The sequence below is a fragment of the Amphiura filiformis genome, chromosome 8, assembly GCF_039555335.1.
Source record: "Amphiura filiformis chromosome 8, Afil_fr2py, whole genome shotgun sequence".
Lineage (NCBI taxonomy): Eukaryota > Metazoa > Echinodermata > Ophiuroidea > Amphilepidida > Amphiuridae > Amphiura > Amphiura filiformis.
The window spans coordinates 50,247,722-50,361,594 of record NC_092635.1 but is presented as its reverse complement, the minus strand read 5'-3'; the positions used below and the strand labels follow the sequence as shown (position 1 = coordinate 50,361,594).

Here is a 113,873-nt window from a genome sequence, read left to right as displayed (position 1 = left end):
ACTTTTTGACCAAATTTATGAATTAAGGGCCAAAAACATGCATTTCACAAGCTGAGACAATCAAGTCTAAAGACTTCTAATTCCAATTGATGCTTTCTAATTTTTGGAAACGACATGTTTCTTATAACCAATCATTTAATTAAAGTAACACAAAAAAAGTGAAATTAAGAGCAAAATTTCACCATATTTTCATGATTTTGAATGCTTAGATTCATTCCACGTCTTTGATTTTTGTGACTTGATTGTCCGAAAACATGCCGAAAATACAAAATATTAGTAAAATAATGAACTTTTATCTTTTATTTCCCAATTAGTACTAAACGAATGATTAGGATTGAGCTATATTTCATTTGGCAGAACTTGATAATATTTTTTGAATCCAAAATATATAGTGCTGTATTTTTCTGGAATGGGGAGTAGACCTGATCCAAAACCACCAATTAGCATGTCAAAAAGGAAAGAAAAATCAAGATCAATCGACATTGTCAAGGTTCTCAAACTGTCTACAACATCCATGCCATGAGAAACTATAATTTACTAAAACAAACACTTGTAATAGGTTACAACTGAAGACACCTGTCAGTTACAGGTTGTTAGTCAGAAGGGTCATTAGTATAGCTATTAGTCCACAAACCCTATAAACCCTAACCCTTACCATAGGCATTACCCAAACTTCAACCTTCATATAAACCCTAACCCTTACCCTAAACTTCACCCTAACAGTTACCCTAACCTATAGATGAGTTGACCTCAATATTTATCAACAAAGGCAAGGGACTGGTATATCGATATGCTTGAGTGAACCCATGCAACCACTACACTGCTCAATAGCCTTATTGTGATGTGGCGGGAGTTTTAAAAACACGAGCCCTGAACAAAATATGATGGGTCCGTAAACTGCCAGGCAAAAAACAATGAAAATTGTGATGATGCGTGTGCATACTGCCAGGCATCGACGTCAGAAGTCAACTCATCTATGAATCCCTAATCCTAACCCCAAACCTAACCTTAATATTACCAAACAGATGATATAATACGCATCCCATTTAATTTCTTGTAAAATTGGTTGATATTGGATTGTAACTACTATCCAATTAAAATAATTGCATTACCTTTATATTACTGTATGGCACTCAGAATGATGAAGTATATACACTGTAATTTATACCAGTTTCTTAATGTAAACATCTACCAGAACTTTCATATTGTCAATAAAGACTGTTTTTGATGATAAGACTGTTTACAAAGTTTGTAAAGAAAATGCTCTTTAAATAAATAAAAAATAAGCATTTATAGTGCAAAGTGTTTTGCATTTATTTTTAACTACCACTTGGATAAATCGGGGTACTCAGTTCAAATGACCATATGGGGACATGCCGCAAATACAGGTAGCATTTTCGGCCCATATATTAACGACTCCTTTTTTCTCAGCCAATTTTGCCACGAATTTTTGAAACTTCGCCAAAATTTGTGTAAAATTTGTAAAAACTAAGACAATTTGGGTAAACTTCAGCCGAAAATTTTGACTTCTGGTATATTGATATTTGATGGGTCCAAATTTCCAAAATTGGTATATTGATGGGTCCACTTTCACACCCCTACCAAAACCAAACTTGAGTACCCCCCAACACACATTAACTCTTTTTACCCAAAAGAGGTATTTAACGATAAACTCACACATTTTATGAAAGGTAATTTACCATAAAACAGTGGAAGTTTTGTTTATTCATACCTCAGAAATGACACAAAAAGGTGTACAATAAAGTGACATTACCCTGTGAAATTCTTCCACTATATAAATATTAATCACATATGTAAAATTCTTTCCCAGGGACTACTAAACAAATTAAGTCTGTACACATGAGTGCTCCTCATAAAAGGTATTATTTGGTCTGGTTAATCAACTACTGATCTATATCACAACAGGCTGCCTTGTGTGATTTGTATATTTTTGTATTTATTTTAGTCTGCTTCTCTCTTTTATATTTGAATGGATGGGATTGTAGTATTGTGATAAAGCCTCAAAATTAATTTTACAGTGCATCTCAACACAATTAGGCCAAGTAAAAATAAAATATGTTTCTCGTCAAGGATTTCGAAAAAAAAGGAGGAAGAGGGGCTTTATATTTTTTATCGATAGTTACTAGTAAGTGTAAATACCCATATTTGACCCTGTATTTAGCATATACAATAATGCCTGAAAAAAGGAGGCCATTTTTATTTTGTTGTTCTGGTAGGTAGGCTCCCTCTAATTATCACAGGACCTTCCAGAAGTGTTTCTTGTAGTAAGGATGTAGAAAGAATCTTAACTTCCCAGACATATTTTTTCAAAAGTTATAAATAAATTGATAAAAAATAAAAACAAAATTGAAGTGGACGAGAAATGAGTTTTATTTTTTATTTGGAGGTATATCATTATGTGATCACTATGTACCCAATAATTTGGTAGCTGTGCAAGTAAAACAATATGCTTTATGACATCAAAAACTAAATTCTCTTAATATATTGTCAGTTTCTGTTTCACTTGTTATGGGGTATCTTTATTAAATATTTCCCTTGAATCCAAAATGAATCCTTATAATAATTCAATAAAATACAATTACATTTTTGACAACTGCCAAATTAATTATTCATCATTGCACTCAAATAATGCATATTTATATAACAGTAACTTCACAATAATAAAAATCAAGTGCAAATCATTGTAAATATCAAAAATTCATTGTATCATTGTATGTGAACACTAAACAATTCATTTCAAGTTAATAATTTGCCTCAAATTACTCTGAGCTGCAATCACACAGTTTAACCTGTGACCTTATAATTTGTTACATGTCATGCATATCATGTTTTTCATATTTTGTAAATTTTGAAATTTCTAATGTCAAGAAAATAATGTCAAAAGTCACTAAAAATTAAACACAATTCTTCCAAAATTGTCAAAGAGTTTTGTGAAGAACGAAATATGGTAAAGAAAGTTCACTATAAAATTAAAAATAACTAAAAATGTTCTACGCTTTCTCATTTCTCATCAACAATAACTACACCAGGGTGCACAACATACAGCTCGTAGGCCACAAGCACTCTGCAAACTGATTTAAATTTGCAGATAAATCAAATCTTTACCACATCTTTGAATAAAGAAATGTAAAATTATAAATATTGAAAACCACTTTTATAAAGCGCAAAATTCAATTAAATCCCATATTGCTCATCCTAATCTTAAACGAAAAGCCAAAGATTTATATAGCGTGATTGCATCAGATCATTGTGCTTTACAGGAAGTCACTATATGACCAAAGTCACCCAAGATGCCTTATAAAGAATGAAGCATCAATCAGGGACACATCCCTTTGCAGGTGCAGAACCCTCATCTGCCTGCATCTACATAATAACCGTCAAAGCCAGGATCAGCTCCCCCAGTTTTCCAAGCAAAATTTCAAGCTGGCTCAATTTTTTTTCCATGCGCAAACTAACCTAACATATCCTGGAAATGTCTATACAGGGGCTTGATGAACACACATTGTTACATGAATAACCAATTACACTAACGTGGCTTCCAAATTAATTTTAATTTTTATCAATTGTCAGGTTCAGGTGCACATTTTTTCTTACATATATACTTCAATTTAAAGCCTTAATGTATGATCTTTTTTCAGAATATACCTTTATTTTTTGGCATATTTGTAATACTTACACATGTTCCAACTTAAATCTATGAGCAAACTGTCAAATTCGCCCTATTTGTAGTAAAACGGGATGATTTTCTGTTGGTCCGACATATCATAATTTTTAGATTATGATAATATGTCGGAACGATTTCAAATCGTAGTCTCCTAACGAAGCCAGTTTGGTTGCGCTCCCTCCACATGTAACCAAACTAGCTGCGTAGGAGACTAACTCTGCGAGATATTTCGAGTGATAGAGGTGAACTTTATGATGTTGTTTCTTTGCAAATTCCCAATGTTTTACATGTCCAAATGTATTGGAAACTTTCATAATGATTGCATATAATCATTTTGGAAGAAAAAAAGAAAAATCTAAAAATGTAAAAAGATCGAACATCAAGGCTTTAAAGCTGAAACTACACCCAAGGAAAAACAAGTTGTGCACCTCTGGTCCAACAAAACCACTACTACATTCCCTATTCAAAACATTAACAAGTGAACACTCCAATTGCATTTTCAAGTACTGGTACTTCACCAAATTTAATACAACCATTTGTTTGTGTAAACATTCATATAACAATATATACACAAATATATAAAATAAAGGTCTTTTTCTTGATATTATAATCAAGAATACAACAAATATCTGCATCAAAACAAGACATATGATTCAAATATGGTATCACAATTCACTATGCTTGAAGTGATCTAGGGAACACTCATAGGGCTAAAACCTATACAATAAAGTGGCAAATTCTCCATTTTAATCAGAGAATTGGAGCAGGGGTATACTGGTGCCAACAAGCTGGGGGGCAAAATTTCCAAATTGCCCTGCCAACCTGCTACTAATATAACTTTACTGGGACAAATTGTGCAATATTCATAACATGAAAATTAGCCAAAATTAGGGCAATATTGTGACCTAAAACTGGGACAAAGGAAAATGCAGTGAAAACAGTGAACTGTCCTTTACTCTATTTACCCCCAAATTAGTTCCAAAATCACTTCAAGCCTAAAATGCTGTTTATCATTATCATTTTGGCACCTACACACTGACCTTTAACCTGTTAATGACACCCACATAGTTCCCAAATAACTATAAGTCTAAATGCTGCCCCCTCCATGCATGAGTTGCTACATCAGTACATATTTATTGAACATCCATGTTTATTAGTTGACGCTCACTTTTTGATATACAGCTCCCAACTTGGTAAAACTCATCCTTATTCAGAGTTGAACTTTGATCCTGCTTGGTTTTATAAAATAGAAAATCAACTCACAAGTTTGTAATAATGCAGAATAAGCATATGAAGAGTTTCATTGCAAAATGCAATAAATGCCATTTCTGACATTTTTTGTTAAGATCACCATCATACAGTACAAAATGGTGCTTTTAAAATGACACTTCAATTATTAAACTCCAAAGTATACTTTTTGAGATATGGTCAAAAGTATCACATTTTTTCTTATGTACTTTATATTTTAGCAGCTTAATTTGCATAAATCTCAAATTGGTTAAAAATGGGTATATCCCATTTTTCGATGAAACTCTTTATATCTTACATGTAGTCCTCCCAAGGAAAAATGCAGAATGTACTCCATTATTAGGCTATTCCAGTTGAAATCCATACACCCAATGGAAGACATGACCTTAATCTCCTATACAGGGGTGTAGATTTCAAATCGAGTCACCCATTCAAAATTCACGTTAAACCTGTGTGGAAGATTAAGGTCATGTCTTCCATACGGGGGTGTAATGGATTTCAACTGGAATAACCCATTTCCAGTAAGTGCTAATTTTGCAATTATGTGGCAAAATTGCGCAATTTCAAGTAATATTAGAAAGAGCACTACTATCAGTTCGCCTCTCTCAATTTTTACCATATTAGTACTGCTACTGAGGTAGTCCAATTCCAACCACCACCTTTTTGTACCTAAATACGATGCTACTGTTTACATGTGTTTACATTCTAATTATATCAATATTGACAAATCTAAAAATTCCCACTGGCAAAAATGAACCCTAAATTTACTGACCTACTTCCACTTTTTTCTTTTTTTTTAGTCCCTCTTTGTTTTTGTGCGACAGGAGATACTATTAGTACTGCATGACATAATTCATCATAATTGTTTACCTTCATTACATATTATCACTTACATTTTCGTATGTTTGTGCATTGGATTGGCTGGACTGGAAATGATAAAAGTGCACTAAACATGGGCACTTAACAGGCGTACCGTAGAAAAGTTCACATGGTGCGCTAATTGCAGGAGGGGCACTAATTAGGTTGATAAAGTACATCTTATGCCTTGCTGCAAACTAAATTCCTTTCAAAATCAGGTCACCGCAGAGGTTTTTACTTTTTTTTAAATATAAAATGAGGCACAAACTAAAAGACGAGCCATACTGGGTAATGAAATCACTGAGCTTCCTGCATAGACATTTTACTAATACCACTCAAAAAATAATAAATATCTGTAAAACGCTTTTGAAAATGGCAACATGAGGCATGTGCAACAATAGGCGAAGGCTTGGTCTTATTACAGTCACGACTTGATAGAGGGGCAAAGGCTTAGTTAAAATCCCTCGCTATCGTGTGCACATTCCTGGACAGCACATATGCAATTTCTAGTTTAGTTAACCCTTGGCGTGCGCTAATTAGCATCCATGATCTGGATCAAGACGTCATCATCTTTGCAATACATATTTATACAGTTGTGGTGTATGCAGATATATACTACACTTTGTCTGGATACATGAAGCATAGGTATACCTTATATATGGTTTATGGTACCCATCATGGAGCTATTCCACTTGAAATCCCCCCCCCCCCCCCATGGATGACATGACCTTAATCTCCCACACACAGGGGGATGTAGGTTTCAAATGGAATCACCCATTCAAGAAACCCTATTTGATATTCATACTCCCTGTGTGGAGGATTAAGATCATGTCTTCCATAAGGTGTATGGAAATCAACTGGAACAGCTGATTGTAAGTACTTCCAACTTATGACACACACAGCTCATGCTCCTATTTGCTGCATTTTTGTTAGTACTTTGATAATTAGTATTTAACCCCTATATTAGAGAGATTTAGCTACGTGTTTGGTACATGTATCTGTAGCAGCTTATCAATTTTTAACTTAACATGTTTTTAACTTGTTTAAATAAGCTAAGCTATATACTGTTATGTACTTCATTAGGAAGTCGGGTATCAGAGCTCTTAGTTTCCAACAGCAGTTTATCCTGGCAATGAACAAACAGCTTCTTTTTCCCATCTACACATTCACACACAAAACATGTAGCCAAATCTTGCTATTATTTCATGACACAGCCAGCTTGGGCTCCTATTTTCTGAACTTTCTTCTAAGATGATGACAAGCAAATGTTTGCTTGTTTCCAAGTGTCCAGGGAGATTCCAAGAGTACACACATTTACTCTAGGTCTGTCGTCAAGCTTCTTGCTAGTATGTGGAGCAAGGGGGGTTAATCCAATTTTGTGTACATGTCAGCCAATTGTGAAGCAAAGAACGTCTTGAGTGCTGGACGCTTGCCTTTGAATGTTGGCGTTAATAAACCGTTGTCAACACTGAACAGATCATCATATATATGGATGTCTCGGACCTGAAAAAAAAGAGAAAAAAATGTTTTATGTTACGAAAAATTAGCAACTAAAATAAATAAATAAATAAATGTTGGTATTTATACAATGCATTTCACATGGGTACATGTACCAAAGCGCTTAACATTTATTCGGCTGTCATAGAATATGTCAGCTACCATACAATGCCCAAGACATGCTGATACTTTTGGACAGCGCAAGTAGGGGAAAGCTCCTTGCCCAAGTGCACAGCACAATGGCACCGCTGGGGCTCAAACTCGCAATCCACCACTTAAAAGGCAGAGCCTGTACCGCTGCGCCAACGTGCCCCTTAAACTACATACCCCTGATAATGGAGCAAACTGGCTTCTAACATCCAACAAAAATGATCTTCTTCTCTTTGGAGACTGACTATCCAGGGCGTCAACTACTACAGAGTTCAGACAGTTTTGATTGGCTGCATACAGTATTATTACAAACTTTTTGGTTTATATTACTGATAATGTTACTTTTTAGAAGAAAAGGCTATGCAAGCCACATCGGGCATTGTCACCTGTCCACACTGAATGGAAGCACCCAAGTAGTAGAATTTTGTGGTATACATGCTTATCCTTTAGTTGATAAGAATTCTGCAATCTCATTGGTCAAACACCACTTAGATACCTCATTAATATATAGGCAAGTAATATTTCCCGTATTACCTGCATAGTCCACACGCGTCTGCGTAACATAACACGCCCGATATTCTAAGACTCACACACATACTTCACGCGCGGCATGGCTGCACTGTTAAAAAGGAAGAAACTGGCTACTTTTTAGTAAGATTATCAAACTAAATTCTTTGAGCAAAGTTTACCAAAAAGTCAGAAGGTAAAGTAAAATTCATGTTACTTTGTTCAGCTTCATGGAATACGGCACCAGACCGTAGATATTTTCCTGTATTTCGTGAACAAACAGGGGGTAACTAATAATCTCTTCAGGCCAATTTTGTACACATCTCTCTGGGACTGGCATTTAGTTGAATATTGATTGGGATAAGGCCCTTTTTCAAGAAATTCTTGGTCACAAAATGATGTACGGAAATTTCCATCAAATTGGTTTCAAAACAAAATCAATTCCGATCTTTTCAGATCCATTGATATCTGGTCAAAACTGGTTTGGACGAAAGAAATTTGGGTATCAATGGATCGGAAGACATCAGAATTGATCGTGTTCCGAAATCGAAAATAAACTCACAATGAAATTGATTGAAATTTCCATACATCATTTTGTGACCAAGAATTTTCTGAAAAAATGGCCTTATCTCACCCAACATTCTGCACTGTTACAAGGGGACCTTTCAGGCCAACTCACAGCATTGAGGAACACGGTGATGGTGGATAACACGTTTGTTCAGGCGGCGGATGACATGATCGAGCCGGCAACTTGTGAAACCGCCCGGCCGTATGGCATTTTCCAATATACTCAGTTAGTTTTGTGGGGTTCATTATCGAACCCCAACGGTTTTAGCTTGTATTTATATTATTTATCAACATAGGCCTATTTGTTTGTGATATTTCAAGCGTTTTAAAATTTCAAAATAATCCCATTCAATTACACGTTGACAATGAAAATTTACTGAATTTAGAGAATGCAATGCGGCCAACACCTGGTTTGTTTATATGTTTGTGCTAGTATCAAAAGATTTGTGTTTTACTTGAAGCTAACATTCCCTCTTACCAGTTCAAATCCTTTGAGCCCTCTCTTCTTTCCATGTTGTACAATCCTCTTAAGGATGGCATCTTTAACTTCCTGCATCATAAAAGAAATGAAGAAATATGTACATCACATAAGTAAATTTTACAGATTTGAAATTATAGATTTAGGAAACCAAATTCAGGTGGAAAACCTGTTTGCTGGCTTATGGCAAGGATAAGGGGCCCTTTTCACTTAACTTTACGAAGCTTGTAAGTCTCGAAAACATTTGAAACTTACGACAAGTCGTAAAGTCCATTTCACTTAACTTAATTACGAATGGTACCTTTCGTAAGTAATAGGGATTTACTACAGGGACCCTTCGTAAAGTTACGTCTAGTATTGGGTATTTGTAACTTTACAAACAGTTACTTGAGTTACGAAGGGTTAAAAGTTGAGTGAAATGGACCCAAGAGCTTATAACTAAGTTATTGGGTTTTTAGACTAATTGACCCTTCGTACCATTGGCCTGTAATCAACTTACCTTCTTTGCACAGAGTTGCTTGAAGTCCCCATCAAGCCCTTCTTTCTTGCCATACTTGACTAATTCTTCTTCATCAGGTACGATTACACCAATGATGCTTGCCTGCAATACACACAAGAATGAACAGTCAAGTAAGTATAACCCAACCACTATGGGACCAAGTATTGGCGGATTAAGGGAAAAACAGCAGCATCAGGGGTACTAAAAAATAGTTAAAAATCCAGAAAAACAGCATGAAATTGGGCAAAAATACCCTGAAACGGGCTGAAAATCAATAAAATTGCATAATTTTGGCCACAAAAAATCCGGAAAATCTGGAAAAATCCAGACAAATTACACCCCTGCAGCATATAACTCATGGTTTAATAACACTGAAAGATGGTATTTGAGTACTTTGTGCAACATAGATATATCCTTCTAAATGCTTCAAATCATGACAGTAAGGTGCCAAATCATTACAAATATATGTTTTCAAGATCACACAGCCAAAAAACACTGATTCCTATAAACGAGGTCAGGGCTGTACAGTGTGCAATGCAACATTGGGCAGTTCTATTTAAAATCCACACTACCCCTGTGGAAGATTTTGGAAATATCTTCCATAGAGGGAGTATGTTTTTCCAATGTAATTGATCAGGGTTAATCATTTTGAAACCCATACTCCCTCTGTATTATGACTTTACCTATATCGTACACAACTGGAGTGAGTATTTCAAATGGAAGTTACCCAATTGTCTATTGTATTCCAAACTCATACTCACATTGTGGAAGACTTTAGCTAAATCTTCCACAGGGGTAGTGTGGATTTTAAATGGAACAGCCCATTGCATTTTAAATATCAATTTACTGTCTATACTTTTAACATGTTGATGTTTAAACTATTTGTCATGGTTCATAGAAACAGAAAACAATTTTTAAAAACATTTTATGTTACTAACAAATTAGTAGTAAGGGAGGGTCTTCAAACAAGTATATTGTCAAAGTTCGGTTAAAAATAAGACGGTTATAAAATTACTATCACAAGTAAAAATTCCAAATTCAAGTGAGTATGAACACTGCAAAACTTCACTTAAGGGATCCAAAATGAGCGTTTATTATGTTTCGACAGTATTTTTTGTGGGACATGAGAGCACCTCAGACCTATCGAATTGCATTCTGAATACTGAAGCATGTCTTTCTGATATCAAATAATTTTCATTTTTTTAAATCACAATATAATACAAATTTTATGACAAATTATAAAAATTTGACATTTTTCGAATTTTTGATATATAACAGTCCTCGAAGTAAATTATATAAATCTAATGATATATTCTTAAAGTGTATGTAGCAGGGAGGAAATGCCGACGGTCAATTGAAAATTTTGACCTTTCATATTGAAGATATGGATTTTTTCCCAAAAGACCTAATTTTTTTTTGGTGTTTTGGGAAAAAATCCATATCTTCAATAATGAAAGGTCAAAATTTTCAATTGATCGTCGGCTTTTCATCCCACCTACATACACTTTAAGTATAAATCATCAGATTTATAAAGTTTACTTCAAGTACTGTTAAATATCAAAATATCAATTTTAATGATTTGCCATAAAATGTGTATTAAATTGCGAATTTCAAAAGTCAAAATTATTTGATATCAGAAGAACATTCTTCGTATTCAGAATGCAATTCGATATGTCTGATGTGCTCTAATGTCCCAAAATAAATACTGTCCAAACGTTCATACCCCAGCCCTTAAACCAATTTCAGTTTTTTTTTCATTGATCCCCTTGTGATCTGGCCATCCAACCAAATGTATACACTAAAGTTAATTTTTTATTTCTTCCATGGTCTGGGCTGTGCGTATCGCGTACACAATCGTAAACACACAGGCGATAAAAAATCGCGCTGATTGGCTAATCAACGGTCTTTCTCTTCCCATAGGTTGGGACATACAATGCATACTCTTTAACAGGCTCATCGCCAAGCAAGTAAGAGTGTATGCCCTACAAATTTCAATTGATGAGTCCTGGCTTTCTCAACAAGTGGTGCTGTCTCTGTCAGATTGTATAGATCTCTTTAGAGACTGACTATCCAGAGTAGCAAGATGTGCCAAAGGAGTTGATTTTATTTTCCATATCCTTAGAGATAACCTATGACTCACAGCCATATATAAAACTGTGACACAGGTTGTGTGAAACAGTTTAACCTTGGTGGAAATTGGGACAGTAGGACTTTTTCACAGGTGCTCTTTCATCAAGTGAGGATTATTAAAAATAATAATAATATCCTCAACCATGGCATTAGGAAGTAAAAATGTTAGTGAATTAAACAAATACCACATTCTGGCCATATCCTACCTTGAGACTTTCTCCATACACAAACGCCTGAGCAACCAGTGGTTCTTCACAGTAGAGGATCTCAATCTTCTCTGGTGCAACATACTCTCCCTGAGCTAACTTGAAGATGTGCTTCTTGCGATCAGTGATCTTTACACAACCATTCTGAAGAGGAAAGAATAAAATGTTAGCCATGTATCGTGTGACCAGCTCAGTGGGTCAGTTGTCTGATGAGGTTTGGTAGTACAAGAGCTCAGGAATAATCTCCCAAAATCATATCTGTAATGTACCATCTGCAAAGTTCCCACAAATTTATTTCTGAACTTGTTGATTTCAACTATTGCATAACTAAGAACATTAAAGGTAACTATTGTATAACTAAGAACATTAAAGGTGCATGACCCAATTAACAGCCTCAACCACCCCCACACTTTGTTGCATCAAAATGCAGAAGGTCAAAGCAGCCAAAAGCACACTTGCAGCAAGTACCACCCATATTTTAAACTTTTATTATTATGTCATTTCATTTTTACCATGATTTCTAATCCTGAAAGTTGTTTTTAATACATGTTTTTTTTACAAAGATTTGCATAAAATAACCCTAACCCTAAAACCTAACCTTCATCTTATTATAAAAGATTTCTTTTAAACAAACCAAACTTTCACTCACTATTGATGGTTTTGCCTACCATGGATGGTAGGCCATCTGATTGTTGTAGATCCTTACTTGGATCCGGTTGGACATATCCGGACAGGAGAGGGTGTAATTATCAGCCAGGAGGATCTACAACCATCATTCTGATGATGCCTACCGACCATGATCGGCAAAACCATCAATAGTCAGTTAAAGTTTGGTTTTGTTTAAAATCTTTTATGTTTACCAACAAACCTGATGAATATATTAGTAGTAGTTCTATCATCTTGATTAAGCTACTGCCAAACTGTATGTCTTAACCCTAACCCTACCCATGTTTTTTTTTTGCTATTGGAAGGGAAAGAAGAAATGAAAAAGGAGAGAAGGTGAAGAAAAAAGTCACTTGGCACCCCCGGTATTTGAGCCTGGGACCCTCGCATGCCATGCAGAAGATCCCCAGCATGTAGCCACACAGGTGACGTTGGCCCAGCCAACGATTCCCTGGGTGTATATGACTTGGGCTGATTGCGTCATCAAGTCCCGTGGAATGCATGCACGCAGAGTGGTTTTAGAGTGGTTTTAAAAGTGAGCTTTAGTGAGACCTAGTTGGGTTAGGGTTAAGGAGTAGAACACCATACATACATACAAAGAACACCAATAACAAGACTTATCAAACACAATCAACTTACTGGAAGCCATACACCAATATCGCCTGTATGTAACCAGCCATCTTCATCAATTGCTTCTTTAGTCTTCTCCTCATTCTTATGGTATCCAGAAAATACATTAGGACCCTTCACACAGATCTGAAAAGAGACCACATATTATGAATGAATAGTTATCAGATTATGAATAAAGTTTGTGTTATAATAATAAAGAAATTGTTACTTCATTTTTTTTATCAACTGTGAATTTATTGTCTATTACTAGTGATAGGTCTTAGATCGTGATGTAATACGATGGGTTGGAACATTCTACACCATAAACAAGGTGCACTGAGTAATATATCAATATCATCATCCCTCTGTCTCACTACTTAACTCATTCTGATATGACTTTGATTCTTTGACTCGCTGTGTGCCTCAATCTCACTATCTCTCCCTGAGGTTACAGCTCGATACATGTAGTCCGAAGGGTCAGAAGTCCAAAAACTCAATAACATAGTTTTAATCCTAATCCTAACACTTAACTTCCCCCTAAGCCTAATCTATAACCTAGGACCTAATTCTATTCCTAACCCTAACCATATCTCTGACTGGCTCTAATCTTAACTGTGACCTTTACCTTAGTCTAAACCCATCCTTGACACTAAACCTAACCCTAATCCTAGCCCTAAATGCCATAAACCCTAACTTTACCCTTTTAGGGCTTGACCCTTGGATCAATAGGCTGTTTCTGACTCTCTCTCCCATATCAGATCATATAAAGCATGTCCATTACTCAAAAAGCTTTCATGAGCTCAAAAGACTTATCTAGTACCTGCTGCTGGAAATTTTGCCAACCCACTCACTTCCCTCTTCCTTCCTCCTTCCCTCTTTCTTTCTCCTCCTCTTTCTCTCTACCCCTCGCTCTCTATCTTTCTCTCTCTCTTCCACTCATGCACATGTCACCTTACTAAAGAGTTTTAGCAGCTTTACACAATGCCCCACCAGAAATATTGCACGGTACTCCACTGACTCTGCACTGAAACTGATAAACCCTAGATAGCAATACTTACCTCACCCTGGTCATCTTTAGCAAAGTAATTCATTTCTGGTACATCACAAAGTTTCATGATATTACAAGGTATTGGTGGTCCTACGTGTCCCTGAGGCAGGTTATCCCCTGCTAGTGTTACGGAGCAAGCTGCTGTACACTCAGTCTGACCATAACCTTCTTGGATCTATCAAGAATATTGAGAAAACAAATAATCCCTTATTACAAACAATTTGTTGACAAAATAAGATAATCACACACAGGTTAAGTGCATTGGAGCGAAAGTTTCTGCTTGTGATGAAACACCACTCATAAAAACTACATTCAGCAAACTGTTGGATACTTTCTGATCATTATAAAATACCACAAAACCTCAATGGTTCCATTGGAGCGTTTTGGAGTACAGAAGCAGGCGGAGAAGCATTAACATTATATAGATGAGTTGACCTCAATATTTATCAACAAAGGCAAGGGACTGGTATATCAAAATGCTTGAGCGAACTGCATACAACCACTACACTGTTCAATAGCCTTATTGTGATTTGGGGGGAGTTATAAAAGCACAAGCCCTGGACAAAATATGATGCACACACATATTGCCAGGCAAGGAACAATGGGAATTGGGATGATGCACATGCATACTGCAAGGCAATGACGTCAGCAGTCACCTCAACTATATTTATAGACTTTAGGGGTTACACCTATTTTTTTATCACTTTGTTCGTAGATTGGATCATTTCAACAACAGAGTCTCACTGCCCAGATTTCTTGTAATTGATAGTTAAAGTTTAGGTATGACCTTCCTAAAAAGCCTCAAATTTACGGACAGAAAATTTACAAGTAGTCAATCTATCTTGCTTACAGGGAACAAGCCAAGAGTTTGATGACGTCTTTTAAACGAAACAACTTTCGTTAGGAAGCTAATGATTGCTTCACTCCCTCCCTGACAGGCAAGTTTGAAATGTTGAAAATTCAAACTCGAAAGTTCAACTTTGACCGATAATTTAACTTGTTTTTTTAAACCATAATCAAACTTTTTGACCCCTCCTTTTTGACCGAACGAAAGGACTTTTATTAACAGAATGTCATCAAACTTTTGGCTTGTTTCCAAAGTAGTATCAATATATCAAAACTTTAGAAATATAGAACTTACATTACAACCAATGACAACCCTCCAGAAGAGCAGTACCTCAGCAGAGATAGGAGCACTGCCAATCACCATCCACTGCACTCTTCCTCCAAGCAAAGCCTGTAGAAATATATACACAGTATACTTGGTATTAGTTCATCTACTTACGGGGAAACAACGTTGGCCAGTCCAACTTTGGACAAAGTCTGTGGTTAAGTTGTAACATTATATCTACCACATAGCAAGAAATCTCATAGCACAACTTGGTGTCGATATTCGCCAGCGAAGTGGTTACAAAACTCCCTAGTAACTGGATCACACACCTTTTGGAATTGATAGTACATGCCATAGACTTTGTGTTGCGATCATTTTGATCATGGTTCAGGACTCAAAAGCGTGTTCCAGTTAACATAGGGATAATCGGATTACACGTAACACTTCACTGGCGAATATTAGCAAGGCTACGACTCGTAAGTTATAACCTCAGAAGTTCCTCGGCATATCAACAGGGAAGTAGCGCCCACCAATCAAATGCAACTTTGAATTTTTTAGAGTTCACATACAAAATAAATTCAGTTACCTGTTATGAATAAGTAAAACTATGTGAGTGAAAGAAAGTACACATACCTGAATCTTCTTGAACACTATTTTATCCCAAATTGAATCGGTCCTGCAAATACCACTGTGTATAAAAACGAAAGAAAAAACATAACTGTTCTACTGTAAGAAGTAGCATATATTAGATTTCACATTCTGGACTACTTCACATATTAACGTAGGGGTTACTATTATGAGCAATATGATAATATATGTGCCACAGCTGCATATCCACTCTTGCTCTTTCAATTTTACATTTGGCACAACAAATGTATCCAATTAATACAGAAAGATTTATATAACTCATACAAAGATTCTTGTCTTTGATTGGTCAATTGTGACCCGGCAGCACAAATGAGCCGTAAATTCCCTAAATTGTATTCTGCGTTACGGTGTAAAATGTGTACGAAGGTCGATTCATCGGTAACTTAAGCTGGCCCGACATCTGTCTCATTTTGATAGTCAAAAACTAATCAATAATCCTATTGTTGAAGTGGATAATAAGCTTCTACCTTAGATGGCTATAGAACTTTTAATAGCTCTGGTCTTTGTTTGCTTTTGCTAAATCCTGTTCAAGTGGTGGGTTACCAGGCATTGTATTTTGTAACTTTCTTAAACCTCGTTGACTTGGGGATGATTTGAAATGACCGCCAATTATGACTGTTTGATATTTATTGCCAGCAATGTGGAAAAAGAGACGCATGTAAAAACATAAAAAGCTATAATTTTGTTGAAGGAGCAAAGTTTAACAAACCATAACCCCGCTTCTGGATATCGTTTGAAGTCAAATGATATACCATTTTAAGTTTATGATGTTTATTTTTAAACACGAAATAAAACAAAATTGACTGGGGAGGAATTTACGGCTCATTCGCCGTGTGAACGGTCACAATTACTATTGATTATTTTTGCTATTTTTAGAAGAGGTCGATTGCACACCGCGCGAGTGCAACGCAGCTACCATAGCAACACTGACAAACGCAAGTATGTAGCGCTCGCGATGACCACCTCAACTCACCAATAATGGGTGTGTGTCGCTTCTAAAATAAACATAGTTTAGATTTTTTTAATTTATTTTATTTTCCTAGTGATTTACAAAATGAAGTGGAAGAAAAGGAATTTATATATGAGTTATATAAAACAAATAATGAATGTTTTATTCATTCAATGGAAAGAATATTTTCATTTGGTGAAATAAGGACGGTTCTATTCAACAAGGCTTTTGGATAAGTCCATATTTCACCTCATGAAAATATTCTTCCCATTGTACTCATAAGCATTAAATATTTGTATAATAATTTTTAAGAGCAACATTGGCAGTCCTAATATGCTAAAATGGTGTATCTTCCATCCATTTACATCACTAGTAATTTGCTTCCTTTTGCCATGACTGAGGGACTTTAATTTTTCTTGATTGGAAAAAGGCTGTAAGAGAAAAAAAAACAATGTTACTGTTTTTTGCCAAAGGCTAGTCTACTGTATGATACTTACTATTGCAAAATAAAGTATCTTCCTCTTATGCTGGTTTCATACTTTCTGTCGCTTGCCGCTGAGCAGCGTGACGCTTCATCATGCCGCTTGTATTTTTCTGCGAGCGGAGTGTTAGTCAAGCAGCAAACTAAATTCCGTGGCCTTTTTTTGAAGACAATGTGCCATCTATCCTAACATGTTGTTTGGGTCCCAAGTAACATATTTATACATGTTTACAAAAATCCAGATGCAGCAGATGGCGGCCATCTTGTTTTTCAAAATGGCGCCATTTTTTCAATAATTTTCCAATATATTTCAAACTGACTCTTCCCATTGTGAATTTATTGATACAATAGCAATTGTTTTAGTCCTAGGATATTATTTATGACATGTGTGCACTAATATTGACGATTTTGATGTTCAAAATGGCCGCCAAAAATTCAAAATGGCCGCCAAATTCAACTTATTTCCTCTATACATACAATGAGCATTATAAAATATTAGTTTAAGCAAGTAACATGTTAATTAATATACCAACACATACACAAACTCCATACTACACTGCAAATACACACCACACCACCCCACACACCCACACCCACATTCCAATGCTTACCTATAATTCACTCTCTATGATAACATTTTATTTTAAAATAGTTCCTGAATTTAAAATCTGTAACTTCCACCTTAAATGTCTTCATGCCTCCTCATCTGGATATGATAATAATAATTATGTTCCCGCTAAGTTTGATGTACCGGGGCCAGCCCATACTCATACCCGAACCCGTAATCCTAATCTTTACCCCGATCACCCCTAACTTGATACCTAACTCATAACCCTGTAGGCCTACCCTGCTAAATGTACATCGTACTCTGATATCTATACCCAATAACATGTATCCCGTACTAGTACCCGAATGTCCTACCCTTATACCCTCCTCGGTTCACATAACCCTATATTCTTGTACCCCTAACCCCATCCCTGACCACTACCCATCCCTGGGGCCCCTAGATCCATCCAAGGGACCCCTTAACACAACACCGGAACCCATAATCCACTGCCCAGTAGCACATAACCTGATATGTTCTGGCTAAATTTGATGTACTCGGACCAGCCCATAACCACATCCTTGGCACCCTAACCATATCCTTAGTACCCTAAGTCTCTTACTCCAGTACCCTTACACAGTCCTCGGTACCCCTAACACCATCCCTGGGACTCCTAACGTCAAACCTGGAAACCCGGAACTCCATCCCCAGTACCCCTAACCCTATTCCCGGGACACCTAACGCCAACTATGGGACCTTTAACTCCATTCCTAGAACCTCTAGTCTAATCCCATCTTTGGTACCGGTAACCCCACATCCGGTACCCCTACCAAATGCCCAGTACCCTTAACCCCTTTCCTGGTACCCATTTCCGCAACGCGGGGACCCCTAACTCCATCTCCATTACGCCTTACCTTATTCCCTGGGACCTCTAACACCAACTTTGGGACTTTTAAACTCCGTTCCTGGAACCTGGAACTCTCGCAAGACCCATACAGACCTGCCAACTTTCCCTAATGTTGAGGGACCGTCCCTCAATTGGGGTTTTCCAAAGTGAAAAAGAGGGACAGTCCTGCTTTCTGAAAATGGCAAATTTAAATGTAAGAGCAGCAGAAAATGATGCAAATTTCAGTTTAAAATTTTGCTATAGCATTCTTTTTAGTCTATTGTGATAAATTTAGACCTGCAAAACCTTCCCTGAATTCTGAAAGTATTGTACACCTCAAGTCTTTTAATTTGTCGGTACCTGGTTTGTGTACATGTACAAAGTTTTGGCCTCAATGTCTCTCTTTCTTACTGCGCTAGGTTGGCAGGTCTGCCCACAACCCGTCCCTGGGATCCTAATCCCACCTTTGATACATGCAACCTCACAACCTGTTTACCCTTAACCAATGCCCGGCACCCCTTACTCTGTTCTTGGTACCCATTTAATGGGCTACCCCAACCCTGGGACCCCTAATTCTATCACCATTACCCCTTACCCTATTCCCTGGAACCTCTAACACCAACTATGGGACTTTTAACTCTATTCCTGGAACCCGTAACTCCGTCCCCGAGACCCATGACCCATCCCTGGGATCCTAATCCCATCTTTGGCTCCTGTAACCCCACATCTGGTTCCCCATATTCAATGCCTTACACCCCTTACCCTGTTCCTGGTACTCATATCCCTAACCCTTGGCCTCCATCCCCATTACCCTATTCCCAGGGACCTCTAACACAAACTATGTGACCTTTAACTCAATTCATGGAACACCAAACTCCGTCCCTGAGACCCGGCCATGAACATCCCTGGGACCCTTATACCATCTTCGGAACTTGTTAGCCCACATCTTGTTCACCATACCCAATGCCCAGTACCCCTTACTCAGTTCCTGGTACCCATTTCTTCAACCCTGGTACCCCTAACTCAGTCCCCAGTCACCCATATCCTATCCCTTGGACCTCAAACACGCGTCATGATCATGCAACCTCTAACCCCATTCCTGGACCCATGACCGGTCATCTCTGAAACCCCTAGCCCCTTCACCGGGACCCATAACCCGTTACCCTGTCCTCAGTACCCCTAGCCCTCCCTCAGTGCACCTAACGCTGTCCCCGGTACCCATTATCCAAACCCTGGGACCCTTTACTCCATCCCAGTACCCCTCACCCTATCCAATATTTTTCAAATTGACCCTTCCCATTGTGAATTTATTGGTACAGTAGGCATTGTTTTAGGTGTCCTAACACCGACCATGGGACTCTCCCCATTCCTTGAACCCCTAACCTCATCCCCCGAACCCCTAACCCTGTTCTTGGTACCCCAAACCCCATTGCTGACACCCCTAATGTCACCCCTAGAACCTAGCACCTTCACCTGGATTCATAAGCTGTTGTCCCTGGGACCTCCGGTACCCTTTACTAGTACTCTTTTATACCCCATCCCTGGTATCCCTAACTCCATCCCTAGAAACCATTAAAATTCCATCCCCGGGACCCATAAACCATTTCTGGGACCACTCGGTACCTTTTACCCTGTTCTCAATACCCCTCAATACCTCTCAATGTCTGGCCAATGTAGTCCTTCAAGAATGACTCTCGGCTTGAGAAGTTTAAAACTATACTAGTACTGTGACTAGTATTGAAGCCGAACAACGAGGCCGAAGGCCGAGGTTTGCCTCAATACTAGTCACAGTACTAGTATAGTTTTAAACTTCTCAAGCCGAGAGTCATTCTTGAAGGACTAGGCCAATGCCATGTCCTGGGGGTCTTCCTGTTTGAAGATGTTGAAGATGTTCAGCGATTTTGGTATATCGATGGGTGGGTTTTCAGTGGAGACCAGTGCAACCAACTGGGCACATTTGGGCAAAATTGTCCTTAAATGGTTCAAATTTTTTTGAAGAACCACATACCCCCTGCTGCCATGTGCTTATGGATTAGTAATACAGCCTGTAGCCCAAACTAGCACCACCAACTGTTCTTGTATAAAGGATACCCGTATGAGCCAAGAAAACGTTATTGATACATTTTCTGTGGCACTTTAAAATAATATACAAAATATTCGGGGTGTAAAGGTGTGGGGTGTGCATTAAGTATGGGATTTGTGTGTGTTATTATTTTAATATTCATGTCACGTGTCCAATCTCATATGTTACCAGGCTTGTAGGCTTATTGTATGTTTGAAGGAAATAAATTGATTTCGGTAGCCATTTTGAATTTTTGGCAGCCATTTTGAATTTGTAAATCATTAATATTGGTGCTACTACATGCCAACATGACAAAACTACTATAACAAGCCTAAAACAATCACTACTGTGCCAATAAAATCACATTGGGAAGGGGCAGTTTGACAAATATTGGAAATATTTTGCCAAAATGGGCGCCATTTTAAAAAACAAGATGGCCGCCTTTTGCTGCATCTGGATTTTTGTAAACATGTATAAATATGTTACTTGGGACCCAAACAACATGCTAGGATATGTGGCACATTGTCTTCATTAAAAGGCCACGGGCCTTAAAAACTGGGTAGTTTGCTGCCCGACTATGTAGCGGCAGCAGCATGACTAATGTTGCCACTCTGCACCGCTCCAAAATGTGTTCTCATACGTCAGAGCGGAACTGCTCCAAGTTGACTTGAATTCAACTCCTAGCAATGCTGCCGCTTGGGCAAAGCGGTGGAGTGATCGATATATCAGCTTGCCACTGGTCACTGCTAGCATTTCTGGTGCGACTGCGCAGCAAAGCAAAATCATCGTCAGAGCGGCAAAGCGGTAAGCGACAGGAAAGTATAAAAACCAGCATTATTGTTTACATCCTTTTATCTTGTGAGAGCATTAAAAAACAATAACCTCAACCATGGCAAAACAAAGTGTTAGTGATGTTAAGGTCCGTTCATAATACCACAGCATTTGCGATGCGTTGATTTGCGATGCCGATATATCGATTACTTTTGCCGCAACTCAACGCAACTCGTCGCATTTCCAAGTTAAAATGTATTAAACTTTATTGCGATATCGCAATGCAGTATTTTGCAGTACGATGCAGTGCGACAACGCAGCACATCGCAAAGCAACGCATCGCAAATGCGGTGGTAGTATGAACGAACTTTTAGTGATGTACATATAAGATACACCCTTTTTACCATATTAGGGCAGGCTGAGCTTACCGCAAGACTTCGGCTTTCTTCTTATTGTAGGCAAAGTTAAAGAGTGCCTTCTTAACACCGCCAGAACTGTTGACACCAGACATAACCTTGTCATAAATCCTGTTCATAAGACGTGGTACACATGGGAACACAGTTGGTTGCAATGCTTGCAAGTCATCGGTAAGTAGCTTCACGTCTCCTTGGAAATATCCCATACGACCTCCAACGCTCAACACTTCAAACTGTTTCAAGGAATGGGGGAGGCAATAGAAGTGTAACTTTTAGAAATCTGTAAATTGGGACAATTTTTGAGCCAAAATCAATTATTCTATTAAAAATTTTGCTGTAAACATTTGACAAGTGAAACTATCAGTTGTGATGTTCCAAAGTCAAGGCTAACAACGCATATATGGCGCACAAGTTCAGTCATAAATTTCCACTCGATAACAGCAGATCGCTTCAGCAGCCAATCAGAAACAGCGCAGTAAATGCACAATGTACATTAAAACACTCTCGTCAAAAGTTCACAGGAAAAGATTATATCATGCATAAGTTGCACAAGGTAGACCAATGGCAATCACAGCATGGTTAAAACTCAAAACAGTCAAAATGTAAAAAGAAAATTAAATAATGAACATTTTCATGCATTCGAGTGGCAAGCTTGTTTTTTAAACAAAAGAACTAATGAAATACGAATCATTGTAAAAGAAGCTTTATTATTCTGAAAAAACCTTGGCACCCATTTCAAAATTATTAAATGATTAAGTATGTTCTGCCTTGAAAATGGCTAATTTCTGATTTTAAACATAATTGTGCTGTATTACTAGATGACAAGATTTGGAGATTATTAACACCACTTTAGGCAATATACAATATGTGACATGATCTGCTCCATGGGGGCCATAGGAGGCATTTTTGAAAATTGAGTTAGTTACTATAATCATTACCTTAAAGAAATATTAGGCTATCATACTGTAAACACCAAGGGTCTAGCATACTTTGTTCTAAAGTTATGTGTATTTTCTTATGTATTTTATTGTTTTTTATTTCATATTTTTGCCTTGATCTCAATTTTAAATTTGCCACCTGTTGCCCCCATGGACCAGATCATGTCATATATATAAATATATATATTGCAAATATTATCTAATATATTTTGCTGTTAATTACAAATATGATAAATCATGTCATATAATCTAATGAGCTATCTAGAAGAGTTCTCAACAGTGGAAATTTGGTTACATTTGTTTCATGCCACAAAATTCTGATATACCAAACTATCTCATAAAATGGCCAAATAAATGCATTGTACAGAGTATATTATATGATTTTTAAACTCTTGTTTATTTCTTTTACAAAAATACTGTAAGCAACTTAAGATAAATTATGCAATAAAAAAATGAAACAAAGGAACGAAATGGTCATCATGCCTGAATGATGAACAAATGAAATAATTCAAGCAAAAGCACAGCTACTAAACTAGAAACATCTGATTCAAGCAAAAGCACATATATTAAACTAGAAACACCTGTAACAAATATGAGAAATCCCTTTTTTCCTGCACACTTACCTTGTTCAGGAAAGGGGATGAACAGATGGTGTGATAGTATGCAGACAACACCTTATAGCATTGTTTGATTGCCCAACATAGAATTAACAGGAATACAATACAGTTAACAATAAGGTCCTTTTGCACTTGCTGATGCAAACATGTTTATTGCATGGAGAACCAAACCATGCCATGGTCATGTGACGCTACATGGCTTGCTCAATGAATGAGGTACAAATACCTCATGACACGATTCAATTAGCCAAATTCACTTCTGTATTAATGCATTAGATGTACTACATCAGCAAAACGTGCAAATGAACTTTGATATAGGTTAAACATGCGATGCAAAACACATTTCTTACACACACATCAAAACTAAAGTATGTTCAAGAGCTTGTAAAGATTTTTTTTAATCCAATTCGGAACATGCAACAATTGCTTTTCTCTCTCTCTCTCACTCAAGCAGAATACAGTCACAGCAAATTATCAAAATTTATCATAACTCCATCAAAAAATAAATGCCAAGTAATCTGAATAATGTACTTGATGATTTATCTTTTTTTATGTATTGTTCATAGAAATTATGAATCAACATTTCGACTGTTCAGTGCCAGAAGAAGGTAAGTGCAATAGCTGCCCTGTGAACATTTGGCAATTTACACACAGTATATTGTACTAATCTACACATGGCAGCTATTGCACTTACCCACTTCTGGCACTGAGCAGTTAAAATACAACGTGACACAATCCCAAGGACTGACAGGTTTAACATTGAGAAAGCCCTCTCTGCAATAGCTGCCCTATAAACATTTGACAATTTCTGCATTACATAATATTGTACACATAAACTGCTCACATAAAGAAAATCCGCAATCATGTAAACCGTCCTACACCAAAACCTGATCTTGTTATGAAAATTTGATTGATACGGTTGTGTGCAGAATCTTGTTAGCTCCAATTTGATACCAAATTTGCTACCAAACACTCAAAAGTGACAAAGACTGATACAGTTTATGGCATTTGGTGCATTTTCAAAAGTTGCAAATCAAAACGATACACACGGTCGAAATTGCTTAGCGTGGCTATATGTGGTCAAGCTTACTTGCCCACGATGAACCCATGTCGACTATCCCAAGTGCGCGCTTTATTCGATTGTTAATTTAAAACGCATGGATTGCTACAGTGTTTTACTGATGAATACTAGGGCATGATGCGATAGATATGACCTAACGGCTGTTTCGGGCTATGTCAATGGTCGTGCTGTGTATCAAATTGGAGCTTACAAGATTCTGCACACGACTTTATCAATCAAATTGTCATAACAAGATCAGATTTTGGTGTAGGACGGGTTGCATAAGTGCGGACTTTCTTTATTTGAGCAGTTTATGTACAATTTTGACACCTGCCAGCTATTGCAGATAGGGTCTTCATGAAACAACCCCATAATTTACATGAATTTGCAGGCAATCTCTCAAAACCTATGATACATTGGATTGTAAAACTTGGTATGAATCAAGGTGTTAGCCACAGACCCGTCCACCCGTCTTTAGACGGGTGATCTCAAAAGTAGACAGGTGGAAAATTTCTCAACCTGTTTTATGGACGGGCAGTTTGGGCCTGAAAAAATGCATAACGCATCCAATAAAAATCCTGAATTAGGTAAATATATAATATCCTTTAAAAAGTCCTACATCCATGTTATTGGTTTGATATAGCCAGAAGAATAAACCAGTTGTTATGGTCCAAATGGGGCAGGAGAAAGTCAATTGTTGTAAATGCTTTCACATGTTTGAGATATTACAGCAAACAATGCCATAACCATGATATGGCTAGAACACATACAGAATCAATATAAACAGTAATCTGTTGGTTTGACATTGGTAACCATGTTGCTTTTTACAGCTAAGGTTTTCATACAATGCATGACTTAAACCTGCCTCTGATTTCCATACAATGAATGACTTAAACCTATCTTTGATTTAGTCAAAGAACATAACAATTATGAATATTCAAACAATTATTTGATGATGGAGAATGACTTTGAACTCATTAAATGGGCAAAGAAACAATGCTACGTATTAAAGAATGATACCTGATTTTGTCTTCTGGTCCTATACTACACTGTGTTTTTTCCACACTGTTTCATAAGTTCATGTAAGCTATTCCATTACTCCTGGTATTGACTTGTTTTGGAACAGCAATCTATGGGTGGTTCTCACTTTTTGTATTTACAGCCAATATCAGTTTCAAAATCTGTACCTAAATCTACCAACGTTAAAGTGGTACTACACCCCTTGATAAATTTGGTTACTAATTTTGCATTTTCTCAAAAAATAAGTACACACTAGTAACAAAAGTTATGTATATTATAGGGCAAGGAATCAATTACTTCACTGAAATTTCAGTGATTCAAGACAAGTGGTTCATTATATATGTTAAGAAATGAGGTACATTCTATCGGTACCTCTTTTCTTATCATAAATAACGTACCACTTGTCTTTAGTCACTGAAATTCCAGTGTAGTAACTGGATTCCTTGCCTCTAAAACTTTGTTTGTTACCAGTGTGTTATTATTTTTTGATAAAAATGTAAAATTAGTCACAAATTTATCAAGGGGTGTAGTACTACCTTAAGACCAATTAAATATTGAAATGTAATGTTCAGAAACATGATAAATGGTTATTGTGCGTAACTGTTTACTAGTACTTACTACATAAAAAAGAATGAAGTTGAAATTGAAATTGAGTGATTTTGAATTTTGAATCAAAGATTGGTCAAGTTTGATTAAACTATTGTGTCAGAAATAATCCAATACAAACTAGTATCGACCTGTCACTACTGGCACTAACTGGAACCAAAAATATCAAAGATTTTTGCCAAGTGCTGGGAACAACCTCCACCTTCTGACAGGTAGCGTAGGGTACCGTTTAATCCACCACTCTAGCCGATTGAAACTTGTTGTTCCACTATCTTTATACAGTATAACACAAAAGTATGTACAATCAGGTATCATCCCTATAGTACAAGGTGACAAAACAATGCATTCACAAAGCCTTCACAAAGCCTTCACAATGCATTCACAATGCCTTCACAATGCATTCACATGCATTCACAATGCCTGAAACAAAAACTCGCATTCCGCCTTACCTGCATACACCTCTCAAATACATGAGCCAATGGAAGATACGACGCATGTACATCCTTTATAGAGATATTAAGTGCCGGCTAGGGCAAACAATTGGGGAAAACAATACCACACAAAGTGTCAATTACTATATCATTATTACTGTGCAAGTAGCTAATATAGCTGCACACATACAACACATACCTGCACGTTTCTCTCAAACACATGGGCGAGTGGGAGATATGAAATGTGAGTATCCGCTGGAGTGAATTCATGGGTATCCTTTAAATGATGCAGATAATATAAAAAATAACATGGTTAACTTTGTCTTAACTACGTATCAATACCTGTACATTCCTTTCGAATGCATGAGCTAGAGGCAGATAGGAAACATGAGTATCCTTTGTTGTTAGTGGGTAAATTTCCTTCAGAATAGAAAAAGAAACCAGCACCATAAACCACGCATTAGCTGTAGGTTAAATTTCCTCAGCACCTCCAGATATGAGGTATTCTGGTTGAAATCCATACACCCCCTATAGAAGACATGACCTTAATCTTCCACACAGGGGGTGTGAATTAAAATGGAGTCACCCATACAGGTAACCCCATTCGAAATTCACACTCCCTGTTTGCAGGGTCTTAGCTCGGATTTGACAAGTGCCCCTCATTTTCACCAAAACTGCCTGTCTAAATTTGACCCTGTAAACATAAAACAGAATAATGTCCCTTCTGGAGTTTCAGTCACTTCAAATAGCTATTGCCTTGATTTTTTAATCTGGTCTTATTTTGAGTTCACAAAACTTATTCATGCATTGTTTCTAGACTTTAGCAAATGTCACAGGCATTAATTTTGCATGTCCCATGAACAAACTGACCATCCAAAATAACAGGTGGATGGGTGGTTAGCTAACACCCTGTCTGTGTGAAAGACTAAGGTCATGTCTTCCACAACCAATGTATGGATTATAACTGGAATAGCCAATTATTCCTGTACAGAAAATAAAACTGAAATAAAAAAATGGTTAAGCAATCTGGGGATATCCTGTACTACTTCTTTCACAGTGCTAGTAGATAGCCACCTAATTTCGCTGGTGATGGATACAGCTCCATACAGCACTACTTTCTTCACAGTGCTGGTAGACAGCCAGACTAGTTTTGCTAGCGGCTGATGCTCCACCAAACACATACCTGCATGCATCTCTCAAAGCAATGGGCAAGCGGAAGATATGAAAGATGCGTATCCTCCGCCACAAAGTCATGAATTTCCTTCAAATGATACAGACAATAATACAAAAAATAATGTGGTCACCCTAAATACGTATTTATACCTGCCATCAAGTTTTTCCTGAATACTAATCTGAAGCCAAAGTATCTTTATTTTTATCCTGACTCTTTCCAAAAGTCCCAAGTTTTGAGATATTTTCTCAAAATATCAATAGTTATCTCAAGAATCGCTGAACCAATACTAGGCTTGTTTGTACTCATTTTAAATCATTTTTCATGCTCATTCCAAATGTGGTCATGGAAAGTTACAATTATGAAATTTTTGCATTTTGAATATTTTTTAAACTTGTCTTCTGCCAAAGTCAAACTATCTTCCAACTATAATCCTGACTCATTGGTCCTAATCTAACATTATATATTTCATACAGAGCAGCAGCAGCACTGGTACTCAAAATCTTGCCTGTCACAACAAAAATTAAAACGCCTTAAAAAGCTGGAAAAGTTTGCTCTTTACTTGGGTGCACACAGTGAGCAGAGCTAAAGCTTGGAATCAGACCTTGCTATGTCCACTTTGTATGCTACAAATTTCACAATTTGGCATGTACTTCGATATAGTTTCTGAAACCTAAGTGTCAATGTCTTTAAAATGAACTCTCAAAGGATTGGAAGACATACATTTTGGCTAGAATTTCTAATTTTCCAGAAAAATTCACATTTTTTAACTCACATTTCTATTTATTTTTTTTTTTGAATGATAAAATCAGTTGTTACTAAGAAAAAAACACAAAACAATTTACGACCATTTAAGAAAAAATGTCAAAAATAATACTCCACGAACTGTATCACATCGTTCGCTCTCTAAATACCGATCTGTTGAAACATCGTGCAAGTAACGGCTCTGAAAATGAAATAGCAGGACAATATAGATCTCTCCCGACTCTGGAAAAATTTTACTTCTCGATTTCATATCGGTATAGCAGAGAAATATGTCATGCCAAATAAATATTGGCGTTTCCTCAACAAATAAAAGTCAACATTTTGTACTCCTTACTTACGGTGATGTTTTAATGCAGGATAAAATAGCGGTAAATTAGTGGCGCACATCAACATTTGGGGTGCTGAATTTTGCACCATTGACATTACCCATTTTGCACCATTGACATTGTCACGCCACGGCACGCCATGTGATCATGATTTTTCAGAACTTTGCAAGTTTTTAAGGGTTTTAATTATTTAGCATATTTTTCAGGGTTAGGGTTTAGTTAGAGCATAGGTTAGAGGTTTAGGAAGTGACGGTTAGAATAGTTTTCGTAAGGCATGTAACTTGGTGTGGCGTTCTTGCTAAATAAAAAGCCCCTGAGTAAAACATTGCAAAAAAAAATTGCATCGGACATAGCCTGTTGTTTTGTTTTTTTAAAGCATAGCACATAGTTTTTTAGCCAAAAGGTCCTGAGACAAACCTTTTTTTTTTTTTTCTTTTTTTTTGCCTTAGTATTACTATATGCATCACAGAAAATGACAGGATAATATAAAAAAACATAAATCAATTAATTAAATACTACAGGGTGTCTCTGAAAGTACTTTACTGTCAGAAATTCTCATATCTCACAATCGGAATCCCTAAACCAAACAGGAGTGAATAATCTACGCAACTTGGTAATGAGATAGTATTCATTATCATATACTTTTTGAATTTTTAATATTTGAATACCTCGTTTTGGATCAATTTCATGAAGCAATCATGATCTATACCGGCTCATCAAGCAGCAAGTATCAGGCATGTATTGTTCAATGCATGTTCAAATGATTTATTATTGTAGAATGGATTTAAAACTCAGATGTAATTTTTACATTTAGTACAGGGTGGTCAATTTTAAAAATTAAAAAAAAATATGCTGTTTTATTACTATTCAGATCAGTTTGGTTCAGGCATTAAAATCCGACAATACTTTTATAGAAACCCTGTACAACAATAATTGTGACACAATCCGATTCACTCTCAGGCAAAAGTCGGATATACTGAAAATTCAGTTATTCCATTACTAACTTGCTCATTATCAAAGCATTACGATGGTGAAATCCTTAAGTCACTGACAAGGTTACAAAGTTAAGAACTTTTTGTTTTGCATATATCCATTTTCAAAATATTTTGTATTGCTTTTTGCTTCTTTATTTTTGCTTGCATCTCAGTCTCATTATTGTCAACTTTTGGTTGATTCTGAGTGGGTCAGCTTGTGTCACAATTAATGTGAAAATCATCATCATGTACCATTTGAAATACAAGATACTAAAATATTTTTAACTGTTATGAGCCATTATATATTTGACATTTCTGGATATTACTAAGTTCTTTTATTGTTAAAAACTGTTTAATATGTACAACAACATCCAAAATTTAGGGTTAAAAAGACAAAACAACCGACGTTTCGGGAGCATAAAAACATCCCTTTTGCAAGGTTAAAACAAGTAGCACTAGTAGCTAGCACTGCAAGAGATTAAAAATTTTTTTAGTATAAATCTTTTAGTATAAATCAAAAACAAGAAAGCATCTGACAGCAATTGTGGCAGCACTCAAATACACAGGGGCTAAAGATGATTTCCCCAGAAAATGCCAAAATAGCCCTCAAAAATTAAATTACGGGGGTGATTTTTAAAAGAGAGTAGCCATGAGAGGAAACTATTTTGAGGCTTGTAGCTCAAAAGTAAAATGGGAATTTAGGGTATTTAGCCACCAAAAGCCTGAAAGTAGCTCCCTAAATTAAAATTACCAGGATACATGATAATTTTTTTCAAAAGTAGCTCCCAAAATTCGAAAATTATTTTGAGGCCTGAATTGTGACGTAATCAAATTTTCACTTTCACATCCACGTCTGTTTTTTTATTATATAACTTTTGTTATTCTGCACAATTGATCAAGATTTCTCTACCTGCTAGGATAAACAAACAAAGTCTACATAAAATCAATCAATGAACATTAAACATGTTTTCTTCTATCAGAGATTTGAAATAGAAAAAAAAATCTCAGGCTGCAAAATTTCATTCATTCATGGTTGATTTAAGCAAGTTTGGAAAAAAGTTAACAAAAAATTACAATTGTAAACCAAACGGGGAAGATTTGTAACTTGTGTTCAACATATTTGTTTTATTAGATCAAGAGTCAATATTAAGAATGTGATTGAAAAATCACAGAACCAGAGAGTAGACAATGTCAAAAAATTGCTTTTGAGGCTCCTTGATACTGATCAATTTCTAAATAGAGAGGAATTGTACCTTCAGTTTTGTCTGAAAAAAATATATATATAAACAAATGATAAAAGGCCACAGATGAATAAAGAAGCAGACAGCCATGCAGCAAAGATGCAAGCACAATCCATTAGGCTAATGAAAGTCGATTCCCAGTTTCCCGTTACCCTACTCCGCTCAAAACAATTTGCGGGCCAAATATTTCATTATTTTGAATAAAATGTTGATTTCTAACAAACTTTAACATACAAATAAATAATTGTGGTTTTAAATATATCATAAATCTCTTTCTGTTAATTTTCAGGGATTTTCTTTGCAGTGGGAGCATGGTATATGGTTAATAATGAATTATTAATGAATACCTACTCAATTGTCTGTCCCGCACTTTTTGATCTGCTCTGATCTCATCCCGCAAAAAATATTGTGAAACTTTTGATAATAGTTGTACAATCACCTTCATGTGGTTGTAAACTACATCTGTAAACTACAAACTGTGATTTATCACATGTATACATGGGTAGTTATTGGTTTACACCTGTAACAGATGCAATAATGAAATGGTATAAAATAATGAATAATGAATAATGAAATGGTCACCTACACAGTCATGAAAAATAATGTAACGGGAAACTGGGAATTGACTTTCATTAGCCTTATGGCATTCAATGGGCTATTTAAAATCAACGTACCACCTGTGGAAGATACAAACATAATTCCATAAATTATGTTCAATCGAGGAGGAATTTCTTTTTCCTGCAAGAATTTCTTTTTTTTAAAAGAATATCTCGTTGGATTTTACACAATTTGCCCTGAAATTAGACAATTTTGTTTTAAAGTGCCAAAAATGGTTGGATCTGGAATTCATTCAACTGTTGAATTTGGTTGGTGTCTCAAAATCTTCCCAAGTGGGGGTGTGGATTTTAAAGGGATTAGCCTCATCCCTTTGAGAAAGAGAAAACTTTCTGGAATCTTTCTGTAATTCTCACTGTGCACTTTAAAAGCCCAAAACAAAAATATAATGCAGGGGACACCCAACACTGTGCATAATTTGGTAGACACAAGTGATAAAACAACACTTATGAAGAATATGCATGGAATGTGTCTCTATAAAAACCATGAGGATTATGCAAATTTGATGCTTCTCTTTCTTTATTCATCTGTACAAAAAAAACCCATTCAACAGATCACATAACATGATAATAATACATACAGAAGCAATGGTGTGAACAGCAGCTATCTGTGCTATGAATGCTCTGTGGGACAGTTTGCCTCCTTTTGGTACACCTGTTGACAAAATATACATAGAAATTGAAATTATTATCTTATTGCAAAAACACTTGCTTCACTGAGATGACAGTAATTCAGGCTATTAAAGCAGACAACACACAGTGATGGCAGGGTTGCCAAAAGATTTCAGCTCGAATCGCGGGTCAAATAATCGAAAAGTCGCCCAAATAATAGGAAGTCGCGGGAGCCAATGTTGAAAAGTCGCCCAAATTTTTTCTTAACCATTGGTTTCTATGGGACAGGAAATTGTCCAAAGTCGCAGGGAAAATCTTCAAAAGTCGGCCAAATCGCGGGTTTGGCAACCCTGAGTGATGGCTCTTTTGAGGTGTTTCCACGGTCCAGGGGAGTATTTCAATAACACTGGGCTATTATGTATGTGTATAACCTATCTTCATATGATGCGCTTGGACAAATCACAGTGTGCAATTTTGAATAATAGACAGTACAGGTAATAGAATAATAAATATAGCAATTTTGAAATTAGCATTAGAGTTAGGGTAAGGAGTGTGGGTTGGGGGGGATGGGTACTATCCCAACATATTCCAAGATGTGTTTCTTGCTTGCAGGATTTTCACTAGGGTGATAATTAGTGCCGGTAATATTTTGAAAATGTCCATACTTCAAGCACAAAATACTACATATTACGGGTTCTAGACCAAATATTGAATTATTCAGTATGTTCAGCCAAATTTAGTGCTGGTTGGGTGGGCTTCAATTAAGGGTTAAGTGCCGGTCATTAGCAATGAGTGCTGGCTGTTGCCGACCAGGCCAGTGACATTCCTGCTTACTTGTGAACTAAAATTGGGCTATATGTATTCTATTTGAAATTCACACCCTCCTGTGGGAGTTGCCACTTGGTTGAACATTCAGACTCGGTAGAATAAAGTCGATCAAAAGGTTCTTATGACTGATCCAATAAATTGCACTTACTGTGATGTTTCAATAACCACTGTTACCTTTGTCAGCACTGAATGAAGACTACTACTAAGAACTCAATAGGTGATTCGATGACCATTTCTCAGCAGCAGTCTTCATTCAGTGTTGACAACAATAACAGAGCGATTATCAAAATGTACACAGTAAGTGCAATTTATTGGATCAGAAATAAGAACCTTTTGATTTACTTGGAAGTTGTCACTGTTATCTCAATCCAGTTGAACTTAACAGTCAATCCAAGTGGATTATACTGTGTGCTTTTTGTGTTAAAATCCAGCTGAAAACAGTGTTAAGCTGGATTTATACTCGATAGCTGAGCAAATGTGATGCACCGCTTTTGGAAAGTGATTGGCAATTGCCGGATTTTGCGATGCATCGTTAGTCGCTTTTGCATTTATACTAATCATAGCGAACGCGATTGCGGACGACAATTAAAATATTCAAAAGGCCACAAATTTACAATTTTAGAACATTAATTCACTGATGTCGATAATTATTGCATTGAATTCATTCATCTCCAAAAGTTAATGATTGAGAAATGTACATTAATTAGCAAAATAATAAAATCCAGTTGGCAGGAAATGATTGGTTAATGCATTTATGTGATAAGTGAGTTTAGATTTCTTCAATTCGCAAAAGTGACATCGTTTTTGCCTCAGCGATTGGTATCGATTGATCAGTTCGACACTATGAAAACAAAATTAAACACTGAGCATTCCTGTGAATTTTCTGCTTTTCTGCAAAAACAATCGAATATAAATTCAGCTTTAGTGTTGAAATCTACTTGATTTTACTTAGAGCTTACTTTAGGATATTTGTTTGGAATTTGAAAATCATTGTAATTTTGTAAGTTTTTGGATGAAAATTAATCAGAATCAGAATCAGATCAGGATTCATTCCAGATCAGGCTACTGAATTTGTTTGGAACTCCCAAATCTTTCTCAAGGGGAGTGGTTTTCAAATGGAATAACCCATATATGTCTATTTTTGTACTTACCTGTTGTGCCACTTGTGAAACAGATTGTACACAGATCGTCTGGTTTTGGAAGCTACAACAAAAAATGCAAAATGTGACATATTATTTTGAGAATGTTCACACTGGATGCAGCATACATACACTATGGACCACAATGGCCTCATCCCAATGCCATAGTTCAATAACCTCAATTAAACAATCAGAGAGCAAAATTTGACCTCAAGTTGCGAAGTATGAGTTTGTGTACCCAAATTTCCAAAGGTCATTCAATGAATGTGCAACTATATTGGGGTTAAAGAAATGTGCCCTGATAGATGAGCATGTTGTGGATCCTAGTGATATGAATCGTATGTCTATAGTTTGTCTGACCTTGAGAATGATAGCAACAATAAGTCTATGTATGTGACAGAGTGTTACGATTGTGTCACCTTTACATGCAAGCATACTATGCTGTGATTCTGTGAATGGTGCACATGTTTCAAGGTAACACTACCCAAAACATGCAGTGACGTTTACTATATACCAATCATGAGTTGAGAACAATAACAGTACGCTCTTTTCAAGATACAGACATTAATAATTGTACCATTCCATTTTCTTCCATTATTAAGCTAAAAGTATGTTAAAAATATCAAAATCTTGCTTCTTTATTTTTTATTTGTCCTATTGTGTATTCTATTTCACTGCTACATCTTTAGTCAACTAACAATGCTGACCTCCATAGAACAGGATGGGTTTTTTGCATGACTTTACAGATACATACCACTAGATCTGTTGGATTCTCCTTGCCAAGCTCCAAAAGTCCCTCAAAGGAGATCATCTCTACTTTCCCATCTTCACACAGCTTCCTGTCTTCATCACTTGGTGTACCAATCAAGATGATCAATCGCAGTGTTGGCATCTCACTCCTGTGCTTCAGTAGGCCTTGCACTTTTGACATATTATCACATACGATTGTGGTCATATCAGCTAAAAGAATACAATCAAATTGACATCAATCAATACACATAGATCTACAATCATGGAAAAGTCTTGGAACCCTTCTGTGTCAACAGCTGAACACTGCCCGAGGGTGTATGACCATACGGGGGATGATTGGGTATATAATCAATGAACTTTTTTGAGGTAAAGTTTGGTATATGAATGGGTAAGTTTTCAATATTTTTGAAAAATATCCCAAATTTATCTCATTTTAACCACTACTTTTGTATTTAACTAAAAAAATTCTGAAAATTCCAAATTTGTTTTTAAATTTCACAAAAAATGTTATGTTTATTGTTTAGGTATACTAATGGGTCCAAATCTTCATAAGGCCTTCCCTGCCCAAACAGAACTTGAGTAGCTACTGCCCGGAGCTACTGTCCGGAGTTACGGATAATGTTATTATTTGCTAAGCTAAGGATTACAATATGTGTTGGATAGAAATCATCAAATCCTTAAATTCTGATGTTTGGATCTGGCATTCATTTACAGGTACAAACTTTGATCAATGTTATTTGCGGTCATTAACTGAAAAGAGACTCTCATTCCATAAGACTCACTATTAACCAAAATAGCACCATGCTTCATGGCACAGTTCAATAACCTTCATCCAACCTTAATAGCTCAAGAATTAACCTCAAGTTGTTGGGTATGAGTTTTTGTACCCAACATATTCAAAGGCCACTCTATGAACGTACACGCATAAAGGGATTAAAGAATTGTGTCTTAACATATTGCAATGTCTCAAAATCGTAGTGACTGTTATTTACCTTTGTTGCTATCACAAATGATAACAAAATCTCAGACGATGTCATCTATATTTAATCGTGTACTATGAACTTTTTACATTGTGTAACGTTTGTAAGTTTGTGTAAATAAGCATGAACTTGACCTTGACCATAATGTTTGTGAGTGAACGATACACATGGTACATAAGCAATGTTTACTCTTATTTTCAAGGGATGATATTTGACATTGTACGTAAGTTTGAAGACAATTCAGAATCCATATCATAAACTAATAGGGGTGACCACCTTTAAAAAAGAAGCCTGTCTACCTAGCTACATATCTCATCTCCAAAGAGAACAGGTGTGCAGGCTCATGTTTAAGAGGCCCAATCATTCTTTTACTTTGTTAAAAAGAAAGCTCCGCCAGAGCAGTTCTTCTGGGATGAACCAAACCTGCCTGGTTATCAAATTAATCACAGATAAGGTTATCTCTGAATTTGACAGGTGCTAATTGATGTTTTAATGTTATTGCATCAATTAGCACCAGTCAAATTCAGAGATAACCTTGTCACCAATTAATTTGATAACCAGGCAGATTTGGTTCACCCCAGAAGAACTGCTCTGGCGGGGTTTGCTTTTTAAAAAGACCTTCACTTGGTTACGGTTTCATATATATGAAACTCTCAATAACCAGTCACCCAGCTACCTCTTCATATACAGAAAGTTTCTTCTTACTCCTTACATTCCAATGTCTTCATGTTCCTAAGACTTGCATATGTTTTCCATTCTTGGTTCAGATGTGTGGGTTTGAATTGGTTTGAACTCTTAGGACATCATGTACTTACTCAATTTGACAGTGTGTACCATAGCTTCTTCTCCCAATGTGTCATAGAGTGGTACAGCCACCATAGAATAACTCTGACATCCATAATCTGAAATGGTCCACTGAAAAATAAATATTAAAGCAATATTATAAGATTTCAGACAAAAAATAGGTAGTAAAAACTATATTGTGCTCAAATCACATTTTTGTTTGCTGGTTGTTACGTATGGAGGGTGTGTGGTTGTTACAAGTAGGAGTGTGTATTAGTTGGTTTGTTTACTTGTCATATTCCCTTTAAGATGACTTACCTCAGGCCTATTCTGTGAATAGATACCAATGTTGGTTGTGTTGACTGCCTCACATCCTTTGAATATCAGACCAGCACCAAACTGTACAGCTTTGGCATTCACCTAAATGAGAAATATGACAAACTAATTAAAGTTTGTTGAAGGGACATTTTTTATATCATCAGAAATCTAGGAGTACATAATATTTGTGTGCATAACCTTTCTTGCCCATTTTCTTGGTCATTTCACAACTTCGACATCTTTTCATTTTTGTCATATATTTTTATTTGTGATATCTTTATAAATGTAAAGGTATTACCTTCATGTCAGCCCACTCAAGAGTTTATTCTTCAAGACATGGATTATATACATGTAGCATGGGATAAAAGCTATCTAACCCCTCAATGAAGTGTTGGCAATTATAGGCTAATTTCATGTCGGCTTAAATAATGAAGGATATACCAATATTTTATTTCAAGTTTAGCTTTACATTGCTTTTATTACCTCACTGTATTTCATCCATTTGTATGGCTGGCCTGGGCCAGGTCTCCAACCCAAACAATCACCATCATCTACACAGGATAATAACAAACAAAAAATATTTTTGAGATAACATTCCAGGCTCAATATCTTGTTCTAAATGGTCACAGATTCAAGAGAAGAGATAGTCTCCCATCAGGCAAATTCCTTGTGCTGTGTATGCAATGCAAATTCTAGGATATTCATGAGGGCCAATTGTTCTATCACCTGTGTCTAACAATTTGCAGATGGTGCTGGGTGCCTTCACGAAATGCAAAAAATATCAATACTGCGCTAAAAAAAAATGTGCGGTACCGGATGCAGAGTAGACATAGCCGTTTTTGACCATCACATTTCGTTGAACGATTGGCCCTCATTAACAAATTGAACAATTAACAACCCAATTAATTCATATTTCCCATATAGTGTGATAGCAGTTGAAAGAGATAAAAATAAGGCTGTGCAATAATTTGGAGGCCTGTGGAGGATAAAATTGGGGGGGGGGAAGAAGAATTTGTTGGCAAGCCAAAAGGGGGACAAGTAATTTTTGGCAGGTGGAAGGAGGGGGTAATTTTGGGCACACACTTGTAAGGCGCCTTAAAAATAAAAAGACTTTGGACAATTTAAATATATGCAGAAGTCCCTGCTTGCTACACTCTCATTACAATTTTTTTTAAATTGGCATGTGTAAAAGGAGGAACAAGAAAGTTTGAGCAAGTTGAGAGGGGAGGGGCAAGCAATATTTGTCATGCGAAGGTAGGGGGAAAGCCATTTACGGCATACCATTTGAAACTTCAACCCTCCCCAGGGCTCAAAATAAATGCACAACCCCTATATATTTCTTTAATGGCCACACTGAAGATTATTTGATGTGATCCACTCAGACCCAAGTCGGTAATTTTGACAATTGAGTTAATACATCTCTAACTTTGTCAATATCTACATGTATGCTTACTGATGTTGAAATCCCTTCATCCCTGGTATAATCACTTGTAAAGTTATGTATGTTTTGTTATGAATGTTTAATAAGTTCATTTTCATATATTCTTCTTTTGTTTTGCTCCTTATTTTTGCTTATATTTCAATTTGATTATTGCCAACTTCGAACTGACTGGATCATCTCATGTAACATTTATGCAAGAAACTGATAACAGATGTACTGTGCAAAGTTAAGGTCACTGATAGAGTTATCTGTCCATTGATAAAATTCATTGAATGGTATTTGAAGTGAATTTAAACAGCACTTGCTATCACTATTCAAATATTTATACTGATATAACACTCTCAACATGCCATACCACATATTACATCTGGTGTTTTCAGAGCATTGCTGCATTTTAATGGTGCTGAGGATACTATATAGTAATTCAAAGTTAATTATTTTCAAAAATTGCAGAGTTACTAAAATGCTCAATTTTTGTTATAAGAGCAAAGTCCATATAAGTTATATACAACTGGAGTGTGAACAGTAACAAGAAAAATTCTCAAAAGGTGGTTATCCTGAAAATATGCTGTTTCCTATATAAATTTACATAGAAAATATCCTCATAAATCACATAAAGATTACATTCCTTGTTTATTCAACTATTATTAAGGTCATCCCACAACAAAGGTTTGTAAATGCAAAGAATATGGAAATAAAGTCATTGTAATTCACAAATAACACATACAAATCTATTCACCACAAGAGGCTGTCACCCTACTAAGTTTAAATTTCCGGCAAAATATGCAAATAAGCTCATTAATATCATAAACATGCAAAACACAAAACTATACAGCTTAAGATGTCATCATACTACAATACTAGATATATATCACCCTACCATAACTATACAGCTTAAAAGGTCATCAAACTCTACCACCCTACCAAGTTAGAAGCTCATCAGCTTTTGCGTGCAAGCAGCAGAGTGCATTAATGATTTTGCTTTGGCCCGGACTACCATCCACACTGACAGTAAGCCAGACGGACAGCCATCTAAGCCATAAAATAAGCCCCACTGAAAAGCGAATGAGGTGCATCATGTTTGGAATATTCATCTATTTCTGTATCATTCATTATCTCATACAAGGATTCTTGCCATTTGATTGCCAAGTTACTATTGATAATTTTTGCTATTTTTGGGATCAGCTTCAAAAAGACTAATATTGCACTCTGTGCGAGTGCAATAGCAAATTTTCCATTGCACTCACGTGCAGCTACCATGGTAACGCTAACAAAAGTGTGTGTACAGTGCGCACGGTGACCAATAAAATAAATAGGCCTATAGTTTAGTTTGATGTTTTTAATTTATTTTGTTTTCCTGGTGATTTATAAATTAAGTGGAGGAAAATGAATTTATATAAATCGTGGGTCGTAACACAGTGGTGTAGAGTGATTTTTCCAAATTTTCCATTTCACATAGTGACATAAGTTTAGAGATAGCTATATCCTATAATAGTTAAATTCCTTTTTAAAATTATTTTAAATATGTATACATTCTAATAGTTTGAACCTTAAACTTCAATTTCAAATGGAATCGGGCCACTGAGAGATAACAGTGGAGGAGTATCAACTCCGTTATTAGCAACATATCCTTCAATCATATTTGTCTTGGAAACATATTTGTCCTTCACGTACGCCACAATGTGTTGCAACCCGATGAAATGAGTTATATAAAACAAATATATTGAATGTTTTATTCGTCAATGGAAAGAATATTTGAATTTGGTAAAATATGAACTATTTCATTCAGTGAACAGACCATATTTCACCTCATGACAATATTCTTACCAATACTCATAAACATTAACTATTTGTGTACTATTTCCATGACTGTATCATTCACTATACACCAAACATCTATATCAGTGTGGGGAAGTTTAAGTGGGTACTACACCCTGCCCAATTTTGTGCCTATTTTTGTCAAAAATTATAGAGCATTGGTGACAAGTAAGATATGTATATTATAGGGGCAAGGACTACAACTGCTGCACTGGAAATTTTATTTCAGCACAGACAACAGTTGTGGAGTTACAGTCAAAAATGAGGGAAAACCAATATTTGAATAATAAATCAATAACTACTTGCCTTGAGTTGCTGAATTTTCAGTGCAGTAGTTGGTAGTCTTTGCCCCTATAATATACATATCTTACCTTTCACCAATGCACTATAATTTTTGAGAAAAATGCAAAAATAGGCACAAAAAAGGGGTGTAGTACCCCTTAATTCAATCCATTTCTCCTGCTGATGAGCCACGTAGACTTGTCTTCCCAAAATAACAAAGACATCAATCAATCAATCTGCAACTACGCAACTGATGGCTTAAAATGACACATGGATCTACAATGGCTTGAAAATTGCAAATGCGCATTTTGCATCAGTCTTGATATAATTAAGGAAATAAACATTTTCTAAAAAATAAATATTATTTTCAGTAATGTCACTCACCACCACTAATTGGGGGGGGGGGGTGCTGATTTTCAATAAAAGTGGATTTAAAATATTTTTTAGTCAAAAGTGTGCTTGGTCACCCACCTTTGAACAGTATTTTGTATGGGATCTAAGAGCACATGAGATCCACCAAATTGCATTCTGAATACAAGGAATGTCCTTGCCATATAATACACCTTTTATGGCAAATTATTCAAAATTGACCATTTAACAGCCCTTGAAGTAAACCTTTGATTAGTTCGAGGGATGACATTCCTCATATTCAGAATGCAATGTGATGTGCACTCATCAGGTCCCACAAAAATACTGTGCAAAGGTGGGTGACCGAGCCCTTAATTTTTCCTTTTTTCGGGGGGTGGGGAAGGGGGACGACAGTACAGGAATCACGGATGCACCATGAATGGATGCACCCTGACTACACCCGTTTATCACCTCATTATAAGATTGGATCAAACTTGCAGTCAAGTCATGATAGAACCACAAGTCAAGTCTACAAGTCACAAGTCAAGGCTTTGAGGGGTCGAGTTATGAGTCCAGTCAACCAGGCCAAATCATGATCTGAATTTAATCATTTGAGGTTTGTGTCATAAGTCGAGTTACAAGTCACCAAATATCAAGTGGTCTGAGTCGAGATGAGTCATCGTAAGGGACCGTTCACAAACACTTGTGTAAGGGGGCCAATTGCAAAAAGGGGGGCCCTGAAATTTGTTGACCCTCCTAAGGGGGGCCCTGAAAAAAATGACCAAATTTTCCTGGAAAAATTGATTTTATATGCTTTTCTATGGGGTTGACCCATAATTTTCATGTCGAAAAGGGGGGGCCCTGAAATTTTTGAGATCTGTAAAGGGGGGACCCCGAAAAATTTTTACGATGAAATTTTTTGGCATCAGGCCCCCCCTTACAAGTGCTTGTGAACGCTTCCTAAGTTGGATTGGGAGTAAATACTTACTTGACTGTTTCATGCCTCTTTGTAAGGTATCATATACTGTGTTCATATCATCGTACATTTTCTCAATGAAGTGCTGTCCTTTTTCATGGTTGACGAGTGTAGAGCAGCGAATACGCTCCTCACCCTGCAAGGAGAAACATCAAAAATACAGAATTGCTTTAAATCACAATAACCGGTAAACCCAATGGTCCCAACCACATCCCGATGCTCTTTTTTTTGAGTAAATTGAATTATTGGATAGATGTCACAGCATTTGCAACTACTTTCGCATATGTGATGTGATCAAGCAAAATCAGTCGGAAGTAAGAAATATTGATTTTGGGATATAGCCAAACAATTGTTTTGGAAATTCTTTAATTGCTCATATCTTTTGAACTGCTTGTCCAAATTCAATGGGGTTTTCTGCAAAATGTTGCTTTGTAAATGCTGTATACAATCATATTAGAAACTGAAAATTGAATATGTCTGACTTCAGAGTGATTTTGCTTGATCGCACCACATTATTAGCACCATTTTTCAAAATGCTGATTTGTGCGTAATTTGTCACATCTCTAGGAATCAATATTTGGCACATGTTGTGGTGGCAAAAAGTTCACTATATCTGCAAAAATGACCTAGTTTTGATTTATAAATTATAAATTCATTCATTCATAATTATGAATGAATGAATGAACAAATGAATAAACGATGGCAAAAACAATTCTCTCTCCCTCTCCCTTTGGTAACATTGCTATATAAATAAACTTTCCAATATGCTCACATGCACCTCTTGTTTTGACCAAATTGAGAATTATTATTCTTAAACATCTCAAAAAAAGTAACTAACCCACCTTAAATAATGGCCATTATTCAAAAACGGGCGATTGTATTACAAATCTGTAAAATGCGTTGGAAGCAGAATTTATTTCTGCACATTTTGACACCTCATTTGTAGCAATTGACTTAATATTGATGTCACAGCGTACATTTAAATCATGTAACCCAAGATTTGAAAGTTGCAGTAAATTCTATTGATTTGTATTCAGTATAATGGAAGGAAATCTGTGTAATGATATCTGAGTGTTTTTGTATTGTTGTAAGCAACATGGTAAGTGCAACTTTCAAATCTGTTTTCTGGGCTATCGTATCAAATTAAGTGTCAAAAGCGCAGAAATAAATTCTGCTTCCAATGCATTTTACAGACTTGTAATACAATACCCCGTTTTTGAAAAATGGCCATTATTTAAGGGAGGTTAGTTACTTTTCTTGAGATGATTATTTTGTGTATTATACAGGGTTGGCATTAAAAACAAATTTTTTAAATACCAGATTTTTTATTATTCCAATAACTGCTTTATATACCCTATGATAAAGTCAAACGAGACCAGTGGAATGCTAGACACATGCGCAACCCTATCAGGCATTTAAAACAAATTAAAGCATGTTTATGTGAAAATTTCAAAGAAAAAATTTGGTAAAATCATGGGTTGAACTTGTTGAATTCTGCATCTTTAAGATGAATTTTTAGCTATAGATAAGAAAAAACATCATAGCGGTACTTTTATTGTATCCGAAAGATGTAGAAGCATTAGGATTGAAGCAAAACAATCAATTTAAGAAAGAAATTAACTTATATTTTATCAAAAATGGTAAGAAATGAAAAAGTCGATTTAAAATCAGTGATTGAAAAAAAAAATTGATTTAAATTGTGCCAATCCTGGTATTATATTCATTCTATTGCTACACAACAGAATAGCATGATAAGAAAAGACAGGAAGTGAAATTGAAGACAAAAGGCAAGTGAACCATTAACTAATTTATTCTGAAGTTTTATTCGAAAGAATTCAAATTAAAGAACAGAATGGTTAAGCCGCAAGAAATGATTCACTCTGCCGGAATCTTTTAGGTCAGTGTACATTTTTGTGAAAGAAAGTTTAATATCTCTCTAACTTTTTCAAAAATATTTATTCAGAAATGAACAATTGATAAATTGGACCACTGTACCCTACAATCCATTCATAAAGCAAACACTAGGATCCACAACATGCTCATCTATCAGGGCACAGTTCTTTAACCCTAATACAGTTGCACATTCATTGAATGACCTTTGACAATTTGGGTACACAAACTCATACTCCGCAACTTGAGGTCAAATTTTGCTGTATGACTGGTTAATTGAGGTTATTAAACTATGGCATTGGGATGAGGCCATTGTGGTGAGGTCCATAGTGAAATTGGTGTGAGTTTATTTCATAGCCAATGTGGTTGACCTGGCCATAACTTCCAAGTAAACAGCAGGTTTGAAAGAGTGTGTAACCTTGAACTTGACTACACAATGTCACTGTAGGCATGCTCACACGGGAGCTTACCTCCGTGTTACCATAACACGGAGGTAGTGCAAGGTCATCCTTCCTCATGGTCTTTAACTCTTATCACCCCGTGTTAGCTGCACGGCTCGGTGTTTGCTTCGTGGCAAAAATAGGAATATTTGTAGGCATGCTCACACGGGAGCTTACCTCCGTGTTACCATAACACGGAGGTAGTGCAAGGTCATCCTTCCTCATGGTCTTTAACTCTAAGCACCCCGTGTTAGCTGCATGGCTCGGTGTTTGCTTCTTGGCAAAAATAGGAATATTTTACATGGCTGTTTGTTATATACCTGACTGTCCATACCCTGCGATAGCCAAGTGTCTCTTAATTTAAGGGGAATTATGTCCTAAACGTGTTTTTTTAGCTGTTGATTTCTTCTCCACTCAATTTCTTTGTCTTTCCATATTTTCACTTCCGTTTCTTCTTTTGATTAGTTTTTGGCTTTTTCGTTTTTTGTGGTGTTTCTTTCATGCTCATTCGGTGAGAAATGGAGGTAATTTATTGTGAATTTATTGCGAAAGAAAATGTAAAATGCTGCGAAATTGTAAGTGTTGTATCCATAAGGTCAATCTTACCACGGAATCTTGTTCATACGGGCGCTAACCCAGAACAATCGCTTCGTGTTAGCACGCTACCACAGAGATTTCTCTGTGGTAAATCTTCTGTGTTAAACAACTTCGAGGTAGTTAACACAATACTTGTTCAGACTGGCGCTAACACGAAGCTACCTCAGAGGTAGCTTCGTGTTAGCTTAACACAACGCTACCCCTAAGCTCGTCTGAACACAGCTATTTTCCCAGCAAGTTACTGACTTTACAATCAAATATTCAGGATTTACACCAATCAGGGGCCTACAGCCATAACTTCAGTAATTTGTCAAAAATATTATCCAATTTGACTAATATGCAGCAATTGTACTTTCACATAATTATTGAACTCTGTAAACATCCATTAAAAAATCCAGAAATTATTAAATAAATAACTGAGACCTTCTGGAATGACAATGTACATTTGCATTCTCCGTTATTTACATTCTACTTCATGTTTGAATTAGTTTACTTGAGATCCGTGTAATTTTTAGTTCAGTTTATAAGTTAGTCCATTTATAGGTTATTTAACATATATTTCTAAATATTCTGAATCATCCAGGTAGATATAAGTAAAATATTTAAACTATTCATCTAGACAGAAAGTGCAGAGCTTACTTTATAGTTTATTTAAATTGAACTTTACATAGTTTAGTTTGGTTTATCAATTATGTTGATTTCAGTAGCATAGTCAGGATTTTAGTGTGGTGGGGGTGGGGGCAAAGCCAAATTTTCATCCCCATTTGTCAATTTTTGTCCCATGTTTAGTCATTTTAATGACACTTTACTCTTTACCATCCCCAATTTATTGTGCGAGGGAGGATTTTCCCCGGCTCCCCTCTGGCTACGCCCCTGGTTGATTTACTTTGGTTTGATTTAGTTTATTATACTTTTTCAAGCATGCATTGATTTTACAACAAACCCCTGATCCATTGAAAAAGAAACACAGTCTTACATTATGCTACATATTACAAATTTATTCCAACACTTGATTAAACATTCCAAGGACATCCATCTGGACTGGTAAATATCCTTTTATTTTGCATAAATACATTTTTATTGCTCTTTTTCTATTAATGAATCTTTTTGAATCAAAATGAACACAATCAATAGAATATTGCACAATTTTCTTCCAATCATGATTGGGTAAGGCCAAGGGCTGTACAATAATTATTTTCAGTTTCAGTTTATTTATTTACCATATCAACGCATTTATGAGCAGAGAGGGGCGGTATATTTCTGAACAGTGTGCCAAATAGGGATAGGCCCATTAGTAAATTTCTTGTCCTGCAACAAATCGTATGCCCCTTTTTTTTGTTTTTTTACCTACCATAAATTAATTTGCCCTCCCCGTTTTTACATGCCAAAAATTTCTTACCCCTTCCCAATTTTCCCTTCCCCAGGGTGTATAATTATTGCATAGAACGGTAGGACCTACATGTATACATGTGCGATTGAACAAAACTTCGAAGTGAGTTGTACCATCAATGTTGCACACAATCAGGACTGCAAATTTGACACCAACAGAGACCTAAGTGGTAGGGATTTCTGCACCCTGTGCCCAAACCAAGAAGCAAATGTATGCAACCACACAAACAGCCACAAAAGAAACATTTCCACTTGTGCCATTCATAATTCAGTAATTGTAAATTGTCAAGTATTTACTCATAAATATTTGACTGTACACTGATTCATGCCTAGTTGCACCCCTGGTATTTCTGTATTGTCATTTGCTATCAGTCTTTCCAGTTAGCCTACTCACCATACTCACCCCACTTAAAATCATTACACTATTAGTATTATCAACTTATCGTAACAATATTTCAATGGTTTGGTGCAAGAAATGCCTATGTACAATAGCTGCCCTATAGACAATTTGACCATTTCTGCATTCCATATTATACACATATGACACCTGGCAGCTATTGCAGATAGGCCTTTCTTGCACCCATACCTGATTTGTGTCCACTGTGATTCTTCTATAACCAAACTGACTTGTAAATCAAATAATTTCACTATTCATAGCTTTGCAAATTTTTTTTAGGGTGCAAGGGTGTTGTAGCTTCAGCTTCATTATTATGCTTAAAATATTTTAAAATCTAATCAAGTCCCAATTTTACCGCTGATATGGTATCCACAATAAGGGTAATAATGTTTCATTTTGTGTAGGCCCGCAACCAGAAGGGAGCAAGGGGGTGGATTCCCACCTCAAATCGCCTAAGGCCAAAAGTCTCCTTTTTTGAGAGAAAGGCGCTATAACTGACAATAGCAATAATAGCACTCTTATTAACATGTCTTGCGATCGCGCGTTTCTGCCATTACTTTGTATGTATAATCGCACCGCGATTTTGAAGAATTGCTATTTGTGCTATTAACACTTATGTTTTTCAAACTTACAATATTTCTACAACATTCAAACGGCTTAACGTGGTACGCTATTTGCGCGATTATGCTATTTTCCCTAAGTACTTAAGAAGTAGTGCTATTCGCGCGATTTTGCGATTTTGGTGGTTGGTTGATAGATCTATATAGGGGGTGCTCTATTCGCGCTATTTTGCGATTTTGTACTTTGGTCCATACTGATGGGGAAAATGCCTTAGCACTGAAGCGCGTTTATGCTATTTTCGCCTAAGTACATAAGAAGTAGTGCTATTCGCGCGATTTTGCGATTTTGGTGGTTGGTTGATAGATCTATATAGGGGGTGCGCTATTCGCACTATTTTGCGATTTTGTACTTTGGTCCATTCTGATGGGAAAAATGCCTTAGCACTGAAGCGCTATTCGCGATTATGCTATTTTCCTAAGTACTTAAGAAGTAGTGCTATTCGGCGATTTTACGATTTTGGTGGTTGATTGATAGATCTATATAGGGGGTGCGCTATTCGCACTATTTTGCGATTTTGTACTTTGGTCCATTCTGATGGGAAAAATGCCTTAGCACTGAAGCGCTATTCGCGATTATGCTATTTTCCCTAAGTACTTAAGAAGTAGTGTTATTCGCGCGATTTTGCGATTTTGGTGGTTGATTGATAGATCTATATAAGGGTGCGCTTATTCGCTATTTTTCGCTTTTATACTTTGGTCCATTGTGAACGGAAAATGCCATACCACTTTTCAAATTGCGTGTGCTTTTTTAAGTAGAGAAGTGATGTTTGGGCTTTCGGGAAGGGGTATTTTGTCGGTGAGTATTACATATCTAAACATCCTCGTCCTGACAACTCTTTCAGAGGATGGCGACTTTAGACACAGCGGTTCTCGGCAAAGAGCAATCTAGAATCTGATGTGGAGGGTTTTGGGGTGGGCGGGCAACTTTTTCAGAGGATGGCGACTTTAGACACAGCGGTTCTCGGCAAAGAGAAGTGATGTTTGGTTGGGCGGTTTTCGGGATAGCGGTTCTCGGCAAAGAGAAGTGATGTTTGGTTGGGCGGTTTTCGGGAAGGGATATTTTGTCGGTGAGTACAACATATCTAAACATCCTCGTCCTGACAACTCTTTCAGAGGATGGCGACTTTAGACACAGCGGTTCTCGCAAAGAGAAATTTAAAAGCTGGTGTGACGGTTTTTTGGGTTGGGGCGGTTTTCAGAAAAAAGCGATAATGTTTAGGAAAGGTGTTCGTGGATAAAATAAGGAGTCAATTATATACTCATTTACTGTTTCATAATTAAAATTGTGATTGCTCAAATTGCGCATGCTTTGTATTTAATAAGAATGAGCCAATATATACTCATTTACTGTTTCATATAATTTAATTGTGAATGCTCAAATTATGAATGCTCAAATTGTGAATGCTCAAATTGTGAATGCTCAACTTGTGAATGCTCAAATTGTGAATGCTCAAATTGCGAATGGTCAAATTGGGAATGCTTTTTAAGTTAAGAGAAGTGATGTTTGGGGTTGGGCGGTTTTCGGGAAAGGGATTTTTGTCGGTAAGTACTTCATATCTAAACATCCTCGTCCTGACAACTCTTTCAGAGGATGGCGACTTTTAGACACAGCGGTTCTCGGCAAAGAGAAATTTAAAATCTGGTGTGGACTGTTTTAAAAAAGGCGATAATGTTTAGGAGAGGTGTTCGTGGATAAAATAAGAAGGAGCCAATAGATACTCATTTACTGTTTCATAAAATTAAATTGTGGGGTTGAAAACTAAATCTGGTTTAGGGAGGTTTTAGAAAAACACAAAATCGCGTGAATAGCACAAGCTTGAGGTACTGTATGTGATGTACAAAAACGCAAAATCGCGTGAATAGCACAAGCTTGAGGTACGGTAGTACAAAAAAGCAAAGTTACAAGTTTTCTGATGCCAGATTTGAATTCTACACAAATAAGTATCCTAGGATACATACTTTTCAAAGTTGTAAAGGGTTCCCTTTATACATTTATGGACCTCCAAACGTCGTCTTTTCGCGTTTACACACTTTTATGCTGACCCCCTAAATTTCAAATTGATGCCACGGGAAAACGAAATGGAGTATGAAGCTCAAATTTTCGGGATTTTACTTTCTCATCAATATCTACCACCACACAGAAAAAGGAAAAAATTGAAGAGGTGCTGCGGTGCACATCCCAGTAGTTGACATGGAATGGGTCTGCTATTATGTGCTCTTATGACAAGAATCACGCTTTCACATTAACTTGTGCTACTTTGCGCTATTCTGTGCTCTTATGACAAGAATCATGCTTTCACATTAACTTATGCTATTCTGTGCTCTTATGACAATAATCACGCTTTCAGATTAACTTGTGCTACTTTGCGCGATTGTTGCTATTGTCAGATATAGCGCCTTCATGTTTTTTGACCCAAAAAGTAACATTTTGCGAGCGTAGCAGGCAACAAAATAGAGGATTTTCATGCCTTTTTGGCCAGGAACCCCACGGGTGCCAGGCACGTGCACGGCCACATCTTGCAATGGGGTCTACCAAATTCATTCACTTTCATTTCATTCGGCTGCGAAGCAGGCGACTACAAAGTTTCTCCATGTACTACGAGTAGGGTGTTCTTTGCCTTCCAAGGTTAAAAGAGGAACCTAAACCATAGAAGAAGCTGTAAACAGTCTATGATGTAAGAAAAGTATTATATCTACTCTGCCTAAACACAGCTCTCCGTTACACATCAGTAGCTTTCAGTGACAATAACATTAAATATTGATCAGAAACTATAAATAGATATGCACATGGCATCATTAATGACATTATCAATACACACCAAACTCATATTGAACCATTGATACAGTGCAGTAAATTATATAAGTACAAAGTTATAACTGAAAACAGTCAATCATCTCAAAAAATAACACACTTAACATTGCTCCATTCATAAAATCAAACTTACCGGCAAAAGCACAGACTGTTTGTTATAATCATACTTGGCCATGATGCGCGTTTTAGATCCACGGTGTGTTAACCAATAGAGGGTGGTTCCTAGGACTACTACTACCGCTGTGCCAGCAGCAACTATCCACACATTGTCATCTGCTAATTCCTTAAAGTCCTGCATGACTAACTCCTTTTGTGTTTACCTGCTGATATATAAAGGAGGCCAGGAAAGAAATAGTTTACGTTTGTTACTGATGCTTGTCTAGTATTCAAAAAGTGACTGGAAAAGATGTTACTTGCAACAGTAAAAATCAATGCGATATATGCTGTTTTTTGTAACACATGTAACACCCTAGTGTGATACAATACTCGCTATATCCAGTAGATTTAATGAATGGTAGTGACAACGTGATAACAGGGAATAGTGACCTTGAAAACCTGGTAAAGGAAACAGGAAGGCTATTTTGAGTCATATACTAAAAGTGTATTGTATCGAATATCGATCAGGAGCAATCTGTAGAAAAAAATCTGAGCAGTGCCTGAGCATACATGTAGACTCCTCCACTATCTATGGCCTGAGCTAGCAGTGTTTGTGTAATAATATAAACACCTATATCAAATTTGGTACTTTTAGGCCAATTTTTAACACATACTTACTGGATTTCTTCCTCAATTTCCATTCTTGTCCTTTTTTCTTTAATCTCTTCTCTTCTCATTTTGACATCTTTTTCCTTCCTCTTCCCCTTTCCTTTCTGTTGCCTTTCCCATTTTTTCTTTTCCCCAACTTAATCTTTTCATTTGTTTATCATGCAAGTGCAAGACAACAACAAACTAAAATGTTTAAAAAAATACAATTTGATACGTCATGAAATAACACATTTGACTAGAATAAAATATTGATCAGTGCACCTTGCTTCACAAGTATCTAGAGCATTTTTTGAAAAGTCACACTGTTTCAAGCCCTCATCTGTGAGCTTAGATTTATAATGCTTTTCTCAAGAGTTTCTCAAAAGTTTCGTTGCTCCCCTTCTTCAGTTTATATTTTATTTACAAAATAGCAATTGTGCCTCACTGACATTAGACTTAAATGAGAGATCTCGTTTAATACACTACTGGTTCTAGACAAATATAATAATTATATAAATACCAAAATGATGATATTACAATAACAACAAACAAATGCTTGGAATTCCATGGCCAAACAATAATTTATTCAGTGCACAGTAGAATATATAGAATTTCCTATTCAGGCCAATAATCAATATGCTACATGTACTTACTATGTGATACTTATTATTCATCTTAAATAAAACTTCTGTTGTCATTACTTATTGAACTGACTGACTGCCCTGGGTCATTGGCCCTGCAACATGGATAAAACTACTAAGTGTTTCTGACTGCCCTGGGTTATTGGCCCCATAACAAGGATTAATTGATCAAACTTTCTGTCTATCCACAGAGGGGGTACTTTATGAAATTAGGATCCCTATGTGCTAGAAGCACTCTGTGTACAACTATAGCAGGGTTTGATAGCGCAAGATCTAACTACACAATAGCTGCCTTATAGAGATGTAACCAATTGTATCTGCATATTTAATACGGTGACACCTGGCAGCATTTGCAGATGCGGCCTTCTGACTAACGCCTCGAAATTATAATGCACATACAGGATGAGAAACAATTTTTATATACAACAAAACAATACAAAAACAAATTTCAGTGGAAATTAATCTGACATTATTTACGCGAGGTCATTATTTGACAATAAAATAATATGGAAATCCTTGAAATAGCTATTGTACATGTAGAATACACTTGTCTAGATATTATAAAGGATTAGGATGGAACTATGAAAAAAGGTATAAAAAAAGGTAAATATGTGACACGATCTGGTCCATGGGGGCCAAAGGAGGTATTTTTGAAAATTGAGTTACTGTAATTATTATATTACACATACAAATGTACAATAGGCTATCATTTACTGAAAACACCAAAGGTCTAGCTTACTTGGTTCTAAAGTTATGAAGTTTTTTGATGTCTATTTTCTTATGTATTTTATTGTTTTTTACTCCATGGTTTTACCCTTATCTCAGTTTCAAATTTGCTGTCTTTGGCCCCCACAGACCAGATCGTGTCACATATATGTATATAGTTATAAATTCAAAAATTTCTTTTTGTATATTTCTGATATCCTGAGACACATTTTGTTATCTTTTCATGTCATGCAAATAAGCTAGGAAGTCCCGTCCAACACAGTATTGTGATTGACAGCACTGCCATGATCGATGGTATGACACTAACATGCGTTTGAAGTGGGAGCAGATGTATGATACTTTGACGTATAAATGATGTGCTGATCAAAACTTGTCTGTAAACTACTATAATAAACACCAGCTGTGTCCTCGGTCCCAGTCGGCTTCTGCTCCTGCGTCATTACATGTTCAGTGACGAAGGAGCAAGAACTGTCTTAAACGATGTGCTCAAAACTTGGCATATGTATCCACGCTAAATGTGACAACAAGATTGGATTCAAATTTTAAACCGCTGCTTCTTGTTCTGCTGGAATTGCTGAATTGCTGTGCTACTTGCTCTATGTGAATATCCTAGTGTATCACAGGTCTACCCTGATCTGTAGTAACCCCAGAAGATTATAACCTAAATAGTCATCATCATGACTATTACACAAATCGAGCGGAAAGTGTAAGAAGGTGATATCCGCAATAGCTGCCAGGTGTCATATTTCTGCATGATGTATAATGAAAGACAGAGATTTTATCGCGTCTGACGTCATCATCTGTCAATCAAACTCGAGCACGGTTTGTTTACAAGTGTCGTGATGATGACTTGCTGAATGCGGCGGTATAACCAGGGCGCCTTATTGTTAATTTTGCACCTTCAAACATGCAAACCATCTCAAAAGTTAGGTCTTTATACTTATAGTAGGAAACTTTCTTTCGTGAAGGCACCATGTCAACAATGCCTAGAAAAGTTGCTTTTTGCCTTGTAAAAGTACGTAATTTTTCGCCATTTTCTGCTATTCCTTTTCTCCGATCGGCACCAGATAGAATGGCCTTCCTTTTACGAGCTATTAACCTGTGTAAACCAATCAAGGGTTGTAATTGACAGTGACATCAGAGTCAGACGCGATAAATTCTTTTTATCTCTGTCTTTCATTATAGCATGCAGAAATGTTTAAATGTCTATAGGGCAGCTATTGCACATAGGGCCTTCTTTCACTAACTCCTCAAAATATACCACACTAAGCATGTAACAATATAGCCATTCAATCAATCATACAGCATAAAATAACAGAAACTTGTCAATTTCCCAGAATTCCTTCACAATATTCTACCACTCTACTGTATGTGTTAGAAAGGTGCATACACTTAGGCATGAAAAAAAAATGTTTGCTTGCCCACCAGTGGGATTTTTGGGGTGGGTCGGTTGGTTGGAAAAATATTTTTATAATTACACACAACTATATAGGCCTGTAGGTAATGAACATAGGTCATGTGGAAAGATACATCAAAACTTCACTTGAGACCTTCAATACGCAAGATACACCATAGAAATGTATTCAATTAGAACGACTACATACAATGTACCAACTACATAAGACGCCCAGTTTATGGGAAACATTGATGCATGAATGGATAGTAACCATTAAAAGGGTGGACCCTGATTTTGGCCAGTTTTGGGTCGGTCGGTGGCGGGCAAGCAAGCAAATTATTTTTTGGCCTGATAGTGTATTCTCACTATCTCAGGGAAGTGAGATGGTATTCTAGTGTTAGAAAGGTGCCCACACAATGGTAGAACTAGGACTAGTATATTCCAACAGATAAGACATTTCCTTTCTACTAAAGTACAAAAACAGCATACAGCTTGTCTTACCTGGTTAGAAAATAAGTTGCATTCAGTACTACTACTGAATGGTATGTCTTGTATGAGTCCAAAATGTTTATGCCACTCTACGGGTCAGTCAGCATCAATTCAAATTCTTTAGATTCAATACGTCTTGCTGTGCATCAAAGCGTCCTATCCTTGCCTGGCTAGTTGTCTGTCTGCTCCCAATGTTGATACTACTACAAGTATCACAGCAATTAAATGAACCTGTGTAAATACACAAACAAATATCAGTAGATATCGTTTACTACATACTAAATAGATAGGTACCTTTGGACTACCAGGTGTCTATTTTTACACAGCTTCACAACTGTTACTCTCTTTGAACCTAGTCCAGGACTCGGACCCATACCCAGGATTTTTTGTAGGAGTGCAAAATGATCAAAATGTGGACCTTTCTCCAAAATAAATCCCCCCTAAAATAATTAAATTTTTGGGGCTATTTAAACATGAAAATTTGCTCAATTTCAATGGGGTTTTCTGCAAATGCCTTATTCAATCATGTAGAAAACTGAAAATTGAATATGTCTGACTTCAGACTGATTTTGCTTGATCACACCACATTTAAGTAAAAATCTAAATTTTGTGACCTTTACCTACAGGGTCTTTTAATGAAACTATGAGAAAATGATATTAATTTTCGTTTTGAATGGGTTTCAACTATCCAAATCCTGTTTTTAAAAGACTGGTCCCAAGGGTGGATCCCGGGTTTGAAAGGGAGCCAGCCAATTAAAACTTTTCCCGCTTTCTTCGCTTGTCAAATTTTATGGAGAATGTGATTTCCTTGGCCATTCTGGGGGAGCCTCTCGGAGTCAGAAAATAATTCAAGCCTTCTGTGAAAATCATCAAAAAAATTCTCTTTTTTTTTCTAAGATAGTGGACAGTCAAAATAATCATTCATATCTATGAACTTTTCCTTGCACTTTTTTTCACAAACATTTACTTTTGCTTGCACTTTTTTTCATAAACATTATTGGAACTTGATCATTTAGTTTTACAACAAATATATTCAAATGCCCAGCTGCAAAGTACATACATTACAGAATCACCTGTCCAAAGCATGTCTAAGATTGTTCTCTGGAGTCGTCCAAGTTGATCTTTAGAGGACAGTGTTTTGATGATATTCACCATCACCATGAAGTATTTTCCTAAAATTAACTCCTTTGATAACTGAATCATGCACATTTTGGAATGATGGCAAGCAAGTTTGGGGATCATTTTGATTGTCGTTCACGACTCAAAAATGCGATCCAGTTGCTATAGTGATAATCAGGTTACATGTAACAATTTGATGGCAAATAGTACTGCACAGATCTTTTCACCCATATTTCTTGATTGCACGATTTGCACCCCATACCTCCCCCCACACTCGGCCTGCACTCATGTCCAAAATAATTACAATTTTGTTACATAAATGCATGCATGCACGAGTAATAGATGTGGGTTTTTTTAATACTAACATCAAAATTACCTGTTCTCTATTCAACAAATTCATTTTGCCACTACGACCTGCTTTACATCCAATCCTTACCAAAACAGCTAGCTTTTCTTGCTCATACACTCACCTGTCACGAGACTAGTATGAACGCATACATATTACACTAACATGGGGAATACCTATTCTCATCAGCTCACATAGTGACATCACTACATGTAGCTCTTCATCCTTGAAACTTATTTCTGCTGCTTTTTTATTTTCACAATTTATCCACTTATGTCATTAAGTGAAATTAAACTAGGCCTACCGTAAACTTTGCAGTGTGTCTTACTTTATTTTGTACTATGGAATTTACATTGCATTGTAAAAGCTTAAAATTGGATGTATGTATATATTCAGTTTATTCGGCGAGTTGAATATATAAATAAAACAATCGTTAATTTGGTATGGAATATCACAGGAATGCCACAGTGGATCACAGGTGTCATTATCATCAAATGTAGATATCAATCTTTATTTTTTGTCTAACTTGACCTACTTAAATGTTTTCATACATGATGATGAATTTGTGATATCATTGTTAGATCCTCTGTATCAGCAATGTAATAGAAGATCAAAAACTATAGAAACATTGCTGATTTTTTGCAAATATACAACCTGTAAATAGCATTTATATAGGGTCCAGCGTAAAACAACTCACAACTGGCCCTTCCGGCTACAAACATAAATAGATTACATTTATTAATATTTGCGCGCATGCCGCATATGACTTATAAATTGGTATGTACTGATTGGTTTTTATAATTATACGCAAGCTTTAAATGAATGAGCCTACATATCTCTCTTTTATATTGAGGGTAATCCCATTTCAGTACCAAGCACAGCCTTCCTCATACAAATGATACCTTTATAATCATGTACAGTGATAGATGTGATTTATATGTCATTCTTAATAGCATTACATTGTATATTCTGGGCTGATAGAGATAGACTAGCTATCAATTTAAGCTAGATTGTAAATGGTTCATTAGATTGGAATTTCTATATACAGATGAGTTGGCTTAATTGATATTTTGCTTCAGTGTACTCCCCATTCACCAAAAAATTAACAATGTATGGTCATTATCCATATTTTAATAAGCAACTACTACACATGCAAATCTCAATGTAATGATACATTGTATCTCCAAGAAGAGTTGTGAGAGGGGTTAGCGGATAGCCGCTGTCTGTGGTCCTCAAGGACTTGGCAACCATGTAGCGCAAGACCAGCCTAAAGGGCTGGACCAAGTGCATTGGCAACCTCTCTGGATAGTGTAAGCAACAAAGCCGGAAAGTACTCCTAGAGATGGGTATTATTAAAAGCATTAAAGCATGGTCAAGGTTACAGCACTATCATCTGATGATGAGCACCAAATTCAGGGTGTTAGCTAGCCACCCGTACACCCTTCATTTTGGATGGGCAGTTTGTTCCTGGGCCAAGCAATAGGCAAAATATCAAATTTTCTATCATGAGAGGATGTACCTTCCATGTCAGCATACTTTTCGTGGTATAACACGATCGGGCGACCTACATGACCGAACTGTGACCATGACTAAAGACAACTGTATTCAAAAACTGTGATTGGTCATATTCTCAAAAGCTGTGTTTGTGCCGTTTACAAGCGTGTGGTCTTTGTGTAGTACGCTCAACATGACAGTTGGCTCTCAACCCCCGGAAGGGGCAGAGGTCTGGTTCATGTTTTCAGCAGAGTAAAATTTTGGACAGGTAGTTTAATAATATGGCAAAAATAATGGTCACTTGTCAAATCCTAGCTAAGACTCTTAGCACCCATCTGCTGAAATCCCAGCTCTATTAATGTTTGTTTGTTTTTGCACTCAAAGATGTGAAATGAACTTGCACTTCTTTGAACAAGTGTTTTTGCAAAAATGAAAGATATATGATTTCTGCAATTGCTTCTTCTGGGCAATCAATAAATGTTCAAGCAATGTTCTCACATGTATGGCAGGGGGAATGAATGAACAGCCAGTAGTAGTATACCCGGATTTGTACTTTTTTTTTTAAATTTAAATTATTAGCAAATTTTGCATGTTAACAAGTTGGGAATTAACTTCCTGGAATGCCACTGGATTCACAAACTTGTGTTTGAAGATACTGGTTGTTAATTAATTTTTTTTAAATAAGTTGCAAAAAACAAAACAAAATGCATTGTTTATCACTGGACTGAGCCTCAAATTATGAACATTTCCTTCCACAAATAATTTTTCCAAAGAGTTACCATGGTTACTGGCATTTATTCCCATCTTGTTTGTAGACCACAAATTTAGGGACGCACCATTAGATATTATCGGGGGGGCTAGGGAGTTTTTTGAAAAAAAAAGTTTTGCCTCACTGATGAGTATAAAAAAAAATTTTGCCTCACTGAAGAGTAAAAAAAAATTTTGCATCATTGATGAGCAAAAAAAAAAATTTCCCTACCCAGCTCTGTATAAAGGTATACATTAAAATTGAAAAATACAACTTCGCCGCCAAAGGCGGCGAAAAAAATTTTGCCTCCAAAGCCGCTAAAAAAAAAAAAATTCGTTACTTTCATTGGCAAAAAAAAAATTTTCTGCCTGACCCAAACTCCCTAGCCCCCCCGATAATATCTAATGGTGCGTCCCTTATCAGGCATTTTGACATGCATAGACGCCATGAATTTGGCCTTGGTGCATGAATTCATTAGTTAAATGCAGTCTATTGTCTATTCTAAATGGGTAATATATTCTTGTTCACCAAGCAAACTGTATAGCAAACTGAATTGGATTTAAATTTACATTTTACCCAAAAGTTCTCCAAATTCTCAATGTTTTTAATCATATTTTTCGCAGTGTGTTCTTTTCGTAAGAAACAAAAACATTTTGGACATCACACATACTGATACCAATAGTCATATATAGCATACTGTAAGCCAATAATTTTGCTTATTGTGATTTGAACTTGTCGAAGCAAACATCTCTGCAAATGCGTTTGTATATGGTCATTTTCACGGTAAAGGGTGTAACTTTGGATTTTTAACATTTTAATCCGTAGTGTTCTAATAAAGCCACAGAATTCCATGATTTTTGGCCACATAAGTCATCTAGTTAGCAGCTACCTTGGGTAGCATAATCAGCTTTGGGAGTTACTGCGTTCAGTTTTAGCAGGCTTAAATGTACTTAATATTGCCATTTTGAAAAACTATAAAAAACAGTAACATTTTTGTAAAACCCTGTGTTTTCTTCAGTTAGTTCATGGATAATTTTTCTTATCCTGAAAGTACAGTCATATGTTCAGTAAACACTGCCACATTAGATTTAATTGTGAACAGCCCTGTATTTTTGAGAACCGGACTTCGATATTTGTCGCTTCGAGGCTTCATTTTCCGTTAACAATTGTTAACAAACTTTGTGGGTGTAGCTTTGGTTCATAATTCTTGGTTATTTCTTCACTTCTTCTTGATTCATAACAGTTGTTATCTTAACTTGAAATGGGTAACAAAAATTAGTCGATTTGCAAGCTTTTAAAATTTTTATAAAATCTTGACTTCAAAGAGCCGTTTTTCCGTTAACTTTTTGAAGCCTCCGAAACAAACTGTTCAGCAAGCTTGTGCAAATATAAATAAAAGAGCTCATCCAATCTATTTATCAAAATGTAGCAAAGTAGATCCTCAAGTCACATGTTTTAAAAATCGTGGAGATATATATCACCGTTTGAAAATGGGACCCAATACAAACTTCCCGTTAACAATTGAAGCCTCCGAAACAAATGAAGCCTCCGAAACAACAATAAGATTAATTATCATCTATGCATATCTAAATTGGTGTGTTTCATACTGATATCTGCATTGTAATTATTACTTCATATGTGCAGAATGTCATAAATTTAAAAAAAAATTGACATTATGGCTAATGTTTGAAAAATATACTGATACCCAAAAAAGCCTGTTTCGGAGGCTTCACATGCAAAAAACACCATACTTAACGAATGGGTGAAAAAATTAACATGTGATAAATCTACAATATCTGCCGCATAGAATCATTGATTCAATACACACAAGAAAATAACAGCTAAGATGATCCCAACACTGTTGTTTTCAAAAAAACTACTTCTGCAATGTTTAACAATTGTTAACATGAAGCCTTCAAACAAAAAAAATGACTTGCTGTGATAATTTAATTTTTGTCACAACTGAAATTCAATACTTAGAAGCAAAGCATGAAAATTGGTAATTGTGATATTTTTTACCTATTTTTTTATGTCAACTTGTAGTAGTTAGCCAAATATTTTACTTTTATGATCACTTGTGTTGTTAACTGAAGCCTCCGAAACACAAATCGCTTGAATTGCCAATTCTAAAAAATAACTCCGATTTCTGTGAAACTTGGCTGGGAGGTTCCTTTCATCAAGTAGTATTTGTACATGAAGTTAGACATTCAAATTATTTTAGGAACCCAATTAAAACTTAAAAAATATGTTTAAGGTTTGGAAATTTCCATTGTAAATGACACTTGATGTTAAAAATTTTCAAAACTGCAATTACAAACATAGCAAAACATGGTATAAAATTTAACTTATATCTGTTGACTTACTTTGGAATGGGATTTCACATGTATTCCAGCTTTCATGTCATAATTTTCTGAGGTTATGTAAAATACATTTTTTCTTAGATTTTAACCAAAATGTTATGGAAATGTCAATTTTTATTAGAAATCAAAAGGTTTAAGCCTTGAAACATTATTTTACTGGAATTTAAGTTGCTTCTATGCATGATTTCAGTAAACAGAAACATATTTAAGTGGTTTGAAATTTTGACCCTAAAAATCAAAAGTTACACCCTTTACTGTGAAAATGACCATATTATTGTCACAAACCGCTCAAGGAAGTATCCTGCTCCTTCTCGAGCCACTTCTGGGCCTGCCGGAACTCGAACCCATGAACCTAGCATTAAAAGGCGAGTGTGCTAGTGTATAGACCAAAAGAGGACTTCCCTGTCACGTCTATAACACTAACGCACTTAAATCTTTGTGACAATATAGCAGTTACATGTGCCAGTACAACTGTTGTGTAAAATAAATGCACAATGCACATACTTGACATTATAAGTCTATGTAGACATATTTACTACCCAAACAATAAGAACCAAAATGTGACACAATCTGATTCATGGGGGTCAAAGGCAGCACATTTGAAACTGAAATAAAGGTAAAAATATGGAGTCAAAATCAATGACGTTTTTCAAAGTTGAAAATCTTTTAAAAACCAGATTGTTTCAGCATCAGGGAAACTTGGGCGTTCATGTGCAGCCAAGTCTGGACAATTATCCTATCTGTTCCACTTGAGCCATATCAAGTCCTCTTGAAAGTTTATGCTATTGATTTGGGTCATGGTATTGGAATGATGTAGGAGTTGTTGTGTTGTTATGGCAACAATCCCAGGTTCCTGGCCACTCAGATGGCACTTTAGTGGGGTGCAGCTAATCAAGTCTCTGCTTTAATTCCATTTTCTTTGTTGTGTTCATACCTTTCTTAGTAAGCCACTTGCATTTGCTCCTCCGATCATGCTGGACCAAAAAATCCCACCCACCCTCCCAGTAGCTGGAAGGGTAAATCAGTTATCTCATTTATCAAAGATGCTTCAATAAAAGTATGTCAAATTATGCTACTCTCAGCTTTGTCTGGAGTTTCTTCAAATCCTGAAGAATCTCGTCAGTAGATTGTCTCCACTTTCTACTACGCTTGGTGTTGGCTTAATAAATGCTTTGTATGGAGTTTCTTCAAATCCTGAAGAATCTCGTCAGTAGATTGTCTCCACTTTCTACTACGCTTTGTGATGGCTTAATAAATGCTTTGTATGGAGTTTCTTCAAATCCTGAAGAATCTCGTCAGTAGATTGTCTCCACTTTCTACTACGCTTTGTGATGGCTTTATGAATGCTTTGTATGGAGTTCTTCAAATCCTGAAGAATCTCGTCTGTAGATTGTCTCCACTTTCTACTACGCTTTGTGTTGGCTTAATAAATGCTTTGTATGGAGTTTCTTCAAATCCTGAAGAATCTCGTCTGTAGATTGTCTCCACTTTCTACTACGCTTTGTGTTGGCTTAATAAATGCTTTGTATGGAGTTCTTTAAATCCTGAAGAATCTCGTCTGTAGATTGTCTCCACTTTCTACTACACTTTGTGCTGGCTTTTAAAATAAATGCTTTGTATGGAGTTTCTTCAAATCCTGAAGAATCTCGTCTGTAGATTGTCTCCACTTTCTACTATGCTTTGTGATGGGTTAATGAATGCTTTGCATGGAGTTTCTTCAAATCCTGAAAAATCTCGTCAGTAGATTGTCTCCACTTTCTACTATGCTGCTTTGTCTGGAGTTTCTTCAAATCCTGAGGAATCTCGTCAGTAGATTGTCTCCACTTTCTACTACGCTGCTTTGTCTGGAGTTTCTTCAAATCCTGAGGAATCTCGTCAGTAGATTGTCTCCAGTTTCTACTATGCTGCTTTGTCTGGAGTTTCTTCAAATCCTGAGGAATCTCGTCAGTAGATTGTCTCCACTTTCTACTACGCTTTGTGATGGCTTTATGAATGCTTTGTATGGAGTTCTTCAAATCCTGAAGAATCTCGTCTGTAGATTGTCTCCACTTTCTACTACGCTTTGTGTTGGCTTAATAAATGCTTTGTATGGAGTTTCTTCAAATCCTGAAGAATCTCGTCTGTAGATTGTCTCCACTTTCTACTACGCTTTGTGTTGGCTTAATAAATGCTTTGTATGGAGTTTCTTCAAATCCTGAAGAATTTCGTCTGTAGATTGTCTCCACTTTCTACTACGCTTTGTGATGGTTTAATGAATGCTTTGTATGGAGTTCTTTTTATCCTGAAGAATCTCGTCTGTAGATTGTCTCCACTTTCTACTACGCTTTGTGCTGGCTTAATAAATGCTTTGTATGGAGTTTCTTCAAATCCTGAAGAATCTCGTCTGCAGATTGTCTCCACTTTCTACTATGCTTTGTGATGGGTTAATGAATGCTTTGCATGGAGTTTCTTCAAATCCTGAAGAATCTCGTCAGTAGATTGTCTCCACTTTCTACTATGCTGCTTTGTCTCCAGAGTTTCTTCAAATCCTGAAGAATCTCGTCGGTAGATTGTCTCCACTTTCTACTACGCTTTGTGTTGGCTTAATAAATGCTTTGTCTGGAGTTTCTTCAATCCTGAAGAATCTCGTCTGTAGATTGTCTCCACTTTCTACTACGCTTTGTGATGGGTTAATGAATGCTTTGTCTGGAGTTTCTTCAAATCCTGAGGAATCTCGTCAGTAGATTGTCTCCACTTTCTACTACGCTTTATGTAGAGTAATTTATTCTTATTTGAAGTATCTTTTTGGCTTGATTGTTTTTGTTAGTGGGTTATTTCATTTATTAATATTATTTTATAGTAAATTTTGGCTGACTTTTCAATTTAATTACCAGCTTACTATATAGGGATTTAAAGATTTAATTCATTAATAGAGTTGGCATTGTTTCTTCTTTTGGAGATTTCTGTTTATTTAATACTTGCATTATAAATATTGTTTCCCAATTCAATCCTCTGTTTGATCCAAAGAGGTATCTGTATAAGATGAAATTTGGTTAAATGTGATACAGAAGTCAATTCTTGCATGTCCAGCCTGTATAGTTGGCTTGTTGTACACATTTTTCCAATAATTCTTGTATTGTGTTATTAATAATATTTATTGGAAGATAAATAATTCAGTCTGGTTATCTCTATTTATATTATGTCTTAATTGCTATGAAAGTGCTATGAAATATATCATTATTTATCTCAAATTTTATATTTATGTATATGAATATAAAATTGTTGAATGGTCATAAAATAGCTTAATAAATGGTCCTCATGATCGTGAGGGCAATGTGGAGTCTAATCATTGCTTTGGTGTTGTGTTTTCCTGATGTCTCGAGACAATAACATGCATAAGAAAATAAACATCAAAATACATAACTTTAGAACCAAGTATGCTAGACCATTGGTGTTTTCCAATAAATGATAGCCTATTTTATGTTTTTAAAATGTAATAATGACAGTAACTCAATTTGCAACTTGAAACTTGGTCAAAGTGTTTCTAATATGTTCTAATGTATTAAATAGTGAAGCCAACCCCTAATTTGCATAATTAATTAGCATTTATGCATATTAGCTCATTAATTATGCAAATATGCAAATTAGAGGATGGCAGGGCTGTCATAAGTACCCCCTTAAAGTGTGTGTAGCTGGGATGAAAAGCCGATGATCAGAAGGACAATATGCTGGCCCATTCCATGTCAACTCCAGGGATGTGCACCGCAGCACCTCTTCAATTTTTTTTTTTTCTGTGTGGTGGTAGATATTGATGAGAAAGTAAAATCCCTAAATTTGAGCTTCATACTCCATTTCGCTTTCCCGTGGCATCAATTTGAAATTTAGAGGGTTAAGCGTAAAAAATGCGTCGTAACGCGAAAGACGATGTTTGGAGGTCCATGAATGTATAAAGGGAACCATTTACAACTTTGAAAAGTATGTATCCTGGGGTACTTATTTGTGTAGAATTCAAATCTGGCATCAGAAAACTTGTAACTCCTTTACTTTAAAAGATATAGGCCCTCAAAATAGTCCCAAACAAAAATGTTTGGTAGACTCATAACCGGTGCGATCTTACCTTTCCGATGTTGATTAAGATACTTCTTGCATCGATCCCGAGATGCGGAAAAACCAATAGTCATTTTGTCCCACATAAATGAATAAATAACAAAACCCCCGATCCCCGAGTGGACTCACCCATTCGGTGACGTCACACACGATAATCATCCCTTATCCGACTTGGGCAGCCCCTACTCGCCAAACTTGTAGGGGCGGCGGGTCGGGATAATCAACATCGAAAGGTAAGATCGCACCGGTTATGAGTCTACCAAACATTTTTGTTTGGGACTAGACTCAGTACACCGGTCGATCTTACCGCTTCCGATGTTGATTAAGATACTTCTTGCATCAACATCTGAAAGATCGATCTAGCAAGTAACCGACGGATGGAGGTACAAGATTGGCCAGCATCTGATAAGGATCGGGAGAGTGGGTAGCATGGTAATCGCGAGGTCAAACTATTTCCCCCCCCTCACGGCCGGAAACAGAAAGACTACGTGAACAGACAAAACCCCTGAACTGAAGTTCAGTGGTTAAGAATAGAAACACTGGTTCTTACCATGTTGGAATTCTGATTGTCCGCGAAAACACCTGATACCCAACCACCATATTATCTCCGCAGAATAGCCCTGGAGAACTTATCGCCTGGTCGTTGGTTTAAGTTTTTGTAGTAAACCGTGGAAAAGGACGACGGGTTCTTCCAAGACACAGCCTGACAAATCTCTTCTATGGGGACCCCCCTATGGTAGGCCCACGAAGATGAGATAGATCTGGTTGAGTGGGCCTTGGGGCGGCGTCTTTTCCGCCCCGAGTCCACCAACACCTGGACCAGCCACCGTGCCAGAGTCTGTTTAGCGGCTGGACCGTGCGGTTCTGGCGTGAGTGATAAATAAGCGGTCATGAGCCCCTCTTAAGGTTTGTGTTCGCCAAGGTAGTGCTGTAGCGCCTCACCGGGCACCACAACCTGTCTTCGGCTATTGACGAACCCTGCCCAATACTGGGGAGGAAGAGGGCGAGTGTCGGAATGTACTTCGCTCATTTTTGCAAGGAAATCCGGGCGAAGAAACAGCGTCGCTCCGTTGTTAGTAAATACGGAGGCTGACTTCGAGAGACTGCGTGCAACTCTGACCAGCGCCGTCCCGAAGCCAACGCCAGAAGAAAGGCCGCTTAAGAGTGACGTATTTAAGGGTCGCTTTTGACAGGGGCTCAAAAGGGGACCCTTAATATACCCAAGACTGTGTTGAGGTCCCATGGAGGGACCACCTTCCTTTCCGGCGGGCGCCGTTGAACATACCGTCGAGAAGAAGACTTAGGGACCCATCTGAATTGATAGTCGACCCGTCTTCAAATCCCGATGAATCGAGAGAATGGCTGACTTATAGTTGGCTATCGCTTGCCTGCTGAAGTCCTGACCTGAACTTTTCTGTCAGAAAATCTGCCACTAGAGGCACAGGGGCTCTAGTGGGAGATGTATTTCTCTCATCGCACCATGCGTAGTAGGGAGCCAAACGCTGACTATATGCGGAGGGTAGACTCGCTCTACCCCGGCGATGAGAGAAGCAGCTTCTGATGAAAAGCCTCCCTCCGCCGCACGTTCCCTGATAAGGGCCATGCAGCTAACTGCAGGTGCTCTAGTGGTAGGCTTGGTACCTCTCCTCCGGGCATCCGGAGTAGATTTGGTAACTCGGGGAGTACTCGCGGCTGAGCCGCTAGTAGATCCACCATCGGTCGAAACCACAGGTGTTTCGCCAGAACGGTGCTATCAGAATGACGTTGCAATCCTCCCTCCCGATCTTGGTCACCACCCTTGCGAGCAGTGAGATCGGGGAAAGCGTAAGCAGTCATTCCTCCCAGTCTCACGGACAGAGCGCCCACGGCGAATGCCTGTGGGTCTGCGACCCTTGAGCAATACACCGCAGCTGATGATTTCGATGAGATGCGAACCAATCTATCGAGGGGTGGTACATCACCTCGGAGATCGTCTGGGCGACCTGCGGAGCAAGGGACCATTCTGTAGGTCCCGACACCTTTCCTCGTGACAGATCGTCCGCGAGGATGTTGGTGACTCCCGCTATGTGCATCGCTCTCAACGTAATCTGCCTGGCCTTGCACCACCCTATCAGGCGTGAGCGTGCAGGCATAACCGTGGTGACCTGGTGCCCCTTGTCTGTTGAGGTAGGCCACCACGGTTGTGTTGTCTGTTTGGACAACGATATGAGATCCCACGATCACCTTCTCGAAATGCTGGAGAGTTCTCTCCACTGCCCAAAGTTCGAGAAGGTTGATATGGAACTCCGTCTCCGTGGCCGACCATAGGCCCGAGACTGAGTCCCCGTGGATGTGGCCCCCCCCAGCCCAGCTTTGACGCGTCGGTCGTCACTACGTGACGCACCGCTGGTGCCGGAAACCTGACACCTTGAGTCAAATTGGGCTGATGGGTCCACCACCACAGCTCCTCTCCCGCGCGGTCTCCGACATCGGAACCGCGAGGGATATTGGGTGACGACTGGGCCTGTAAAAGGCTAGAAGGTGTAGTTGTATAGGCCTCATGTGAAAGCGGCAGTGCGGCACGAGGTCTACCATACTGGCCATAAGGCCCAAAACCTTCATCCATGCCACAGCGGGTGCCCCTCTGACTCGCCAAGAGTCGGGCACACCTCGCCATGTTCGTCACCCTCCCGGGTGAGGGCACCGCGATCCCCTCCTTGAGGTTGATCTGGGCCCCTAAGAATAGTGGTGTCTGCGTCGGGACCAGATTGGATTTCTTGACGTTGATCAGAAATCCCAGGTCCCGCACCGCACGGACTACTAACTCCACGAGACACTGTGTCTCCAGCGGGTGCGTCCGTAAATGAACCAATCGTCCAGGTAGCAACACATGTTGACTCCCCTGCGCTTCAGGTACGCTGCCACCGCTTCTGACCAGGAGTGTAAACACTCTGGGGAGGTGGACAAGCCGAATGGCAGGCATCGAAACTGGTAAGTTTGACCCTGTACCCTGAAGCGTAGAAACTTCTGATCTTGAGGTGCGATCGGAACATGCAGATATGCGTCCGAGAGATCTAGCGATGCCGCCCACATACCCTTGATGGGGCAGGCTAGCACCGGCGAGAGTCTCCATTCTGAACCTCTTGGGCCTGATGAACTCGCTCAACGGCTTGAGGTTCAGAATGGGCCTCAGTCGCCGGTCTTCTTTGGAGCCAGAAAAACGTGCTCCAAAACCCCTTGGTGAAAGGGGGGTAGACCGGGACAATCGCTTGCTTCGTGAGAAGCTGAGTGACCTCTGACAGTAGTGCCCGACGCTGGGGGCCGCCTGGCGGCACTACCGTGGACCTCTGAATCGTGCAGGCGCACGAGGGTGGCTGGTAAATTCCAGCCTGTAACCCCACTGACCACTGACAATACCCAGGCGCCCGGTGAGATGGCATGCCATCTCTGGGCGTAATGCACAGCGGCCGCCCACAGGGGAATCCCTGTGGAAGTCCAAGGCCTGCCGGCATGGACTGTCGACCGCCGTGCCCTCAGGACCGATCTGGTTTGCCACCCTTAGAAGAACGGCTCTTCTTAGGGGCTTGCCATACGGTCCAGCACTACTCTTGCGCTTCCCAGTCTTCTTGGGAGGTGCTGGAGTAGCCTCGGGCTCGGGTGTAGTCTGTGGTGCGCGTCCTGCTGAAGCCGGAGCTGGCGCTGAAGAACGCTTAGAAGACTTCTTCTTCTTGTGCTTCTTCTTCGCTTTACTGCCCTTCCCCTTGGTCAGGGCAGCCTCCGACTTCTTCAGAGTGCTCTCATTGGTGGCCTTCTTTGCCCGGTCCTCAACCGTAGCGCAAAAGGCCTGTCCAAAGAGTAGCCCCTGTCCCACCGAGTCTGACTTCTTCATTGCATCAGCAAAGTCGGAGCCGTAAGTTGACTGGAGGGACAGACAGGCATTCTCCCGGCGGCGAGATGACATCCTATGGGCTAGGCCCATAGAACTCTCGTTGAGGTTAGCTGTTAGCACCGCTAACAGATTAACCTCATGCGAAGAGTTCCGGCGTTGCCCGTGGTCGTTCGCTACCTTCCTACCGAGGTGCTCGGCAAGCGTGGTAGCGACGCTTAGAGACTCTGATAAGCGGCGTGCTCGCTTATCGATGAGCTTTAGCTCCTCCTCCCACTGAGGGGAGAACGACCGCGCTGCGGCGTGCGCCTTGGCCGCCAGCGGCAGGCGCTAAACGCCTGGATCCATGTCAGGGACCCTGAGGTAGGTTTCGTAGTCCTCCTGCGAAACACGCAGTGGAAGCGTGCAAGCACGCGGCGTCGAAGCTCCAGCGAGCCTGACAGCCCTACGAAACCTACCCTTGAGGTCCGCCGGGAATGCAAGTGCGGGCGACCCTTGTGTGGACGCGCTAGCTGGGCATCCTACTGAAAAGATGCCCTGGTCCTCCTGAACGGACTCCTCCTGAGAGAAAGCCAGGCCCAAACCTTGGGCCACACGCTCATCACCTCAGCGGTGTCCGCAGGCAGACCATTGCTAGCGAGTTCCTCACGGGAAGCGGGGAAGGATACCTGAAGCTAGCTGCACAGTCTCATCAGACTGTGAGTCGCTACTGGTTTCATCTTCCGACTCCTTTCCCTCGCCTTCAGACTCTGACTCACTCTCTGATGAGGAAGAGATCTGACGACGGGCATCTGAAGGTGGACAGGGAGGTGTCGCCACCGTGTGGCTAGCCAACTGAACACCAGCAGAAGAGGGAGTACTCCCGCTAGACCCCGAGATGCTAGCTATAGCACCCCGGGATCCGCACGCTCGCGCTGCGGTCGCCCTAGCCGTAGCAGTGTGCGGCCTACCCTGAGCTGTATCAGGGTTAGCCACTCGCCGCCGGGTTGGGTAACAACTGGTGGTACTGCTTGCCCAACGCTAGGCGGCACTTGCCACGGTGGTAGACCGTGGAAGAAACCACCCTGCGGCGGATACCACGGGCATACCCTGTTGGTAGCTGACCCTGAAAGGATCCGCCACCAGGGAAACCCCATGGAACGGTAGTACCAGTACCGCCTCCCCCTGTTGCCACAGAGACTGTGGTAACCAGGACGCAGTACTGCGGTACCTGCGTGGTTGTAGCGTAGGTGCCCGGTCGGGCTCCCGGCCGCGTACCACTGTACCCATGCCTCACAGCGCCCCCGCTAGAGGATCAAGCCGTGTGGTATGGGTACCCCGCCATACTGGCTGTCCCTTGGCTAAAAGGAGCTTGCCTAGTATCACGGGTAGCTGAGCGTGTATACCCTCGATCAGTCACCTCGCTACCTGAATAGGCAGTATCAATCAATGGAGCCATGCTCCGCTGAATAGATAGTGATCGATCATAAGAGGGTAATTGACCCATTGACTGTAATGGATCAACCACGCTCTGCTGGCTCTCGAGGACATAAGTGGGTTGTTGATCAGCCAGGCTGTTCAAACTACCTACCCTAACCTCTTGAGCCTCGCCCAAGGTCGCTGTGTGTGGCGGACCACTCACGGCAGCTATGGGCGCGTGCATAGTGGCTACCACTGAAGTCAAGCCGTAGCTCGTCTCGGTAGCTGCCACTGTTTGCACTTGGGTCGCTGTCCCGTGAGAGACTGCGAGCCCAACCCCGGTATAGCCGCTAGCCAGTCCCGGAGGACAGCCGGCAGCCATTCCAAGGCCCAGGGAATCACTCGGCGGTCCCACCATGGAACGCTGCCGCAGTGACAACCCCAGTTGGTTCTGCTAAGACTACACCTGAAGCGTTAGCCCCGGTATCGCTCTGCTAAACCCATGCACGCTTTTCATTCGACCCTTGCGGGAACGAAGGCGTGCTGCGTGCGTGGATCAACCCAGGCAAGCCCGGGTTCCACTGGCACGCTGCGTGCTACAGACCGGCCGAGGCAAGTCCGCTGCACGCTGTACGCGAGGCTTCACCCCCGGCAAGCCCCGGGTCCCCTCGGCATACTGTCCGTCGCCGGCTACTTCGCTGGTGCTAGACCCGCTGTTAGCAAGCAATAGACGGGTGTCCACCTGCAAGAAGCTCGCTAGAGATCTCACTGGTAGACTGGTACTCGCCTGTTAGGGCAAGTACCGCCCTGCTGCCTGCTACTAGCTTAGACGTTAAGTCAGTGCTTTCGCTGGCTGTTAGGCCTTCGGCTCGCTAGCAGTCCCGGAGGGTCCGCCTGCTTGCCCGGGACCGGAGCCCCAGAGGTTACCTTAGCGTGGCCCTTGCCTGCCTCGCTAGTACCTACCATATCAATCTTACCTGTAGGCTTCTGTTTCTTAGTCTTCTTCTGTCTGTGTCGGAGACCTAAACGAGCGCGACTTTCTAAATCCTCGAAGTGGATGTCCGATAAGCCTATGCAAAAGGAAGCACACTTATTTGATTTAGAGCAATCCCTGTGGGAGTAGCAGAGTGGGTGCGGTCCCACTCTGGCACAAGGAAGGGCATGATTGACAAGGCCTAGACATTGTAGTAATCGGGAGCGTACAGCACTACCCCCTAACACAAGCTCAAGCCCAATAAACAGACCCACACGCACAGTGGCTGGCGCTGATGTAGTGGTATGATATAAAAATATATATACAAAGGGATGAAAACTGAAAACCTTTTGGGGAAGATTTGTCAGGCTGGTCCTTCGAAACCCACCGAACTCTTAGCAGTAACTCGTCATCAGACGCGAACTGAAAGATATAACGATAGAGCACACCATAAACATAGCGATAATCACTCACCATACATGTATACACAGTACTGTACAAACATCTATTGTAACTTACTAGTCTGTTATAGTTGTTTTACGTGAGAACAAAAATAAAATGGCGTCCTAAGGGCGGCCATTTTGAAAACGTGTGTCCCGTATATGAACGGAAACACACAAACAAGCTAAGTTTTTGGATCGCTTTTGTCACTTTTCTAGCCGAAAAATGTCGTCAAAACTATCTCCCTAGCGACTATACTGGTTGGTTTTTACCTCAGTGTAACAAACAAACTGTATATCTCGGCCCTTTGGTTCGTAATGATACTTAGCGTTGGTAAAGAAAAATCCACACGCCTATCTCATCTAGAAACCAAGGAGGATAAGGGATGATTATCGTGTGTGGCGTCACCGAATGGGTGAGTCCACTGGGATCGGGGTTTTGTTATTTATTCATTTATGTGGGACAAAATGACTATTGGTTTTTTCCGCATCTCGGGATCGATGCAAGAAGTATCTTAATCAACATCGGAAACGGTAAGATCGACCGGTGTACTGAGTCTGCAACTTCGTCCATCCGGGACCAACTTTGGGGGGTCAAAGTAAAAATAATTTTATTGTCCATTTTTTTGCTAGTCAGAGCCCTTTGGTAGGACATTACTCTTATCCAATATTGAGCCTATTAGAATATTTTTAGCTGAGATATTACCCATACAAAACCCAATTGTACATTTTTGTACATTTGACCCCCTGAAAACCAATGTCAGGCATTTTGATCCACCATCAACTTCAGGTATGTTGAAAATATGTCCTTGGACAACATTTCTGAGAGATATTGGCTTTGGGACTCGATGGCTTCAACACATCAGTAAGGTTTGCATTCTCCATAGAGTTGTACATGTATAAGTCATTATACATGCGAAATCAAAAATGTGTACAACTCTATGGAGAATGCAAACCTCAGAAATGTTGTCCAAGGACATATCTTCAACATACCTGAAGTTGATGGTGGGGCAAAATGTCTGACATTGGTTTTCAGGGGGGTCAAAATGTACAAAAATGTACAATTGGGGTTTTGCATGGATAATATCTCAGCCAAAAGTATACTAATAGGCGCAATATTGGGTAAGAGGAATGTGCTACCAAAGGGCTCTTACTGGCAAAAAAATGGACAATAAAATTATTTTTACTTTTGGAGTTTTGACCCCCAAAGTTGGTCCTGATGGACGGTTGCATTTTGAGGGCCCTATATCTTTTAAAGTAAAGGAGTTACAAGTTTTCTGATGCCAGATTTGAATTCTACACAAATAAGTACCCCAGAATACATACTTTTCAAAGTTGTAAATGGTTCCCTTTATACAATCATGGACCTCCAAACATCGTCTTTCGCGTTGCCACACATTTTTTACGCTGACCCCTAAATTTCAAATTGATGCCACGGGAAAACGAAATGGAGTATGAAGCTCAAATTTTCGAATTTTACTTTCTCATCAATATCTACCACCACACAGAAAAAGAAAAAATTGAAGAGGTGCTGCGTGCACATCCCTGGAGTTGACATGGAATGGGTCTGCTTTGTATTCAAAGTGCACCACTTGATTGTGGCTGTTGAATCTACCCTGAGAACTCCCGTAAGTACTTTGAACACAAAAGTGAGGACAGTGTGAGCTCGGAACCTTGTGTAAGAGCTTATCGCGGCCATTCCAAAAGGTAGCTCTTGGCCATATTTGGAGAATGACATCATTGTTCACTCTTACGCTGCCTTTAGTTGGCAGATGACACTGAAGTAATTATCTCTTTGACATAGATTATCTAATAATCTTTTAAAACAAAATGATTTATAAACCTATTTTATAGATTTGTTTTTATAATTTTATTATGGTACCGTACCGATTTAACTCAAAAATTCTCACAAGTTGTTGTGCATGATGACTGAGAGAACTCTGCATATTGGTGGTAGAAAAAGGTGACTCTTCATGCTCTAGACACATAAATTACCGAGGGCATTCACTGACCTCGGCTCTGACCCTGACTGACCTGCACAGTGTAAGTGTTTGTCACATACACAGACCGTTACCTGACCGCTGCGTACAAAGCAGTGTACAGAGTACCGCTGCCGCTGGCCTGATCTTTCTACTTATCATCAGCAGATGGGTTTTTTACTGTATATAATATAGGAGGAAAGTCAGCAACCAAAAGTCATGAATGTCTACATGGCACATTCCTGAACAAAGCCCCCCTTACTCGAGAACTCTAGCTTCGAACTTGCACACGATAGTTACGCATTCGATGCTAGAGTGCGTTGCTATCATTTTGCTGTCGGACAGCGGTGTACAAGACAAGGTTTTGCACCGGAGGTTATTTATTCTGTTAATGTTGAAATTTGGATGAAAATTATTTCCATGAGTCAACTGTATCTTTTGAGCAAGATTTGCCTATTTTGGACAGTCTAAAATTTTGGACAGTGTAATTTTAGCAACATTTTTGATGCGCTCGCCTGTCGTGATCGGCTGTGTTTACTTCTGAACTTCCATTGCTTTACACGGTGTCATGCTTCAGCGAATCCCATTAGATTTTGAATGCAATGGTCTCTAGCCTAGAATGTGAAGCTATCGGTGAGCAAATTCTTGGCTAGATTTCTTGAGCACCCCCCATGCCCTGCCTGCAGCACACACATGCACCAGGGATGCACAGAAAAAGCATGATTGATGGATGGTGACAGCTGAGACGAATATACGATATTCAATATCGTCTCAAGTGAAAGGAAGTCAAGCATGTAATTGCAAGGTTGTCCTGCCAGCAAGATTTCAGCTCAGTCAATAATAATTCATACTACTACTAAGGTGACGCAACTCAAGTTCAAGAACATGAGGCGTCGTTGTGACTGAAAGAGTTATAAAAGACAGTTATTTAAACAGATCCCACAAGTCTCTGCCATTCTGTGCGGTTTTGCGCTACTCTAAAGGCGTCCTTGGTTGTCAAGTTAATGGTGTTGAGATCGCCTATGAGCTGAGCTAGATATGTGCGGCGAAGTGCTCCACCACAGCGATAGGCTTCTGTGGCCCGATTGTTAGGATGGAGAATGATGGAAAGTGGCATTTCCGGTCTCCTTATTGTCTGGCCCACAATCCGTAGCCTGTTGCGTGTGAGTGTCAATGTCGCGGGTGCAACTTTTGCCCGGGCATACAGATTGTCGTTTGATACTGATAGGCGATCTGGAAAAAGCGTCAATAGAATTACCCAATGTGTCTGTGATAACCAAAGCTTCACAGCTGTATAGAACAGATTCAACAGTGGACTTGAAGAGTTGCATTTTGGCGCCATCGCTGGCCGTACTATTCCACACAGTGGTAAGTCGCCGAGCTGCGACCCATGCAACCTGTCTCCTTCGCTGGAAAGCACTAGTGTTATCTGCCACGTTACAGCCTAAGTAATTAAAGTCATCGCAGACCATCAAGGTGGTACCCGATGTCGTGTGAATCAGGGTTCCCGTTAAGGGGGTACTACACCCATCGCATTTTTTTACGGGTTTTTTGCATTTTGTGAAGAAATGAGAAAAAAAATTTGGACATAGTGGTATGCAAAATGAAGGGCAAATCTTCTCGCTCTATTGGTGGCATCGGTATCAATGTAGCTTACATGCTTTTGAAGGTAGAAGCCAAAAGGTGGTACATCACTGATGTTTTAAATTCACTTCATTTTGGAAAGCTTGCTATCAACGGATTTCGTTAAAATTTTGGATATGTGTTGCTAACGCATTAGAGAAATAATGTTGATATGTAAAATGGGAATAAGTGGTTCCTGATGGCTTCATGAACTTGGTGATTTTCAGTGCTCCACATCTATCAAAAAACGAACTGGTTAAAATGCTTCTATTTACAATGTTGAGCTATATTTTGTATTTTTAACTTGCTACATTATTTCACTGAAACTTAATTAAGCCATATGTAACAGGTTACCACAACCATACTACAGCAATGTTGAAAAAATTGCATTTCTCGTCACCTATACCCACCATATTTCGTAAGTGCGTTAAGCTTATATTTGCGATTTTGGTAACTATTTTACCTTTTGTTTTCTAACCCATTTCAACTAGGAACTCCAAAATTGATACAGTGATAGCATATTTTAAGCGGAGTCATATCATTTGTAACTTACCTAGGATTGTCGCTATCCAAGGCAAAAAAATCAAATATTGTGTATATTTCCATAGAGTTCTGCACGATATACGGTAGCTCAATTTTGACACACGACATAATTTTGACAAGTGTTCACCCACAATCCATTATGTTATACGAGTTGCGAGTTTGGGTATATATTTAGGTATTTTTAAGATCAAATTCGCGATGGGGCATGGAGAAGGAAAAACAAATTTTAGACAAGCCAAGACGGGCCGGGCCGGGGCACAGGAATTTGGGAAAATTTGGCAGATCGAAGGGGGGAATTTTTGGCGCACATTAAATGGGACACGACTGATTTTTAAATAACACGCACAAGGCTTTGGAATCACGTCACGGGTATGTCTAGAATAGAAACGCAGCAAAATCATGAAAAAATTCATGCACGTTATCCGCACGCTCAGGCCTATAACGTAGGCCCTACGTCAATTTAGACATTCCCATCTAGGGCCTATACAATTTTAAAGGCCTATCCAGTGATCCCAGCAAAGTGTGAAAAATTGTTTATAAATGTCTAAAAGTGAAGGATAAGTCATTTAAATTGTCATTTAATATTTTTGAAATGTATTTGGCATAGGATCCTAACAGCAGTAGGCCAATTGACAAAGTTGAAGCCCGATATAATGTAGGTGGCCTATCATAGGCGTATCCCGCTAGTAATCAGATTCGTGTAAAATGTCTGATGATTTTTTCCCGGGATGAGATTTTGTCTTTAATACTCAGCGCTTGGCTAAACCACTAATAGGCCTACTATAACAACAAACAGGGACAACAAAGGCGATTATGAAGGCCGGGAAGGGGTAAGATTATAAGAAATTCAGTTGGTAGGCCTACACCATTTGGAAATCCCCCAGTGAGCCCCTTATCATGCTTATTTCATCATCTAATATTTTAATTATATGACTGCCCCGGCTATAACCTTTAACTTTCATTTTTCCGTGTTACCTTTAAAATGTAGGCTCACGCCTATTATTTTATGGAATTGTAGGCCTATACTGCGTGCTTTTCACCGCTGATTAAGTTTATATTATCGCAACTCGCCATCTGGGGTGGTGAATTTCTTTCCCCATGCCAACAAATCTCTGTCCTCCCCACTTTGACATGCCAACCCCCCTCTATCGACATAGGCCTACCAAAACATTGCCCCCTAGGCCTACATGGCAACCGGTATACTTTTAGGCAGGCCGAGAAGGGGCAAGCAAGTTTTGGCACGTAGGCCTATATTATTGCAAAAGCCAAGTATTAATATACTCCTTTAAAATGCCTCTTCTGGCACAAAAGAAATACCGGTAGCAGAGTGATGCCACGTGCACATGTGCATTGACATTGGCCAATATCTATGGGGTGTAATAGGTCTACTATTATTTATTACTAGGCGGTTACCCGTATTTGGCGGTTCTCGGCTGCCGCGATTACCTGGCTGATGGTGACTGTACCCACCAAGTGTTATGCACATAGGACAGTTTTTACTAATTTGACCTCAGATGACCCTGGGTGACCCCGTATGACCCCAAAATGACCGTTCAAAAATGTGACTCTAAAAGTTGACTGTACCCACCAAGTTTCATGCCCATACGACAGTTTTTACTAATTTGACCTCAGATGACCCCTGGATGACTTCGAGTGATCTTGGCCCACTTACCGAAACAAACTTGTTCTGTCTGAGGTCCAGATGCACCCACCCACCAAGTTTGAGGGAGGTGCGAGACCGAGACACAGAGAAAATAGGCGGAAAACAGTTGTTACTAATTTGACCTCAGATGACCCCTGGGTGACCTTGAACCACTAACCAATACAAACTTGTTCCGTCTTAGGTCAAGATGCACCTACCCACCAAGTTGCATGCCCGTATGACAGTTTTTACTAATTTGACCCTAGATGACCTCTGGTGACCTTGACCCACTAACCAATACAAACTTGTTCTGTCCCGGGTCAAGACGCACCGACTCTTCAAGTTTGAGGAACGTATGACCCCAGTCTCCGAGAAAAACAGTTTTTACTAATTTGACCCCTGGATGACCTCGGGTGACCTTGACCCACTAACCAATACAAACTTGTTCTGTGTGGGGTCAAGCTGCACCCACCCACCAAGTTTGAGGAACGTGCGACCCCTAGTCTCCGAGAAAATAGGCGGACAGACAGACAGACACACATAGACACACAGACACACAGATAGACGATGCGTATTATTATATAGATTCACTTTTTCTACTCACTTTATTGGGGCCTACCATTTAAAATGTCTAAAATTGCGGAATTGTTAAAATGTCTTAATTTGCGGAAATGAGCAAATTTCTCATACGCTCAGTGTCAGACATATAGGGGGGGGGCAATGGGGAAGCTACCCCAACCCCTGTGGAAAGTCCGCCTTTGGATGCGGTCGCCTGAAGAATTTTACTAGGGTCTTTTTTGTACTTTTGAGCCTATTTGTTTCGTAAAGATTTACCCCCTGAATGAGGGTTTCCCCTTTCCCCCCTTTGCCCCCCCCCCCCCCCTTAAAAAGTCCTAGCTACGCCCATGATCCCCCATGACGCCACTTCACGAGGAGGGGGGGGGGGGGGGGCACAACATACATTTCTGGTGGGTATGCTCCTGGGGTATGCTCCCCAGAATTTAGTAGGGTCCGGGACTGAGCTCCCGCAAGGGTGCTGACGGCGTGCACTGCAGGCCTACATGCCGGAAAGGGATCATTTTGGAGCTGCCAATAAATATAAAAGGTGGTCTTTTGAGCTGCGAATAGTCAAAATTGGGTCTTTCTTGGCTTTCTGGGTGAATAACGCCTGAAAAAAAACCAGACATGTGAAGAATGATCGAGCGATGTAGGTCTTAGAGCTGAAATTGTCAAGTTTCCGTGTTTACGTATGCCTCAGTGCGCCTGCGCCCATAGCTCTATGTTGGTCACGGGTCTTTTGGAGCTGCGGAATCCAAAAAATGGAGGGTGGGGGGTCTTTCCGGGAGAGCATACCCGCATGGTCTTTTGTGTTAAGTTCCAACGCTTAAAATTCAATTTTAATAACACGACGGTCACAATCTTGATTTTATCAGGGATTTTACCAAGAGAAGGTGCTAGGCATACATGCTCATGTTTGAATCTGGCAACTTTGAACTTATGCGTATTGCGGTAGTCTTGTAGCCGTCCGGCCCTGTTCAGTTTTATACACGCATTTGAATAGGAATTGTTTTGCGCACTTACCTAATGTTTATGGAGCACATTTTCTTCATTAGTTTGTCAAGTTGATGTCAAATGTTCTATTCTATATTATTTGGCAATAGTGTTTTTTTGCCTATAGTATGTCCAAACATGGTCCAATGTTGTAATTTGTTGTTTTTGATCGCAAAGGTCGGATATTTTTATTCCCGATTTAACTGTGCACCCGCCGGAGGGCTTCGCAAGGGTGCAGAATTCGCTAAAGTTTGACGGTAATTTTGCCTTTTTGACACTAAAACGCATTCGATCCTTAATTTTATTTCAACAAAATTTTTGATTAGGTAGCATATTAATGAGGCGGCTACAATTTTTTTTACCAAATCTTAAAGAATTATTATTCTCAAATGTCTGACCTGTGTATTTCCTATTGGTAATACAAATTGACGTGTCAGCCCTAAACATACATAGGCAGGTCGTATTTTGGACTGGTAGCAAGTCTAATACTGTATGTGAATATCGATGAATGTTAGAAACGGCAGAAACCGGTTGTGACGGAGACTACGTGGTAGCGCCCTTAACAACCAGTCAACTTTAAGACAAATAGGTGAAAAGGACACTTTCACGATGTTTTTCATATTTTTTTATTTCACATGATCAGTGCATATATCGCCTAGCTTGAAATGATAAAATATTTTTTTAGACCAATCAAACCAATATATGGGTGTAGTACGCCCTTAAGGATTTTAAAATGTGCGTCATGTGTGACGCAAGTTTGCTGACAAGGTTGAAAAAACTTGCGTCCAGACAGATTTTTGTGCGTCCATCTGAAATTCACGATCAATCATACCGGGAAATGCCGCGGAATTCCATGATCAGAACGGCAGCCCCTTGTTGGTAACACACATACCCGTCAAATTGATAAAATTAAAAGTGCATTTTCGCCGTGATATTCCATCTCCAATCGCTATGATAATTTTTCTCATTTCTGTGTCAGTTTTGGTCCGAAACGTGCTCAGAAACAGCTGCAAAAACATGCGCAAATTTTCGTACTTTTACTTCCGGGTTTCTTTAATTTTAAAACGTGTTGTTGATGCTATATAAAGCTAAAACACGCGCTGCCACAAATAATACAAAAAAAGGTTATCATTTGGATTTTGTCTTTAAAATTGCTTTTATTCATCGTAACAATAATACTAATAAAATAAACGTAGATTATTTATGAGAAAATAAACTTAAAACATTAAAAACTGAATATTGTCAGCTTGTGATAAATAATTAAACAAACATTAACTGCACATTAGCCGCACGTTAGATGCTTTGTTTACTGTAAACAAAGCATCAATGGGGACTTTCCCATCAAACAGCGATCGTACGGAAAGCTTGCAAAAAGTGCACGATTTCCTGACGTTGCATTTACAAATATTACAGATTTTACTACAATTCTTAAGCAGGTGGGTCAAAATTTTGGGGCTTTTATTATCTTAAAAATATAAAAGAATAAAAATTTCGTATTTTTATCATCAATTAATGATTAGATTTCGAAGTTTTGTCTGCGTCCACATGCATGTGACATGGACGCAAAATACTTGATTAGCCATGTGAACTTGCGTCCAAATTTGTAAATTACGCGTCTGGACGCAATGACGCACACTAACGGGAAGCCTGGTGTGAATGTCCATGTGAGGAGTGTCGCCAATAAACATGACTTTTGTTTTACTGGCATTAAGGCGAAGGCCAACTTTTGCGGATGCTGACTCGAAACATCATAAACATTTTCATATGCAACATCTACAGACATGACGGACCTGAATCAGTATCTTATAATGTCCTAATGATATAAAATGAAGAATTGTCTTTTTTATCTTGTTTTTGCTTTTCAGTTTATTTTTTGTTTGCTTTGTATGTATGTAGGGCTTCTCTTTAATTAAGTGCTCTTTTTGACTTTGACTTGAGCACTATTATTGGGTATTGCCTGTGCTTTTTGCCTTTGCTTTCCTTTGCCAAATGTAATCGGGGCACTCCAACTTTGGAGGTTACCCGTATGTAGGGCTGTTAAGACCCCCTTTTTCAGCACCGCTGTCACCCAAAGACCCCATATTTTTTTACGAACACATGCTCTGTCACCCAAAGACCCCCTATTTTTCTATTTGATCTGTCACCCAGAGACCGACAAGTTCAATTTAAACAGCAACTTTCATTTATCACTGATTTTGTTACTTATTTTGAAAAACAAAGAAATTTGAAACCATTTAGAACGAGAAATTCGATTTTCGAGGTTTCTGTGGCGCTGACTGCGCTGTTTCAGCTCTCACCCAATGATTCCATTTAAAAAATAGATCATGTTCTCACCCAATGACTACACCCATCGAATGTGTGTCATCAGCCCTCAGATCGGCCCTCAGACACACACACCCCGGCATAGAGTTCTGCAGTAGCATGTTTTGTTGACATTTTGTGTAATGTTTACATCCATGACAGTTCTAATACCATCATCCAGGGGTAGCTTTAACTCCCGATTGGGGGTGAATTTGTCACCCTCTATATTGGGAATATGTGCAAGCTCGGGGGTGAACTCTGACCCTTTACTTTTGGACCTTACTCCTACCCCTGACTACACTGCAAAATATTTTTCACCCCGAGATTTAATTTTCACCCCATGTATTTGGATTTTCTGCAAGCTCGGCAGTAAAAAACACGGGAAAACAACCCCGACTTTCTGGCCTTAATGCTACCCCTGCAATCAACAGACAACTCAAATACAAAGGATATCAGTTGGCAATCTTAATGTTAAATGCAATCGAGTTTACAATGCTCTCACTCTTACAATGAGCAGAAAGTCACGCAATTCAAGTGCCAATATTGATTACGGTACCTGAAGTGGCCTAAGTATGCAAATGACCAGATATAACCTTTCTGATTTACTTGATATTTTGCAATAACAAAACCATGTTTTCCTTGGTTTTGGTATGAAATTGAGCAAATAGAATTAATTGTCATGTCAATTTGGAGTTATTAGGGGCAACTACTGATATGAGGTAAGTTTTATATGTTTGGAATCTGTATTGCCTATTCTGAAGGAATTATTTCCATGTACGTAAACAAACCATCCCTTGGCCCATATGGACATGGTGTACTGCTTTTCAGTACCCTGTTTTCCATGGGTGACTGTATAGGAACCCATGGATTCGATCCATGTACCCAATGACCCCATATTTTTTACATTTTGCTCTCACCGAATGTCAAAAATCATGTAGGTATCCCAGGCAAATGTTAGTTAACACATTTGCTAGTCAGCCAAATTCGCCGACAATGTCAATGCATATTTACATAGAAATTTAAAACAACTGGCAAGAAGGAAACCTACATAAATATGTTTTTATACTTCACTTGACCCAAATATATGATTTTTTATGGTGATAAGACAATCGCACATGGAATTTTAGAGGGATTTTGATAGCAGTTGCATTAAAAAAAAAAACTGCTATCATAATGAGACTAAGATCTAGAAACTTCTTCTTCTTCCTTATAAGTGCCTCCCTCATGAGTATTGTCGCACTGCGTACAGACAAGCTGTACTTATTTTTTACTCTGGAACCTAGAGTAGATGAGTGTATTTTGAAGTACAGTCAACATGACCCAGATGATCCCCTGCTCTTTTCGAATAGCCTGTGACGTTCTTTAACGTGCACACTACATTAATGTGAAAAATATGCATGTTCACGGGACCGACAGCTTAAAGTGCCCTCCGAAGCACTAAGCAAGTAGAGTGAAGTGTCTTGCTCAAGGACACAAAGAGCCGGACCTGGGATTCGAACCCTTGACCCTTGGGTTCACAGTCCTATGCCTTAACCGCTAGGCCACACCCCCGAAATGCTGTTTTGGGGAATTTTGCTAGATGAATCTTTTTGATGAAAGTCAATCTTTGACAAGATGTAACTTTGCTACGGAAAGTGCTATGAAAAAAGGGTTTTCAGTTTTGGCTTTGGCCTTTGTTTACTCAAAGGCTTAATATAAAATGATGCAGTTTGGTGGCAAATTTGAATTCACCTAGCATACCTAAATCATGCTCTTACCCAGGCCCGTCGGAACCGCTACGGCCGGTACGGCCATGGCCGTACCACTTTTCAGGCAAAAAAAAAGAGGAAAGGAGAGAAGAGAAAGAGGAAAAGGAGAAAAAAGAAGAAAAGGAGAAGGAAAAGGTTAAATTGCACGTAGGCCTATAGTAGGCCCATGCCTAAATCGCAGTCGGGTCAATCTATAGCCTATAATAGGCCTAGGTCTGTGATTATTTTGCTTGAAGGCGGGTCCTCTGCCCAAAAGCATGTGAAAATTACGGCGGGCTCGCCGATATGCAGGGCCCGTCACATTGTCACTAAAGTCAGTATAATTATGCCTATTAAGACGGACTCGTGCTGACTTCAATAATATTCAACATCGATCCATGCATGCTTTAATTATGAATCTCAAGTCTTAGGCCTATAAAGTGTCAGTGTAACATTTATAATTTTAAAAATTGAGTTCGGGCCCTTTTTTGTTTTAAAAAGCAATGATAGTGTAAAAATGATGCACCAAATGGCTTCAATTGGACCTTCATTTTGCAAAATTTCCAAAACTTCTCAGGGGGTACATCCCCCTCAGACACTCCCTGCATATACAAACAACTGCCTGTTTTCGTGTTTGTATTTAACACCCACCACTTGATGTTTAAACCAATAATTCATAAAATAACAGTGAAAAAAAATGGCCTTCAATTCAATCAATTGGCTTGTCATTTCGTAAATTTGATATTTTCGGCCTTTTCAAACTACACAATAGTGCCAAAATGGTCCACCAAATGGCTCCAATTTGGTCTTCATTTTGCAAAAGTTTCTCACTTCTGAGGGGGCACATCCATGCGTGCGCAACTTTATGTTTACATGTAAAGCAATATACCGGGTAATTTATGTAAAACATGTCCACGAATGGCTTCAATTGGGCCGTCATTTCGCAAATTTTCGGCCTTTTCAAACTTAAAATTTTACACAATAATAGTGCAAAAATAGTCCACCAAATGGCTTCAATTAGGTCTTCATTTTGCATCATTTTCTCACTTCTGACACCCGCGTGCACAACTTTATGGGTACATAATTATAAAGCAATAATTCAGACAATGAAAGTTAAAACTTGTCCACAAATGGCTTCAATTGGGCCGTCTTTTTGCATATTTTAGGCTTTTTCAAACTAAATTTTTACACAAATATAATAGTGACAAAATGGTCCACCAATTGGCTACAATTGGGTCTTCATTTTCCTAAAGTTTCTACCCCCCACGCAAGCATTTTTTTCTTTGAAAATTGGGCTTTCAAATTTACTATCATGTGTACTGCAATCGAGTCTTATCATGAATTGGTAACATGTTTTATGGTTGATCATTTTTATTTTGAATGTCCTAGTTTTGAAGTTTAGTCCTATTAACTTACCGCTGAAATTCTACTTTTCATTTTCCAAAGCGCTTGAGCTTCCAGGGGGCTTCGCCCCCTCGAACCCCCATGCGGGGCTCTGCCCCTTCAAACCCCGCTGGGGGCTTCACCCCCAGACCCCCAAAGTGGGCCGTACCACTTTTACTTAGCTTCCGACGGGCCTGCTCTTACCCATGCCAGCCCTACACCTATAATCCATTTCATATTGAAGTGCCCCCCCCCCCGGAATGTAATAAATTTAACAAAATAAATAAATACTGAGACAGTTACTGGAACTACATGATCATGATGATGTAGCATGCAAGGTCATTAACTATTACGTCTCTTCTTTACTATCATTCAATCATTCAATGAATGACTATTGATTCCATGCAAAATCTGAACATGTGAAAATGCATGATTTACTGAAACATGATGAACATTTACATGATGAATGATGACAACAACTCAACTGTCTTACCTAAACTAAACTGTACCTCCAGAGCCAGGCTATCCAACGACCACATGCACAGTCAATACAATGTGCATGCACCAGTTTTGATCAAGAAACCCGCGCTGTATTATAATTAAAAAATTAATACTAAATTCCTGACTAAATTTGGAACAACCAGCAGCTCACTTTCACTTTCCACACGGTAAGAAAACGTAAACATGGGATGGCTGTGTGACCTGATTTGACCTTGATTGGCAATTATAATAGCCTAAGTATAGATTTTTATCTTCGAATTTAGTAGAGTGCGTATATTATTCTAAATTTAAAGAGCTATTTTATATGCGACTCCTAACCAGAGATGATGGCGCTCTTTACAAATATTTTTTCTTCACAGGCATTTCTTCTGCTTCAGACAATCTACGTCTAGCTACACATGGCATGCACGCCTCAATCAAGTTTCCTTCTTCTTTTATTGCTCGACTATAATTTCTACACGAATTCTTTACATAGTAGGTCTACATGTACGCTTGGAAGTGTCACCATTGCTGGTGCTTCAATTTGTTTGGGTACAATTTCGGCACCAAAGATTTTCTTGAACATTATATCGTTGGTGCTTATTTTACAATGGGTAGGCTTACCCCGTACTTGTTGGGGTTTTTTTTGGGGGCGAATTGGGATTTTAATGGGTCACATTTCAAAGTTGGTCAAATTTGGTTAATAATTATTATTATTACAGGACATTTCTATAGCGCTCTACAGATAACACAGCGCTTTTGCTCCAACACAAAATACACAAGAAAAAAACAATATAAAAACAACAACAAGAAATTACTGATTTGGAAAAAGATACGTCTTCAGAAGACGTTTAAAAGCAGCCACAGATTCCGCTTCTCTGACATAAACAGGGAGCTTGTTCCAGTGCTGGGGCCCGAAAACGGTGAAACAGCAATCCCCGGCTCTTTTACTGGAGCGAACTGTATAGAGCCTTGTTTTGTCAGATGATGAGCGAAGCCTGCGACTGCTTCTAGATGAATCTGGATGATTATAAAACGTGACAAGATCTTGTAGATATGCCGGAGCAGTACCTGATATGCAGTTGTATATGTGCAACATGATTTTGAAATTAATTCTTTCTTTCACCGGGAGCCAATGGAGGGTATTCAACAAATCGGCAGAGCATCTGTCTCGTCCACATGCGAAGATCAGCCTGGCTGCCTTATTTTGGAGACGCTGCAGCCGTTTTAGGTCCATTTCACGGGCACCATACATGAGGGAGTTGGCATAGTCTATGCGAGACAAGACAAGTGCTCTGACGGCATGATGACACGCGTCCTGACTGAGAAAACGTCGTATCCGCCATAAGTTACGGATGTGAAAGTTGAGGGTTTTACAAAGATTGCTAATATGAGAAGACATATTAAGAGCTCCATCAAAAACAACACCTAAGTTCTTAACATTGGCAGATGGTTTGATTGAGTGGTTACCCAAGCTCAGCTCAATGACGGAAGCTTATTGAGAGCTCTATTGGTGGCAATGATGAAAAATTCCGTTTTGTCCTGATTGAGCTGCAGCTTGTTATTAACCATCCAAGAGTTAATATCAGAAATACAAGCAGACATGTTATTGAGCACACGCTCACGGTCACCACTGACTTTGGGTTCAAAGGCAGCATAAAGCTGTATATCGTCAGCATAACAATGAAAGCATATGTTGTAACGACGAATGATTTCACCAACGGGAACGGTATACATGATGAAACACTGAGGGCCAATGATGGAACCCTGGGGTAATGAGTAAGTGAGCGTATGCTCACTAGACATGTCGTTGTTAATTACCACTCTGACGTTACGTTGATTAAAATATGACCTATACCAGGAATGGACTGTGCCATCGATATTGAAATCTGATTTGAGTCTATTCAACAGGATATGGTGATCCACCGTGTCAAAGGCTGCTGACATGTCAAGCAGCACCAGGAAGACAACTTTACCATGGTCCACGTACTGGAGGATGTCGTTTTTTACCTTTAACAGGGCGGTTTCAGTACTGTGAGACCTCTTATAGGAGGATTGGTTCACTTCACCCAGGTTGTAGTTGTCAACATGTGTGACTACTTGACATGACGCAGCCTTTTCAATAACCTTACACATGAATTTCATGTTGGCCACTGGCCTATAGTTCTTTAGGATATTGTTGTCAAGATTTGATTTCTTGATCACTGGAGTGATAATAGACTCTTTGAGTGCATTTGGAAAAATACCAGATATTAACGAACTGTTGACAATTTTTGTGAAAATCGGCAACAAGATCGGAAGATTATCCTTTACAAGCCACGTCGGCAGAGTATCTAAGTTACATGTTTTACTAGGAAACCTTTTATGATCTTCTCAATATCTGTCTCAGATAGCGGAGTGAATGTGTTTAAGCAACAGTTAATGTTAGCATCAAGATTACAGGCATGACAGGGTTCTATAGAGTCAGAATTCGCAATACTATCATCATTAACATTTGCCCTGATCTTCAAAGTATTCTTCTCAAGGTTTCAAGAAATGTAACATACTCGACGTACCACTCTCAAGTTACATATCAATTTGTAACCGCTCTTTAGCAAAGTCATTGAATTTACAACAGTATGACAAAACAGGTGAAAATAGTAATTTTTTGCACAAGATTTGCAATTTGAAGAGAATTGGCCATTGCTCATTCTCGTGACGCTAGTGTATGGACAACATACGTGTGCCTTTTCATTTATTGCCATACATTTTGAAGACTATTGTAAGGTACACTTGAGATTTTGACTTTTTTGCCAAAAAATGTGCTTGGATGAGTTTTCAACAGATTTTCCATATTCGCCTTGCAATTGAATTGCGTTATCTGTTGACCTAGTGACGAAAAGTGTTAGCTAGTGTTTGTAGGGGGAAATGTTAGCTTTCGTTTGATATTTTTACGGGCCGCATTTTTCAGATGTTGACCCCTGTATGCAACAAACGTTGACCTTAGACCTTTTTGCTCATAACTTGAGAACGGTACGTCGCAGCCAGCCAGGCCTAGTTCAATTCAAACATTATTTTAGACCCTATACGTTCACACAAAAAGTCAGAGCCAGTATTTTATCATAACGTGATTTGTCCATTATATACTTTAATGTTTTATGTTTTATTCACGCATATGCAAGAATAAAACATTAGCGAATAAAGCATTAAATTTTTAAATTGTAATTCATAAGTCGTTATTTTAATTCTTTATTCGTTAATTTTATTCTTGCATTTAATTTTTTATTGGGGCATTTAAGTAATGTGTGGATTTAAATACCTGAATCATGTTTAATTTATGTGGAAATAACAAGTCTTTGCACAAAACATTATCAGCTGATTATAGGAATAGCATCACATTCGTCGGGATATATCTCCGGATGATCTAAATCTATTATGCCCATAGCTTTTAGACAATATCAGGAACAGATATGTTGCTTGACTTCATATTATTAGCAATAGGCCTATTCGGACCAATACCATGAAAGTCTTGCATGCTAACGACAACACTGTTTTTCTTTTTCTCACTTGGTTCAAGTTTTTCTTTTCAAGAATTTCATTCTCTTCATCTTTTTCTTCTGCCTTCAATACACGGAAATATATAAATAAAATACTAGACAGTAAAATGGCGGCGAAAGCACTCGGGCCTACTGCAATCACAATGGTTTGCCAAAGATTGAAGTACGAATCATCTTGCGTGCTACCCGAGATAGGCGAAACTGTGAGAGTCTGCGTTCTTGACGGTGAACATGTCGAAGTCTGTGTGTTTGACAATGGTGGCGAAGTCCCGGGCGAAGTCCACGAAATCTGTTCGCTTGCTGCAAAAAGAAAAAGGTTTTTAAGTAGATTGTTAATGACCATTCTACTTGCCTACAAACAGGTAGCTCAATTAAAAGGGCTCGGGTGCAATTTGAAATATGCAAAGTTGAAGTATCAGTGCACAAAAAGTCATGATTTTGTTCAACTTCTTCATAAAGAGTCCAATAATATTTTGTTTGAGTCAAAATTATATTCTTCAAGCTGGTAAAGTCCAGTGGCGTATCCAGGAGGACATAAGTGGAGCTGCCCACTGAGAACATCTACCCCCCTCCCCCAATCTTGAAAGAGTTTTGCCCTTAAAAAACTCCTGGCTGCGAAGTCTATACTCAGCCAGCAAGTAGGAATGGTTTTTCATAATGCCAATTATTATACTTACCGAATTCTGCACAATAATCCGGACAGAAGTCTGTATCGTATTGGACAGTAATAGGCAAATCTATTGTTTCTCCTACTGCATATACAGCGTTCCAATGGCAACAATTGCTTAGAGTAAATACTTTGTATTCACTGTCAGCATTGATATTCACGTTAGCCTGTAAAAAGAAAAGAAAAGAAAAGTTACAAAAATTCTTGTCAACAATTGGCCCTAAGTGTTATAAAAAAAAGTCGAGTTTTTTTATGACTTTGTTGTGTTTTTACTTCTAGTGAAAACGTCCAGAAACGATAGTTGATTAAGTCATGTATTACCAGCAGTATAGATACTTGATAAAGTAGTAAACATCTCAAAAGAAGTAACTAACCCCCCTTAAATAATAGCCATTATTCAAAAAGGAACTATTGTATTGCAAATCTGTAAAATGCGTTGGAAGTAGAATTTATTTCTGCGCATTTTGATACCTGAATAATTATTGATACGATAGCCCAGAAAACAATAAAACACCGGTCAATTTAATGTATTGAGGTTCAGATTTGAAAGTTGCACATACATACAAATTTTTACAATACAAAAACACTCAGATATCATTACACATAATTATTTCCTTCCATTACATTGAATGCAAAATCAATAGAATTCACTGCAACTTTCAAATCTTGGGCTACATTGATTTAAATGTACGCTGTGACGTCAATATTTAGTTAATTGCTACAAATGAGGTGTCAAAATGTGCATAAATAAATTCGGCTTCCAATGCATTTTACAGATTTGTAATACAATCCCCCATTTTTGAATAATGATAATTATTTAAGGGGTTTAGTTACATTTGTTTGAGATGTTTATAATGCTATCAGCGACAAAAAGTGATTAAAATGCATTCAGTGTAAGATAATTGTGTAGGTGAAGGATAAGACATTAAAATGGTCATTGGGTATTTTTGAAATGGAAATGTTATCATGCTTGGGTACTACAAAGGTCAAAGGTGCACAAAACTTATTATTGATGATTTTACGAATCGAATGAGCAAATTCCTGAATTCCTTTAAGTAGTATGCAATCAATAATAGATAGTGGATGAAGTACCGGTAGTGTGCCATCAGCAGTAGAGAGTTGATGAAGTAGTGTGCTATATCAGCAGTAGATACTGGATGAAGTAGTGTGCTGTCAGCAACAGTAGATACTTGATGAAATAGTATGCTATCAGCAGTAGATAGTTGACGACGTAGTGTGCTATCAGCAGTAGATAGTTGATGAAGTAGTGTGCTATTAACAGTAGATAGTTGATGAAGTAGATTGGTATCAGCAGTAGATAGTTAATGAAGTAGTGTGCTATCAGCAAAAGATAGTTAATGAAGTAGTGTGCTATCAGCAGTAGATAGTTGATGAAGTATATAGTGTGCTATCAGCAGTAGATAGTTGATGAAGTATTGTGATATCAGCAGTAGATAGTTGATGAAGTATTGTGCTATCAGCAGTAGATAGTTGATAAAGTAATGTGCTATCAGCAGTAGATAGTTGATGAAGTATTGTGCTACCAACAGTAGATAGTTAATGAAGTAGTGTGCTACCAGCAAAAGATAGTTAATGGAGTAGTATGCTATCAGCAGTAGATAGTTGATGAAGTAGTTAGTGTGCTATCAGCAAAAGATAGTTAATGAAGACGTGAGCTATCAGCAGTAGATAGTGAATGAAGCAGTGTGCTTAGTTGAAGTAGTGTGCTATCAGTAGTGGATAGTTGAAGTAGTGTGCTATCAGCAGTAGATAGTGGATGAAGTAGTGAGCTATCAGCAGTAGATAGTGAATGAAGTACTAGTAGTGTGCTATCAGCATGATCAGCAGTAGATAGTTGATAAATTAGCGTGCTATCAGCATTAGATAGTTGATTAAGTATAGTGAGCTATCAGCAGTAAGTAGTTGATGAAGTAGTATGCTACCAACAGTAAGAAGTTGATGAAGTAGTGTGCTATCAACAGTAGATAGGGGATGAAGCAGTGTGGTATCAACAGTAGATAGTTGATGAAGTAGTTGGCTATCATCTGTAGATAGTTGAAGTATATTGAGCTATCATCTGTAGATAGTCGATGAAGTAGTGAGTCATCAGCAAAAGATATAGTTGATGAAGTATTATGCTATCAGCAGTAGATGGTTGATGAAGTATTATGCTATCAGCAGTAGATGGTTGATGAAGTAGTTTGCTATCAGCAGTAGATAGTTGATGAAGTAGTGAGTTATCAGCAAAATATAGTTGATGAAGTAGTGTGCTATAGTTGATGAAGTAGTGAGCTATCAGCAGTAGATAGTGGATGAAGTACCCAGCAAACACAAAACGTTTTCGACATTATTCGCAAAAGGTTATAAAAGGTTGTCAGAAAACGTTTAAATGTCGGGTTATATAAAGGGTATATTAAGAGTATGAAACGTTTTCATAACCTTAAAAAACATTTTTTGATAATCTACTGCTCAGCAAACAAAAATGTTTACAGAAAACGTTTAAATGTCGGGTTATATAAAGGGTATAAAAACGTTTTAATAACATTCCAAAAACATTCTTGAAAACTTGATACAAAACATTCTAAACAGAATGTTATTTTGGGGTTGAAAAAATATTTTGCGAAAAAATGTTTGCCCAAAATATTTTCAATAACGTTTTAATAACGTTTTCATGACCTTTATATAACCCGACATTTAAATGTTATTAATAGGTTTTGAAAAAACATTTTAAGAACATTTCTGTGCTTACTGGGTTCAAATATTTTAACAAAATGTTATTTAAGTATTGACGCAATATTTGGCAAAAATGTTTGCAAAAATAGTTTACAATAACATTTTTTGAAAACATTTTAAAATATTGTTGTAGTGTGTTTTCATACAAAACGTTTTAAAGCGTTATCATGACCTTTATATAACCCGACATTTTAATATTATTAAAACGTTTTTACCTAAACCAAAAGCCAAAATATAACTTATTTAAAACGTTTTTAAAACGTTTTTGTGTTTGCTGGGTAGTGACCTATCGGCAGTAGATAGTGGATGAAGTAGTGTGTTATCAGCAGTAGATAGTGGATGAAGTAGTGAGCTATCAGCAGTAGATAGTGGATGAAGTAGTGTGCTATGTCAGCAAAAGATAGTTGATGAAGTAGTGTGCTATCAGTAGTAGATAGTTGATGAAGTAGTAACCTATCGGCAGTAGATAGTGGATGAAGTAGTGTGTTATCAGCAGTAGATAGTGGATGAAGTAGTGAGCTATCAGCAGTAGATAGTGGATGAAGTAGTGTGCTATCAGCAGTAGATAGTGGATGAAGTAGTGTGCTATCAGCAGTAGATAGTGGATGAAGTAGTGTGCTATCAGCAGTAGATAGTGGATGAAGTAGTGTGCTATCAGCAGTAGATAGTGGATGAAGTAGTGTGCTATCAGCAGTAAGTAGTTGATGAAGTATTATGCTATCAACAGTAAGAAGTTGATGAAGTAGTGTGCTATCAGCAATATATAGTGGATGAAGTAGTGAGCTATCAGCTGTAGATAGTGGATGAAGTAGTGTGCTATCAGCAGTATATAGTGGATGAAGTAGTGTGCTTTCAGTAGAAGATAGTGGATGAAGTAGTCTTTGTCAAAGACGACTCACAATCCTTGCCGGGGGGAGCGGCGAAGCGGGAGCGGCGACCAGCGATGCCGCGAAAACCAACTCAATTTTAACCATGCTACACATGTTGGTAGCTCGCGGGTAGTAATCAGTTTTCCAGTCTGTAACACAGACTATGGATGAAGTAGTGTGCTTTCAGTAGTAGATAGTGGATGAAGTAGTGTGCCATCAGCAGTAGATAGTGGATGAAGTAGTGTGCTATCAGCAGTAGATAGTGGATGAAGTAGTGTGCTTTCAGTAGAAGATAGTGGATGAAGTAGTGTGCTTTCAGTAGTAGATAGTGGATGAAGTAGTGTGCCATCAGCAGTGGATAGTGGATGAAGTAGTGTGCTTTCAGTAGAAGATAGTGGATGAAGTAGTGTGCTTTCAGTAGAAGATATTGGATGAAGTAGTGTGCCATCAGCAGTGGATAGTGGATGAAGTAGTGTGCTTTCAGTAGAAGATAGTGGATGAAGTAGTGTGCTTTCAGTAGAAGATAGTGGATGAAGTAGTGTGCTTTCAGTAGTAGATAGTGGATGAAATAGTATGCTATCAGCAGTAGATAGTGGATGAAGTAGTGTGCTATCAGCAGTAGATAGTGGATGAAGTAGTGTGCTTTCAGTAGAAGATAGTGGATGAAGTGTGCCATCAGCAGTAGATAGTGGATGAAGTAGTGTGCTTTCAGTAGAAGATAGTGGATGAAGTAGTGTGCTATCAGCAGTAGATAGTGGATGAAATAGTATGCTATCAGCAGTAGATAGTGGATGAAGTAGTGCATGCCATCAGCAGTAGTTAGTGGATGAAGTAGTGTGCTTTCAGTAGTAGATAGTGGATGAAGTAGTGAGCTATCAGCAGTACATAGTAGATGAAGTAGTGTGCTATCAGCAGTAGATAGTGGATGAAGTACAGAAGTAGTGTGCTATCAGCTGTAGATAGTTGATGAAGTAGTGAGCTATCAGTTGTATGAAGCAATGTGCTATCAGTCGTAAATAGTAGATGCAGTACGTAGTGTGCTATCAGCAGTAGATAGCGGATGAAATATCAGCTGTAGGTAGTTGATGAAGTAATGTGCTATCAGCAGTAAATAATTTATGAAGTAGTGTGCTTTTAGTAGTAGATAGTGGATGAAGTAGTATGCTATCAGCAGTAGATAGTGGATGAAGTAGTGTGCTATCAGCAGTAGATAGTGGATGAAGTAGTGTGCTTTCAGTAGAAGATAGTGGATGAAGTAGTGTGCTTTCAGTAGTAGATAGTGGATGAAGTAGTGTGCCATCAGCAGTAGATAGTGGATGAAGTAGTGTGCTTTCAGTAGAAGATAGTGGATGAAGTAGTGTGCTTTCAGTAGAAGATAGTGGATGAAGTAGTGTGCTTTCAGTAGTAGATAGTGGATGAAGTAGTGTGCCATCAGCAGTGGATAGTGGATGAAGTAGTGTGCTTTCAGTAGTAGATAGTGGATGAAGTAGTGTGCCATCAGCAGTGGATAGTGGATGAAGTAGTGTGCTTTCAGTAGAAGATAGTGGATGAAGTAGTGTGCTTTCAGTAGAAGATATTGGATGAAGTAGTGTGCCATCAGCAGTGGATAGTGGATGAAGTAGTGTGCTTTCAGTAGAAGATAGTGGATGAAGTAGTGTGCTTTCAGTAGAAGATAGTGGATGAAGTAGTGTGCTTTCAGTAGTAGATAGTGGATGAAATAGTATGCTATCAGCAGTAGATAGTGGATGAAGTAGTGTGCTATCAGCAGTAGATAGTGGATGAAGTAGTGTGCTTTCAGTAGAAGATAGTGGATGAAGTGTGCCATCAGCAGTAGATAGTGGATGAAGTAGTGTGCTTTCGGTAGAAGATAGTGGATGAAGTAGTGTGCTATCAGCAGTAGATAGTGGATGAAATAGTATGCTATCAGCAGTAGATAGTGGATGAAGTAGTGCATGCCATCAGCAGTAGTTAGTGGATGAAGTAGTGTGCTTTCAGTAGTAGATAGTGGATGAAGTAGTGAGCTATCAGCAGTACATAGTAGATGAAGTAGTGTGCTATCAGCAGTAGATAGTGGATGAAGTACAGAAGTAGTGTGCTATCAGCTGTAGATAGTTGATGAAGTAGTGAGCTATCAGTTGTATGAAGCAATGTGCTATCAGTCGTAAATAGTAGATGCAGTACGTAGTGTGCTATCAGCAGTAGATAGCGGATGAAATATCAGCTGTAGGTAGTTGATGAAGTAATGTGCTATCAGCAGTAAATAATTTATGAAGTAGTGTGCTTTTAGTAGTAGATAGTGGATGAAGTAGTATGCTATCAGCAGTAGATAGTGGATGAAGTAGTGTGCTATCAGCAGTAGATAGTGGATGAAGTAGTGTGCTTTCAGTAGAAGATAGTGGATGAAGTAGTGTGCTTTCAGTAGTAGATAGTGGATGAAGTAGTGTGCCATCAGCAGTAGATAGTGGATGAAGTAGTGTGCTTTCAGTAGAAGATAGTGGATGAAGTAGTGTGCTATCAGCAGTAGATAGTGGATGAAATAGTATGCTATCAGCAGTAGATAGTGGATGAAGTAGTGCATGCCATCAGCAGTAGTTAGTGGATGAAGTAGTGTGCTTTCAGTAGTAGATAGTGGATGAAGTAGTGAGCTATCAGCAGTACATAGTAGATGAAGTAGTGTGCTATCAGCAGTAGATAGTGGATGAAGTACAGAAGTAGTGTGCTATCAGCTGTAGATAGTTGATGAAGTAGTGAGCTATCAGTTGTATGAAGCAATGTGCTATCAGTCGTAAATAGTAGATGCAGTACGTAGTGTGCTATCAGCAGTAGATAGCGGATGAAATATCAGCTGTAGGTAGTTGATGAAGTAATGTGCTATCAGCAGTAAATAATTTATGAAGTAGTGTGCTTTTAGTAGTAGATAGTGGATGAAGTAGTATGCTATCAGCAGTAGATAGTGGATGAAGTAGTGTGCTATCAGCAGTAGATAGTGGATGAAGTAGTGTGCTTTCAGTAGAAGATAGTGGATGAAGTAGTGTGCTTTCAGTAGTAGATAGTGGATGAAGTAGTGTGCCATCAGCAGTAGATAGTGGATGAAGTAGTGTGCTATCAGCAGTAGATAGTGGATGAAGTAGTGTGCTTTCAGTAGAAGATAGTGGATGAAGTAGTGTGCTTTCAGTAGTAGATAGTGGATGAAGTAGTGTGCCATCAGCAGTAGATAGTGGATGAAGTAGTGTGCTTTCAGTAGAAGATATTGGATGAAGTAGTGTGCTATCAGCAGTAGATAGTGGATGAAGTAGTATGCTATCAGCAGTAGATAGTGGATGAAGTAGTGTGCCATCAGCAGTAGATAGTGGATGAAGTAGTGTGCTTTCAGTAGAAGATAGTGGATGAAGTAGTGTGCTTTCAGTAGTAGATAGTGGATGAAGTAGTGTGCCATCAGCAGTAGATAGTGGATGAAGTAGTGTGCTTTCAGAAGTAGATAGTTGATGAAGCAGTGTGCTATCAGCTGTATAGATAGTTGATGAAGCAATGTGCTATCAGCAGTGGATAGTTGATGAAGTAGTGCGCTATCAGCAGTCGATAGTTGATGAAGTAGTATGCTATGGATGTAGCAGTGTGTTGTAAGCAGTATATAGTTGACTAAGTAGTAGTAGCAGGAAGTTGATGAAGTAGTGTGCCATCAGCAGTAGATAGTTGATGAAGCAGTGTGCTATCAGCAGTAGATAGTGGATGAAGCAATGTGCTATCAGCTGAAGATTGTTGATGAAGCAGTATGCTACCAGCTGTAGATAGTTGATGAAGCAGTGTGCTATCAGCAGTAGATAGTTGATGAAGCAATGTGCTATCAGCTGAAGATTGTTGATGAAGCAATGTGCTATCAGCAGTAGATAGAGTCGATGAGGCAATGTGCTATCAGCAGTAGATAGTTGATGAAGCAATGTGCTATCAGCAGTAGATAGTTGATGAAGCAATGTGCTATCAGATGTAGATAGTTGATGAAGCAATGTGCTATCAGCACTTGATATTTGATAAAGCAATGTGCTATCAGCTGAAAATTGTTGATGAAGCAGTGTGCTATCAGCTGTAGATAGTTGATGAAGCAATGTGCTATCAACTGAAGATTGTTGATGAAGCAGTGTGCTAGTATCAGCAGTGGATAGTTGATGAAGTATTGTGCTATCAGCTGTAGATGAAGTAGTGTGCTATATTACCAGCATATAGTTGATGAAATAATGTGCCATCAGTAAAAGATTTTTGATGATATCAATCGGCATTCTTAGTCAGTGGGAGTGGTCTAGTTCGTAGACACATTTCTGATTGGACAATCGCATGATTTTGGGTGCCGTCTATCAGGCCGTAGACGACCCCACGTCATCATGCGTCTTGATAATCCGTAACACGCGTGTAGAGATGCGCGTATGTATCACGCTGGATGCGTAGACTAGTGCGGAATACGCGAACGCGCTAGCAGTACGCGCAACAGAATACTTAAAGTTGTAAACAAGTTTCGTTCATTTTATAATGAGGGGAGTTTTTATGACGGTAACTTAGTTTTTGCTTTAAAAAAATTGTTTACAGTTATTAAAATAATATTTAACTGACTAAGAATGAGAATAAACGATAGAATTTTATTTTGTTTATCCTCTACATGATAGACGACAGGCAGGTCCAATATTTTTATCGTAGTGGATACCGGCTGCGCCGGCATCCACTACTCAAAATATTGGACCTGCCTGTCGTCTATCACACGGTAGAGGATAGGCAAAATAAAAATTCCTATCGTTTATTCTCTAAATAATAGATAGTTGAAAAAGCAATATGCATGATTATGTATATATAATAAGCTATCAGCAGTAGATATATAGTTAATGAAGTAGTGTGTTACCAGCAGTAGATATTTGATGAAGAAGTTTGCTAGCAGTAGATATTGGCGAAGGATAAGTCATTAAAATTGTTATAAGGTATTTTTGAATGGACTGTAGACAGTTAATGGTTATGACGTCGTGCGTTCAGTATCTGCAGTAGATAGTTAATGAAGTAAGGTGCCATCAGCAGTATGATATTGGATGAAGAAGTGTGCTATCAGCAGGGATAGAAAAGCAAGAGTGATTGGAGCCTCTTTTTGCTCCCATAATCACTTTCCTGGAACAAACGTGGAAAGCGTGCCATAATTTGAAATTTTGAAGATAAAATGGTCAAAATGCTGTTAAACTAGAAAAAAATGCACGCGAAGCGCGCGAAAATTTGCAATTTGTGAAGCTTAAAGTGGACAAATACGTGACATTAGGATGGACCATTAATTCCTCCTTTTCGAATATTGGTGGGGATCTTCACCTTTCTTGAAATACCTACCAGAGTAAATTGCTCCAAAGGCTCTGAAAATCTAATCTCTATTTCCCATCCGTCATCAATATCCTCTACCACTGGTACTTGAACGAGTGCCGAAAATCCTCCCAAGTTTGATCCTCCCGACCAACGTGGTACAGTTAGCGTGTATGTCGTACCATTATCACAAGCTGTAACAGGGGGATGATAATATTCTTCTAGAACGGCTGTTGCTGTTAAATTGGTGAGATCAGCTGTCTCTCCTTGAATGTTGATATATTTATCTCCCACAGACTCGATAACGTACACGGAATCGTAGTCTTTGTTTTCAAAGTAGTGTACTGTTGAACTTGATTTGACATCTTTGTAGTTTGATGCAGGACTCTAGTTAAACAAACAAACAAACAAACAAACAAACAAAATTAACAATCAAACCGTAGGAACGTATATCACATTCAAGCCACTGGCACTGGGGCAATTACGTATTGCGACAACCAGTACCGCCGGATAACCTTTTTAGGGGCCCTGTGCCAGGCCAAAATTTGGAGGCCCAAGGTATGTGACCTGGGCCTATCTGGCCCAATGGTAAATCCGGCCCTGTAAAAATGCGTTGCTTTCGAAAGCAACGTGTTCGCAATAGGTAATGGCCCCAAATAAACGTGTGTATCTTGCCGGATTGTTTATAAACAGATTTGAGAAAGACAACTCAAATTGAGAAAGTGTTAAATCTTAGCACAAAACTGTCATTGAGGTACGTAACATCAACCCAAATTTTGGATTTGTATAAAATAATTTTGAAATATCTATACATTATACATAAGTTACTGTTACGCGTTTCCGCATATAATAGACGGTAAATTTTTATACCTGAGACTATTAGTCTCATGTAAATAGAAATCCAAGTTCCTACTACATGTCCCTCCAACCTCAGACTTATAATACTTGGTACGTTCAACCATCTCTAAATTCCACCCACTGATTATTTTATCAAATTTTTCAACTTCTGTCCACGGTAACGTCTTTTTGGCCTACTTTAACCCATGAACTTACTGCCAATCAGTCACTTTCTTGACTCCACCTTTTAATGTGTATAATCTTAGTTTATTCCGATACCATTTTGTTAAAAACAGATGTTATAAACTTACACTTATAATCTCCACATTTTGATTAAACGTAACCTCTATCTCCCATCCTCCGCAAATATTTATAGGGAGCAATTCAGGATCCCCTACTTGAAATTGTGCCCAGAAGACAGGTGGATTACTACCAGTATCTGTTGATGTTATCGTGAAGGTAAGAGGCCACGAAGATGTCGCCTCTTCTGCATGATATGAAAAATATTATTATATTTCATAATTTCATCAAAATCGTGCCAAGGTTCTTTTAAAAGGGTATATCGTGATCCCCACTTTTCTCAAAAAATGTTGAGATTTTGATACCACTGGAAACCTCTGGCTTCATTATGTTAATTCTTGCAGATTAATTCGTTTAGCAACAATATCGTGAAATTTGAATTACGTTCTTCTACACCAGAACGTAATTACAACACATTGTCTATTATATAGAGCAGTGTCATGCTTAACTCGCAAACGCAAAATCGGAATCAACTGAAATTTGGGGAATGAGCCTTTTTCGTGAATATCTACTGAAAAATATCATATAAGGATTCCAGGATCGCTAAATACTTCTTTAACTGGTGCTTAGTCCTGTTTGTAAACGAGCAATGCTGCCTCATAATTATACTATACGAGACAAGATTTAACGAGAAAAACTCGAAGCTCATTACAAAACGATTTTCTAAAGTGACTCAATTTTATACACTAAAACGATATATTATATATAATTAATATGCTTACCTGGAGCTACATAATAAAAAATAAAATAAAATGAGTGAAATTAAAAAACAAAAATTAAATTGTCTACACTAAAAGGATGGTTATATTATATCGATGTGCTTACCTAGAGGTAATAATAAAAACAAAATGAGTGAAATGTTCCTTAAAAAATACTAAATTTTATACATAAATAATATATATTAATATGCTTACCTAGAGCAAACAAAGAGAATAAAATGAGTGAAATTAACGGCATGGCTCTACGTTCTGATCTGCAGACATAATAAGAAGCTATGGAGATGTTTAACGTCCCTGATATGGAAGAAGAAAATTCAAGATGATCCCACACAAGAAAAATAACCACTGCAGGTTGTCTACTTGAGTTAAAGGCCCAATGACACATTATGATTGATATCCCAGCATATATATTTTTTCATGTTTAGAATTCCCAATGAATTTAACAATAGATCAATTTTGATTGGCATTACAAATCGAAGAAATTCGATATTTTGATTTTCGATATACTGCTGGACAAGTTGCGGGTGTTAATGACACAAAATCAATTTATGACACTAATCACTTGAATCATTGCGATACTCGACCATTTATTTGAATTACAGGTATAATTGTAGACCGTGCATGCATGCAACTGAAATAATTTTCGACCATCGAAAGGTCGACCATAAATATGCACGCGTTTATTTGGGGTTACGTATCGCGAACACGTTGCTTTTGAAAGTAACGCGTTGTTATCAGGAATGCAACTTTTGGCAACGTGTCCCATAACATTAATACGTTAACACAATACCATCTTATTCTGCGAGCGAAAGGCGATATAAGTTCCCATTCTATAGATTTTGTATCAATATCACCACCTCGGTCACGGTCACCGTCAATCGCATCAATAAAGAAAACTGAAGCATAACAAATATTGTTTGATTGGCATAACCTGCAAAAGAATTCGAAGTGAAATGGTGCAATCAAAACCGAAATTCTGACATCATGTAAATTTATTATCGTTATAATAGCCCTATATGATGTGCTTTAGAAAGTTGGGAAATATCTTTCATTAGCGAATTATGTCACTTCAAAAAAAGCTCATGGGGAAGTTGAAGCCTGTGAAAATCGATAATCTTACACTAGAAGCCTAGTAAATGTCATACCAAAGTTTAACACCAGGGTTTGAAAAACAAATACAGTACCAAACATTAGGCCTATAGCCTTTTCCTGACATTTAGTGCTTTTCATTTGGCCGAGAAAATTGATTTGACAGTGAAAAGGTCTAACTCAAAATTTTGCTTATTTCATTCGATCGTTTATTATACCTCATTAAATAACTGAGTGAACCTCGTATAACAATAGTCATCGATTCACTGGCGTTCTGAGTGCTCAAACATGTCATAAAAGTATAAGCCTAAACACAATAATGATACATATCAATTTTTAAGTGCTCTTTAAGCAAAGACATTGTTCATTGATTTTACAACCGTATGACAGTGAAAATAGTTAGCTTATTCAATAAAAAACTTTTCTGATTGGATGAAGGGAACATTCGGGGTTTTGACAAAAACCAATCACATATTACGTATTTTCCATTAGTCACCAGCTAGAAGCTCACACAGCTCTTATGATGCTATGCACTCAACCGTGTATAGTGTAAACACAGACTCTACATGTAGAGACAAGGCATTGCTAAGCTAACTTTGTTTGGACAAATTTGTGTACTCAGGATGTATCCAGGTGGAAACTGTGCATAGACAGTGATATATGCCTAAAAGAGAATCCTTTTGTAGCCAAACCTTTCGACATGCAATACAAAAAACAAAAACTTATGCACAATATATGCATCATATACGGAGCCCCCGAAGTGACATGAAAGAAAATAAAAAAACTATCTCGGGGTCCGACTTAGTAACTCAGAGCCCCGACTTAGTAACTCGGGACCCCGACTTAGTAACTTAATCATATCATATGCATTGTGTATACTGAATTCAATTTTCAAAATAAAAAATAAACATTTTTTATATTTCTGTATGTTAGAAATATATATGGTCAATATGGTACAAATATATATTTTTGAAAAGTGTTTAAGAAACGCAGGTCGGCGGTTTTTAGGGTCGGTCGGGTTACACCAATCAAACTTTTTTTTATATGTAGACCTATAGTTCTAACTAAAAAAGTATCGCTTTCAGACTTATTGCTTACAGAGTAGGCCTAGGCCTAATTGGTATATTGCGAAATATTTAATTTCATAGGCCTATATTTTGTTTTTTAGATTTTCTGAGTTAAAGAATTAGTGAAATACATAATTTTGACATTTGATAGATATGTCTGTAGAATTATAAATTTTCATCCGTTCATAACAGGTTCATACGCCCTCTAATAATATCAGAAACATGAGATTTATATTATAAAAGAATTGATTAAAAAAATGGCGCTGTCCACAAATAACTTGGAACAGACGAAATGGAAGTAGTACACTACCAAGACTAATAGTTGATGTATGTTTAACCTGGAAACGGTAAGTAGGTCTAAACGTTATTATCTATTCAGATACACACTTACCCTTAGGCCAAAAAAAAAAAAGTTGTTTGTTTGTCCTCCACCGCCCGCTCCTCAGATGAAGGCCTGACCAATATTTTTTTTTTTTTTTTTTTTTTTTTTTAAAAATAAGTAAAATTCAATTTTTTTCCAGATTTGGAGTATCTCTGGACCTCTTTCATGGTTGAAAATTTAAAAAAAGTCCACCAAATCATTAAAAGACTATGACATGAACACAAATTATAACTTTAACTGCATATTAAAGAAACAAAATGTTTTTTTTTTAAGTCACCATGAATGATTGTAGCATTTAGCTCTAGCAAGGTCCAGAAATACGCCAAATCCGGAAAAAAAAAAAAAAAAAATAAAAAATCCGCCCGCCCGCACATCCTCTTTCAATGTGGAGGACAAACAAACAATTTATTTTTTTTGGCCTTACACGCCTACGCCTACAATGTTTGTACACTGTGAACGCAACGAACTGGCATGCGTATCATACTTTACTTGCAGATGTTATTTAAATCTAAAAAAACAATATCGGGACCTGGAAAAAGTGGAATAGAAATGTGTTTTTTGTAATTAAGCCTATCTCTAAAAGGCCTCAACAATAACATATTAAAAAAACCAAAAAAACAATGGCGACAGAATAAGTTCATGGTGCAAACCTTGCTATATATTGAAGCTAAACTGGTACAAAAGTAGCGTGAAGTGCAATAATTGGCCCTTTTAGGCTGTTGAAAGTTGAAAAAAAAACTGAACCCGCTAATTTGCATAAATCGAAAACGGCCGCTTATGCAGGGCTCAAATTTCGAACTATTAGTACCAGCGTATTCCTCTCATCAAAAAGATTCAGAAACTTAGTATATTTGATTTTTGACCTATCTCCGAGTAGTCCAATACGCAGTAATTAGTCAAATGTACAATTTTCAGCTCCACAAGGAAAAATGGTTTTGATTTTGATTAAAAAAGAAAATAATGCATGGTCTCAAATCGTTCCGATTGAAAAAACATTTTAACCAAAGAAAAGGTTGCAATGTAAACAATCTTTAAAAAGTGTGTGAAAAATAGGAGACGGCCCTTAATTTTGAAAAAATGGCTTTTTCGGTGGGAAATTTAATTTTCAAGACTATGGTCTTTGGTTAGAATTTTGTTAAAAGTGGGTTATTTGATGGGCAAATATGAAAAATGTGTGGTCTTTGGTGTTCTCTGGATCTTGGGCCCCGTAATCCTCTAGCCCCTGTAACAAATGTACATGGCCCTGCAGTAAATTCCCCCGGCAAATTCCCTTCATTGTAACACTCAAAATGAGCTGACATTTCCGGGTTTAATTTATTATCAGCAAATCTGATATCAAGTACAAGGTGAAGGTATACGTGTATAGGCTAGCAACTCCTATTCCTATAGTTCGTGTACCTCCTTATGATCTGTCATAGCTTAATTTTGTCATTGTCCTCGATTCGAGTTGATTCGAGTTGAGTTGATAAGACCCTTGGGTGGCAAAGGATTTTTTCGGGGGTAAGGGGAAATAGGGGAACGGGTGTAATAGGAGAGGTGGAAATGGACATTTCCTTCATAATTTTACATAAAATTAAGGTTATGGTTAGTTTAGGGTTAGGATTAGGGCAGGCCAGTAGCCAGGGGGTGCGTCGCACCCCCCAAAATGCCAATGACCCAAAAGGTCCCACTTTTTTGACCCAAAAAGTCCCGTTTGCGCGCGTAGCGAGCGATAAAATAGAGGTTTTTTATGCCTTTTTGGTCCAAAAATGTCCAAATCCTCCCCCACCAGTCCAACAAGGTCCAAATTTTGAAAAAAGGTCCACTTTTTTCAAAATCAGCACCCCCCCAAATAAATCCTGGCTACGGGCCTGGATTAGGGTTAGGATTATACTTGGGGTTAGGTTTATTAGTTTACACGAAATAATTACATGAATGATCATCAACCTGCAAAGGTGTGTCTACAATTGAGCAATATTTGGCCTAAATAGTGCAATTTCAGTGAATGTTTGTACTACCTTAGATTAAAAAAAAGACCCATCAAACGTGGACATTCTGAATAAACTGTGGACACAGAACCAACCGTGGATGTCCACGGTATAACACATAAGATGGCAATATAAAACCCTAAAATGCGTTCACCGGTGAGTCCACTATTGAGGAATAGGGTCAGTCGAATAGTCCACGGTTCGCTGGGAGTAGGCCTATACCGATTAGGTCCACGGTATGAAATTTGGATACGGTCCACGCTTACGGGTTTTTTTTTCAAGCCCATAGTTGATCGGTCCATGGTTGACGGAACTCGCCACTGCATTGCCGAATGAATTGACAATTTCGTGTTTGGTAGCCCCATATCAATCACTATATTTTTTTTTTCAATTTCATATAGACAATTGCAACATTAGATAACAGTATAAACAGAATTATTAACACCCATAAAACAAACTCTCACAGAAAGAAATAATTATAGAGAATATTTGAAATAGATATGCTTCGACTTTACCCTCGGTTTCTCAGGGAGTGTCTGATATTTGTTGATACAAAATGAACGTTGTGATCAAAGTCCGATGTTTTAGTAGTTATCGTCAGCACGCTATTATAAACCAGCTACCAATAAAGAGAAATTACATGCTCGCTGCATCATCATCCTGAATTCCATGTGATTCTTTATGTTATCATATCTTGAGAATGTGGTCTTGTTTTACAAGGAATAAGATAACGGAGGTGTAATAATTGACATATCAATAAACACTATATAGACATTAACGAAGAAACTCAGGAAAAGGTGAGTTTAATCAGTTTTGATTTCATACAATTTAAATTGATTTTGACCGTTTAATTATCCATGAACTTCGTAATTTGGCTATTGGTAGTTGCATCATATTCATATTACGCGATCGCTGCTAGTACTACCCAGAGCTTCCTCATTTTACTCACTGTCACAATAATTCTTTAATATTTTATTGAATGTGTCATAGGAGGCTCATAGGCGTAGATCCCGGGGGATAGGGGTGGATAAATCCCCAATATTTTGATAGGGGGATGGTCCATACAATCATCCCCCCAATGTTGACGCCTGTATGCTTCCGACAAAATTAACACCAATATTTGGTCATTTTAACCTAAAAAGGGCCGAATTCATTACACTTCTATATCACATTTTCACTAGTTTAGCTTCAATATGGCAAAATTTTCGCGCGCTTCCCGCGCATTTTGTTTCATAAATTTATTTTGTCGCCAAAAGGTGCTGGATTCACTAGACTTTTCTCCAACCCCCTGTCAAAAAGAAATCTACAGGAATGTGCCACGATATATGCTACAGCTACATGTATATTCAATAGATAGTAATTGAAATGAATAATAATTATTTTTGGAATGATCTAGACGTTTACTAAATTATGTTTATTGCATTTGACACAATAGGGCCTACTCGGTAATGAGAGGTCAATTAATAGTCATGATGATTTTAATGCATAATGTCGTATTAATAGTCTATACAAGCTTTTGATTTATACATTACTTAAGGGATCGGGAATGAGCGTTTTGAGCGTTTCGACAGTATTTTTTATGGAACATGAGAGCATCTCAGACGTATTGAATTGCATTCCGAATACGAAGCATGTCTTTCTGATATCAAATAATTTTCATTTTTTGAAAATCACGATAATATATAATACAAATTTTATGACAAATTATAAAAATTTGATATTTTTCAAATTTTTGATATATAACAGTCCTCGAAGTAAATTTTATAAATCTAATGATATATTCTTAAAGTGTATGTAGCTGGGAGGAAAAGCCGACAATCAATTGAAAATGTTGACCTTTCATATTGAAGATATGGATTTTTTTCCCCAAAAGACCTAATTTTTTTTGGTGTTTTGGGAAAAAAATCCATATCTTCAATACGAAAGGTCAAAATTTTAAATTTTCATCCCATCTACATACACGTTAAGTATAAATCATCAGATTTATAAAGTTTACTTCGAGTACTGTTAAATATCAAAAATATCAATTTTTAATGATTTGCCATAAAATGTGTATAACATTGCGAATTTTAAAAAATCAAAATTATTTGATATCAGAATAACATTCTTCGTATTCAGAATGCAATTCGATATGTCTGATGTGCTCTAATGTCCCACAATAAATACTGTCCAAACGTTCATACCCCTTCCCTTAAGCCAATGATGATTTTGTTGTCTTTCTTTTTTCCTTTTTTTTTATTCAACTTTTAAAACAAACCTGTACAAAACAAATAGCCACAAAAACACAAATTAATCACACTTACACATTCACTCAACGAAAAAAACACCAAAATACATCACCACCAACAACAACAAACGTCCAAAACAAACACCCCCTCCTCCACACAGACACCCACATCCCCTCAAAACCACCCATCCAGGTTTGAAAGGTTTCAAGATCAACATTCCATTTATTGTTAATGAAAAACACCCTTGTTTTTCTTCTCAACAATTTTATACAACTTTTTGTTTCAATTTTCAATAAAAAGGTATTAGAATTAGGAACCATTTGCTGAAAATTCATCACAGAAATAACAATTGGGAGACTCTGCTCTACCCATTTTATGCAAAGATTGATTTGTACATTATAGCTTTGTCAAAAATCTTACAATACGAGTAGAAATATGATATCTCAGTTGGGTTTCAATAGCATAATCTAATTGTGAAATAAGTTCCAAATCAGTTTCTCCAAAAACATCAACATATTCCATTCATTTAAAATTTGTTATTTTTTGTCACTAAGAATTAAATAAATATATTTTAGAGCTTTCATAAATAGTATCAAAAACATTCTCTTGAAGGGATTGGATTAATACCATTCATCTAATATAGTCATCAATTGCGAATACCATGCCATATTCAACAATAAAATCTTTTAAAGTCCCCGCCAAGATGAAAATGTAAGGATGCCTTTTCCCTGCACCTATAGATTGGGTAAAAGAAAACCTTATATTTTTAACCGATCTTTTCTTATTCCACCAAATAAGATATTAAAGATGGAAGTCAGATCAATTTATATCATCCTTAATTTTCCTATAAATACCACATTTTGATAATTTCAACTAACTAACTGATAATTGGGAAGCGTGTAATTGAAAACAGAATCTTAGGCATCATAATTATACATGATTGTGGGATTTGGATGAAAACTTGGTAAAACAGAAATTACAGTCATTTCAAGATATTTTCAAATTGTTTAAACGCTTAAACCTGTCATTTCCACTGTTCCAAATAAACTTATTGGAAAAGACTATATTCAACATGAATATAAAAAAAAGTTCTCAGTGATATTTATAAGGGCATTTCGTGATCCACAGCCTCACCCCCCCCCCCCCACCACCACTTTTCTCAAAAAGCAGTGTAATGTACATAATCATGCATAACTCGCAAACGCAAAACCAGAATCAACTGAAATTTTGGGAATACTAAAGAGAGGCTAATTTCTTCACTGCCAATCATTAAGGGTCTGTTCAATTTGCTAAAGCTTCAGAAGGAAATTGAGTATCATATAAATACTTTGTGTCCTTCTATTATACGCCTTTCTTCCCATTTTTCTTTTTTTTACTCTCCCTTCTGCAACTTTCTTGGTCCACCCATCTCCTTCGGTTCTCCTTCTGCTCCTTCTTCATTTCTTCCGTCAGTGTCCTCCTTCTTATATGACCAGTTTATTAGTTGTTATTATTATTATTTGTTATGAAACTATTCATAGGTTTTATTATGCTAATGAAGGTACAATATACATTTCAATGAGAAACTTTAACAATATAAAACCGAATAAGGCAAATGATGCACATACCTATAGGATTACAAATTAGGATTACAGTGTGAACGAAATTCGCATTGTTAAGTGCCGATTTTCTACAGACGAATTTAAAAATTAAACATGTAGATTGTCGTCCCTTCAACACGTAGATTGCCGCTTCTCTGAGATTTTGTTTTGCCCATATCGCCAAAAGGTGGCACTGAAAAGAGCAGTTTAAGTAGGCTGTCCTTTCAATAGCCCATTGAAAAACAAACAGTGGTCCTCGCAAAAGGCGGGAGAATCAAAACGTCACTGACCATAAATTCTTAACATGCAAGTGAAAAATTCTCAGATTAGCAAGTTTTGACAATTGTTTTTATGATATTAGGTTTGTTAGGTCTGTTAGGGACAGGGCTTGGTTATAGGGCTCCCCTTTTCGACATCGCTGCACTTTAGGGGGTACTACACCCCTGCCCAATTTTGTGCCTATTTTTGCATTTTTCTCAAAAATTATAGCGCATTGGAGACAAGTATTAAGAGATGTATATTATAGGGGCGGCAAGGACTACGACTACTGCACTGGAAATTTTATTTAAGCACAGACAACAGTTGTGGAGTTACAGTCAAAAATGAGGGAAACCAATATTTGATCAATAACTACTTTCCTTGAGTTGCTGAATTTTCAGTGCAGTAGTTGTAGTCCTTGCCCCTATAATATACATATCTTACTTGTCACCAATGTGCTATAATTTTTGAAAATTGGCTAGGGGTGTACTACCCCCTTAAAGAATACTTATTCTTGTTCAATATATTCAATTTGAATGGCAACTTCATTTATCTGCATTTTTAATTAATTACGTGCATCCCAATTAAGAGTCTGTGAATATAAGAGTGCCGGACACGAGTTTTTACAGATGATTTTCCGGCCTAAAATTATATTATCACGTTGACGTTAATCCAAAGGTCATTGTCAAACCAATAAGGTGTGCAAACTGCATGTTTTTGAACCTTTGGAATGACGAATATATATATATTGTTTGACGGGATCAGGTTTGATGATTAAGACAAATAATGAATCATATAAGGGGAAGTTTTGAACATCGCAACGGCGCGGTGCACAGGTTTGCAGTGGTATTCTGGGTTGGTTAACGGTTTTACAATGTTTTACAACTTTTATTCCCTAAACTTTTATGATGTGTGATTTGCTTCACAGCGACGCCCTCAATGTTGAATTTCTACTTTTTGCATGATTATAATAATACCCAATCGTGTACTAAAATACCATGTGAAAAACTAAGCCTGAAGTCCTTTAATTACAGTAGAATTTAAATTTTCATATAATAAAACCGAAGATCTCCGGTTTTATTATTTTTTTTAAAATTCGCTGTATTAGCTCGCCGATCGTATTATTATCATAATTAGCCACGCAGCCGGGATGCACAAACAAGACGTAATACGAATACGATTATTCGTCAAGACGTAGGACGAATACGATTATTCGTCAAGACGTAGGACGAATATCGATTTAGCATACAGTTATACGTCACTGCATTCATTGATTCAATAATACATATGCACACAATGTTGTTAGCCAGCACTCGATCGGTGAACTCGGAATAAAACCGGAGATCTCCTGATTTAATATAAACACTTAAATCATGTATAATTAAAGCACTTCAGGCTAAGTCTTTCACGTGGTAGGCCTATATAAGTACACCACTGGGTATTACACTCATGCAAAACTGGACATTCGAGAAAAATTGACGACGTGTGAGCAAATCACACATTATGGCTTTAAGTACAGGCGAAACGCGCAAAAACAATTTTGATTTCAGACTACAGCCCAAAATTTGGTATTTACCGAGCCATGAACGTGTTTGCGATAATTACTTGATTTTGGCTCAAAACATCGTGATTATCAGGCTAGAAAGGAATTCATGTTGGGGCTAGAAAGGAATTCATCTTGGAGCTTGTTTTATTTTTTTTCTAGAGCTCCGCGATGCTGGTTTGCTGACGGTGATAATAAACTGGGAAAATAGGTCCATGAGTATGACCGGGAGTATGATACCGAAGCAGATACTTCCTGTTTTATAGTGCATGTTTGCTTTATGATAATTATGACAATCTTGGTTGCATGATTTCTGTATTGCAATATGATATGCTACACGTATATATATTTCAAGGTATCGCTAGAAAATGTTAGTCACCAAATATAATTTTCCATATAAATGGACGACGCTTCACCAATTGTGGTTTCCTGCACTATATAGGCATATCACTATTTTAGAAAAGGATTCTACTCAAAATGTAAGGTTCTTGCGCTGTTGTCTTTCAAATATTTTCAGTCCTGAGTATTGCCTATAAAAGTCTAGGAAAATTCCCGGGAAAATTTGTAGTCAATTTTTTCAGGTCCCCCCTTAGGAGGGTCAAAACTTTTAAGGACCCCCCCCTTTTTGCATCAGGCCCCCCTAACAAGTGTTTGTGAACGGTCCCTATATATCAAGTTTGGAACTTTTTTCTCGTCTGTGGTCTTCATTATAGTTGTACGGGACTCTACAGGAAAATAAACTTAGGCCTACACATTGTAGCTATGATTTTATGGATATGGCTTTATGCGTCATCCTGTCATCACAGCTAAAGCTAAAAAAATAATACTATGTCTCAAAGCCCGCGGCACTTTCAAAAACGAATGTGGAATGAAATACGATTTTTAAAGGTTTTTTTAAAAACGAAATTTTTAGTTAAAATGTAATTTTCGAGTGTTTAAAAGTACACATCATAAAATTATGGTTGATTTACATAATTGAAGCAAGAGCTTTAGGTGAACCTGTATTATCCGTCAATTTCTCCGAATTATGTTGAACAAAACTCATTAAAATTCTGATAAAAATAAAAATAATGGTGTCTAATGTGTATTTTTACTGTATAAATTACTGTTATACCCCCACTGTCAGTAAAAATTTCCCCCTCTGTCGATCGCTAAAAGTTGGAACATGTGTAAAGATTATAAATAATAAACCAACAAATCAGGTTTGATAAAAAAAAAAGGATTTTTAAGGGATCTTATAGATTAAAATTCAAATCCATAAAATCTTAGCATGGATTAATATTGGATTAAAACTAATCCAAGACCAATCCAAATTAAGATTAAAAATTCAATCTGATGAATTTGAATTTCAACCTATTGAATTGAAATAGATTGAAATGGTAATGTAATTCAGATTAGCTCAATTTTAATCTGTTAGATTAAGAATTTTTTTATGTTCCTCATCACAATAATAAATTAATCTTTTTTAAATAGGAATTGAGAGAAGCGAAATACAGTAATTTATGAAAATTTCAAAAACAAAACAAATAAAAAACAAAAAACAAAAACAAAAACAAAAACAAAAACAAAAACAAAAACAAAAACAAAAACAAAAACAAAAACAAAAACAAACAAAACAAAACAAAACTAGACTTAGCTGTGGTCTAAGACCACGAACACAGCCGTGTTGTTACCCCTTAATGACCTTTGACCACAAAATATATGAAACCCCATAGACATTGGCTAATGTCAATGTATGTGTGCACGTGACATCACTTTGCCATGTTATTTGTGGCAGAAGGGCATTTTGAAAGTTTTTGTCTCAAACCGGAAATGACCCCTTAATGACCTATGACCCCAAATAAAAAATACCATATATACATTGGGAAAACACAATTCATGTGTGAACATACCATCATTCTCCTATGTTTTTCTTAGCTAATAACATTTTTTGAAAGTATTTCGATTTATACCGGAAGTGACCCCTTAATGACCTTTGACCCCAAATATGTGTACACCACATTGACACTGGGTAATAACAATGCATGTGTGCAAGTGGTGTCACTGTCCTACGTAATTTGTGGGAGAAGATGTATTTTAAAGGTATTTCGTTTTATACCGGAAGTGACCCCTTAATGACCTTTGACCCCAAATAAAAAATACCACATATACATTGGATAACTGCAACTCATATGTGAACATACCGTTATTGTCCTATGTTTTCCTTAGATAATAAAACATTTTGAAGGTATTCCGTTTTATACCGGAAGTTACCCCTTAATGACCTTTGACCCCAAATCTGTGTACACCTTATAGACACTGGGTAATTACAATGCATGTGTGCAAGTGGCGTCACTGTTCTACGTAATTTGTAGGAGAAGATGCATTTTGAGTCGAAATCACGTTTTTGACCCCTATGACCCCTGCGTGACATTTGACCCCACAAGTTTCATGTGACATGTAGGGGCACGGTCAATGATCATTGTGACCAAGTTAGGTCAAAATCGATGTAAGCATGTGAGTGCTAGAGCAAATGTAATGGTTGACAGAAAGAAAGAAGAAAGAACTAGAGCAACTGTGCCCTTTGCAAGGGCACGAGGTAAGTTAGGCGGATGACTGTGACGATCCAGAGAAGATGAGAATATCTCTGAACGATCTGATCAAGCAGCAATACTTTGTGCTGGATAGTATTAATTTTAATAAACTGTTTCATTAATTGCGGTTTTAATATATCTTGATCGTGGAAAGCTTGCATTTTGAAAACTTGACCTTTGACCGCTGTATGACCCCTTAATGACCTTAAATGAATTTTAAAATATTTAAAACATGTTAAGAATGTCACAAGGATCATTGCATTTAAATTTCAGCTCAATTGAAGCATTTTGAAAACTTGACCTTTGACCCCTATATTGCCCCTTAAATGACCTTAAATGCATTTTAAAATGTTTTCAACATGTTTAGAATGTCATAAGGATCATTGCATTTAAATTTCAGCTCAATCGGAGCATTTTGAAAAACTTGACCTTTGACCCGCTTTATGACCCCTTAATGACCTTCAATGAATTCTAAAATGTTTTAAACATGTTTAGAATGTCATAAGGATCATTGCATTTAAATTTCAGCTCAATCAGAGCATTTTCGGTTAAAATGACCTTTTTTGACCCCTGTGACCTCTTGGATGACCTCTGACGTTAAACAACCCATAACTTTTGTAGCCAGCTACCCAATACTGCTTGTGACTGAGTTTGGTCGAAATCCGATCAAGCATGTGGCAGTAGTAGCAAATTGTGAGAAAGAAGAAAGAAGAAAGAGGAAAGAAAGAAATGGCAAGAAAGAAATAAGTTAGGCTGCCCGCCTAACTTAACTAGAGCAACTGTGCCCTTTGCAAGGGCACGAGGTAAGTTAGGCACGAGGTAAGTTAGATCAGTTAGACGATCTGATCAAGCAGCAATACTGTGATGGATAGGATTAATATTAATAAGACTGTTTCATTAATTGCCTTTTTAATATAGGCCTACCTTGATCGTAGAAAGCTGTTTTTTTAAAACTTGACCTTTGACCCCTCAATGACCTTAAATGAATTTTAGAATATTTTTAAAATGTTAAGAATGTCATAAGGATAATTGCATTTAAATTTCAGCTAAATAGGAGCATTTTGAAAAACTTGACCTTTGACCCCTTTATGACCCCTTAATGACCTTAAATGAATTTTAAAATATTTTTAAAATGTAAAGAATGTCATAAGGATCATTGCATTTAAATTTCAGCTCAATTGGAGCATTTTCAAAAACTTGACCTTTGACCCCTTTATGACCCCTTAATGACCTTAAATAAATTTTAAAATATTTTAAACATGTTTAGAATGTCACAAGGATCATTGCATTTAAATTTCAGCTCAATTGGAGCATTTTCGGTTAAAATTACCTTTTTTGACCCAGTGACCCCTGGATGACCTTTGACGTTAAACAACCCATAACTTTTGTAGCCAGCTACCCAATACTGCTTGTGACTGAGTTTGGTCGAAATCCGATCAAGGATGTGGCAGAAGTAGCAAATTGTGAGAAAGAAAGAAGAAAGAAGAAAGAAATGGCAAGAAAGAAATAAGTTAGGCTGCACGCCTAACTTAAGAAAGAAAGAAGAACCTGTAAGAAAAAAGACACAGCCGTGACTAACGTCACGGCTGTGTAACAAAACAAAATGGGGGAAAACCCAAGAACATCCACTGACTGGAACATCCGAAAAGTTGAAAAGTCACATCCAGTCATTAATCCAAAGATAGTTGAGTTGAAATGAGTTCTGATACAAATATACAAATCTCATGCTACCCCGGGCATGCTACCTAGTTCACCACGTAAACTTGTATGGCTCAAAATTCGGACCAGTATCAGTATCAGTATCAGTTTGTGAATGAGGACATCGTATAAGTTCCTTGTACTACATGCTACCCCCTATTTTGCAGCACCCTATATCTATTTTAAATTTTAATAGTTTTGATCAATTTTTCTGGCACCCTGATTGTTATTGCAGCAGGGCGCCCTCATCTCACA

The 113,873-nt window shown here is 37.9% G+C and overlaps 2 protein-coding genes across 4 annotated transcripts; both read right to left on the bottom strand.

Moving 5' to 3' along the window:
- Window positions 1–4,051: 4,051 nt before the first annotated feature.
- LOC140159159 (long-chain-fatty-acid--CoA ligase 1-like) lies at window positions 4,052–84,455 on the bottom strand. Of its 3 annotated transcripts, none has more exons than XM_072182527.1 (20): window positions 84,264–84,455; window positions 54,205–54,423; window positions 50,330–50,519; window positions 42,064–42,187; window positions 37,670–37,737; window positions 37,187–37,288; window positions 36,901–37,000; window positions 35,110–35,315; window positions 34,368–34,419; window positions 32,358–32,431; window positions 26,704–26,781; window positions 22,026–22,246; window positions 15,890–15,944; window positions 15,287–15,382; window positions 14,156–14,320; window positions 13,128–13,244; window positions 11,826–11,969; window positions 9,490–9,591; window positions 8,991–9,062; window positions 4,052–7,294 (listed from the first exon to the last, which is right to left on the bottom strand). In XM_072182527.1, exons 3-20 carry the CDS (start codon window positions 50,492–50,494, stop codon window positions 7,157–7,159), a joined length of 2,079 nt encoding a protein of 692 aa, XP_072038628.1. In that variant the 5' UTR covers window positions 50,495–50,519; window positions 54,205–54,423; window positions 84,264–84,455; the 3' UTR covers window positions 4,052–7,156. The 3 variants fall into 3 exon arrangements, with proteins under 3 accessions (XP_072038628.1, XP_072038626.1, XP_072038627.1); XM_072182525.1 differs by lacking the exon at window positions 26,704–26,781 and adding an exon at window positions 26,885–26,962 and having other exon boundaries at window positions 4,053–7,294; window positions 84,264–84,454; XM_072182526.1 differs by lacking the exon at window positions 26,704–26,781 and adding an exon at window positions 26,885–26,962 and having other exon boundaries at window positions 4,053–7,294; window positions 50,330–50,516; window positions 84,264–84,454.
- A 2,308-nt stretch (window positions 84,456–86,763) lies between these two features.
- LOC140158295 (uncharacterized) lies at window positions 86,764–99,618 on the bottom strand. Its single transcript, XM_072181400.1, has 5 exons — window positions 99,429–99,618; window positions 98,526–98,701; window positions 97,408–97,764; window positions 88,464–88,620; window positions 86,764–88,086 (listed from the first exon to the last, which is right to left on the bottom strand). Exons 1-5 carry the CDS (start codon window positions 99,616–99,618, stop codon window positions 87,713–87,715), a joined length of 1,254 nt encoding a protein of 417 aa, XP_072037501.1. The 3' UTR covers window positions 86,764–87,712.
- Window positions 99,619–113,873: the final 14,255 nt, after the last annotated feature.

What these genes read in the sequence shown, in the direction of transcription:
- LOC140159159 (XM_072182527.1), bottom strand. Translation starts at nt 50,494, where the DNA reads ATGCAGGACTTTAAGGAATTAGCAGATGACAATGTGTGGATAGTTGCT. An exon ending in TTTCACAAGTGGCACAACAG is followed by an intron (nt 32,432 to 34,367) that starts GTAAGTACAAAA and finishes TTTTGTCAACAG; the next exon opens with GTGTACCAAAAGGAGGCAAA. An exon ending in TATTTGAGAGGTGTATGCAG is followed by an intron (nt 22,247 to 26,703) that starts GTAAGGCGGAAT and finishes TCCTTGAAACAG; the next exon opens with TTTGAAGTGTTGAGCGTTGG.
- LOC140158295 (XM_072181400.1), bottom strand. Translation starts at nt 99,618, where the DNA reads ATGTGTCATTGGGCCTTTAACTCAAGTAGACAACCTGCAGTGGTTATT. An exon ending in CTTTGGAGCAATTTACTCTG is followed by an intron (nt 88,621 to 97,407) that starts GTAGGTATTTCA and finishes TTCTTTTTACAG; the next exon opens with GCTAACGTGAATATCAATGC. An exon ending in GGATTATTGTGCAGAATTCG is followed by an intron (nt 88,087 to 88,463) that starts GTAAGTATAATA and finishes TTCTTTTTGCAG; the next exon opens with CAAGCGAACAGATTTCGTGG.